At 46.7% G+C, this 114,975-nt stretch overlaps 2 protein-coding genes across 3 annotated transcripts; both read right to left on the bottom strand.

The window, feature by feature from the left end:
• Positions 1 to 2,213: 2,213 nt before the first annotated feature.
• On the bottom strand, positions 2,214 to 98,933 carry ABL1 (ABL proto-oncogene 1, non-receptor tyrosine kinase). 2 transcript variants are annotated; one of them, XM_006259998.4, is made up of 11 exons: positions 97,845 to 98,933; positions 29,382 to 29,555; positions 28,321 to 28,616; positions 21,479 to 21,751; positions 16,029 to 16,113; positions 15,484 to 15,661; positions 12,303 to 12,487; positions 10,043 to 10,195; positions 9,434 to 9,523; positions 8,594 to 8,758; positions 2,214 to 5,961 (listed from the first exon to the last, which is right to left on the bottom strand). In XM_006259998.4, exons 1-11 carry the CDS (start codon positions 97,978 to 97,980, stop codon positions 4,277 to 4,279), a joined length of 3,420 nt encoding a protein of 1,139 aa, XP_006260060.2. In that variant the 5' UTR covers positions 97,981 to 98,933; the 3' UTR covers positions 2,214 to 4,276. The 2 variants fall into 2 exon arrangements, with proteins under 2 accessions (XP_006260060.2, XP_014466057.2); XM_014610571.3 differs by lacking the exon at positions 97,845 to 98,933 and adding an exon at positions 40,735 to 41,201.
• A 5,560-nt stretch (positions 98,934 to 104,493) lies between these two features.
• On the bottom strand, positions 104,494 to 114,700 carry EXOSC2 (exosome component 2). The gene is made up of 9 exons (XM_006259999.4): positions 114,453 to 114,700; positions 114,028 to 114,129; positions 112,651 to 112,696; positions 111,079 to 111,168; positions 110,230 to 110,295; positions 109,282 to 109,350; positions 107,755 to 107,931; positions 106,484 to 106,612; positions 104,494 to 105,364 (listed from the first exon to the last, which is right to left on the bottom strand). Exons 1-9 carry the CDS (start codon positions 114,683 to 114,685, stop codon positions 105,284 to 105,286), a joined length of 993 nt encoding a protein of 330 aa, XP_006260061.2. The 5' UTR covers positions 114,686 to 114,700; the 3' UTR covers positions 104,494 to 105,283.
• Between the last annotated feature and the right edge of the window lie 275 nt (positions 114,701 to 114,975).

Genomic DNA, 114,975 nt, shown 5'->3' with positions numbered 1-114,975 from the left:
TCATGTCCGGGGTGTGGGGGATTCCTGGATCCCCCATCCCCACTGCCCTTGCAGCCACGGGGCTGCGCTTCTCTGCAGAGCTGTCAGGGCAAATGATGTCTTCAGCCAAGTTACTAGGACGGGCAGTCTGCTAGCTCCAACGGCATTTAAGCTCGTACCTGCTCGTACAAACACCCAGGTCCTCCAAGCCAAGGGGATGAAATCTGGGGGAAGGCCTGGGGGTCCCAAGCATCTGACCATGCCTTCTTCTCAGATGGCCCTCCAGGCAGCCAAAGGTCTGGACAGGTTCAGGAACACGTTCCCCCAGTATTTGATCATCAGAGGGCTCCTGCTGAATGGGAAAGGTGCCAGAGACAACAAACGGCCCCCAACTTCCCAGTGCTATCAGCTGGTGCCCAACCTCTCCCAGGAGCCAGCCGTGTTCCCCTTCCCTGACCCTTTTGTTTGGCAGCTTCTCTGCAGGTCAGGCTGCCCCGGCCCCCGTAGGTGGATCCTTCCTTGAGAAAACACTGACCACGCTTCATGTCTTTGTGACAAGCAATTTTCTCAGCTGAGCTTGCAGCTCAAAGGACAGCCTGGCACTGGAGGCAACCTGACAGGGAGCATTACCATTTCACACACAACACAACACAAAGCAATTTTTTTTTCCCCAGAGTACTCGTTCTTTCAGGCTCAATAGCCCTGAAAATTGGCACCATCACACTGTTAAATGCATCGATCTGCTAAATCAACTCCCACTGTGTTTGGCTATGGCTAAATTTAGTCCTGAATCCCCCTTCCTCCTTCCTGCCCCTGCACTTCTCGGTACTTTGCCCAACAGGTCAGCCGACCACCGTTCTCCCATGACAAGGAGATCTCCAGGAAGGATATCACTTGCAGATGGGACGAAATCCCCCACCTCCTGCCTGGTCTGCATGGCTCTGCCTCAGCGGATCCAAAAGCATTAATTACAGTGCCTCACCTGGGGTTGTTCATGCATCTGTCTTTATGCTGGCAACGTCAATGGGAAGTATTCTGATCTAAGGGGCATTGTCACAGAAGTACTGTAACCTTCCTGCACTTTCATGCATGTTTCTGTTAAATGATGCCGCCCTAGTGAGAGAACCTGGTTCAAGACTTGGCAGAAGTGGCACCAATATTGCCAGGAATAAAGTAATATTGTCTATTGCATGCTCTGACTCATTTCTTTTCGCTTAATGGTACAAACCCACCTGCAAATTAGCCCCTGCAGCTCAACAAACTTTGCTTTTACCTCACATAGCTGGAACGCTGTGCATAGGCATCTCCAGCAGTCAGGATGCTGCATGGGGATGTAGGGGACTCTTCTAGCCACAGCTCTATCCCTGGGTCGTTGTGTGAGCCTGGGTCATCATGTCTCCTCTCTGCGCCCCTCCTGCCTTTTGTGTTGTTTCTTTAGCTATGTGGACAAGGACTGTGGTTGCGCACAATGGCACACCAGGGTAGGCTGGATCCATGACATGCTGATGCCTGGGGGAGTGAATCCACTGGAGTGGCCCAAGGGCAGTAAGTAAGCTCGGAGGTGGCACACGCCAGCCAACAGAGAGGCTGGTTCATGCTCCGCTGCATGGCTAACATCGCCAAGGGTCAAAAGTACCTTTAAGGGCTTGGGTGTTTCCACGTGCGCACCAAGGGAGACGGGAGCTAGCACCAGGCGGGCACCATCCTGGGAGCAGCGTTGTCTCCGTTTCTCAGAAATGAGGTCTATGGGCTCAGAGACCTGTGGGATTTGACCAGGAGGAAGGCAAAGCCCCTCCTGACTTGCAAACATGGGCTTCATGAAAGGCAGAAACAAGAACCAGGTAGGGAGAAGCCAAGCTGTCTGGCTAAAGAACGGGGCACGCCAGCCAAAAGGAACCAAGGACAGAGCCTGAACGTGCACTGGTGACAGAGGGAGGAAAGTCCGGGGCCACGTATGGATCTCACGGATGTCAACAGCACATCTCCAACTGCCAATGAGGCCCGTGTTGGTCTTTCTTCTGTACATCTTTTGCTTTTCTCGGATGCATTTGAGAACCAGCTCCAACAGCCCCAGGAGCTCGCTGTCCCCCGGGCATGATCAGCACGGTGCACTGAAGGCCTCCATGAGTCCTCGCAGAGCAAATGTGCTTCTAGTCCGCTCTCGGGAGGGCACATCACCTTCCAGACAAGCCACTGGGGCCAACAACCCCCTCAGCAAGACACCAACGCGCTCCTGGTTTTCCTCAACAATGATTTATTTTTAAATATACTATGCAAGAGAGACCAGAATAAAAAATAACCCCCGAAAAAACCAAAAACAGAGGAAGTGAGAGAGAGGTGGGAGGGGAAAGCCACGTACAGAAACCATCTGTATTGGACCAAAACCAAAGGGAACAGCCCCTTGGGTATCACGAAGAGGAAGGACAGAGCTATTTACACGTAGTAAAAAAAGGACAAAAGAAGTCTACAAAAGTGTGTAATACCAAGATACAAGTGTATAATATAGTGGCACAAGAGGTTATCAACAACGTAAAAACAGTACCTCAGAAACAACAGTCCAAGGCGTGGGGTTTTTGGATTTTTTTGCTTGTGGGTTTTTTTTTTTCTTTAAAGGCAGCCTGTGGCGTGTGGTTCTCGTTTGTTTTTATTGTTTAAATGTCTGTCGTGCGTTGTCGCGGCTGGTTGTGAGGTCGCAAGGTGGTGTGAGCACACAACAGAACGCACTATGGGAAATCGTATACAAAACCGAGAGCTCCTCAGTGGAAAAAATAAAATAAAATACAAATGGAAGGTGATTAGTGTTTAAAAATACACAAAAGGAGGGGACCTGGGATGGGGAGCTTGCTTTCTTCTCTCGTCTGGAACGGTTACAAGGAGTTAAATTGCACTGTTAATAGCCCTAAACCTTGTCCTTTTACTAACAGGCGTGTTGCAGTTAGTTCCCAGTTGGCTGAATTAGTTGGGAAGGTCAAAGCAACCTGGGAAAGGTGCTCCTTGGAGGCACAGCTCCCTCGGGGACATACATACACCCAGGGGAAGAATTGTCTGCAGGCTCCCCAGGTCCTTTAATCCTGACCAGAACCGTCGGAGTATCATTGAGGCAATCAAGTTTTCCAATGGAAGTAGAACAACCTACGCTAACCGGCAAGGGTGACCCTAAGCACTTCAGTGGGATTCAGTGTTGATGCTGAGAGGAAGGGTTTGCAACATGCTGCTTCCCTCTTCCTCACAGGGACTGCACGGGGGAGTGGTAGCCGGGTCTGATACAGCCCTTATGTGCTCACTGCTCCTGTGTCATTGAAGCGGCTGGAAATTTTAGGCAAATAACAGCTCTGCCGGTGCATCTGCTCAAGAGCACTTGGGATGCACCAACTCGGCTGAAACAACTGCTGGAGGCACACTGGAATCCTTTCGGATGGGTTTAGCGCCCTCCCCACCCGTTGCAACCCTCCTATCCCTCGCTCAGTGACGGGCGGCAATTCCCCCAAGTGTCGACTATCGGGAGAGCATGAGCTGCTCTTCTCTCCCCAAACCCTGTCTGTCTTTTATTGCTACCAAAGAGAGATTCACAAACGGGATCACAGCATTAACAGGGACCATCCGCAACAATCCAAACCTCCAGCGATTCATCTGGACTCTCCACCGTGAAGAAGTCATGAGAAGCGCGGATCTGTTGGCTGGCAGCTAAGGGCTGCGGATGGAGCCGTTGGGAAGATTTTGGTAAACATCTTTCATAGCGTCCTATTTCACGAACGAGTTACATAGATACTCCACCCCCCGAGCCCCAATCTGACACATTAATGTCACTCACAGAAGCGTCAGACTCAGGCAGGGGACATGCGCTGTGACCCCCCCCAGGAAAGCAGCGGGCATATTGCTATTCAAACACTCAACTCTGGGGCAGGGGGAGGGAACGACACGGCAGTAGGACTCCCTCCCGGAGGGGGGCAGAACATCAATGTCCGTCAGTCCAGCTTCAAGCTTAAAGCTCTGTCCAGAACAACAGAATATTAAGAAAAAGGCATGATGTGACCTCGGCATTTCGCCTCATCGTCCACAAGGCAAGAACTCCACAGATAAGAGGATCGTGAGTACGTGAGTCGCAGGGAGCCTGGGTGAAAAGGGAGGAAAAGTGCATCTCGATGGACTCCCCGGCTTAGGCAGCGGGGCAGCATTCAACCGTCTGGGTTCATCCCTGTCCCCAAGGCCCCTGGTCCCCTATCAGTCTGCATGTGCACTCCCAGTTCTCTCTGCAGCTGGCTTTGGCCCATGACAAGCAGCAGCCACCTGACTTCTGCTACCTCTGAACAATGTCACTGATTTCTTTCACCGAGCTAAGAAGCTTGCTAAAGTCTTGTGTGGCCGCGGGACCACTGCCAGCTGTGGCTGGGCAAATCTGGAGCTCCCGGAGGTTGTTCTCCAGCTTATTGATGGCCTCCCGGAAAGCAAACTTGTTCCTCATCTGCTGGATGGAGTCCACGTAGCTCACACAGAAGGTGTAGAGGTTCTTGCCGGCCTCCAGGACGGCACTGTGGCTCGCCATTTGTTCCGAGTTCTTGCTGATGGCGAGGCGCAGGGCCTCCGTGCTTTCCAATACCACTCCCTTGGTGATGGTGCCACTAGCGATCCTCTCCGGAGGCTGGCGGGTCTTCCGCAGCGACACTCTGGTGGAGATAAGAGGGATGAAGGCTGTGGATGATGGCTGGTCACCACCTGAGGCTGAAAGGACTGCTGAAGAGGGGGCTGGGGCTGCTGTGGTCAGCATCTTGCTGGAGGACTGTGGCTTTGGTATGGAGGGGAGCCCTGGCTTCTTGCCCCCTTCCCCTGGCTGGTTTGGCTTGGCAGCATCACTGCTGGCAGCGTCTGCAACCTGAGGCAGTGGTTTGGATTTAGGACCTGACACTGCATCTGCTGCTGCTTCGTGCCCAGGGCTGTGGGAGGCTTTTCCAGGCCTGCCGACAGAGGATGAAGACAGCGGAAGCGGTGGGGTTGGCTTCAGCTTCGATAGCTTCCCCTTGTCCTTCTCTGAAGTCTGTTTGAGCCTCCTCATCCTGGGCTCTTCGGTGGAAGCCTTGCTAGCACCCACAAACATGGCAGAGCTGACTTTCACAGCAGGCCCTTGGTCCGTTGTCGTAGGGGTACCTAAGGCACTCAGTTTGACACCGTCATCCTTATGAGCCACACCGGAGGACAGAGGACCGGCAGGCTGCCTGCGCAAGAGTTTGGGTGTCAGTGTGGGTGGGCTGGAGCCAGGGCTCGACTCAGCGTCTTTGAACACATCGTCGGTCGCCTCCTCGTTCTTCTTCAGCAGCCGCGGTGGGGGTGTTGCCGTCCCCTTGGTGGCAAGATCCGTCTTGCTCTCATTCGCCCGCTTCCGCGGCAGGGCAGGCTTCTCGCTTTTGTGTCCCCCGAAGGTGGACGAATCGAACTGCCGTCCCGTGGACTGCGGGTCCCGGGGTAGTGTCACCGACTTCCATTCGGTGTCCTTGGCTCCATGGGGCACGCACGAGGCAGAGCAGGATCGCAGGAAGCGCTTGCTGGCATTCAAGCTGCTCTCGTCTTCACCGGCAGCTGCTCGGCTGCTGGTCATAGTGCTGGACTTTTTCCACAGGTGGGGCGATAAAAAGCCAGAGTTCCCCGTGACTGCCCCGTTGATGACCCCAGCCCCATTGCTTGGGCCCTGGAATTTGGAAGGATCAGCGGCGTCCGTAGGCGGCGTGGTGAAAGCCCCGTTGCCGGCATCCCTGCTCTCATCCTCACCCCCTGCCCTGCGGTCCGGGTGGCCATCTATCTCCCGGAAGGAGCTGCTGCGCTTTGGAGGGGTAGGGGCTGTCTTCTTCTTCTTCTTGATAAGAGCGCTGAAGAGGTTGGTCTTTTTGTCCTTCGGAAGCAGCCGCTCGTCTTCATTTAAACTGCTCTCCAGGGCGACTCTTTCCTTCCGTGGAAGCAACGGAGACACGGCCGGTTCATGCTCCAGATGGTCTGCAAGGAACAGAGAAGATTCTATTGAGCTTCGCTTCACGAAACAGAACAATCTGTTCTCCTCCGAGACTGCCGCGCTCTGACACCGCCTAATAGGCACCGGCTCTGTAAACAGAGGCCCACGCTCAGACCTGCTGCAAAGTGGATACAGCTCCACCGAGGCCAGGGCTGGATTTGGTCCAGAATCCCGAGGTATGCTCAATCCTGACATACATCTGGATGTCTCACTAGCTTTGCTGGGTCACAGACTGTGAATGAGTATCAAGGGCAGTTTAGTCCTTTTGCTGCTGGCTCCTTCCCAGCCACTCAGTGAAGGGACAAAGAAATTCCCCACTAACCCACTTCCTCATCTCCCTGCTTGGTTAAACTACACATCTCCCTCCCTCCCATCTTCAATCTCTGGTGGAGCAAAAATAACTAGGACACAAGAAGAAATCAGGATCACTCCAGCAGCAGAATACGATGAGCTGCACCATGGTGAAGACGGGCAGTCTTTGACAATGGAGGGAAGCAGGGATAATGGACTGCTCCAGTGGAACTGCTCTGGGAGAAGAGGATGGAGTGACCCCTTTACCACTTACAAGAAAAATTAGAAAATGAATAGTGGTTTATGATAAATTTAGAGGGAGTCCTGAAGGATTCCACATTTGAATGACAAGAGGTCTTGTTCACAGGTCAGGGACTGCAACAGGAGCACTCAAACAGCTCTCTAATTTGAGACAGAGCTGCCTGCAGGGCAGTAGACACATTTAAAGCTTGAGCAGGCAGCAAGAGGAGGAGATGAAGCAGGGCTAAAGAAAGAGAAAAGGCTCCTCCTTAGTCACGTAAAGGTAAATATCTATACTCGTGTCTCAGCTGAGAGAAGGGGATAATCTTTTTCTTTTTTTAAGACAGAGATGCAGATTTCAGGAAGAAATGCAGTACCTGCCAGGAAGCAGATCACACACTTTTGTGAACACATATTTAGACTGTTCGTGTGCAGCTGAATATGTTTGTATGTGCCCAACCAAAAAGAAATGTTAAAATAATCTTCAGAGGGCAGCCCTTTCCTGAGAGTGGATACAAGTCACTCTGAGCAACTCTGCTCAACCTCCTACAATCTGGAAAGAGATTTTTCCTGAAAGGACAGGGTAGGGATAAGACACCAGTTCAAGTCTCTTGTATCTCCTGCCAAGGACAAGCCTCTCTCAGTGGTCGAGACACAAGCTCAGAGCTCCTCACCAAGTGCTCTCTATTCAGAAGCAAGTCCATCTGCCCTGGATACCCATGAGCAATTGGAAGTGGAAAAAAGACAAAGGATTTTTTTAGGTCTCTATTGGGATGTTGTTAAGATACATACAACCCACTTATGCCCACACACACACACTTTGTCATAGCTCTCTATATACTTTGTCATCTCTCACCAGACTGGAATATGACAAAGTATCTGTGAGAAGACTACCACGTGTCAGTGTGGACTAAAACCACCCCAAAGAGGAGGGCTGGTGATAACCTTCTGTACTGTGCATGCATGCCATACACCCCCCCCCCCCCCACACACACACACACACACATCCACCCAACATACAAAAGATTTCTGGGGCCTCAAATACACAAAACATAATGAACAGATTAATAACATTCCTGCTCTCATATAGTGCTTTCCATCAATCAAATCTGAAAGTGCGCTGCTAAGGGGTTTGCCCACTACAGTCAGAATCAGCACCTTTAGCCGGAGCTGGCAAAAAACAACCCATCTGCAATATTTTTTTTTTTTGAAAAAAAACAAACTTCATTTTAAAATATGTTCTGGGTACAAATTAAGTGTCTGTGCTCAATGTTTTATCATTGTTTTCAACAGCCCCCGAATGGAAACTACACGCTTTGAGAACCTGACTGAGAGGTTGTTTAATTTCATGGTAGATTTTGTAAATACCTCTGTGGCCCTTGCTGAAATTATATTTGGTACCTGCCAGAAGTAATACTCTTCAGCGTTTCAAAGCAGACACTCAGTATGATTTGGGGCTGGAAAACCCTCCCTTATCAGAGGCTACACTGCGCACACAATTCTGAACACTACCCAGCTTATTCAGGCAGAAGGCAGGGTGGCTCATTTATACCACCCTGGCAGCACCAAGAGACTGGAAGTCGAGGCAAGTCCCCTTTGCTGGGAATTTTCTTGCATTGGGACAACATGAGGTGGTGAGGGGGGATAGGGGACTCAGGCCAGCTCTCTGATGGATCCTGCTCTGCAGATGGCTGAGGATCACGAGGGCATGACCCAAGCACTCTGTCCTCTGGCACTGCTCTGAAGTTGCCAATTGCAGTGGATACACAACAGCTCCTAGGGCAGATTAGTCCTTGAACTAGGTAACAATTCACACAGATATCTCCCATTCCGGGCTGTATCTCTTGCTGCTGCAACTCCCAGTACTAACACTGATCCTTATCCAGCTACAAAAGTGTTGGGAGCTACAATGATGGATTCCTCAATCCAGAGAGAAACCAGGACACCTCATGGCAGCAGAAATATTCACAAGGTTGGGGGTCCTGTTTCTATCATGTCTTCTCGAGGTTCTCTCTGGATTCAGGCATCCTCCTCTGTCTCAGGCTGCCTCATGCACAGGGCAGAGCAGCTGGAGGTGTGACATACCACATTCCCCCTGACTTCTGGGGTGTGCTGGCTCCAAGCTCTCGTTGGCTTCTTTGCTTTCAGCCGCCCTCCTGGACGTCCTTGTTTTGGTCGGTAGTTCTGGAGCCTGCAGAAAGTTACTCACAACGCTTCTCATCCCTTTTTTCCCCAGTTCTTTCTCCACCTCTGGAAGGCACAGAGAAGGATGTTTAGAAGGGAAACTGGAAGGACAGAGACAAAAGATAAAGCTACTAAACTATTAAGGAATAATGGGGAAAGAGAGAGGCTGATGGCATGGGGGGCGCTTAACATTGTTCAACCAGAAGACCTCTAGGCGGTATGCACGCGTACATGTACAGGTCTCCTCTATTTTTTTTTTTTTTTTTTAACGCGGGAGGTACAAATCACAAAGTTTCACTGCAAAGCTACATTGTTGGACCATTCAGAGATAGCCGCAAATTACAATTAAGGTTACTACCTTGTCATGGAAATTCTTAGCAAGTTCCACAGCCAGGGTATTTGTGGGGAAGGAGAGGGGGTCCCCAGAGAAGGTAACAGTCATGAAAATTGCTAAACAAGAAGCTCCTAGTTGCATTTCCCACCTGGGGGCCACAGCCATAATGGGGTGGTAGTGAAGAAGGACAATGCCCCTGTTCGTTCCTACAGGGCAACATCATTTCCCAGGAGCGTAGGTGTTCCACTCTCTTTGAGTGGCTGGGATCCACATGGGAGTCGCAGAGTTTCTCCATTCATCTGGTTTCCATGACCGCAGTGAAAAACTCACAGCCACGATTTATGATGCGTTTGTCCTATCACTTCCCCTTCCAGACATGGTGCCAGCAGAAAGGGAAGTGGACCTACCGTCTGATATGCTGGACTCTTGAAACATCGTCTCAAACGCCTGGTGGATTTCAGCAAACGAGGGCCTGTCTGAAGGGCTCCACTGCCAGCCTGGAAGAGCAGCGGTATCAAGACCTTCTAAACCAGCCTCATAAACTTTCATTAGGCTGCACAGCACTTCTGGGGAGCCAACCCCACATCATGATTCCTGCTTTAATGAGAGGCCAGCTACAGTACAGACGCTAGACGCCTGGTTTGAAGCAGCCACAGCACCCAGCAAAGCACAAGGGCTGTGGCTGCTCTGCAACTTCAGACTAGAAATGGTTAGAAAAAGCCTGAATGGCAGAGCAATGCTTAGTCCCCTCCCACAGCTAAAGGTGGGTGCACAATCCTTTCTTTAGATCCCCAGGACACATGACCCAGCACCACCCAGCTCCCATTCTTAGGAGGGAATAAACCCCCCCGTGACAAGAACGGGCTACTTCAGACTTCTGACGTCCTCTTGGGAGAGCCAAGTTTAACATGGGAGCCAAGCGCATGCACACAAAGCTGCCTGTAACCACATCCCGGGGCTTCTGCTACATCTCTGCAGAGCTCCAGCAGCTCGTCTCTGTGTTTCCGAAGACTCACATGCTCTCATGAGTTCATAGACTTTCTCAGGGCAACCTTCTGGACGCTCCATGCGATAGTCCTTCTCCAACAGCTCGTACACCTGAGAGAGGTCGATCCCAGGGTACGGGGACATGCCGTATGTCGCGATTTCCCACAATAGGACACCGAAGGCTGCAATAAAGAAATCACAAAGCTTAGTCTTGAGGTACTTCCCCAAGCTGCAAGTTGGCTTTTGGTGGGTGGCTAAAATCAACCTTCCCTTGCATTTAGCAAGCCCCCTTCTCTGGGAGGCTCGTACTCCACAGTAGCTAGGATGCTGCCATAGCATAACAAGTCTCTTTATCAGTGCAGACAAGTCCCCTGTGATATGACAGAGTGGAATTAGACTAATTTTCAGCGTATCTGCTGTCTCCAACCCAAATGCCTTGAGATCCTTCAAGTCCTGTTAAAGGCACAATTAAGAGACTTCACAGCGGATTAGCTGAAACTACGTCTCTGCAGCACAGCAGCCTCCCTGCAAATCTGACAGCTCCTCTCACATCCCCCCCGCCTCCTTCCCATTAGGACTCCCATATCCAAATGGTTCAGTTGCTTTGGGTTGCCTGCATTCCTGGAGCATGACAATCTGCAGGGGGGAAAGCAGCAGTTCCAATGCCGGGATGGACTTCACAGCGATGACTGCCAACTACCTGAGGCATTGGGTTCACTAGAAACTGTAACACAAGGTATAATCACTGCTTGCAACTGCCTTCAATATAGATGGGACATCTGAGTCACAGAACTGTTTAGGGGGGTTGGAAATGAGTGTCAGCCACTCAACTAGGACTCAAGTCTAAAGAACAAACTCAACACCAGAGCAACAACCTGCACATAATTAGCTCAGTCATTGGAGTCTGGTTTTAACCTGAAGAGAAAGCAATTACAATCCAGCATAAGTAATGAAATCACATCAATTTACATGGTAACCACCGAGGGCAATCTATGCTAGACATGGCCACAAACAGCTCTGCTTGAATACTGTCTGCAGGCAATGAGGTGCACGCATGCAAACTTCTGAACCCTCAGCCACGGCGGCAAGCATCCACAAAAGGCCTGCTCGCTTGATCTCGAGTCACAGTCCAGAATCCATAAGCCCTGGTCCCGCCATGCAGAATCTGGTTAGATATTAACATAGCCTTATGTCTTTATGATATAGCTTCTCCCAATACGTTAAATTAAAAATACACAGAAAATGCCCCAGCCACCACTGGAGAACATCACCACCCCTGGTGCTGTGACAGCTATTCAACAACACACACATTGCACAGAAAGTTGCACCATTTTACCCAGCCATCACAGACTCGAAACTTTTTCCACCATCATTGTAACAGTCAGCTGTATCCCCCAGCAACTCCCACTGCCCCAAATATCAAGTCCTACTCCAAGCAGAGCTTTCTATAACCTGGAAAAGGATAAGAGAAAACCTGACGATGGACTAAAAGTGGAGGGGGAGCTTTGCGAGTCAGAATGGAGAGAAGTTGGCTCTTTCGCAGGGGCCATCAGTCCTATTTTATTAAAGGCTCTGACGCAGTCACTGGTCAAGTTCTCTTTGGTGTGGACACACAAAACAACCACACTTGCAGTAAATGATACCCATGTGAATCTTACATTTGCTTGCTCTTGTAGTAGTTTAAAGTGGAGCAAAACTATAATACCTTTAGGCGCACTTCATCTAGAGATAAAGTTATGGCCACTGGCTCACTGATACCGCTACAGGAGAAGGCAGATGTAACAGCTACACCCAAACAAATCGTGCGTGCTCCTGGGTAGCAACCTTCTTGCCCTTTTAAAATGGCTGCAAGTTCAGTCTGCCCACAGCCTTCATTTCTCATCTCAGCCAGGGAATTTTACAACTGCACAGAGATAACCACACATGTGAAAGAGCCCTGACTCCCACTTTCATCCCAGAAGTAGTTTAGAAAGCCAGTGCATTTTCCACCGCACAGTGCCCCATGGTACTATGCTTAGGGCACCACTGATCTGGGGCTGGCTCAGGCACCCACGACCCTGCAAACACTTCATATTTGGATGTTATTGTGGCGGGCAGGCTACTTCTGCATGTGGGTGTCTGCAACTTTCTGCCCAGGTTCCCCTTTCATGTCTTCCATTCAAATAAGGACAAGGTCCCACCTTGAAGTGGGAAAACCACCAACTCTTTCTTGAACCTGATTCCTAAACAAAGATGATGAGGAAGAAGAAAGCTATCACCATCATCATCAATGATGGGGTGAATACCTACCCCAGACATCAGACTTGATGGAGAACTTATTGTAAGCAAGACTCTCCGGTGCAGTCCACTTGATTGGGAACTTGGCTCCAGCATGGGCAGTGTACGTATCTCCGGTCATCAGCCTGCTCAGGCCAAAATCTGCCACCTTCACCAAGTGGTTCTCTCCTACTAGGCAGTTTCTGGCAGCAAGATCCCTAGGACAGCAAGCAAGAAGAAAAGCACAGATCAGGAAAGGTCTTTGCAACATCTCGCGCTGAGCAGAACAAAGGCCGTTATTTGTTACCAAAGGACCCCAAGGCTTGGCGTGTATTTTCTCCGGGGAAATTGAACAAGTACCTCTGTGTGAGAGAGACAGATTAGTTGTCGTTACTACTTAGTGAAAGTGTCATCAGCCTCCTTTTTTGAAAAAAAAAAATTAGAAATCAAAACCTTCCGAAAAAAAGCTCACTTTCAATAAAAGCTGCCGCTGCCAGGATAAAAATCATTTTAAACGACAAAATGTCTGAGCTTGTCTTGTTTTACTGAAACAATAAGCGTTTAAAGGTCCTTACCATTTTCCCCTTTTTGTTTTTACATTTCACTCAGGCCAGGCAATCAAAATGCCCTAAGTCACTTCCCATGCCATTTCTAGTCAATTTTCCTCCTGGATTACCATGCTTAAATTCTAGCTGCACTGGTTTCTCCAAACAGATCAGACCAAGCAACAAATACCACAATTGGGCACTTTCGCATGCTGCATTCAAGAGGTTTTATCCTAAGTGCAAAGCATGATTTGTAAAGAGCAGGACAATCTCTGCCCAGTCATGAGCTGAAAGTCTCATGTCTCCTTGCGATACGGAGATGCAGACAAACGGCCATACCGGATCGGACCACCAAGACCGTCCAGCCCAGGTGTTGGCTACGACAGTGGCCAGCACGAGCTGTTACAGAGGAAGACTCAACAAATCATGTGAAACCAGTTATGAAATAACCAGGCACAGAGGAGATGTTCTCCTTTTTCCCTTCAGAAGTTGGAAACTGGTTCAAGTCTTCATATCAGGGGGAAGGTTATTTCTTCCTAAAGCTCTTCCATGCTGCATCTCTGCTGTTACAATACTGCATGCTCTTCTCAGACCCCACAGAGTTTTATTTTTTCAATCTTCCTAGAGTTCGTGGTCTCAATGGTATCTTGTGGCAAGAAGCTCTACAAGTGACTTAGATATGAACAATGAATGTATTTCCTGGGATTACATTTCTGAGAAAATATTTAGCTCACTTCTCAGGATGCAGCTCTCCCTTTATCTTGAAAATAAGCCCAAGAAGTCCATCAACTCTGCTGCCACCAGCACCAGGGCAGGCCGGACTTCCTATTCCTATGGACTTTGACCATGAATGGGGCATCTCAACAGCCTGGATGATCAAAGAGAAACCCAACAGTTGCCATGGATGAACCTGTGCTAGTATGATTAAGGCTCTGAGGCATAGCCAAAAGCTCCCAAGGGGGTGATATGGCCAGCATCATATCCAGCCACATTTGGCTTTCCAACCTAAACCTCCAGATGATCATTACAGTTGGGTTGACTAGCAGCTGTCTTTGGTCTTCCACACCTTCGCATAGACTTGGATTTGCAGAAGAAGGGGCAACAACCAACTTATAATTAAGAAAGGGCTGTGTGAAGAGCAGCTGCCACATCACTAGCTCACATGTAATCTCTCTCAAAGTGCATTGTGCTTGTAAGAGGATCAGGTACGTGAAAATATTTCTACTAATGTTACATTTTGTATAAAGCTTCCAGACTACATCGCATCAAATTAGAAACAGATTCTTCCACAAAATAAGAACGGGCACCTACCTCCTAGCTCAGCAAGATCTGCCTCTGATAGCGGCTCTTCAAAAAGACTCCTGCAGAGCTCAAACTTTAGAAAAATTTCACTAGAGGCCCATTAAAACACTGTGTAATGTTTCTGACCATCCCCTCTCCTTAGTATTGATCACCACTGTGCGTCTCTATATATAAAACTCTTTTTCATAATCACATTCCTCCTCCTGCCCAATTCATTAAACGAGGTCAAAGCCCAGCATTTGAATCTGTGAATGTGAACTGTGACATCACTTGTGAAATAACAGCCCTGGTGGATGTGGGGGTGGCACGTTATAAGGAAAAAAAAGTTTCTATTTACTTTAGTTATCTGGGCCATTACCAGTAATGGGAGATGAAGTCCTTAAGAAGGCAGAGGAATGAGATTCAGCAGAACATTTCAGAAAGTTTGCTTGCTACAAGCAGAGGCGACTAGATACAACAGGGCAAATCAGAGGTTGGGAAAGCTCAATTTGTAGCACCACAGTTAGCTTTCCTGACTGACAGGAGAGCTCAAATCAGGTTTGTGTGCAGCATAGGGAATGCATGTCTTACAAGGAACCTCTACGTTTTACACATGAGCCTCATTCATCTCTATGAGGAGACATGTGCAGATTTCATACTCCAGCTAATTGGATAGGAAAGGTCAGGCAGTGGCACGGAGAACTTCTTGTATTAAAAAAGAAAACCCAGCAAAAACTCTCAAGTCTTCATCTAGGATGTGTCATTATATTGCTAGGAGGTCATTTCCACAGACAAAGAATGCAAAGCATTGGCCATAATTGCTGCACATTTAAAGGTCAAAATCCTCCAGATTTTAAGGCTCTGAAGATGTTTAATACACAGATGCATGCAATTCAAGCAATAAAAGAAAACAATCCCCAGAGCAGATGAAACCAGGGTGACAGAAAATGAAAGCACAATGAAAAGACAGCAGAAGGTGGCTTTACCGTGATTACTAGTATGTATATAACAATGCCAATGGTTTCAAGGAAGAGATCATTACTGCTGAACATTAATGCCAGAGGAGTAACAGGCAATCTATTTGACAAAGAGCCCTGTTTATTTTAGTCGCTTGCTTTTAAATCAGCAGGTCAGAACTTAAATGCTACTCTTCATACACATCAATACCTTCACAATGTGTGCAAGTAAGAAAAAACACCTCAGCTGAAGAGCAGTCCCAAGACTGGCCCCTGTAAAGTATTACCTAACACACAACATCCAACGGCAGCATAAGACATGCCAAGATGTTGAGCTGTGACATGTAACGCATGTGGATACAATACTGAGATACTCTGAAAGGTATTACGATAACTCAAGGAGCGTGGGAAGGTGCTCTGCAGCCTTCCTACCTGTGAATGAAGTTCTTCTTCTCCAGGTACTCCATGGCCGAGGAGATCTGAGTGGCCATATACAGCAGCACCACGGCATTCACCTCCTGCCGGTTACACTCACGCAAATAATCAAGCAGATTCCCATATGTCATGAACTCGGTGATGATGTAGAATGGGGGCTCTCGCGTACACACCCCTATTGAGGGAAACATTTAAAAACACAATCATTTGCTTCCAGAATGCCTTAGTCTTCAGATTTTGCCCTTCTGGGCAACTTATAAGTGTGTGCTCAGAGCGGTAAAGGATAGGAAAGGGAGACTGTTTCTTAGAAACTGGCTAGTAATCTCTTCTACATGTCCTGCTTTAGGCTATTGCATCTTAAATGCAAAGAAGAAGATACCATTAAAAATCATGTACTACTTTCAGGAATTGTGAATTTTGCCAGAGCATAAGTGCCTGTATCTAAAGGCTTGGGATGGTAAGCAGCTTAACTGCTCCTTAAACATCCGTATCACTGTACAGGGGTTTAGTTTAAATCCTTCTGCTGGGTATTTATCACTTACCTAATAATTGCACCAAGTTAGGATGCTTGATCTCCTTCATTACTGCAGCTTCTTTCAAGAACTCCTCCACCTCCATGGTGTCCTCCTGCAGCAAAACAGGAGAACTTCAGCAAGCACAATTTGCACGAAGGGGAAACAGATCTCAGCATGTGGACTGAAGAGTAATCGAAACCAGACAGCGTAAGCCATGATTGCTCCAGGACCACTGCTCCCTGCTGCAGCCACGCCACAGTGCCAGGAAGCTTCAAAGTCTGCTTCTCTGCTCCACTATCATTCTTCTATCCCATCCATTTCTTTGGACACACAAAGGTATTTTCCTGGGCTCTGTCCTGGGCTCCTCTCCTGAAAAATCATCTAGAATTTAGACGGGAAACATCATCTGTGCTCTCTCATGACAGAAGAAATGGTGCTATGGTGACAAGGGGGAAAAATGCTAAGACCATCCATTTGTGCAAACATCTGAGGCTGCCTAAAGCTGCTGTGCTCCACCACATCCGCCATTCAAAAGAGGGAGCACTGATATTGCTGGCTACTCAACTGCAAATGGCAATTACTCCATGACCAAAGACATGAGGTTTTAGGGCTTGTATGTTTGTTCCTGGCTTTTAGGGCATCTATACGCATGCTCTGTGGTCGAGGGGGGTGCTTTAATTAGAGCGGCTCCAAGAGCGCCTGCAGCATTACGTGTATTTAGCATCCCACACTTCAAAAGGGTGGTGGGGGTGTTTGAATTAAATCTTGTTCGATGAGTTTTAGTTAAAGTGCCCCCGCTGCTGTTTTGAAGCGCGGGGATGCAGAATAGATGCAACACAGAGGCTGCTGGAGAGCATTAATTAACACGCTCCAGCAAACACAATTTATCGAGTCTGCTCGGACGTGTGCCAATTACCATGCGTCGGAGCAGATGTCTGGCATGTGTATAGGTACCCTTAGAGTCTAATATGCAAGGTAAAAGCTCTGGGCAGACGTGTCCCTACTAATTATTTATTTAGTACCATAATTTTGCTTGGCATTGCACAAGGCAAAGGAAGATGCTGTCCCTGCTCAGAGGAACAAGCAGGTGCCGGATGGCCAGAAGGTTGTTTTAAAGTGGTGCAAAATACAGATATATTTTTAAAAGGTAACTCTTCTTTCTACATCACCATTCCCCTTGTCGGTGGATTAATGCTGAAAGGCCATGTGGAAGACATGTTTTAAAGCAGGATTGCAAGAGATTTGCTGCTGCTGGGTGAGGCTGATAACACCGAGCTGGGCTGCTCCCACGGACCCGGCTGGCAGTGTTCTGCAGTTAGCGGCGGTAGTCCTATTCAAACAGCCTCGCACCATCGTTTGCTGTTCCTTGCCAATTAATTTGATTGGCAGCTGTAATTTCCTCTATGCTCTTTGTCGATACTACACAGCTGCAAGGCCCTTAAACCATTTCCTTTGGCAAAGGAAATTGGGTTAATAATCTGGGTTTCAAAACTGACCCTAAATACCTAGTTATCTAATGGACAATTTATAAACTCTGCCAGGCTCATTCTGTGCAGAAGATTATGATCGGTCCTGTGTGTTAAATCTCTTACCCCTCAATGAGGAGGTTAATGGAACAGAAACAAAGGCAGAGAATTACCATAAGAATGGTGCGTCTGCAAGACTAATGTTCGCAACAGCTCCAGGACCGATCCACCTTCAACCTCCTTCAACAGCAAACCGCAGGTAGAGCAGCGAGGCATCCTTTCCTCGTGCAAGAGTGCTGCGTCTCCACTTGGACCTGAAGAGACCACCTCAGGGGATGGGAGCTGTGTGATCACTTCAGACCACCGGCCTCTCTGGCACAAACAAGGACGTCATTACATCAGGACTGATGGACGTAGACTAGACATCTGAGCTGGACTAGGAGCTGGGCTGAGATGATCAGCTCATTTGACATGAGCTATCAAAGAGCCCTCGCATGGCAATTATATTCTGGATTCAGACTAATGATGTGGAAGGTTAGGAAGCTTTGTCTTCAGTCACTGATCGCCTCCCCGAGCCATCCGGCACCCAACTAAAAATACCGCGTGTTTCTATGTTCTCCAATCTGTGTCATATTAGACAACACCAAAACCTAACTGGGGGAAATAAAGAAGTTTGCGTGGCCTTAACAATAAATTCTCTGTTAGCTTGGATGTGCCACCAGAAGCACAACCTGTGGGCATGGGCACACAAACAGCTAACTCACCGTTAAGAGAGGGATGGACTGGGGGGACTTCAGCCCTCTTTCATTGAAGACTAATTTCTAGATTTCATAGACATTAGGGCTGGAAGGGATCTCGAAGATCATCAAGTCCAGCTTCCTGCCCAGGGGCAGGAAGTCAGCTGGGGGCAAAGGATCCCAGCAAGATAAGCATCCAAATATCTCTTAAACGAGTCCAGAGTAGGTGCTTGCACCTAAGCCACCTCTGTGGTTTGGATGCCACTCACCACAGCATAAGAGGATGCACAGCTACCGCTACCACCTCCTTTCACCTGGTAGTAGCTTTCTGTTATAAGCAGACCCCTTCTTGAGGAACAGCAGTGCTGACTATTTAGTCCAATTACTGCTTGAGAGACAGCTAGAAAGAACAAAGCTTGGGACGCAAGCTTGTTCTTTCCAAAATGACTCGACGATCCTATTATGGCTTTCGTGCTGATATCAAATTGGACAAGTCAGCCCACTAGCAAGTCTTCTTTCAGTTCCAAAACGCCACTGGCTTTGGAGTCAGGGCTCTTAACGTCCTCAAACACACCTGACACGTTCAGTCTCGGTACGCTGATTTTCCACTGGAATAGTCTAATGGGAGATTTGCAAACACCAGACTGAGTAGCGCTGTGTAGTTAAATACAACTGAAGCATGGAACGTCTCACTTTGGCCCTTGGTTTCTCTCTGCAGAAACTGCTTTGCAAAGACAGCTGCGAGCTACTTCAAGCCTGCTTAAAGGAAACCGAGCAAGAGCTGGGTTCTAGGGAGATGCAAAAAAGGAATGTGTTAAGTACTCAGGCTATCAGAAGCACCAAGGAGATGTTCCCCCCTCACTTTCCTTGCCTTCATTATTATTTCTCATATACAGATCTGGGCTAGAGAGGAAAAGCAAGAGAGCGTCAGAAAATTCTCTCAAAGAAAAATAAAATGAGCCCTCTGGGTTTCTCTGAAGAACCCGCTGAGGACTTGTTTTCCTGAGCCGTAGTTGGAATATAAATGTGGTTTTAAAATATTACCCAAAACTTTGAAGAGCATCATAATCCCACCTGTCAGACAGTAGATTGATGGATTTAAGGATGGTGGATTACAACATGGCTTTTAAGGATGGGTTAGTGCACATAATTTCACATCCAGGCACTTCTGGAGTCTCTTTTAGGGCGTTCTGACATTTCCCAGAGGAGCCTGCTGCTCCGCGTTACGATATGAACCATTTTCAGTCATACTTCTTTAAGTATTTATTTGGCATGTTCGAAGCAGTCATGGCTCACATCAAGGCACCTGCTTGTGATGCACAAACACGGGTTTTTGGCAAGAGGGTTCAGTGCCACTGTTGACAGGGGCCTTTCAAAACCACGGTGAAAGAAGTACAATAACTCTTTGGGATGAGAGAAAAACACTTTGAAAATGCCACTTCTCTCAAAGTGTCACAATGGCAGCGGGTTGGAGAGGGCTGCAATAAGCCCGGTGTTTCAGGAAAACAACCGGCCTCTCATTCTTCCTCTAAATAAGCAGTTCATTGAGCTAGTTTAATCCCCATTCTGCAAGGCAGAGAGTTCAAGGACAGGGAGGAGATTTGCACTGCACTTTCCTGCGCAGTGAACTATGATCCCATTTAACGCTAGGTGTCGCCCTCCTCATGCATAAACCAGAAAGGCAATCCGAAATGTTAGACTCTTCTGGATCAAACCAGCTGGGGACCAGCATCTCTTTGAAAAAGCATTTGCCCAGCACAACCGAAAGCCCATATGAAAAAGAGACCAGAACCACGTAGAAACGCAGCACCAGCCAGGATGCAAGCAATGAGCAACGGCAGCTTTTCTCTAGACAGGTGAGTCTCAACCAGGGCGATGCGAGATCCTTTGATGGGTGCTGCCAGGTATGAGGAGATGAGCAGGTTAAATGTGGTTGCTCCCACATCCCTCTGCAAAGAGGCAAGTGCTGTATTAAATGAGTTCATGTTTGAAATGGAGGGCTGCTCCATTCACAAATGTTATGCTGGGGTGCCATGAGTCTAAAGAGGTTGAGACCCACTGCCCAAGCCCCAGGAAACAGCTCTGTTCTCAGGCAGGAAGCCTCTCTGCCAGTGATTCTCAACCAGGGTGCTGCGAGACTCTCACAAGGGTGTTGCAGGGTGCTGGGCAATGTTAGCACTGGTAAGTGTGCAAGCACGATTCGCAAGGGAAACCCAGAGATTTCAAACAGGAATCCAGTGTTCAAACCATTCTGCCCTGTGGGGGTCTTTGCCACAGAAGATCTGTTCTATTATTTTTCGGCAGTCAAAAGACAAGCGAAAACTAAAAGCTGGTGTTTTCTGAAACATGCCTCGAGTCTAAAAAACTTGAGAACCACTGCTTTTTGAAATTCTCTTTTTCACACTTTCCATCCTGAGAAAAGTTTTCATTTGTTACCGTTTCTGCATCACGAGCCCACACCAAAACTCAAACAACAAGGACAAACAATGAAGCAATCAAATAACATGGACAGAAGGTGTTACAACACTTCGGGGTAGTTTTACCATGTTAATTGATTAGGCCTCACCATGTTCATGGGGCCCACTGCCCCCACTTCAACAGATGGGGAAAGTGGAGCAGAGAAACTAAACGGCAGAGCCACAAACAGAATTCTGACCCATTCCTCCTCTCCTAAATATTCTGACAGTGGATAGCTACACAAAATACTCATCTTCCACCTACACAAGCTTTAGGGACAAACACCACCTGTGGTCACTACATTTAACATAGCTGTTACTAGTTCAAGTATGCCTCAGCCCGATCTCCAAGTTTTGTGTTGCCCGTGTCACAACCCACAAGATTTCTCAACACTTTGTGCCAGTTCTGTTCACATATGAACAACTCATATTTGAAAATACGACACACACATGCAAAATTTCATCTGGGTTATTGGACATGATAATAAGATCCCGGGTATGCTACAAGTCAGAATCGCATTGTAAGCAGCTACCCCAAGTTCACTGGAGCTGTTGTATAGACAAAATCTTTAAAATGAAAATCATCCAGCTTTCACACAAGGGTAAAACAACTGGAAAGGACCAATAAATGCAGTCAGCCCACAGGACCAGATGTTACAAGACCTGCTGCCATATGCAAAAGAAGGATTTCCATCCACTGGTATCATCGAACCTGAGCTGAGGGACAGATGAAGCACAACCCAAGCATCGCTTCTAGCAACAGAACGGTCTCAAAGTGGTGCAAGGTAAACAGGAATGTTTAAGGCGTCTGTTCTTACCTTCAGAGTCTTCACAGCCACAGTGAGATTATACTTCTTCCAGACTCCTTCATACACTTCTCCGTACTGGCCCCCTCCAAGTTTGTGCTTCATGGTGATGTCAGTTCGCTCGATCTCCCACTTGTCGTAGTTTGGAGACACTCCATAAATAGTGGGCTTGTTGCGTTTGGGGGCAGGATAGTGTAGAGTGGTGATAAGCCCATCTGCTACAGTCGAATGGTGATGGACCAGCTCTGCCAAAGTGTTGAAGCGGCTCTCTGATGAGACGTACAGCTGAGGAGCAAGCAGGAGAGAGGTCATTTGCACAAAGCACACTGGATACTGTTACAACCCCAGTGACCTGCAGACTTTGCATTTTGGTTTCCCAGGTTTATGGGAGGGTTTTAGGGCTCCTAGGTTTCATGTTGCTTACCCGGGGGCCTGCAGTCATGTCAGCTCCTTCTGCTTTGAGGCCCTTTCCAACCCTACTTTTCTACGACTCTATGGTTAGCCCTCAAGAGCTAACCAGAGCCTGAGAATGGTTAACATACAGACAGGGAATCCTTTGGTGCAGAAGACTGAACAGGCAAAACCCTCAGCCTGAATTGGGACAAACAGCTGCCAAGCATCTTGAATCGCCCTAGAGGTACAGAAAGTGCTCTCTTTCAAAGGAGACCCTGGCCATTTGCAATCACTTTAAGATTCCCGTGCCCCTTTTCAGAAGCAGAGTGGCCATGTCCTGACCAGATTTCTACTTCACTAATGACATTTCACCTGCCTCAATTCTTCCTGAAGTTTCAGGAGGACACTGTTCTCCTACCAGTTATGCAGTGTTGCCAGGGAGGGCCAAATTGTCTGAGCCATTCCAACCCAGCAATGGGCACAAGACAGTAAGATGCTTTAAGATCTGCCTGGTTAAGAGGTGCTACATACATGTAAAGTCCTGACCACTGACCAGGAGACAGCTGGGCCACACTGACACAGAACGCTGTACACACCTTTCTTTTTCGACTCGTAGCAAGCTTCACATACCATTTTAAAAATGCCATTCAAGTGACCCTACAATAAAACTCTCTACATTCCCCATCTTTAAATCAAACCCAACCTTCTGCTACTTGGGCTGGATGCTGGAAACAGTACAGCAACATTATCTTGATAACCTCTAAGGTAAAAAAGGAGAGCGTTTCATTTTGCACCAGTGTATTGGCCCATGCTCAAAACTGCATGGCCCCACTTCTCAACTGGAGGCCACTGCTTTGTCATGGGCCTGACTCACAGAACAGACGACCTAGCAGGAGAAGCACCAGCAGCATGTCTATTAGACAAGGGGGACATAGAGAAAGCAAGGAAGATGAAGGGAATCAGATAGCACGAGTTCTCGACTGAAGCCTGGCAATCCCACTGTGCAGGATTTGTATTTGGTGCAGTGAACCCAGGAAGGGGGCAGGGATGGGGAATGGAAATGACTGCATGTCTCCATGTCAGTTTGGTGGGAGGAAACGAAGGAGAGGAGAGCAGACAGCAGCTGCCCAAACTGAGGAACTCTAATGATGCAAGAGAGGTTCCCCCCCCCCCCCCCCCACCCACCTGCCTTAAAAAGCCTCCTGGAAAGGAGAGTGCTTTGATGATTAAACGCAGTTTAAATCTTACAGTCTGTCTCAGCGGGCAGACGCTGCATGTTCGAGGCCTCCCAGGGTCTGCCTGACGGTCACCATGCAGGGAAGGTATACAGTTCAGCCAGGCAGGCACAGAGGAAGCCACAGAGAACCAAAATGTGCAGTCTGCAATGATGTCCCCAGGTCACCACCTGCCTCTGCAGTGGCGTGAGTCACAGCCGATAATGCTGTTACAAGTCCTTTGTGGCTACTGCTTTTTCAGTGAAACCCTGACTAACACGAGCACTGTCTTCTGTAAAACCGCTAGGAAACTCAGCATCTCTCTGGAATTTGGAGCCTAGAAGATAACTGGTGTAGGAGCACCCTCCTCCACTGGTGTGGGGTCATCATCCCTGGCTAAAACCAGCATTTCCTCTGAAGGTAACATCCTTTGAAGGGGGGAGAGGGTGGGAGCAGTGCACTGGTGCAAGCATGACTGCAAGAGCTGAACAAAAGCCACAATGATATATATGCTCTGGTGACAACGCACTGACTCATGCAGCCAGCCAGGGGAAGGCCTCCGTCGAAATGCAAGAGAGCCACATCCCCTGCTTTTTGACTTCTCCCACCTTTCTTTGTTCTTGGCAAAGCTCATGAAGGAACTCCCATATCAAAGTAACCGTCTCCATCTCATTTCACTACTGCAATGTAAAAACCCTTTTTGGTACAAAAGATGAAGGCACTTGCAGAAAAAGGTTCCAGAAGACCGGAAAATAAGCCAACTGAAAAGATGAAAGGCATCACACCATGAGCCAGCTATCTCCTGCGAGCTGCTAGTGGAGCATCCTCAGGGTCAACTAGGCCTTTTAGACCTGCTGGTCCAAGCTAGCACAACCTTTGTGTTGCACAGATGGTTATCTGTGAAAGCAGCTTCTGCCATCACTAGCAGTTTGGACGCTGCACTGATGGGCACAATATAAAGAGCAAGCACAGAACTTTATATTGTAGTTCACAATCACTCCTGCACACAGTGCATTGGGATCCCTTGGGATTAAAAACTAAACAAATCAGGGCTCCTAGACTCGCATGGTGTCTTTTGTCTTATCATTGTAAAACACCATATGAGAACTGGACCCCTGCCCCCGTATTCCTGTCTGGCAGATTACAAAGTCCACTTCACAGATGGGCAAAGTGAGGCTCGGATGACTTGCTAAAGGCCTCACAGCAACTCCACAGCAAAGCTGGGTATAGAATAACAGAAAATGGGCTGGACGGGACCCTCAGGAGGTCACATCTAGTTCAACCCCCTGTTCAAAGTGGGACCACCCAACTGTACCATCCCAGCCAAGGCTTTGTCTACCCAGGTCTTAAAAACCTCTACAGTGGAGATTCTACAACCTCACAACCAGTGCTTCACTACCCTCCTCATGAAACAGTTTTTCTTAATATCTAACCTAAACTTCCCTTACTGCAACTTGAAACCATTACTCCTTGTCCTGTCATCTGCCACCACTGAGAACAGTCCAGCTCCATCCTCTTCGGAACCACGCCTCAGGTAGTTAAAGGCTGCTATTAAATACTCCGTCTTCTCTTCTGCACCCTAAATAAACCCATTTCCCTCAACCTCTCCTCCTAAGCCACATACCCTAGTCCTCAAACCATTTGTGGCCCTCCCTCCTGGACTTTCTCCAATTTGTCCACATCCTTTCTGTATTGGGGGGCCCAGAACTGGACACAGGACTCCAGATGTGGCCTCATCAGTGCCAACAAGAGCGGAGGAATCTGCTGGCAAGGCTCCTACTAACACAGCCCCGCATGGTGTTAGAACCCTGCACTGCCCTGCCCTCCATTAAGACGTGCTCATATCTCATCATGTTTTAACATGCATAAAACTTCCAATTTGTTGAGCTGATTCCACTGTATTACCACTTTGCAAACAATGCCTTTCTGATGATTAAACCCTGACAGTCAATCCCGACAGCCTTGCTTCCGATCAGCGCTAATGGAAACCAGAACCGCAATGATGTGTGCAAATCTGCATCTGGCAGTTCTAGTGTGCACCAGAAGAGAATGAAACTACCAGGAGCTATGAGTGGCATGCTACCTATGCAATGCAATGAGCTGTGCAAACAGTCTGCTCAAGCATTCATTGCCATTCCTCAGGCCTCCTTCAGAAAAATGTTAACCCAGCCTTCCTGTCGCACAAATTCCACCAGGAACCATCTGGGGCTGCTAACTGCGCCTGTAGAGACATAATGGATTTTAGTTCACATGAGACGACAAACTGAGAAAGGGGAAGAGGGTGAGGACAGAAGGGGACCAAAACTAGCTGTTCTAATGACATATTGCTCGGAGACAGGGGGGAAAAAAACCAAACCCTCAGGCCACCTGCTTTCAAGGGTCTCCAGTCTTTTCTGCATGGGCAAGTCAGCTGCCTGCCTGAAGCTTCCTGTCCCCAGGCTGTCTCCCCTTTTCTGCTACAGGCTCTTTGACCTTCTGGGGAAAAGCAGAGTTGGGAGTGGATGAATCTCAGCAGAGGCCAGGGCTGACTCCTTGCTGCCCTCTGATGCATCTTTGTGCTGAAGCCAGTTCATCATCCGCAACTGCAAACACTCAATTAAAATACATAAAACCCACCGCAAGCAAAAAAAGTCCACAAATAGCATCCAGGATCCAGGAATGGATTTTTGTCACCTCAACCCACGGGAATGCCAAGAGGGAAGAGACACAGACTGTATAAAGATAAACTGTCCTGTGGCCCTTTCTGCTGAGAATGACAAGATTTTAAAACCAGCTGGACAATGCTGTTTATTTGGTTTGGTTACTGAATCGGAGGCTTGGCCTCGAGTACTATCAACTCAGGAAACCCGAGCTCTCTGGAGCAGGGAAGTGGTTTACCAGAAGGCTAGTTGCCCTGCGCCAGCCAGCCAAGAAGGGACACTTTTATTGCCTTCCTGAAAATAAAGAAGAGGTGGTCGGACTGAAGTGGGAGGTCAAGAGAAAACTCCTGGAGGATTTCTTATTTGTTTAAACTGTTGAACCGGGCCGCCGCGGGTTTGATTTCAATAGAGCTGCAGTTAAAAAGTCACTGTTTGCCTGTGACCCCTTCCCACACCCTTCCATTTTCCTCGGAAAAAAAGCTGTGCTATGCAAGGCATATTTCTGTGCCAAGCAGCAGTTGTTCCGCACATTTTTGTAATGCCTCTTTCTCCTGGTGCTGTGTTCACTCAGTCGCAGGATATGAGCCCACCAAAGCTATTCATCCTAACTAGCACTCGCAGATATTAAATTCCTCAGATGGGCTGACTAATGAGACTGAGATGCTGGGGCTGAGAAGGCCCAGGGTGCCCAAGGAGCTGAAGGGAAGACCTTTACCATTTGCTTTTCTTTTTCTAAACCGATGATTTATTGCCCAGTGGTTAATACAATTTGACACCCAGCCGTTCCGACTGGAAGTTGCCTGGCCCAGCGCCATCCTGAATTTCACGTAGCTGGACATGGATACAAGCTCTCTCTCTCTCTCCTAGGCATCGCATCCTCTGCCCTTTCCCCACCATGGTGCTTAGATTTGATATTTCAAACGCTGTCAGCTTCAGGTACATTTAATTAAGGCTGCATGGCAGTATCTATGCTCAGCAATGCCAATTAAAACAACCATGGGGAAAAGCAGCCATTAACGTCCTTAGCACAGCTCTGAACTGAAGACATTAGCTTTGCACGACTCCTTCCTGGGATAAAGAGCACTGCCAGACACAAGTTTTTACATAGGTGTATGACCCCTTGCAGTTAAGTGGTCATGGGAGGATGCCCATTTAGACCAGCAGAGGACCTGGCTTAACATCTTCCCAAGGGAGCACCATGACCCCAGGCACCGGGTTGAAAAGAAGCTATGTCAACTACCAGATGTAGAAGGAATAATAATGTTCCAGACCAGCCTGTAGCTCTCTTCTGGGTATGCGGCACAGACCGTTGACATTTCTAATCTCAACCTCGCTGAGCCTGGCTGTCACAAGAAGTGGCAGAGGGAAAAAGAAGAGGCCGCAAGACCCATACCCCTCAGATATTGGATGCACTGCCTTGAAGAACATGCTCTGATCTCTCTCAATACAAATCTTTACCTTAAAGCAGCTAAAAAGCCTTTTCCTTACAGAATAACATTTAATTGTCTATAAATCCCTTTCAGATGTAACAATGCCTGAAAATGGTTTTCCACAGTGTGAGTTAGACAAATTGAGAAGCTATTATGAGCATAACACTAGGCTACCCGGCCTCTGCTACGGGAGTTTTTTTTAAAGGAGTTGATCCCGTAATACTGAAACCCGAACAGGGGTTTTGCCTCTGATGCCGCTGGGAGCAGAATCTGGACCTGACTGGACACAGGGAAATTGGCCATCCCAGGAAGGACACTGTAACACCCTGCTACGTTTCTTTGAAAGCATCGGATCTTTAAACGACCAAGTTGCCAGCAGAAAGGACTTCATGAAGATCAGCACTGACCATGCTCTCCTAGAACAACACTGCAACATCTGTGCTGGACAGGAAGAGATACCACCTGCTCTGATTTGGCCTAAAATTCAGTGTCGTCATAAACAAGATTTTTCCAAACCCCGACGCCAATAAAAACCTTTCCATGAAATTCAGATAAAAAATATCAAAGAAAAAACTATACTTTTCAACCACCATTTCCCTGCAGTATCCACAAGCTATGCATTGTGGCCCTGTGCCAATACATGAGGACCTGATGGAAATGGAGACCAGAAACTGGCCGTAAATGAAAGTGAAACAACTTTTCCCGTTCTCATTATCCAAGCCAAAAATCAAATGAGCAGTAAAGGGTGATGCTACATGCCTGTTTTAGTTATTCTGGTCTTCATGCTCTCCCATGCTGTTACTAGTGGATAAAGAGAGTACTTGAAAAAAATACCCAACTTTGTGCTTTTTAACTTGACACAGTTCTTGGCCAAAGACACTTGCGCAGTTATGCCAGGAATTCAAGTGGCCCAATGTCTTTTGCCTTAAGATGCTTTCGCCCCCACAACCCATCCTACCTTTATTTAAGGACCTTGCTAGAGGTGTGCACTTATTTCCCCACAGCTCTGCTCCAGTGCTATCTAGTGGGATATCTGGAGTGCTCTTTGTCTTGGTACTGACTGCTGTTGCTTAGAATCTAATTCTGTTTCCACTGAACTCAATGGCAAAACTACCATGAGACTTCAATGGGAGCAATATTGAGCCCTTCTACAGCACGTGGGGAAATTTAACTCCTACCTTTCCATCAGATGCAGTGTTTATCCGGTAGTGGTACACCCTTCCCTCGTATCTCAGTGATATGGACCTCTGTCCTGGGCTGCTCTCGCTCTCGCGCACCAGGAAGCTGCCATTGATGCCACTGCTCAGCAGGTATTCAGCAGCGTTGCGTGACACAGGGCCGTGGTACCAGGAATGCTTCTCCAAGCTGTTCACAGGGGTGATGTAGTTGCTTGGCACCCAGCCTTGGCCATTCTTCGTTTGGGCCTCGCACCATTCCCCGTTATGATTGTAGCCCAAGACACGGAGCTTTTCACCTTAGCATGACAACAACAGAATAATTACATATGGAATATGGTCGAGTCAGGGTCTTTCTGGTCCATGCATTCTCCGAGATTCTGCAATCGGACCAGACGCACTAATTTGACAAGGATGCTCAGCATGTGCCTTCAAGCCTGAACATCTTCAAAACCAATGGGATAAGTCACATGTTCAATGTGACATGGTTTCAAAGTTAAGCCTTTTGATGGACTGAAGCCTGAAGTGAACAATTCTGTTGATAATGCTCGAGCTGAAACAGAATCCAGCAAAGTACCTGCGCTGGCTCTGCAAGGCTGTAACAAGAGAGGGGGGAAATATAGCAGAAACTTGTTCTGATTAGCCAAGGAAGCAGATATGGCTCTTGAGTACGTCCCAGAAACAGAGCTAGCAAGTAAGAAGGAGCTATTTTTATCCAGTCGTTTTTCAGGGTAGAGCTACATCATAATGAAACCCAGTTGTACAGAGAGAGGCTGCACTTTAAAGCTTGTGACAGTTCCACCAGGGTTTGTCTTTGCTCCTGCTATGTGGCTTGGTTTTGGTATCAGTTCCCCCCACTCCCCCAACACATACCTGATGCAGACTGCTTCTTTGAAAAGGGGTCTTTTCCTCCTGAAAGGTTTCTCTTTGCTTTAAGGCAATTTCCACTCCAAAAAGACGGTGCTTGGTTTTGCACACAGATTGCTACAACGCAGTAGTTCCCAAGAGTTTTCTCTCATTTGTTCTCCCCCCGTGCCCCAAAGCACTCCCTGCAGATCTCTTACCTTTAGTTATGCTAAGAGTGTTGTCCCCACTCGCTACAAAATCATACAGTGCAACAAAAAGGTTGGGGTCATTTTCACTGGGACCAGACAGGAGGTTTTCCTTGGAGTTCCAGCGAGCTGCTTCGCTCAGACCTTGGGGTTCAAAATCTGACACAACTGGCCTCTGAAGAGCTTCTGTAGGAGAGAGAGAAAGAAACAGGTTCATTCTTGCTGATCAAAGCCATCTGCTTTCTCCACCCACGATGGGTGTTTAAGTTATGGCATTTCTTGCCATCTGGGGTCCTCATGTGCACGGATGGAGGGGCTCAACTAGACACTTCCTTAATTCAAATCTGATGCTGTACGCAGAGCACGCTCATACCAAAGACTTGTTTGGCAGGGCTACCATATTTTTTCCTGTAGCAAGCACCTTCCCTGCCTCCCAAGGACACGGTGGAGAGGGAAAGCCACTCCATTCTCTCCCCCCCCCCCCGCTAAACTTGCTCTCGTACCTGTTTGCTGCTTTGCCAGTAACTTGGTTCAGGTATCAAAGGAACCATCTCTTTTTCTTTTCAGAGAACAAAAGGGAAATCTGTTAAAAATCTGCTACACATGAAGTCCCTGAAGACTCTAAGTAGTTGCAAAGGGTGCCCAGGACAAACACTACTGAATGCCCTGCCTACAGAGCCTGACGTTACACAGACTGCAGCATTGCAAAACAATTGCAAGCAATTCCCCTTCTTCATTACTTTACTTAAAAAGGACCAGGTTCCACGTTTCCCCCACCAACACATAAAGCAACACAGGCAGCATTTGTTTACTCCTTGTGCATCTGTAAGGGGCTGACGCCATAAGCTGCCTCTGAAGAAAGAGATACAAAAGCCGCTTAAAGGATGCGGCACGTTCTGGTTAGGATATTTGGTAAAGGTAAATCTGAAATACGGAGTCAGTCCAAGCACACAGAGTGTCCTCAACTCGCTGTTGCAAGCCTCCTGCCCAGTAATCATGGGGAAAAGCCAGGCCTCTGACCCAAATGGAAGAAAACATTTGCAAGCAGGTCTTGGTTCTGCTAACCTGCCCTGTTTCCACTTCATGCTGCACGTGGTGCTCCAAGGGCACGGAGAGATGAACAAATTATATGGTGTTAAGGGGAAGAACAGGCTGCACTCCAGCTGCCCTGCTTCACGTGTCTGCTCCTATCTGGAGGTAAATGGAAGGTAAAACTTGTTGAATTAGTAATTTTTACCATGATGGTGAGATCAGGGCTGGATCAATGCATAGGCAAATTAGGGACATGCCTAAGTGAAGAAGGGGCCCAGATGCGCTTATTTTACATATTATAATTATTGAGCGGAAAAAAAATATATAAATATACAGTATTAAGTAGGGGCCCATGAGTTTGTTTGCCTAGGGCCCACTAAAGGGTTAATCCAGCCCTGGGTGAGATGCCCCTTTTACCTTCCCACCAGATAGGAGCAGATGCATAAAGATGCTGCCGTGGAACCAATGATTCGTGGCATTTCTTCCGCAGAACCTGTCTGTCGGTCCATATCTCATGAAGATCACATGTTCAATCCCTGGTTGGACTGGATGATCTCCTGAGGTCCTTTTCAGCCTTAATACTCTATGATCTAAGTTTTCCACAACCTCCCCCCACCCCAGATCCTTCCCTTCTCAGCAACGGTTCTCGGCTGACATCAGCTGGGATTGCTCAGATGCAAGCAGGCACATTGTGGGAATTACCCATAACTTCTGAAAACACGATTTTTGAATCAAACTAGGGCTTATTTACAGAGTGAACCAACATTAGTGAACCAGATATTTCAAACTCTGCGTGCAGGGGACCAGACATACCAGTGGGGTGCATCTGCAGCAACTGTTATCTTACTGGATCAGAAAGGGGCTAAAATCACAGCACTAACATCCCTGACCGGCTTACTTTTGGGGCTTTGGCAGCAGAGATTCTGAATCTCAGAAAAATTCAGCACCCAGAACACATTAGGTATAAGTCACCAAACTGCTACAGATCAGGCATGTGTGCATTTATGAAGAGGATTACTATAATCACTGGGAGCGAGCGAGTTCAACAATAACTATATACATAATTAGGCTTGTTTTTCTTCAGCAAATATTTGATGCTGGGAATTATAATTATGTAGCAGATGAGAAGACTCCATACTTGAGGCTTGACAAAAGAAAAATACAAACACTAATAAAACTCAAACAATAGAGAGTGATGTGGAAAAGTAAAACACCTCTGCAACTCTATTTCTCCACCCTTTCTGGCGCTGGGTCACATTTGAATGCTTAATCAAGAAACAGAAAATCCACTTGCAGAAAAATTAACCTACAATCATTTTGCCATGAAACCCACTTTGATCCCATCATGCCCATTAAATTGCCGTATCAAACTGGGGGTGCTGCCATGATTAAGCGTCACCAATCATCAGATTGGTCAACACCTGGAAAAAAGCAGATGGCAAACAGCTGGAGGTCACCGAGGAGGAGAAGGGCTGCTGGGATGAGTGAGCTGCCGCCCCCAAACAGTGCGAGCCGTACATATATGCCGTGGGATGGACCTGCACCTCAGCGAGGAAGGAAAATGCCTCCCACTGGGGACTGATTCAACAGGAAGGCAGGAAATCCAAGGCAGTCTCCCCTCCAATTAGAGTGTGACCAAGGCCTGGCAGTGGATTGCTCATGCCTGTCCCTGAATCAGGATGCTGGAGCCTGGCCACCACGCTCCGCAGAATCCTTCCTCATACCCGGTTCATGCCGATGTCGAAACTGACTCATGACATGTGGGTGCCAAATTCCTCGCTTCCTTTCTGACCATGAGACAAGTCTGTGTCGAACGCTGAACACAACCGCAAGTGCTGGTGCTCGGATGCCAAAGGCTGGCTTTGCCTCAATGACACATTTTGGCAAATGCTGCCCCTGAGAAACTGCTCGGCAGGGCACACCTCAAACCTTCACTGATTGCTTTCCCTGAGCCAAGGGACTGGCAGGAATACAAGCAAGGAGATTACACATAAAGCTGGAAATGCCAAGAGCCTCCCCTCTGTGCCCAGCGCATCCATCCACATACCACCATCCTCTGGCTGCTTCTTAACGGCATGGCCTAAACTCCTTAGCTTCAAGATGATGCATGCTCTGCTGCTCACTGCAGCCTAAGCTTATCCTGAGTCTCTCTCAGAGGGTCTATACCTATACATTTTCCATCAGTCACTCAGGATTGTGTTTCTGCTGCAGCAAAAGTCTTCGCAGCTCTAGTCCCCGCTATTCTGCCCTTTGGGCTCTATCTTCCACTCCCCTGTTGGCTCTGGACTTTCTGTCCCTTAAGTCAGTGCTTCATTTTTTTTCCTTACAACCCACTTTTTACTTGGATTTCCATGTGCTGGAAATGCCAGATGCACTCACTGGGGGACAGGCACATCACACCTCTCCATGCAATGCAACATAGCCAGTAGACCCCTCTCTGTAAGGCTTTACCTCTGCCATGATGACGACCATCAGACTGGAACTACAGGGCATTGAGAATCCCTTTGGGTACCTCTGCCCTCAGCTCTTCTCATCTCCTATTTCCTCATCTGGTTTTTTCTTTCATAAGCCTGGAAAGCAACTTGCTGGGGCTTGGGCTCTCTTATCTGCTCCACACCCAGGAAAAAGACGTCTTGAATCTTAACTACAGCAGGATCTACAGTAAAATCTATCTCCACCATGACCCACCCAATGCTTGCCTTACATTGGGGTAAACCTCATCAGCCTCGGTCCTTCTGAATTGGGCATTTGGTGCAACGCCAAACATCGCCTCCTTCTAATATAAGTTTCTCATGGGATTCGTTCTCGTTTGTGCTCCGAAATGTCTAGTAAGCATAACAATGCCTTGCTAATTGCTGTTTACACAGAGCCGTGAATCATTCCTGGGGACCACGTTGACAAAGATTCCTGGATGCAAAGGATTCCGGTCTAGACCAAAGAGAGATTTCCTTAATAATTAAAGCGTGGGGCTGGAAAACAGCAGGGGAAGCGTGACATTATAATAAGCTTCCAAGGCTGACTGCTGGGTTGTCCCAAGAGGAGGAAGAGACCTTGCATCTTCCAACAAAACAAACATCCTGTGGACTCCCAAACTTAGCGAGCCATTTTTTCGGAGAGTTTGTGGTTAAAGGAGCAGTTCGAGGATACGGAGCAGACTGATTACATCACACCGGCAAGGAATTTAACAATCAGTCGGATCTGAAGGCCTCCCTGCTCCCATCCCCCTCCCCCTGCAAGCAAGTAAAATGGAAGAATAATACACACCCAGGCTGAATTATATATATATCTTTAAAAAATAATAATAATATAATGTGTGTGCATGTATGAATGCATGTGTGTGTATATATATCTTTAAAAAATAGTATGTGTGCATGTGTGTGTATGTATGCGCATGTTTATTTTTTATACACACACATCTTTAAAAAAATAATGTGTGCATATATATACACATATGCACACATATGAGGGCTGTTCAAAAAGTATCGGGACTGATGCTGTAGGAAACAAAATATTTTATTTACAGGGGTTTTGGCTTAATCTCCTTCGAAGCATGCTCCTTCTGCAGCCACGCACTTCTCCCAACGTTTCTGCCATTGTTGGAAGCACCTCCGATAAGCAATTTGTGGAATCGCTAAAAGCGGCTCAGTCGCATTTTGTTTTATGGCTTCCACATCACAAAATCTTTTTCCTTTCAAGGTTTTCTTTAGTTGAGGGAAAAGTCGCATGGTATCCCACAAGTGCCGCAGCCTCCATATTCACCTGATGTGGCCCCACGCGACCCTAAAGTTTTCTTTAGTTGAGGGTCGCATGGGGCCATATCAGGTGAATACTTTCCCTCAACTAAAGAAAAACTTGAAAGGAAGAACTTTCTGTGATGTGGAAACCATAAAACAAAACGGGACTGAGTCGCTTTTAGCAATTCCACAAATTGCTTATCGGAGGTGCTTCCATCAATGGCAGAAACGCTGGGAGAAGTGCGTGGCTGCAGAAGGAGCATGCTTTGAAGGAGATTAAGCCAAAACCCCTGTAAATAAAATATTTTGTTTCCTACAGCGTCAGTCTCGATACTTTTTGAACAGCCCTCGTGTGTGTGTGCATGCATGCGTGCGCGCGCACGTGCACTTGCATACACACAGAGATCCTTCCAAAAAAGAGGCAGGTTTATTCCGTACCCCACTCCACTCTGCGCATCATGCTCAGGCTATCTCGTCAGTCAGTTTATAGCTGTCTCACCTAACTCCTGTAGCAAAGTCCTTTCCCTTTGCTACAGAAGTTGTGTCGCTGCCCAACTTTTGGTTACTTGGGTCCAATATCATCACTGCAATGGCAAATGCCCAGGTATGAAGTGTCACCTAATTACAGAGGAACAACAAAATACACCACTCCAACATTTCAACTGCTCCCCTTCCACCCACTCATGCTCATTCTTAACTGCTCCATCACAGCTACATTGGCTGAACTTTAAAAAGACGTGCCCTTTTTCACAGCGGGAAAGAGAGATGCAGAAATCACTGGGGGCACCACAAAAGCAGAGGCACTTCAGTCTTTAAACATTTGCTTCTCCTGACTGTCCCTCCCCCACACACACACTTAACAATTTCAATTAACACTTGATGTCAAAACAAAACTAAGCAAACACTACTGCCAGCCCTCCTAGCACAGTCTGTAATGGCAGGAATGAGTGCCAGGAAAGGAAATCCATAGCCCCAAATCAATAGGTGGGTTCAGCCTGCTGGGATTCCCACCTGTGGTTTTATTTTCTAGGCAATGTGAGCGCATTCAGTGTGACAGAAGAGCCCAGCTGGGCTGTTTACTTCAGCGGGGACACACCTACAGGTGTGCCACAGATCAGCCCTGCCACCTTCACAAGTGCCACTGCTATCCCCTTCCCTTGCCTGATCTACTGCTCTGCTTTCTGCTCTACCTGCTACTATGCTGCCTGTCCCCTCCCTGATTTACTGTGTGCCACACACAGAAGCTATCTGAGCCATGCGTGGTACATGTGCTGCAGCTTAGCCACCCCGATCTACGTTATATTTCCTCCAACAGGGCATGAATGAGTACTACAGAGCATTTCAGTGGTCAGTCCAGCCTAGCTTTTGATGTCCCCAGAGATGCAGCTCCTGGGATTTCCTTCTGCAAGATGATTTTAGGGTCTAATTGGCTTCACTGTCAGGAAGCTTTACTTGAGGTTTATCCTTGCAGTTGTGTTCTTCAGTTCATCACATTAATCCTGGGTACAGCCCCTTTGTGTACCATTTAAAAAAAAAATCACTCCTGTTTCTACTGCCCATCAAATATTTCAACCCATGCAAAGAGAAACAGTGGCAGAGGAATGACCTGGGTTTCATTCCTGGTTCTTGACAGATGACCTTTTCTAAAGTCAATTAACTAAGTGTTCCCCCTCCGTAAGTCTACTGACTTTTCCAAGGGACACAGGCACCTCTGAAAAAATCTCACCACTGGTCTTTTTTTTTGCCCAAGGAAGGACATGTGCATGTGAAAGCTTGCAAATAACTTTTTAGCAACTGTTTAGTTGGTCTAATAAAGGACAGCATCTCTACCCAAAGACTTCGCCTGCCTTGGCTTGAGCTGCACTTTTCTCTATCTATAAAGCCAGGAGTAAAGATTTCCATCCATCTCAGAGGTCTGGGGCAGGAAAGCACTTGAAAAAGCGAAGCAGAATTACAGTCAGAGCATCTTAACTGGAACAACAGAAATGAAACCAGACTACCAGGAATTCCCCTGGATGGAAGAGGATGTAACTTTCTTGGTGAAATTATAACACCTCCATCATTACAGCTCAGTGTGGAAATGTTACCAAGCATAAGCCAAAGCCAAGGCTATAGTAAAGGGTGGGCAAAAAGCACTGCGGCGAGTGATCACTGATTAGCTAAGAGGTCATTACAAGAGCCAGAAGCAAGGAGTCACAATGGGGTGGGTGATCAGGGGTTAGGGTGGAATAGAAAGGGAGAGAGAGAACAGGCATGTGCAGTGTTGTCTGGCATCCAAAAATCACTTGCGTGGGTAAAACAAATGGAAGGAGACTCCCTGGGCCGCCGTGGCTATGTACGTACGCCTCCTTTGTTCCAAACGGATTCCCCGCAGAGTAGATCCCGATCAGTTCTCCCAGCAGAAGCCTGGCACCACGCCACTCACTTCTGTTGGTCAAGGTTACTGATATCAGCCCAGCCTGGTATGTGCCAAAGTGCACGGAAAAGCTCTCAAAGAACAGGGCCGTGGCTACTGGCGGCTCCTCGGCCCGGGCTGATCTAGCGGAGCTGTAACAAGACACTTGACCAAAAAAGCACAATTTACACGGCTCAGACGGCTGGGAGGTTAGAAATCACTTTGGTTCCTTCAGAAAACAAAGGGTTTTACTAGCAGGCACAAAACAGTCCTCTGCTTTACTGCGAATGTTTACAGGTTTTTAAGTGAGGCTTCTGCTTCCCAGCGTTAAAACGTGCAGCCTCCCCAAAAAGGCAGCGAGATTATTTCAGCCCTTATTTGGGGCAGGCGCACACTCCACTTTCCAGATCAGATTGGCACAAGCATTTGCTGCATCTCTTCCCTTTCTTGGTTTAAAGCATGCGAGGGACTGTGCTGACTGCCAAAGACAAGGGGAGGAAAAAGGACCAGAAGAACAGACGACAAAAGTTTAGGCTTTCCCCACTTGATTTGCACAGATAAATATTATTTTAAACAACAGAAATGCCCAGTTTACATTGCAAATGGGGAATCTCAAGCATGAAAATCAGTTTAAGAAACACCTGATTGATCAAAAAACCAAGGAAACTCTTATAGGTCCCAACTTCAGTAGAGTGCATGCTTAACTATCAAGCCAACTTAGCAAAGCACCAATACCTAACCCCTTTCATCTACCCACAAACATGCAAAGAGGACCCATAACAACCTTCATTCCTAGCAACTAACACAGTAACAACAGATAATTTCCCTACAACTTCAGGTCTTGTAGGACCAGCCCTCTGGGACACAGCATTTATGTCTTCAAGGCACCACACACCCAGAAGAAGAAAGTATATGGCTCCTAACCACTGCTGCATCTAAACGGTTTCTTTTATGTAATTCTCACATTCATGAAACATCTTCAGAAATCTGTGCAAAATTCTCATTGATGCAGGTTTGGTGGTGTTGACCCCAGTCATGTTTGCAAGCCAAACATTGCAACAGCGTGCTAACATTAAAAAAACTCTTCAAAAGAAACTAAACTAACTGCAAGTTAAAGTTACCGGGGCAGCCTATCTGTATTGCCCAACCTAAGAAAAAGGCAAACGGCAAAAAATGTCAATGGTAAACAGAGGATCTGACATAGGGGGGAGGAGGGAAGGTGGTTGGTAATATTAGCGCTACAGATGATGTGTTACCCTTTTTATCATTACAGATGTAATTATTAACCAGGGCGTCTTTTAAAAAGAGCAGAAGTGGAACTCCAGATGACAAGAATTTAGACTCACCGTGGAGTTGGAAAGAACTGGCAAGTTAATCTGCAACTCAGCTGTTAAATAGTGACAGTTCCTTACATGCACAAACTGTATTGCTCAAGTGCAGGCCGGTCAAGCCACCCCATTCACTTTCCAGCACAGCTACCTGTGATCTTTTCCCCATGAGACCAGTGGGCCTTTTGTCATGTGAGCAATCGCCGCTGCACTTCACACACAACGCTAGCTAAGGAAGGTCCAAGTTACAGTCGCGTTCTCCTTCTTCTCCCCTATAACTTTGCGCATTGCTAGGACAGCACAATGCAAGCCTGGTGGAAGAGGAAGTAGCGCAAGAGTCCGGTTAATATTTATTCAGGTCTTGGTGGCATTGTAAAGCAAAGTACCAGGGAAACGCAGATTGGCACATAGCTCACTTGGAGCCAAGAGCATGCTTTGTGGTCCCTGACTTGGGTTTACCTCCTCTCCTGGCTGTTTTTCTCAGCTTGCTTTATTAGACCCTTGGCTCAGGTGAAGACCTGTTGCTTCCATCAAGAGTAATAATTCTGCCTGAGAAACAGCCGTCTTCATCCTCTGGGTAATACAAACAAACAGTTTCCACCTGTCTCTCTGGAATTTGTGGTTTGGAGCAACCTACCAGGTGCTTTAATGAGTCCATCAGAGAAAACTACAACAGCTCTGAAAGAAATGACTTTTTAATTCACTGTAATTTTTATATGAACCAAATCTAAAACACCAGATTACAGTCTGAACTTCAGGAATTATCTCTCCCTTAAGACACCAATATATTTCCATCCTTCGTGCACCTCTCCAGAGAAATGGACAACTACCCGCAACTATGAAGTTGTGTGCATTCTGCCCCGCGGGTCTCAGCAGAACGGCAAAAATGATTAAGGTTGTGGTTGCAATATCTATTAGTTTCCATCAAGATCTTTGGATGCTGACTTAGGCTTTGTCCCATGCTGAGCCTAGAAATGAGTTTGCTCTAGGTATCACCTTGCTGGAGGAGTGTTAAAATGCTTTCAAAACTCATTCCCCAAGCCCAGTACAAGAAATGAGCATTTAAATAATCTTTGAGAAACTGAAGTAAGGCCCTAAGGTTTATTGTATTAGAGGGCCATTGTAACAATTTGGTCTTGGCAGCATGGACTGAGACAATGGGGCTCTAATAATGTTATTAGAGAAATGTGTTCCTGGCCTGGGAAGACAAAGGCCAGATACAGTCTCAGATCGCAGTCTTACAGCATGGATGCAAATGTCCTACCTAGACTCTAAAAATTGTATGGAAGAATCCAGCTGAAACATGACTGGGGTTCAACACGGCTGAAGTCTCCCCATAAACATAGGAACCCAGCTTTTTAACTGTACTAAAGGGTTTTATAAAATCAGGGGTTCTGCACAACGGTCTTTCCCATGTAGGAGGCACTAAACCGAATTATTTCATGGGTAGGTTTAGCCATGCTTAATTTTAAATAGCATGGTGAGAAATGAGAAAGGGAGTAAGAATGGAAATGGTGAAAGGAGGAAGAAATGCTTCTGCCACTTGGCCTGGAGAACAGTAGGTCAAACAAGTATCTGACAAATTTAAACCCTTGAAAAGGAAAATATTTACAAGGAAATCATGGTTTCCTCAGATTGATCTGCTAAGAGGGATTAATGTTTTTCAAGACAGTAAACTAGGAAACGATAAGGAACATCTCTTGGGAAAAATGGACACTTCAGCAAAGTTAGCTGCAAGTCACATGGTTCCATCTGTGTTCACTGATTTGATAAGCAAGCACAGGACTGCTGGCATGTGTAGCATTTGCATATTAGTTGCACCTAGAGATGCCAAAGATCAGGAACACGCCACACTGGTCACTAAGCAGACACATAACAAGGACCATACCCTGCCCTGACAAGCTTACAATTGAAGCAGATAGGGCTGAAAAGTTGGGCAAGAGGAAACATTATGCCTACTGAACAGATGGGAAAACTGAGGCAAATGGCGATTATGCAACTTGTTCGAGGTCACAGCGGGAGACTGTGCCAGACACATGACGTGAACCCAGAACACTTGAGTCCTCGGCCAGCGAGCTGATCACAAAGCGGCATCCATCCCATCTCCTCGAGCAAACAAATTCACAATTTAGTCCTCACAAACACTCATGCACATAGCTTGGATATTTACTTTCCCCTAGCATTCCTGCCAGTAAAACTCAGTTGTGTGAATCCGCACAGAAAGCAAACACAAAAGAGGTCTGAGCCTCGCCAAAACCAAATAAAAGAATACCATTAAACAGATGCAGAAAGTGTTCTGCTGGGTGTTTCCCATTCTTGTGGAAATCAATTAAATGCAAGACACTTTCCAAGCAGCTGGGCTCCTTCACATGTCTGCCTTAATTACTGGAGTTCCCTCCCCGCTGTATGCTTCCCCCTTTCCAAAATAAGGGAGATCCTACTCCGGGCGAAACTAAATTCAAGGCCTGTAGAAATGGCTTTGTTTATTGGATCAGGACTAAGATCCCTTGCGATTCTACAACCATAAATGGTAGAGCAGCGTGCCTTGGGTACACTGTACTTAATGAAAATCACCTGGTTGTGAACACACATGGATCCACAGAGCCCATGGGACTCCTCTCCGTCCCAGAAGGGAGAGCACAGGCTAACAGGGTTAGGCTAACTTCAGAAATAAGGCTTGCCATTCTAGCCGCCAGTTAAGATCGGGGAGGGGGGAGAAGTTATCCGCTCCATTTCTGGCTGCTCCTCTCGCAATGCAAAGCAGCCGCACAACTTTGCAGAGGCCTAAGTGAAGGGATTCCAGACTTCAGGAATCCAGCTGTTAGGCCTCAAGGAGCCAAGCCTGCCCCCACCATCCGCTCCGGCCCTGAACTTACCTTCCAAATAGCAGCTGGAGGAAGAGGAAAGTCCTTTTTTGGATTTGCAGCCCACCAATTTCAAGCAGATCTCCAACATTTTCATTTGTTAGAGCTCGCCCTCAGTTTGTTTGCTTTCTCCCTTCCCCCTTCAGCTTCACGCGCGTACATACACACGCGTGCGCAAAAAAAATAGTGCTCCTTGTTAAGGGGTCTAAAAATCCAGCCCTCTTAAGACTATTAGAAGAATGAGCTGGAGAGGCGGGTGGTCCGTGGGGTCCATAATGTCTGGTCCTAAAACTCAGCTCGAGTCTTGCTCTCTTCTCGTTAACTCTTTTGGCGGGAGAGAGGGGGGTGGGAATAAAACCCAACGCAGTTGGAAAGGGTTACTTCCCGCAGCCGCTCCGAAACTTTCCTGTTCCTCCCCTCATCCTCCGAGTCCGTTAGGCACTTCGTGCAGGCAGGGCTGCTTAAGTTGAACTGCCAACAAAGGGCCCCCTTCAGGCTCCGGCTGCCTGACTTCATGACATCAGACAGGCTCGTGAACGCCCACAGCACAGCTTAACCCTCCTCCTTCCGATGGGAGCAGGACGGAGCATGTCCTCCGGCACTCCCAGAGAGCTGATAAACCCCAGCGAGGCTTCCCCGCCACGGGAGACGCGCTCTTTCCTTTTGGGGAGTGGGAGGTCGTAGAAATCACAGCTACTCTAGACATGCAGGCTGCTTTTGCAGCGGTAAAAGTGCACGGCCTGATGGAGGGCAGACAGCGGTTTGGGCTCTAAAGAACAGTGTCCAAGGCTTTGGGAATCATTCAAATCCTATTCTTTGTGGTACAAAAAAGCAAAACTGACAGCTATTCCCCAAGCGGGACTCGATGATCTTCCGAGGTCCCTTCCAGCCCTAATGTTTAATGTCTATGAAAGCTTTGATGGGCTGCAGGAGAGCAGCAGGTACTGTTCCCCGAGGACACACGCTTCAGACCATGATAAATATCCCAATGTCAGAGCTCTCCCCGTGAGACCGGGAGTCATTCTGCTTTTTGAATACTCTTGGTAACTGTGGGAGGCAACACTTAGGAGAATCCCAGTGGCCTCTCCTCCTCTGCACGCTGCTCCTGCTGACTGCTCAGACCTAGCTCTAGCTTGCCGCTCCTCAAATTTTACATCTCCAGTATGCTCCCCCCTTGCGTGACCCCCGTGTCCAGAGCCTAGCTTGGTCCATGCTGACTCTGTTTAAACGCACGCAAGCTTTTATATTGATCTAGGCAGTGGATTTAAAACTGAACGCATGTAATATCACGTTCTAACGATAAAAAAACCTCACTGCTGTCAACAAATAACACAAGCAAATTCCATCACAATGCATCTGATATGTGCCCAGCAATCCAGCAAGTGGCTCATTTTTTGCCACCCCCATGTTCCAAAAGTCTCCCAAGCATTCCCAAAAAAGAGAATGGGTGACCATGATTATTCCCATTTGGCAAACAAAGGAAACTGAGGCAGAGCCGGTAAGTTTAACTGCAGGATTGCAAAAAGAAGGGTAAAGCCAGGAGATGAGGAGTATGAGGGTTATGCATGATGCAGGAGGGGCCCAGCCATCACATGCTGATGCTCAGAGTATTGTGTTTAGGGAATTGTTATGAAGGAGTGTCAAAATAGCGGATCTGAGTCTTACATTGTTAGACTTGATTACGCTACTTTTCCATGCCATGAAACATCTCCTTCCTCCCCTCTCCCTTTTTGACCGCAGTTGCAAGAATGCAGAATTCCAGTGAAATTCCAGTGGAATTACCCACACCGCCCCCATTAATGCTCAACAAAGCTCATTATGATTAAGGTTAAGACAATGAATGCCAACAGAGTTAACAAGGATTACGTTTATTGTTTGAAGTTGTTCAAGCGCAACAATTTTATGCCAGTTCTCAAACTCTCCCAATTCCCTTCCTCAATTTAGCCACTGCCCGGCTCTAACAGGCTTCCAAAGAAATCGGCTGATTAAAATCCAAAAACTGAGACTAGGTCGGCATGTGCAAGCATAACGTCCACCACAGTAGTTAGCTGGTGCTGGTTGTAGTTGTGTTGGTCTAAGGACATAAGCAGAAAAAGTCCTTTGGGTAAATGTGACATCTTTTATTAAACCAACAAAATAGTAAAAGATATTACATTTACTCAAAGGACCTTGTCTACCACAACAGTTATGAATTTGTCTGGATAGTCTATGGGTCAACCAGTCTAGTGGCTTCCCAGGCTCCTCTGTTACTGTGCATTCGATACTCAAGACCATAGAACCAGTAAGGCAATTCCATCCTCACCAGTTTGACGCTTAAGCTAATGCACCTTTAGGGCTTGCGAGCACAGGGGAATTCATTCAGATTAAAGCTGGGTGCACATTTAAGCGTAACAGTCAGGCCTTCTGGGGATATACTTAATGCAGAATGAGTCTCTCTTGTTCCAAATTAAACTGATCCATAACCAAAAGCACTCATATTTTGGAATAAGAGTGTCCATGCAGAGTTTATCTGGAATCACTCCCCGCCGCATATAGACACACCCTTCAGTTAATTCAATAACCCAATTGACCCCCCCAATAATTAGAGTCCATATATGGAAAATGTATACATTTGATATTATTTTCCAAAATACATGGGGGGGGGGGTTAGCTAGCCCCTTTGATCTCCGTCTCCCCACAACTTCTCCCTGCAGCCCTTCCCCCCCTCCGCACTATCAGGCCCTGCTCACCCTGAGCACATGGAAGTGAGGAATAAATGTGAAAAAAATTACCTTGAAATAAACAGAGCTGTAGTTATTGCACATAGGGTACCCATAGATTTAGTTCATCCAGAATTGATGCATTTTACCTATTTTGAAACGTCTACAAGTTTTAGCACCTGTATTCCATAAACACACTCAACTAGCACTTTGGCACCTACTTGCATACAGCACAAACTATGCACGATATTAATCCAAAGACAAAAGGCTCGTGGGTTTGCCGCATGGTTCTGGGCCATAGCAGAGTCAACAGCATTTCAAGTCATGGTGACCCCACAGCTCAGCATTATTCAGCACTCCAGATCCATGTGCTAATTAGCCCCTCACTCATGACTGGAACTGTTACAAATCTTGGGATGTTCCAAAAATGTATGTGCAGATGAGACGCAGAGCAACCTGGTCTGGCATCATCTCATGGAAAGTGGGGCCACACTAATCATATGAGACAGGTTGAGAGAGGGGTGACAAAGGGATTCTGGGGGAACAGTTTGGGGCCCCATTTGCCAGATAAGTAAGGTCGCTGATGAAACAGCGATCATTGGAAATAAGAAAGGTGAAGCTCAGCTAATGAAGAAGTCGTCAAAATGTATGCAATGTATGGGGCTTAAAAGGCTTGAAAAAAGGTAGGTGCTAGATAAAGTGGTGCTAGAAATGTAAAGTGATGTAAACTGTTATGTTTTTGAAGTGGGAGGACGATGTTGATTTTAATACATTAAAAAAAATTCAAAATGTGTTTGTAGTCATTTGGGAGTATCTGAAGTCTGAAAAGCCTGGGAGGTAAGATATTTGCCGATGGTAACGTCATAGATTCAAATGACTGAGCTCTACTCACTCGATGGAATTTGGAATGGATTTGGCTAACTTGACCTGAGACACGAAATTTAATAATATTTTTGAAAATGTGTTTGGAGTCATTGGCTTATAGTTTATTGGCCTTTTGGCTACGAGCAAGCGAGATAGCACTGCTTGCATGAGCTTACCTGGCGGGGGAGATGTCATGATCACCACCACAGTGGAGGTAGTACCAGTCCGGGTGGTTTTGCTGTACCTGGCAGGGAGATTCCCTTCTCCCTGACCCTGAATGACTTTGTGTAGTTGAGGATGGAGACCTGTCCACTGCACTGCAGACAGGCTCCCCTACAAGAGTCTATTAGAGCTTCCCAATGGAAGGATCTCGGCTATGCACTTTATCTTATGGAGATGTGGGATTTCTCCCCAGCTTGTTCCTTTGGCCTTTTGGCTAAGCACAAGAAAGATTAAGGGGCATCTGAACCCTAAGACTCCCATGCTTGCACACAGGGCACCTGCCATGGATTTGGAAGTATCTGAAGCCCCAGGCTGAAGAGTTTGGGAGGTAGGATACTTGCCGGTGGTAACACCACATGGACCTGAATGACTGAGCTCTGTTCAGTGATGGAATTTGGAAATGATTTAGCTAATTTGGCCTGAGACACAAATTTTTTTTTTAAAAGTGTGTTTATAAGTCATGCTCAGTGTTGGCTGCATTTAATCAATGTCATAGTTGGTTTCCATTACAGAGCACATGCTGCTTTTAGCAGTAATTCAGAGATACACAGTGTATTTAATGTGGTTTACTTGTATGTAAATGTAAGACAAGAAGCTTTTCCTTCCCATGCCGACTGGGGAGAAGAAAAAAACAACTCGTCTTGTATTCAAGTAAATACAGTATATATACAAAACCCGGTCAAGAAAAGCATGCTCATTTCTGGACTCTTAGGGATCAATTCAACCTTGAACTCAATTGCTATATTACACAAAGAGCTTGATTACTTCTATGCACATATTAATGCCCAAGCTTTTTAAAACATACAGCTGTTTATTTCTGGCTTCCTTTGGTTCCCCCGTGTTTGGGCACTGATTCTTCCAAGAGATCCCATAGCTTACAGAGTCCACACGCTCAGACCTCGCAGTAGCAGCAGTGCCTTTTTACTGGTCGTAAAGCACTTTGTGACCCTTAGACGCAGCATGCAACAGAATGGGAAGAGCGTTATTAAGCAACCCAGCTTACTACACCTCTACAGGAGCAAAACTGCCCTTGATGTTGGGTTCCCACAGGACTCTGCACCATGATTAAACAAAACAGTTATTCATACACATAAGTAAGCCTAATTTGTATTTTAGCTCACCCAACCAGACTGCATGTTAGTCAGCACTCTGCCAACATAATGGCTTTCACAATATAGACCGGTATGGTAGAACAGGGCTTATGGCATGGTTTGAACATCATTGCCTAACGAAGGAATCCCCAAGCAGCCCAAACCAGAGAAACCATGAAAGCTCTTGTGGACCAAAGCACTCTGTTTTAGCCAGGATAATTTCGATTCCAGTGAATATTGTCTCCAGCCCCATTTGATGACTTGAGCTTCATTTGTCTCTTTTAAAAAAATTTCTGGCAGACACTGAGGTCGTTGGTACTTGGAACTAGCAATTGAAGAGGCCTGGTTGATAGGCTCAGACTTAGGGCATGATGAATCCTTTGCAGCACAAAATGCTTTGTCTTGTGAAGCCAAGTTTCAAACCAGTTTGCAATAAAATAAAGCTTCAGTGCACTGTATATATGAAGTAACAAGAGCTTCAGCTATATCTGCCAAGGAAAGCACTGCAAAATCTGAGATGAGATTCAGCATGATCAGTAGGGCTAAAGCTTGTGTACATCACACTAAAAGCTCTCTTCGATTTAAATGATGGTCTCTTGACTCAGGTGCTTTTTAGTCTGGGTAACTGCTTGTGACACCTTGTTACAAGATGAAAGTCAGCTTTACTGAGCGCTCAGACATTTCCCGTTCACCTGACAATTGCATTTCTATACAAAGAGCCAATTATGGTTGCAGACAAGGTGGTTTGTTGCTAGTATCTGCCACTTGATACCAGTTATGGGTGTGAAAATTACTTTTTTGCTGTTCTCCCATGCAAAGCACATAATAGCCTTTTCAGGTTTGTTCAAATGATGAACAAGGTCTGGGCCTCATCCTCTATGATGCCGAGTGCTGATGGCTTCCAGTGAATTCAGCTGAAGACAGGTCCAAGCCTGGCATGCATCTAACGACTGAGCAGGGACAGTCTTGTATCCTAGGCAGTAAGCATGCTGTACCTTTCAAGTCACGTCTAGGATTCTAGTGACGTACCTCTGCTCCGACGTGTGCTAATTATCTAATTAATCAAATCTGCCTGAGCGTGTTAATTAGCATGGTCCAGCGCTCTGTGTTGCTTATATTCAGCATCCCTGTGTTTCAAAATGGCAATGGGGGTGCTTTAACTAATTCATCAAACAAGCTTTCGTGAAGTCATTTTGAAGCCCAGGATGCTGAATACACATGATGCTGCGGGTACTTTAATTAGAGCGACTCTCAGAACTGCTCTAATTAAAGCACCTGCCCCCACTCTGGAGCACATGTATAGACACCCCTAGTGTCCCTGGGACACAGGTTTTGTGCTGGCATTCACCAGCCAAAACTCCAGAAGGAATAAAGTCATGGGCTATTTAACTGAAAAATCCCTGTCAGATAACAAGCCAGAATTCTTGCTTTCCTCCTCTCCCGGTGAGGACAAAAATAAAAACTTTAAATGGTTTTGTTGAGCTTGCGTTCATACTGGTCATGCTAGAGTACAACTGAATCACTGATAGTAACAGGGGGTGTACTAGCTTAGGTTAGGTGCTTTTATCACCTGCTCAGGTGAAGCTTCTTGCCACCAAGAAGCTCACAAGATCCTTGAGGCAGCAACTCTGCTTTCTTTTCTACTGGAAAGCACATGGTGCATTGTGGGTGCTAACGAGTAGGCAGCCATCAATCCTCTGGATCGTGGCATGCACGTAAGAGGTCTAGTCAGATTCCTGATGAATCCACTTGGGGCTGGCAGCCCAATTTGAGAGCGACGCAGCTTGTTACAAGTTGCACAGACCCATATGTTGTCTGAATTGGAGTCCAAGTTTACAGCATGCTGCTTTCTTCTTTCTTGCTTTGCTTCCATCCTCAGGATCAAAGCCGCTTCATGTTGAGCTGCACCCGGCGCCAGATGCTCCTCCGGATCAGATGGGATTCTGCATGCTCCTCCCAGCTTTCGACATTGATGCTGAACAACTTCATAACATTTTTGCACACATTGTGGTACCGCTATAGAGGGTGACCCGGCTTTCCAGAGCCATCTCAAATCTCACTACACAAAATATTCTTGGGGATATGGTTTCCTCCCATTCTTTTGCCATGGCTGATCCATCGCAACCTCCTCTTCTTGATAGTGGTTTCTAAGCGTGTCAGTCTTGTGCGCTCCGGTACCTCTGTGTTTGGTATTCTGTCTTCCCACTTTATTTTCAGGTCTTACGCAGACATCTCATGTGAAAGCTGTTCAATCCACGTAGTCCACATTTCTGAACTGAAAGCAGGAAGGACAGTACACAAGTCTCATATTCACATCTTCACCTTAGGTGATAGTTTGCTGTTATTCCACACACATTTCTATAATAAAGCAAAATTCTTAGCTGCTTCTCCAATTCTGTTAGCCAGTTGAGTCTGAAGGTAGAGATTCCTGCTCATCACAGAACCCAAGTAACAAAAAAGGTCAATAAGAAATAACTTCTTTACTGTCCGAGGCCCCAAGGTTTGGAATAGACTGCCACCGGAGGTGGTTCAAACACTCACTTTGAATATCTTCAAGACACATTTGGATATTTATCTTGCTGGGATCCTATGATCCCTGCTGACTTCCTGCCCCTGGGGATCGATGATCCTTCATGGTCCCTTCCAGCCTGAAAGTCTATGAAATCTATGATACCAAGAGACTTACCCACCAGAGTGATGTCAGGTATTGGTTCTTCCACCTCCTTGACAGATGATCACAGCCTAATTGCCATCCCAAAGATCTTGCATGGTTCAGAAAATCTACCCAAGAGATTTTGCAGGGAAGATTCACTGTAGGTAACCAAAGCTGCATCATCCACAAACAGAACATCTCTCAAAACCACTTCTTTCACCTTGGTTTTCACTCGAAACCTTGCAATGTTGAACAAGCCTCCATCTAGTCTGGTGCTAAGATAAATGCCATCCTAGCTGTCCTTGAATGCATGAAGAAGCAGGAATGAAAAGCTGATGTTAAAAAGCACAGGAGGATAAGATACATCCCTGTTTCACTCCATGTTTAATGTCAAAGACGTTTGATTCTTTGTTTTCATACGCTACAGTTGCCTTCATACTTTGATGCAATGAGTGAATGATATTCAACAGTTTGGGGGGACAACCCAGTTTCTCCAGAACAGTAAACCCCTCCCCCCCCCCCTTTTTTTTTTGTACTGCTAACAAAAAGACTCACAAACACAGCAAGGGTCAGCAATTTCTGCACTCTGGCTTTACAAGTGCCATTCTGATGAAAAAGAAAGATAAGGCAGAAAAGAATTGTGGATTGCAAAATATGTTAATAAACCACGTCACACAGCCTGATTGAACAAAGAAAAGTTTGCAATATTCCCTATGCGTTTGTTGCTTTTCCTCCCTCATTTCGTAGATGACTTATTCACAGTCCTTAAAACTAAAGGGCTCAGTTGACAAATGGTAGGGATTACAGACATGGGTTGTTAGGCTATTTGAAATGCCTTTCAAGTAATAAGCCAAAATTCTTGTTTTCAAGGTGGTGGGGGTTACACTAATCTCTGCTGGTGACTCTTCATCATGATAATCTGAAGTTACAATGAGGGGATGCACTGTCAGCAAGAAAACAGCACGTTAGTCTATGCATCTGAAGCTTGCAAGGTTAAATCCAAAATCAGATAAAGCTTTGCTTACTTGCTAAAAGACTTCTCAGTCTCTTCCATTAGAAGATTTTAAACCATTTGCAGGGGGGAAAGGGAAAGAAAAGGGAAACGTTGGAATTTCTCGTATCAAGATAGCAGTTATCTAGTCAGAGAAACATAACCGTGCTATACTGGCTTGGGCTTTGTCTGGTCAGTCTAGAAAGATGAAATGTTGGGGAAGGGAAGAGGAGTTTGAGAGTTTGTGGTCGGTACATACAACTGTCTCTTGTTGCGAGATCTTATTAGAGGGTATAGTGCAATATTTTCAGCCAGATCAAAGAACGTGCACATTAAGATAACAAGGACAGGCTAAAAAGACAGACATATACTTGGAGAAATTCAGAAAATGAAAAACAAGTTTTCACTCGATTCTGGCAACTATGGCAGCCTTTTTTGAAACAAAAAAACAAAACAACAAAGAAATTAAAAGGAAAAACCAGGGTTAAAAAAACCCACCCAAGAGGGACTAATTTGAAATTGGACTGTTCAAAGGTGATGGCTTCATAGAAGAAGAATAATGGCATCTGGTGCAATTTTCATCACATCCACACACAAAACCAGGAAAACTGGTCAAGCAAATTTGACGCTGGTAACGAAGTAGTTAATTTCTTCCACTCCAAGAGCTGAAAAATCTGCCAAAGCAGAAGACCAGGCCTGAGCGATCAAATTACATGTGAGGAGGGGGTGGAAAGGGAGAAGAAGAAGAAAAAGAAAAGAAAACAAGTATTCTGAACCTCTGCACAGTATTAGACCCAGCAGGGATTAGGAGGAACATGGAAGAGCCAATATTTATCCAAAGTTATCTCCAGGGCAGTGGAAATGAACTGTAAACAGGCATGCTCTCTCGTTAGTCGAGTCTTTTCAGATGCAGAGGAACATCAGGATGTACAGTAAGGCTGCTGACTGCAGCCAGCACCAAAAACCTTGGGACACAAGCTAATGGAGAAATATGGCTTGAATAGTTCAGCTCCCCTTCCCCACCCCTTTAATTGGAATTCACTTTGTCCTCAAGGTTAAAAAAAAACCATACACTCAAGAGGGGGGAGCAAATCCGGCCGAGAGCTTGGCTGTTCGCTCAATAGTGCTGCTATCCTGTACGTGCCCAGGAAATCTGAGCCAAGACAAAAGGAAGGGCACCTCAAGCAGTCAAGAATACATACATACCCATGACGTATCCACATCAAAGCATCTACGTAGCATAACAAGACCCTGGACATATAACAAGACCCCGGTTAAAGCATTAGGAGCCACTCATTAGTTATCCCTTTGGGCATCTCCAAAGAAAACAACTTGTCCGAACAGCAGAGAGATTCAAGAAAGCTGTGCACGACTGATGAACTCTTAGGCCCCTGCTACTTTATCATGCAATTAACTGGTTCATTGTGCAATACATTTACGCCGGCCACACACGCAAAGACCAGCCACAAGTGCAAAGTAATTATCACACAATTAACTGGTTAATCGCACAATAAATTTAGATCAGCCACACTGGCAAAGTAATTATCACTTGGTAAAAATGACTATACAACTATAAAAAGAACCAATCAGCTATAAAGTTAGTGCTTGTAAATGTGTAACAACTCTATAGCTGGTTTCTCTCCAACTTTAATCTGAACCTGTAGATGGGTCCTCAGAGGCACAGCTTCCAGCTGAACATTTCTCATGGTGCTCCTTCTGCCTCACCACCGGTTTGTAGGTCTTGCCACTTAGTCCCAAAATACACAGGCAAAGAATAAGAGTCGAGGCCATATTTCCACATTTCTTTGGCAAATCATCAACTATTCCAAGCACCACTTCAGCTCCTTTCCCCCCAGTAAATTAATGGTAAATTAAGTCACACAGGAGTAGGCAACTGCAACATGTTCATGGATATTTCAGGGCAGTGAAGAGAGAGTGTCAGTAGGTTAACAGCAGCCTCCAAGCACAAGTCCACGGCAAGTCCACTGCTTGCCCATGTTTCGAGCTAGTCCTCCCACATTAACGCGCTATTCCTAGTGAAACCAACAAGAATTAGGATCAAATGCACATTTTTCTAGTGGTGGCACATTCCAGTTTCTACTTTATCTTTAAAAATGTCACGTGTGAACTGCGAACACAGTCTGTCCTTCAAGATTTGGGGCTTGCTGGTAAAAAAAAAAACACTACATGGATGTTATTCTTCAGGGCTCCAATTCTCGAAAGGGTTACAATTATGTCCATGCAGAGTAGCACCATCACTGGACAGAAGGTTTCACGGGATTGGGAATCATATTTTACGGGAACTCTTTTGCAAGGTAATGCTTTCTGATCAGAAATTCAAGGCTGACATAAGTAATTACCATATTTACTCAAATATAAGGCAAAGTTCCCTCCCAATCAGCGTGGGGGGGAAAGCCCCATATCTTATATACACATACGAAGTAAAGGCAGGGAACAGGTGGCTGCTCCAGAAGGAAGGGGAAAAGGGAAGAAGCAGAGACTTGGAGTCAGTCTAGGGGGGAAAAAAAGAGGTAGAGACTGGGGAAATTTGGGGGGGGGGGGACAGGAAGGCTGCAGAGGAAAGAAGTGGGAGGGGCAAAAAGCAAAGGGGCCACCTGGCCCCCCCTCTCCCCCCCACATATACACACACACACACACACACACACACACACACACACACACTGCTTTTCCTGCTGTAGCAGTGGGGGGTTGAAGTCAAGACAACCCTCCGATACTTAGATTCTGTACCTGGAAAATTATAACAAATTCATACATTTTCCATATACACACTCTAAATTATTGGGGATCATCTTAAGTTCAGGGTGAGCTTATATTCAAATAACTATGGTAACTGAATGGTGTATGGTTTACAGGTTAGTTTATAACCATTCTGACTGCAAAATATGATCACAGCAGGGGTGTTTTTTTTTAAAACCTCAGTATTTATCCTTTTTTAGACCCCACAGATTTATGGATAAAGTCGCAGTTCACCTGACATATTAATTATTCATTATTCCTAGTTTGAGAAATTAAATAAATACAGCTAAATAGACTTGCCTGCAGCTATGGTCTCCTCCAAACATCTCAGCATTTTATTTTGTTGGCTGGGAACAATATAAATGTTACAGGATTCATGCCGGGAATGTGCAGTAGGGGCATAACTAATATTTCACTGTGAGCAGGAACATTACCACGACTATGCTAAGAAGGCAAAATTAATGAAAAACAGTGGCCCTTTATTAGTACTTGAAGCAACCATCAAAAATTCACAACCTGGCGCTGGTTTAGTAGGGGCGGTGATGAGGAAGGAAAGCCGTCCATCATACCCCAAACTCTGTTCAGTTTGTCAGCATAAGGGATATGCCGTTCAGGCCCGGGTTCATTTTCTCAGCCAGATAAAAAGATCAAATTAATACATTTAAACCCCCACTACATAAAACCTTGCTGGAGGAAAATAAGGGTTTCAATTTGCAAACTTTTGCAAAAGTACAATGATCCTGCCTCGCATTGTTTTCAGTACGCTGTGCTATTAAAACAAGCAAAGGCCTGAGGTCGGCATAAGCAGAGACAACATTTTTTAATTAGTTTCTTTTCTGGGTGAGTTGCGGTGGTAGGTGCAGGGTCAATGTTTATAATTCCCCAGCTGCACAAAGCCAAGAAGTACTTCCATAACAGATCTTAATGATACAGAAAATAAGACAAAGGAAAAATAAGAGAGAGAAGATTGACTAAAAAAGGTAATCAATACTGCTCATCTCTGGAAATTCAAAGCTCGACAGCAGCTCATGAGAAAGACAAGATTCTTTCCATTCTCCCTCTTTCTTTCCCTACCTATCTATCATTAATCAGGCCCATTCATGGGGCAGATACGTTACATGTGGTCTGAGGTTTATGGCTGCTGCTCTGAATCAAGATGGTAGATGCTTTCTGCCCACATCCCAGACAGAAAACAAAGAAAAAGTACGAAGGAACAGCACATTTTAGCCTTAGTGGGGTTGCCTGCTGTTCCCAAGAAGAGAAGCATGCTCTGCAGTCTTCTAGAAAAAAATAAGTCAACTAAAACGCTTTGCTGCCATGTGCTGGACACACGATGGACCCCTATGGTGCACCTATTTTGGGAGCTTTTAAGAATCTATTTTTTAAGAAAGTTCAAAGGGTAATTTTCCTCATATAAATGAGCATATAATATTGTCTTCCCCACATCCGGAGGCAGACATGACTTCAAACCAGAAACAAGACATGGGACCAAACTCCTCCTTCTATGTATGGAGAGGTGTTAACCTTAATTTATAGGCTAGGGACAGATATTCAAAAAGCCTGAGCCTGAACTGACTCAATTTTTGCAGGTTAGTCTAACCTGGCTAGGCTGAACTGGTTTGTAGCTGTCCCGACATCCCCTCTGGACTGAAGAAATGCAGGCACATACCTGCAGTGGCTCAGGCTAGAAGCCAGGGGGCACTAGAGCAGCCCTCCCTTCCCTTCTACAGTGCTGAGCCAAGGGGAACATGGCCAGCCCCAGCAGGATGCTCTGATTAGGGACGGAGCCAGCAGGGGGTTGATAACACAGCATTTAGTTACACAGGGAGTTGATGGCATTTAGCACCCCAGCAGAAAACAAAAGCTTGTCTCATTAGTTCAGACTCTTCTTAACCAACTTTTCAAAGGAAGGAATGGAGGGTCAAGCTGACTTGATGATTAGTTCCAAAAAGCCCTTAGCAGACACTGTCTAGTCTTCCTTAAACAGACACCTCTCAGCATTAGCTAGCCTACCATGTGCTGGCTATGGTCTGTTCTGTGGGCAAGGGGAGGGGTGAATCCTGTTTGAGCAGGGAGTGGGGGGTGAGCAACAAGGGGAAGCCAGGCAGACACTGCTGTACTTGCAGTCTCTGCCAGAGCTCCAGCCAGGGAGCAGAGCTGCAAAGCATCTGGGACGCTGGGAGACTCTGGTTTATCTTAAACTAAAAAGGGGTCTGGGACAGACATTGCATAAACCAGTTTGAGCCAAATCAGTTAAGTCTGATACTACATTCAACCAGGTATCGCTCAAAGCAGCTTCAGCCATTTTTAAAGTAGCTTACGTGCACTGAATGTCAGTTCTGTTACAGGTTTAAACCAGCTTCTGATCACTTAAACCTGTTTATGTGTAATGTCTGTCCCTAGCCATAATGACAAATGAAGTGCATTAACTATGCTGACAATCATCTTTTTAGCACAAATCCCCAATAAATGCATTAAAATCCAAAATGGCTGGATGCGCTGATAGTTAAAGATGGAAAAAAACCCTCTTAGTTCTTTGGTATGTGGCCCTTGGCAAGAGAGAACGGGTAGGAAAGAGAATGCTGAATAAAACTAGGGCTTGCTGCAGCAGGCACAAGGGAAAGCTGCTGTGAAAAAACTTTTGTTCCAAAGTTAATGCGGCAGAGTCCACTACACTGCAGGACTCCCCTTCTCTGCAGGGCAGAAGCCACTTCTTGACTCAAAAACACTGAAAATGTTTTCAGGTACTTAAAAACATTGTCCTTCAAAGCAAAAGGCTTTTACCTGCAGCAAGAAGAGGCAGGGAGTATGGCACTTAGATGCAGCTGCCAGTTTCCACATAGACATCTTCATCTCAGTGACCCTTTCCCACCCGTCAACTTGCCAACAAATCCAAAAGAAACACAAGATAGTGACAGTCATCACAATGTGAACAGGCCAAGCATTCAGATTCATCTGATCAACCTTCAAGGGCACTCTACATATTTATAGCATGTTCAGGCCTGAACCCAACTGAGCTGGAAAAAGCTATAGCTAACATTGACTGAGATTCGGTTTGCTCCTACCCAAGCTTGACAAAGGAAATGTCTTGAAAACCTAGAGAGGTGAGTGACAAATATCCAGCCACATGAGAGAAGTTCTACTTTGTGAGAGATCATCAGTTAAAAAAAGGAGTGCCATCTACCCGCTCACACAGATTTTATCTATGGTCCATAAAGAGCTCCAGAGAAGATATTGTTCTGTAAACAAATGCAGTTCTTTTTCCCCTCTTTGACCCAAATCCAAGGCATATTTAGGTTTTTATGACAGTGACATGGAGTTCTGGGATACTGCAAACATGCACCATTTCTGCAAACACCGTTAATCTCTAGCATATGTTTGCTTTAATGCAGTCTCACTGTTTTTACCCTGTTATCACCAACTCCAAACCTCTATAAAATATTAGAAGTTCAGCTATGGACAAAACAGCCCATTAAATTTAACAATTAGTTTGACAGGGACATGTCTTGTACATTTATTGTTTTTCAAATGTTTAATTTAATTTCAAGGGCCAGCACAGAGCATAAAGGGTCAGACCCTCAGCTGAACTGGGCTGGCTTTGTGCAACGGTGCAAGAACAATATACACTATAGGTGTTTAGTCAGTCCCCTTCGGGATTCTTCCCCTTCAGTGCTGCTACATGCCACCCCTTCTGCCCTTGACCGGCAAGGACACGCGGCTGATGGGAAGTTAGAGACCAAGTTGTCCCTATGCTCCGGTGATCTCCGGCTACTGAAACAGAGAACGGAGGGATCAGTGAAGATTATCCAGGGATGGACACAGGTGGCTTAAGGCACAACTTCTACCCAAGAGCTGCAACAACCTCCTTTTGAGCATAGCTCGGGATCAGGCTCAATCCCTCATCTAATGCACAGAGCCACTGTAAATTCTCTTTCAAAGGCAAGCTTTTCAAAGTTATAGCCACTTGAAAGCAGTAGGCTGGGTTTGTGTAATCACTACAAGCACGCACACACACCAACTTATATCAGGAAAAACTGATTCTTTATTCTTCTGTCTTATCTCAGAGATCCTTTGTGAGGAATAAACTTCAAGACGTTCTCAAAAAATATAACAACTGTGCAGATCTTTCTCGCTGAAACACATTACAAAGGGATGGAAGTTTTGTTGGGTTGTTCATACTTCGTCGGTGTTTGAAGAAATGATTTCTCTAATAGGGGACACAGGTAAATCTCCACATCAGCTTTTACTAGTAAGGGTTCTGTGGCTCACCTCTACTAAAATCACTTATTCTGCTTCACACGTCTTGAGTTTATGGACTCCCTTTTTCCAGCACTAAGGCATCAGTCTATGCTGCATGGCACTTATATAGTCTTTAAAGCCTGAAGCTACGGGGCAGATTTAAACGCCAACCCATCTGGTATAAAAATCCTTATACTTCAGTTCCTCTACCTGCAAAGCCCGATTAGACACATTATGTCACGGTTTTCCCAAGGAAGAGAGAAAACACATGGAACATTAAGAGGGAATAAAGGTTCTGACTTGAACCAACAAAACTGAGGAAATCCAGAGTTTGGGCTGGCTGCTCTGTTAAGCCTCATGTCTGGATTTCCTTGCTTTTTTGTTGGTTCAGCTCAAATCCTTTACAAGACTGCGCACCTGGAAGATGTCCAGATTATTTTCGTAGGGTAAAATATGCACCTCCGCCTTAGAGGAGATTTATTGAGGGTGCCAGGTGATCCCGTTTCAAAAGCATTCTCCCTAAGGAAGAGGAGGGGGTTGGGAAATAGAAGTCTCCAGGAACTTGCATCAAGAAGGGAGGAAGCCAATGCTTTGCCTAGTGTAGGCTAATGAAGGGCTGCCGGACATCCAGAATGAAGAGACTTCAAATCACATAACCTACCATTTGACAGATCGGGTCACACTGTAACAGGAAAAAGCTACCATGTTAAGAGTCTGCTCACATGCCTGGGTCTTGTGTTACATAGTCAGTCACTTCTCAAGGCTGTTCTGCAGATTAACCGGGCTGATTAGGAGTTGGTTAGGAGCATGTCACCACAGCCTGGATTGTCAGCTCCAAAGACAGGTCCAGGTTTTTAAAATGAAAAGCACTTTCAGGGAAAGAAAAAGGGTTTGCAAGGGGAAAAAAAATCAGCAAGGATCACACAGGGAGCTCAAAGCTAGGAGTCTGGAAACCTGGGGTCCAGTCCCAGCTCTGCTACAGATGACGAATAGGACCGAATTGGACGAATAGGTCCAAGGAGGTGATACTTCCCCTCTATCGGGCGCTGGTCAGACCGCAGTTGGAGTACTGCGTGCAATTCTGGGCGCCGCACTTCAAGAAGGATGCGGATAACCTGGAGAGGGTCCAGAGAAGGGCCACTCATATGGTTATGGGCCTGCAGACCAAGCCCTACGAGGAGAGACTAGAGAAACTGGACCTTTTCAGCCTCCGCAAGAGAAGGTTGAGAGGCGACCTTGTGGCTGCCTATAAGTTCATCACAGGGGCACAGAAGGGAATTGGTGAGTATTTATTCACCAAGGCGCCCCCAGGGGTTACAAGAAACAATGGCCACAAGCTAGCAGAGAGCAGATTTAGATGGGACATAAGGAAGAACTTCTTCACAGTTCGAGTGGCCAAGGTCTGGAACGGGCTCCCAAGGGAGGTGGTGCTCTCCCCTACCCTGGGGGTCTTCAAGAGGAGGTTAGATGAGCATCTAGCTGGGGTCATCTAGACCCAGCACTCTTTCCTGCTTATGCAGGGGGTCGGACTCGATGATCTATTGAGGTCCCTTCCAACCCTAACATCTATGAATCTATGACACACGTGGCCTTCAGCAAACCAATCACCCTCTTTGTGCCTCTGGGTGTGTCTACACAAGACGCTTACTGCAGAGTAGACTAACTAGCTCCACAGGAAATGTCTTGCATCTACACATGCAGGGCTATTAGGTTGGAATAAACTCCACAGCAAGGTAGTACTTGTAAATACAAGTACTATCCTGCCATGGAGTTTTTTTGTTTTTTTTTTTTTTTTTTTTACTTAGCAGCACTGCACATGTAGACTCTGATAAGGCTGGCTGGGGCACAAAGGTGCTTCAGATCAGGGACTGCCCGTGCCCCAGCCAGCCCCTCTGCAGCATGCTGAGTCAGGTCGGAGCAGCCCTGGGCTGGCAGGCAGGTCCCCAGGGCTCCCCTGCCAGCCAGGGCTGCTCTGACCAAGCTCAACGTGCTACAGTCCCAGGTGAATGTTTAAATGGCACACCTGGGAGAAATAAACTTTGGTGCAATAAGTGCCAGAGTTAATTGCTTTGAATTAATTGCACGTGTAGATGTACCCAGTTTCTCCAAGAGTAAAACAGGGATATGGTTTCTGTCTCATGGAGATACTGGGAAGACTCCTGCACTGGAAGCTATTAATATGCTTTGAGATCAGTGGATATATATTCCACTGCAAGCCAGGGTCCAACTCCAAGAAAACTTCTGCACCTATTTCCAAAAGGCAACTTACTGCTGAAAGGAATATGACCACTTTGCTATGGCAGCCTGACTCTGGGACACGAAATAATAGAGCACTAATGAACTGAACTAAATGATGCTCACTGACACTTCTGAAGCTTTGAACAGTTTATAAGTTAGAAACTGCAGCAGACAAAGAGCATTCAAAAATCAGAAAAAGAACCAGTGTTTCCTCTTAGGGGGAAGAAAAGATTTTTCCCAGGTCAGGACTCCAAGACAATAATGGCATGGAAATAAGAGGAGGGCAGGGGTGTTAAGCTTTAAACAGCAAGCTGGCCTACAAAAAATGCACTGTGGCTTCCCCAGGTCTGAATTTAATAAATAGAAAACCTTAGGACTAAACAAAAAGTTGGTAGGCTCTGCACTGTGGTGACATCTCCCCTCAACCACTTCTCCTGTGAAGACTACGAGTCAACAAAGTGGTAATAGGTTAATTGGAAAATACAATGGTTTCCATAAATGACTGTCAATATTGATTTCACACCGCCCTTTTCAGAGTCTGCTCTCTTCCTCCTCCTTATAACATCATAAGAAAAAGTAAACACAAATTGCTACAGGGAACAGCCTATTCTGAAACCACTTCCAGGAATAGGGTTTGTTTAAACAAAATGCACTAAGTGAAACCAGCTGCAATAAGGGTCAATGCCATCTGAGGCAGGATGCTGAAAACTAACCATCTGACACCATTTGGGCAAGCAGCCCCCATTTCTCACGTGAATTGGAGTCGCAGGGTGGAACTACCCAAGGGTCTGTCTGGAGAACGAGCACTTGTGACTGCGATGCAACATCCTACGAGTGCCGGCAAAACACGCTCAAATTCACTCTCAGCACGGCTCCACATTTCTAAGGCTGCCCACTTCGCAGTGCTTGGGGGAACGCTGTCCTCATCGCTCTTCAGGGACCTGCTTACTACTAAACACCAAGATGCCAGAGGAGGGGTTAGGCTAAGGCTGCTGCCTTCCTCAGGATGGAGAGGGAGGGGTCGTTCCCTGGAGACGGCATCAGGAGACGCTGCCAGACAGTCAGTTGATCTGCATCACATGGGGTGATGCTTTCACAAGCGCTGCTGGCAAAGGGGGCTTGCCTAATTAAAATAGGCAAGAGCTGATATGTGGGGAAATGGCTGGTTAAAAGCTATAAGCTTATCAACTATCCTAATTTCAGCCTAGAGTTACCGCTACAGCTAGGCAGGATTCAAATCGGACTGTACATTCTTATGCATACAAGAATTGTTCATGCAGATAGACTACTACATATTCTTTTTATAAGAACAGGAAAACAAGCATCAGCTATAACACCAACGGTTCAGAGCACAGCCTAACTACTGGGGACTAAGAAGCAGCTTTGTACTGGACCATGTGGCTCAGTCCCATCTAGCATAGACATCTCTCCATTCACTATTAAAGCTCTTCATAATGGATGGCAACAGACCTAGGATACTAAGCTATCCTATTTTTCACCTGAACGATGCTCAATGATCACAGAATAGCAAAACCGCCCACAGGGAAGCTTGCTCTTGAAAATCTTGCTTATTTTAAGAGAACTTATTTGCAACCACATCCGGGCACACTCTTTTAGGTGGCATGACGTGGAGCTGGTAATGCCCAATTAATAGCGAAAAGTATTTCTGCACGGCTCACCAGTGCACCAAGTCCAACAGTAATGAAACGCTGCAGCTGCCCAGACAGAATCATCCATCATGCCCTAGAAACCAAGCAAGAGAGGCCGGCGGAAGTGAAAGCTGCAATTCATTTGTTTTCACACAAACTGCCTGCAAGAGGGAGGCTAAGAGCATGCCCATATTTTGGCATTTCCATGCTAACATGTTTGAAGGCTGGCAGTTTTTAAGTACAAACATATTTAACAGATCCAACATAAAACCAACTGTCAGCTATCCAAGTCAAATTGCTCAGCTCTGATGTAATGAAATAGCTTTGTCTTACAGGTGTGAGGTCACTGATTTCAAAATATGGCCTTAGGTGCAAGAAAAACCTTTCAGAGAAGGTGCAAAACCATGACTTGGTTTCTTGTGTGAGCCTCAATTTTATATATTTTTCATTTCAGTTCCAAAAACATAAGTCGCATGGAGCTGTGTAAACAATGGTGATCACCGGATGGCTCCTAAGTCAAAATGGGCAATAAAGTTCCAGTCCTCTGAACTTGTATTGTACACACACTTCAGGATCGAGGTATGATCACCAAACTAACAACTTTTATTGTGTTGATAATAAAGTATCAAAACAGGTTACAGAGAGTGATAGATAGGGGACTCGAGATTTGAGAGGTCAGAAATAAACCTGTGGAGTGGACCAAGATTCAGCAAGAATTAGTGAACGCAGGAAAACAATGAAGCCCAGCAAGGAGAGCTCTGGCCTGTTTCACCGCAGAGAGTTTAGGAGTCATGTGTCCAGAACAGGTGGGGCTTGGAAGGAGTTAGGTGCAGAAAGACTGTGACAGACCACTAAAAAGCACTTATTTTAAGGACAGAGCCATAAAGTACATGGATGGCTTAAGAGCTGTGGTGGCTGAGCACCTGAGGAAAATGTGTCTATCTAAGGTCCTAAGAAATATTTAACCAAATATCTAATCACTTCTTTAGGATTTTCAAAGAAGCCTAAGAGTAAGGCATAGGATCTGGTAACCCAGGGCATGTGTACGTGAAACAGGGGCCCTAAATTGAAGTGGTGGGTTTTTAAAAACACTGCTTCAATTTAGGGCCCTTTAAATCCCTGTGTCGTGCACACACCTGAACTTACCTGCCTCTCGAAGGAAGGCGAGATGCCAGTGCGTGGAACGGTCCCTGGGCTGCACGGGGAGGGGGGATTAGGGTTAGGGGGGGTTCCCTCTGCGACAGCTGTGGCCCCCCGCCTCCCAGGCAGCACCCGCCCACAGGCACCCAGCTTGGACAGTCCTGGGGGGCACCGCAGCCACGGAGGGAAGCATTGGGCCCCTGCACAGCTCAGGCAGGCAGGCAGGCTTCAGGGGAAAAAAAAGATCTTGGGCAGAGCCTGCCTTCCCAGGCTGCTGCCAGGCTGCCTGCACAGGCTTCCCGCAGAGCCCCTGAGCTGCACAGAGCCCAGTGCTTCGCTCCACGGCTATAGGGCAGCAAACTAAAACTCCTTGGAGGAGGGAAGTCATTAAAGGCGTATTACACCACCAAATTTGCTACAGTGGCTGGAATTGCTGTGCCGTACGCCACCGACACGTGCAAACACCAACACCATTAAAGTGGTGCAAAAGCATTTAACCTGATTTAAAGTGTTGTGCACACATGCCGTTTTGTCTACACACAGCCCTAGTACTCTCATGCTCCTCTGAAGTTCTCATCTCGTGTACCAAACCTAAAAAGTCCATCAATTCTCTTCTTTGCTTCCTCACAGAACTGACACATTTGTTTTCTGGAAGGAAGATATCCTGGAGGAAAGCTCTGCCAACAAGGGAAGTCCTGCTTTTTAAAGCAAACACAGTTATGTTTGCCTCGCTCAATTCCCTCCAGCCAGGAGCTCAACAGCTAAAGCGACAGCACCAAGAATGCTTTATTCCAGCTGGAAAAGAGCTTGGTCTCCGCTTGCTCCATCTTTTCCACAGGATGGAAATGTCTCAGTGGGTTGTGGATAATGATGTCCTCATTATAGACCTGCAAACTACAACAATGACTCTTAATGAAGGTTTTTAAATGAACAGGGAGAATGCATGGAACATTATGGGTTGTGACATCTGCTTCCATTGTGCAGCTGAAGACGGGGAACCTCGCTAGCCACAACGCAACTCCTATACAGCAATACATTCAACTCCGCACATAAGGGCAGTAAGCCAACCTGGAAATGATGAAATGTGCCCTGTAGCATCTAAGGTCCTCTCCTAGGAAACAAGCAAGGCAACTCCTTTAGTAGTAGCTATATGCAGATCACATCCCTGGTACTGGGGCAGTCTGCATATTCAGCAGTTGGGTGGTGACGAGCATGAAAACCAAGGCTTAATACGCTTTTAAATCATCCATGGTCTGATGCCCAAAGTCAGTGGTGGAATTGGGTACTGGCAAAGTGCCAAGGCTTCCCCCTCTCTTTAAAACAGAACTTCACCGATCCACACTTTGCTAATTCCCACACACCAAAATTTGCTCATGGAAAGACTGCAGGCGCCCTGCTTCCCAACAGAGAAAGCGGCAGCTCTGGTGCTAGAATGAGGACCCACATTGCTAAACTTCACTGAACTCGGAGAAAAACCACAGATCGTTTCCGAGTACGTAACTACAAAAACAAACAAACAAATCAATACAATGAGCCCATGACCACAATTTCCCCAACAACAAAAAAAAAGAGACTTTTTAGAAGTTTTGCTAAGAAAATGATGATCTTTTTCATTGAACCAGGTCTGGAGAACAATAAAATGTGAGTTTTTGCTATTTTGACTTGTGTCTCATGGTGGGGGGGAAGGTCTTTTAAAAAAATAGAGATTTTAAACTATTCAATAGCTTTAGATAATTACTACAGTATATCTCAATTTGATTGTTCCTATGATTTCCCATGGCAAACCAATTTAGTGTATTAAAAGATGCTTTGAAAAAAAACTCTAAATCATGATCATGAGGTCCCTTCCAGTCCCTAATATCTGTGAATCTATGGCACAATCATTTTAGCTATGGGAGCCAAACTACTTTAATTTTAGCTTTTTGACTTCCTCTAGATTTCCCAGTCAGGGAATGCCTGCACAGAGAGAGAGGACGGTTTTGGGGCTGGCGAACTAGACTGGGATGCCAGAGACTTAGCTTCAATTTGCCTTTGCTTTGCCATTGGGTTTCTACTTCCACGGACCTCAAGATAGTCCCTTAATAGATCCTCACTCAGTTTCTCCATCAGTAAAACGGGGATAATTCCACCTTCAAAGAAAAGGTATGAGGACAAGCTCGCCCACAAGTGGGAGCTGCCTGTATGTGACAACGACAAGTGCTATAAGGAAGCTGGTATATTAAGCAAGCAATACACCAAGGATGCCACAATGGGGTGGATGCCACAATTTGGGTCCCACATGCTCACTCACTGCAGTGACTATGGAGGGGAGGGAGTGTCTTAAGGACCACATACTCTGCCCTTGAAGATGAGTGTCTTAAATGATCCCTTATGAGACAACAGTTGAAACTGCAATCCTGGTAAGTCTTAGAGGAAAGTGTCCCAACCCCCATGTCCAGATGGGGAAGGATACCAAGAGAAGAGGCCTGTGCAGACAGCAAATGTTCCTCAAGCCAGAAGTGTTTCGAACAACATCTTGTGAAACACGGCAAGAATCGTGTAGGTCTCTACGGGGCAGTACTACACTCTCTTACATGGTTAAACGCGACTGGCCTTGTCCACATAGATAGATGAAACTGGAAAAAGCAGCCCCAGCACTGCCCAGTAACTTCATGCCTCAGCACAGTTATACATGCGATAGAAAGAGTCTCAAATCTGAAAGCAGCTGGAAGAGAACAAGGAGCTAGGCTAGGGAGAAAGAACATGAGCAAGGTTGGGGACTGCCTACTTGCTTTCCTTCCCATCTCCCCCAGCAAGTTATTCATTGCCATTCCAAAACATACGTATCAATGAAGAATTCATGGAGATTCCCTAAATACCAAAATCCTGAGTATAATGGCAAGTAAAGCAAGTTTAACACCCTCTTCCAGCACCACACCCTGCCCCTGGATGGATCAAGACGTTATACAGCTTTCCTTGCATCTGCAGCGCTGAAGTCCCTATGACACCCCTTCACCGCTCACAGTCTGCACGTTCCAAGCGCCCCTCCACGACGCAGCCACCAAAAAATGCTGTGTCTTTAAATCCCTCCCTGCTTCCTTTTCCAAGTTTCTGTTTGAGATTGTTACAGCTCCCTTGGGACTGCATTGACTCATTGCATTTTCTGGGATGACGCAAGTGTGCTCTTCTGCACAGCTTCAAAACAGGCTGCAAACATTTCCAGTCAAAAATTGGCCACGAAGAGCCAGATCATCAGGTGACGGTTGTGAGCAGGCACTACCCCCCTCCCCACCCCCCCAAGGCAGGGAACAATTCAGTTCCTTCCTGTCTTGGAAACTCATCAACCATCAGCACTTTTCGCCCTGGGAAACACTTGCAGGAATATTCAGGTTTTCATTTTTGCATTTGCAATCCTATTCAAGCTAGCCTTGCTGGCCCCCTAAGCACAAACCTCAGTTCATCCTTCTGCCAACTTCATAGTGCCCTTTGCCCAGTCTTCTTTGAGAAGTGCTCAACAGCTTGCAGGCCCAGTTGTGTTGCTCCAACTCCAAGGAACCCTTCTCTGCAACCCCCCCCCATTAAGCCTTCCTTTCTAATCCCCCTTTAAATGTAAAGGGTCTGCCCCAAGGTCTCTGCACTGCTACATCAGAAACGGAGTAGCTGGTTCCCAGTGTCTCACTGGTCTGTGGGGATCCTAAAGCCAGGTGCAAACAGCAACCCTGGTTTCTATCTGGAAATTCTGAATATTCCACTGCCCAGACGGGAGGAACAACAGACCTCAAATGCATTTGGAGTGACTCTGGCTTTAAAAAAAAAATCTCTTAAGCTCCCTATAGGCATGCTGCCTTGTTCTGAGTTTGGTACTGCAGCACGGAGTACACTGGGGTGCCAGGTCCTGGGAAATACGAGTAGGTGCATTGTAGAAACTGAAAACCATGTGCAAGCTGGAGGATGCTGTGCAAAAAAACCCCGAGTAGGCTACATGGAGGGGAAAAAGGGCTAAAATGCTGGTCCGGTTTAAACAGGGAGGCAGTTCCTGGTGCACTGGTGGTGAGCAGACAGCAACACACTGGCCCCAAGAACTAATGGCTGGCTGTAGAGGACAAGCCAACCATAAGTAAAACTCATGCTTCAGTTGGTTCCTCAGTGGAAAGTGGGCGAGTCCTGCTTCAAGTGACCTTTAACATCTCCCCCCCCCTGCAGCTGCAAAACCAAGCGCTGGATCCAAGCACACATTTCAAATGTTGGTGCGTGGATGACAGGAGGACTGGGGTTCAAACACATGTAAGCACGCAGGGAAAGTCTCCAGTGTAGACATACACAACAGCCCCACCTTGATGTACCCACCAATTTCCCAGAACGATGCACGAAACAGAACAATGCGACCCAAAGCCAGGCAGCAGACTGCTGCATATAGATTTAAATGCAAATTTAAAAACATATGCACTTCACATCTTCACATACCTCTTCTTCCCACAACATGACAGCCTGGTTACTAGGCTATTTATGGCTCTTGTCTGCAGTTAGCTCAGTCTGGAGTCTCACAGCTCACCTTTGAAGCAAGAGAGGGAAAAAACGCAGTCCACGACGGACTTGCGACTCTCTGACACAGCGTAATAATGTGCCCTGACAAAACAGGATGAGCTCGAAATGCTTGACAGCTTGCGCTTCTTCCAGACAAAACCTACGGGACAATTTCACATCTACTTTGTGAGGCAAGGCCTCGCAAGGGACAGCGATGAAAAAAAAAATATTGGGAAGGATGATTCAGAGAAGTGGATTGCTACTACATCACCACGCTGGGGAGGAACTGAGGTGGTGCATGCAACTCAAATCCATCAGCCCAGGCTTGATGGACACACGCACCGAATACAGGAGCTGAAGGGGCTTTCTGGGCTCTCAAATCTAGCCCCCTGCACTTGCAGGCAACCATTTACACAAAGATTCTCCAGAATCATTTTGCAAGATCCTGCTCATAGCTACAAGGCACAAAACTAGAGGACAATATGATTTCATGAACAGGGCACTGGACTGGAAGTCAGGAGACCTTGCCTCATTCCCACCCAGGGCTACTAGAAACTTGCTGTTTAACCAAGGGGCCGCCACTTCATCTAGGTCTTTCGAGTTCTCTTTTTTCCTTTGTCCGTCTTTTTCTATTATAGACTATTAGTTTTTCAGGGCAAGGACTGTCTCCGTGTGTATGCACAATAACTAGCAGCATGGATTCCCAGATCTTAGATGGGTGTCAAGGCGTTACATCTTACTACACAGTAGTTGTTTACTACGTAATTGCAGTAAATTGTGCTGGCTGGGACCACAAGGGAGAGGAAAGGACAAGGGCATCAGATAATATAGCTTTCCTCCCACTGCCTCACTCTATCAGACAGGTGGAGGAAATATTTCCTTCCCGTCAAGGGGTCAGGAAGAGGGACACCAGCACTACAAGGTATCTTCTGATAGCTCTGGAGCTCCCTCTGCCCTAAGCTAGAAGGAAAATCAGCACAGACAGACACAAATCAGCACTGGTGAAGTCTGAGGGCTGTCAATTCTTTGGCAGAAGCCCCACTTGTGCAATCAGGTTCGACTACACAAGTCCAAAGCCCAGCTGTGACTGCAGCGTGGTACCTAAAGGGTCAACAAAACTGCCATAAGCCTCTGTGGGTATGATTGATTGTGTCACTTTGGATCAAGCTGAAGTCCAAACCTTTTCTTTTTCTTCATCTAGTAGTTAAATTGGATGCCAGAGGGAATTCTCTTTGTAGCTATGACAACGGTAGCAGCCCTTTCAGGATTTAGAGAGGGATTTTTTTTTTTTTTTATTATTATTCTTCCTAATAAGAGACAATCTGAACATTCGTCTTAAACTGACATAGTTCACTGCTATGCCAGTTGGGATGGCGTACGGGCAGCCAGCAGTGGAAACTGAAGTGCCCCTTTAAATTAGCAAAGTAAGCATAGATCTGGTGGGGTTTATCCCATTCAGCGCCACTCCAGATAGGCTATTTAAAAAGCACAGGCCCATGGTTTAATTTCTGTTAACATGAGACAAAATCCAAAGTCTCCCCCAGGTAGAGGCAGCAAACTGCACCCAATTATCCGCAATAGTTTTAGCAAGTTGACTTCCATTGGCAGGGGACTCTGGTTACGTGGGCATTCCTATTAAAGGCCTTTGGATCCCAAATGCACAAGACAGTGAAATTCTTCAGCCTTTATTAGGGATGCACTGATAAAGATTTTCTTGGCCGATACCAATAGCTGATTATTAACCAGCTGATACCAATCCGATAACTAATATTAACTGGAGAATGAGCCATGCTGGGCAGCTCATCTCCACCCCAGTCACGTCTGTGGCATTCGGCGCCCTTTACAGCGCCCACCCTGGCCCCAACCCGCGCAGTCCATGCCGTGCCAGTGAGGGGATGGGGGTATAATCTGGGATCAACCTGGCTTGTGGGACCCTGTCCCCGACCTCATGGGCAAAAGTGAACTCAGGCATCCAGCCCTGGCCAGAAGGCATAATTATCGTAGGACATTATCAGCTACAATGATCAAAAAAGCTGATAGCGGTGCTGATCCAAAGGTAACGGATATATCAGTGCCCTTCTAGCCTTTACTCACGCGACTCCAAAGTCAGTGGCCGTTTTTGCTCAAATAGCAACAGTGGAATTTGGCCCGGGCAGCTTCACCCAAGAAGCCATCCAACCCCATGACTAGCCGGGGGAGGAGGAAGAGGGAGACGTGGGGGAAGGAAGGGACACGGAGGAAGATGAAGCCTTTATAGTAAACATCTGAGCTGCCCGGAATCGTGGCTGGGCTATTAAAGCAAAGCGGCTGCTGCTTTTCCAGTATCTTTTCCTCTGTTTATCTCAGTTGCCATGGCTGCCACTTGAATCATCTGAACAAATTGCATACACATGTCTCAGGGCACATTATTTCCACTCGCTCTGCAACTCCAGACTGACTTTTACTCACCTGGCAGCCTCTCAGGCCGAACAACGTCAATGTGCCCAGGGTGGGGGGAGGAACCGTTTCACTGACAGCAGGGATTGGAAACCAATTTCAATATCAGATCAGACTGGCCCATGAATATTTCAAGAGCTTAGCCCAATAACACAGAGAGAGAAGGCAGAAACTGGGCACCCTGTGGTCATTACTTGGGCTAAGAGCGAGGGTGTTGACACGATTGCCTGCCCTTTCAGCCTGTTTATGGGAAGCACTGGCCTTGGACTGAGGGGGTCAGAGAGGAAACAAGAATTAAAATATCATCATCTTCAAATTATGAAACTACCTAATGATCACAGGGCTATTAAAGTGCCCCAAGGAGGCAACCTCGGCACTTCCCACGCTGTTGGTGATCAGATCCATTCTCTGTCTAACATATACCATGCTAACAGCTTTACCTTGCTAAACCGTAACCTAACTCAAGAGAAGCAAGAACAAGCTCACTCTGGTGCCCTGGCAGAGTTTCATGGGTCCCCCCCCCGCTTTCAACTCCTTTTTTCCTTTCTAGGACAGTAAGTCAGAAGCAAAGAACTGGCACTGTTTGAAATCAACTGCTGAAAGAGAGGCACCGCAGAGAAAATTCTTTGCTGCACATTATTCTCTATCACCAAACCAAGGATATGCTGGTGACACAGACATCTTCTACGGCTGGGGCGTTCTGGAAGAAAGGAACTACCTAAACCAGAGAAGAAAGAAATGAAGACATATACAATGATAGGAAAAAAAGGATTAAACATGAGATAAACTGAAAACGTGCAGAAAGTAGCAGACTGCAACAGAAACCAAAATTTAAAAAACGGGGAATAACAGAGGAATCATCCCCTCCACAAATAGTAAACTCAGAAACAAGGCCTCCGTTGCAGAATATGCCTCTCCTCCGTGTGACTGTCTATTCAAACGTTCTTGTCAGGTCCTCCCCATTAAACTAGAGGATTAAGGGGGAAAAAAATGATTACAAATTGGATCAGCAGCATTTTCCCTACTCCAACAGAAAAGGTAAATGTACCTGCTGTCCTGTGCAAGATGCCATACAAGATTAGAGAGTTGCCAATATGTGCCAGCTTCCCACTGCCCCCCCTCCAAAATAGGTCCCCTTCTATCTGTGGGTGATAAATGAGGTTAAGGCAAACTGAGACACCTCTCTTCGGCTGCTTGTGCAGGACTTAAGGATTTGTGTAGCAAACTGCACGGAATATGTCCCCCTTTGGAGATAAAAGGTGCCCTTGTATATCAGAATCATAGAAAATGAGGGCTGGAAGGGCCCTCAAGAGGTCATCTAGTCCAACCCCCTGCTCAAAGGAGGACTATCCCCAACTACACATCAACCCAGCCAAAGATTTGGCTACCCAGGTCTTAAAAATCTAAGGGTAGTTCATTAATCAGAGATGAATATAATGCTGTTTGAAGCCTTGGCCTTAGACTTGGCTTTGCTTATTAGAGACAAGCCTGCAATGGCACAGGATCAGCAGAGACTAACATTTCATAGACATTATTTCATAGACGTTAGGGGCTGGAAGGGACCTCGTAAGATCGAGTCCAGCCCTGATCATCGAGTCCAGACATTTACCTGTCTTGAGGGGCAGAGGTATAGCCCAAGCTGAGCATCCTACTGCCATTGCTAGATTACTAACAGTTCCCAGTCCAGTGGGCTCCGGGATCTCTTTTACACAGCAGCCACTGCTGTGACTTCCATGAAGACATTCCCTAGATGCCCAGCAGGACTGAAAAACTTTTACCAACAGAAACTATCCCTAACTGGAAAATTTCATGGACAAGGAAAAGCAACGCTCCAAGTGAAAGTGAGATTTGTGGGAAAGTGAAAGAGTGAGCTGATCACTACTGGCAGCGATTGAAGGAAACTGAGGACACAAGTTGCGGGGAGAGCTGGTGGGGGAAGAGGTAGGGGATTAAGGTAGGGTCATGTGTACCCCAATTAACCTGCTATTCACAGGCTCCATGCCCATCTGCCTCACCCTGACAGCATGCAATGTTCCAACCATACACCCCTAAGACTTACTGCATCACTTCCCATTACTGTTTCAAATCTTTTTTGAATCTTTCCTTCTTCCACTCTGGACAAGAGTATTTTGCACGGAGGCAGGGATGGAGGTGGCAGTGGGAATGTGTGGAGCCTTGCCGTGCTTACATATTTTCCATTTTATATAAACACTGCTCGGATTTCCTCCTCTGCCCACTCCAGATATTGTACATCCGATCTACTGGGGTGGAGGGAGGTACCCAGGCAAGATTCACGCTGCCCCCAGTCAATGACTTTGTTAAAACTTTTCAAATAGTGATTTTTTTTTTTTTTAATTTTGGAAGAGTGTCATCTAGCGGCAGCAATCGGGAACTGCCACTCTAGCAGCAGCCAAGCCGTATGTCAGCCAGGCGCTTGGCACATTTGGGATAGCAAAGACACAACCACCCCACCCCCCTCATGGCACCACCAGGAGTGTAACAGGCAAAAGGATCCAGCGGTGTGACGTGCAACATGCACGTAGCCAGCATGAATCTTTGTGACTAACCCTCACCTGGCCAAGCTGACATAGCCAGGATGAGCAATGCAAACTAATTCTCAGCGCAAGGAACTTGATGGTGTTGCAGGATTCATTTGCCCAAGTAAATACCTTGCACAATATCATACTCAGGAGCCTTAGTTTCTGATGTCGACAAGTCCACACAAAGTGAGAAGTCACTACATTTCCATAAATGTTGGGACTGAAACGGAGGGTGGAGGGAGGCACTGAAGAGACAAATGTGGAAGTGTATTCAAAATCAGTGATCACCACCTATCTGCCATTCTGACCCAAGCTGGCAGAAGGAACGGAGTGTACTGGGCCGGATATCTATAGTATATCATTATTTCCTCCTGTTGTGTATTCCCTTTCCCCCTAGCCTTTTGGCTAAGACCAAGTGAGACTGGGGACATCTGAACCCCAAGGCCTCTGGGCCTGCGGTTTGCATGTAGGATGCCTGCCTGGATTTGGGGAGTATCTGAAGCCCCAGACAGATGGGTCTGGGAGGGAAGATACTTACCCAGTGGTAGAGCCACACAGACTGATGACTGAGCTCTGCTCAGTCGAATTTTGGAACCTGACTATTGGGCTTTGCCCAGCTGAATCTGGAATTGACTTGGCCCTTGAAATGAAATTTTAAAAAATCCTTCTCTCCCTAGCACTGTATCGATCCATGATTCTCAGAGTACCCCAGTGTCCTGGGGTGCCTTGAGATCCTCTTACGGGTGCCACAGGTTGGGACAGAATAGTAGCAGTGCTAAGTGTGCAAGCATCCACACAAGATAAAACTCAGAGATTTCAAACTGGAATACAGAGTCAAAACCATTCTGACCTATTGTGGTCTTTTTGAGTTCTTTGCAACAAAAGAATGGCTCTATTATTTTTTCATAGTCAAGAAATGAGTGAAAGCGAAGAACTGGCATTTTCCAGCTTCTGTCCTTGAATCTAACAAGGGAACCTTGAGTCTGACAAGGCTACAAACCATGGATGCAGATAGCAGATCTTTAAACTGCTTACCAAGCTAAAGCAAGCACAAGCTTTTCATACAATTTTCTTCTAAGTAAACTACCTCTTAGTTCTGGTAGCCAAGTTGTTTAACAAGAGGCCACCTGGTTACAGAGGACTCCCCATAAGAAACACCAGACAAGAGGCAGGCAGATCACTCCATTGCATTAATCACACATGCTTTCTCAAAGAAAAAAATCACAGTATCTGTTCTATCTTGTGCCTAACAAGTTATTTGCAATATTGCAGCCCCCCACAACATGTGGGGCCCTGTCCACGCACACAAGAAAACACAATCCCTGCCCCAAAGATCCAAGTAATTTGACCTTGTTGGCTCCCCAAAGGTAAAATGAAGGTGACCAAGGACTCTGGTAAGAACATGTCCAGGAATGAGTAAGATGTACACCAACATCACACTAGTTGGTTAGGTACAGCATAGTCTTTGTAGGTGAAACCTGGGCGATAACAGCTGGGTACTGCCCCCCTGCTTATACTACACTTGAACCACTCCGGGCAATGGGTTGGTGGTGGTGCTGATCAGCCTTGGCATAGCATGGCTAAAGCTAAATGAGCTAATTAGGTCCAACTGTGCAGCAAGTTCGTCTGGTAGGAACGCTCAGCAGTACCTGCACTTGCTTTTTGGCAAACCCTGCCAGGTGATTCATTTCTGTTGCTGTTTCAAGAACTGGGGGATTTGCGGATTTTGGATTAACTTTTCGGTGATCTCCAGCAGTTCTCCAGGTGTTCCAGGGAAGCTGGCAAGGTCTGTGGGAGATCTGTCAAGAATTTATTCGATGCAGCGACTTTCTTCTAAGCCATTTTTCTGGCTCCCCACAATAAGCTTAGGCATTATCCTTTCGGCATACTCCTGTATCTTCTGCTCCTCAGTAAACTAAGTCCCGAGACAGAGATGACCGAGAAACACAACATATCCATCTCCTGTTATAGAAGTGTGGAAGGACAAATGGAAGGGGGAGCTGTTAAACTGAACCAGCTCAATAGCGGCCTGGAGGTGTCAGAAATTTAAAAAGGTCCCAGGAGTCTGAATGGGAAACAGCAGGTGGGAAAAGGTGGCAGACACTTTAAATAACTGAAAGCCTAGTAAAGAACATCACCTAAGAGAAAGGTGGAAGCAACTGAGGCCGAGGTGAGAGCCAGAAGCTATCTTGAGACCTGGTATCAATCCAACAGAACAACCAAAGGGCCCCATTTAATTTCTGGCTTAAATTATGCCCCAGACTTGAACTGGCTCTCAGATAACGGTGATTAAGTCATGGAAGACCATGAAGACAATAGACCGAAGGATGGCTGCCACAACCCAGTTCCAAAGGTGGAGATGGATGGAGTGATAAGGTAGGTATTAGCAAGAAGCCGAGTTTAACACCACCAAAGGAGATTTGTTCATTTTCTCTCGGGCTCTGCCCCAGCCAAGGAGCACACAGCAGAACCAGTAAAGACCTCTACACAAGATGGGAGAGCTGGGTCTTCTGAAAGGTCCGAGACTGACAGCCTGAAGACTTCTGTCCCACTGATCTGCAGGCAGTGGTCACATAGGCTTCCCCAAGTTATCTTGCCTCAATCTACACCTGGAAGAACTCCTCTTCCCTGGCAGGATAGGAAGAGCAGGACTGAGAAGTCATGGGAACTGAACTGAGTTTTCTTTTGGGACTGCCAACAAGAAAGTCCACTGTGCTTGCAACACGGACTCCTGAACCTCAGGTCCTGTCTACACTGGCGTTTTTAACTGGTAGCGCAACTGTAAGGATGCAAAACCCATAGCCCAGGCATACAGCATCACAATTGGCAAAGCAACAAGCCACACAGTTAAACTGTGCTTCAAACTGGTTTACTGAAGTTATTTCTACACTGCAGTCAGAGAAGCAGAGGAATCTATCCTGCACCAAGCTCCATGTTGCTTCAATTTTACTACCACCAGTACTTCTTCATTTACAGCCATCTCAGACGTCTACTCCAGTCACTGCTAGAACCGAATTGCAGACATACCCCCAATACAGAACTTGGGGCTCATGCTTTGACCAATACACAGGCGGTTAAAAATTCAACATTATTAAAACCCTAGCTTGTAATAAGTCACACCCTCATTCCACATAAACCACGGGACATTTCAATGGCACTAATCTTTGTTCATGCATCCTCCTAGCCTGGACTGAAACTAATGGCAAGCCAAAAAGGCTTCCAATTGCACAGCTGATGTTTTCAGCAATTCAACTCCCTCCCTGCTTAAAAAAAAAAATAAATCCCTTTGCTGCAGCAAACAGATCTGGAGGTTTAGCCAATCCTCACGGCAGGATGCAAAATGTCATTCAGGCATTTGGAAGAACGCTGGCAGCAAAATAAAATATTTAGGGCCACAACATTTCTGATGATACCTTTTCCATAGATGATACAAGGTTGAGGAGGCTGAAAGTGATTGCATATGGCATGTGGCTCCAGCATCCATCTAATATTGATTAACTAGGTTTCTACACACAAAATAAAAGCTCAGGTAGAAAGGAAAACTGCAAAAACAGATAAAGGCTTTGCTCTTCTGTGAAGCAGAACAGGGCTAGCACTTGCCCTTTCCTCAGTCAACCCAAGGCACGCTGTAGAAGCCTGTGATATTTTCTGAACAAATTCCTTTCTAATAAAGGTTCAGGCTAAGGTGTGTGCTGTTTACCCCATCCTAATTAATTGCACCTTCCTTATTTCCCTCAAATAATTCACTCGGTCAAGGTTTCTGGTTTCCTGCAAGGTTCCTGCTGTTTACGCGGTTTTCCAGCTGGGATGAATGATATGTGGAGAGGTCTGAGGACTTGCCCAAGGTCACAAGTGAGGAAAGTCAGTTGGCTCAACTAGGATTACAGCCCTGAGATTCTGTAAGTCCCAGGACTTTGCACTGGGCACAGGCTGCAGTACCTGGCCTTCTCTTCAAAAGAGACTCCATCTGTTCTCATGACTTCTGACAGCCCTAGGTACTCAAAATAAGGCACTTCTCTCCAAGAAGCGCAAAGCAGCATTGCCAAAAGCTATGATGAAAACTCAGAGGGCACAAATACGTTAGGAAACTCCACAAACACCGCTAGCCTGCATTTAACACTTTCAGCAGTAGCGTTTGCAAATTCACTTCAACCCACCCGTTACGGAAAAGTGAACTCCGTATGTCATTCACCTAAATATTTTGTTTAACCGAATATTTCGTTTTACTAGAATCTGTTGGGCAACAAATCCTGAGAGATATAGCAAGATTCAGCCTCAGAGCCAGGGGTTCTGCAGTTCCATGTATAGATCAGATACTGAAACACTGTGGGGCCAGTTACTTTGCTGCACAATGTCTCCATTTCCCCATATGGACAAGCAGGCTAAGGGACTGTCAACTGCTTTGCTGAGCCAGTACAAACCACTAGCACAGAGAAGAGCTCTGCTTCCCTGTGCAGCACACTTGCATGAGCTGGCACTTGCACAGCTGCATAGGGCCACAACACCGAGGCACAGATCCCCGATGCTCATCAGCCCCTAGAGACATCACCTGGGCAGGGAGGCCATGCAACCGATAGGTGAAGGGACTTTGCACTTGACACTTGCACTGTGCGCCCCTCACCTTTGTTAACTGCTCTTTCACCAAGAGATGCCATTAACAGGTGCCACTTGCAAAGAGGTAAGTCCAAAACACCCATTCCCTTTTACCAGTGTAAGGGCAGGAATATGTGTTCCCCCCCAAGAACACCAAAATCCTGCAACAAAATGATTCTCCCACTCTGTAGCTGGCACCATTAAGCTCTTCCTCTTGCATGGCTCTCAGCAACCAGGCCCATCAGCTCCAAGTTGCTCAAGTTTATTGATTCCCTAAGACCTTGGCCAACAGCTGTTTCACATTAACTACAAAAGGAAGTGGCCAACTTGGTGACCTTACTGCACATCTGAAATATGACTGCAGAAGAGTGGCAACTGTAATGACCATTGGTTGTTAGGTGCCAGGCACATCTCCGTGCCCTGTACAAACTATAAATCAGCCCAATAACCTCAGATGACGACCCCCACACCCTCCAGCAGAATTTCGACAGGACTATGACAAGGGCTCAGACAAGAAGCTGTTCCCTAGTTTGCAAGCAAACGATTAAGCATCTATCTTGGAACAGGCTCTGTCATGAAGCAGCCGTGCTGAGTTACCACGGTTCGCAAGCATGACCATGAACGAGCCAGGGAAAGCGGGTGGGGAGAAAAAGGCCAAGTTATGTCTGGAATTGGCCTGAGGAATGCAGCAGGGGTCACATTCCAGAGCGGATACCCAGGCATGCCACTCGTTCCAGCCTTCGGTAACTCCTGGACGGAGGTTCCTCCAAAACCCTGGGAAACTCGTAGTAGGCGATGACCTGCACCCACTTGATCTTCATTGTGCTTAGTGCATGCCAAGCACAATAGGAAGAATTAAGTTGATTCTTTGCTGTACCCTCTCTCTTGCAGTGAGCAGCTTGTGAAATGACTGCAACTGGCATCAATCCCACTCTGGGATTTCTCAGGAATATTTTTCTCAGCCATGCTGCGGATGGGGTGTAATTCTGTCCATCCCACTGGCCTCACGCACAATGATATGCTCTCCCCTTGTGTCAAGGTGGGAAAGAAATACTGTAAGAAATCTTCCCATGGGAGGAGGGGGAACCTTCCACAAAATACTTACAAGCTTGATCTTGGTGCATAATGCATGGCAGTCATTACAATTCCCACTCTTCTGCAATCGTATTTCAGATGTGCAATAAGGTCACCAAGTTGGCCATTTCCTTTTGTAATTAATATTAAACAGCTGATGGCCAAGCTCTCAGGGAATCAATAAACCTGAGCAACAGTCCCATAACCACAGTGCAGCTGTCTGCTAGGCTAGGGTAAGATCCCTGCTGTCTGGGCTGTGCAGCGATTACCTGTAATTGCAATATGTATATTTAGTAAAAGTACTCAAGATGCTTCCCAAGCAAATCAGGCAATGTGCCTAAACACTGTCAGCTCATCCATCCCACTGCTGCTCCTTGCCAAGGAGTTAGCAAAGATTCCTGCCACCACTTACTTTAACAGAAATGAATAATAAATGTGGTCTCTTCGACACTAGAAAGGCCCAGTCACCACTGGCGCTTCACTGTGCTGGGTATGGCACAAGCAGATGAAGAGACAGTCTGCCCTATTTGGGGGTCTTGCTATCTTGGCTTCTAGGGTAAGGAAACGATGGCAAATTTCTTAGCAGACTCTAAGGCAGAAACCAAAGACAAACTGTTTGGGAGGGAACAGAGGCAGAAGATGACCTGCTGTGTCTCTTCCAAGGCATGTGCAGATCAACTGGAATGCTGGAAATCTAACATAAGCTGACACTTCATCCTGGGAAAGGCATAATATACCCCTTCAGCTAGACTGTAATCAAAGAAAAGAGCTACATGATGAGAAAGATGCCTGGTGGTTCTGCCACAACCATTTATTTGATCCAGGAAGTTTGGAAATTTGAATCTGCATTTTGCTGGAGCCCTTTCAAAACAGACCCTAACTGTGGGTGAATGGCAGCATTTCAAACAAGGAACGTTGACCCAAGCAAAATTACTGAATCACAACCAAGTGCTGCAGATCCAGAGAAAACAGAACCGCATCCCGCAAAACGTCCCTCAAACCACATTCTCCCCATAAATGCAGAGAGCCTGAAGCTAGCTTTGAGCTCTGCAAGTAGCCTGACCTCAGGCCTGCAGTGAAACTGCTGCAAATTGCTCCTATCAAGATGTCAAATCAAAGAAAGCAAGCAGAATTTGCCATTGTCTGGTTGATATTGCAAAAGCGCCACTGGACCTGGTGTTCCTGAACATTAGCTCTCCCGCAGCGATGGAGCTCAGTGGGCCTACGTTCAAACAGCGACTTTGAAGTTGATGCGTTACCAACTGAAGCAGGTGTGTGGGGACCCATGCTGACTTGCACTTGCTGAAGTTACTGGAGATGACAATGAAGTGGCAGGAAGCTCTTGAGAATAGGAAAAAAAAAATGGGAATGTCAAGAATTGCTAGTCAAAATGAATGACAACCTCGGGCCTTCTTTTTATTAGGGTAATAAGAGGCGCTCTCATTTGGAAACCTTTCCCCGCCACCGCGGCATCATTTTAATATCCTACCAGAAAGGTGCCAAGTGCTTGAATAAATAATATTCACATAACCTGGATGCATCTCAAATAAATGTTGCAGGACATCACTGAGAATATTCTGTACATTGATGTCATCTAGGGACAGCTGGCTGCTATAGGATGATCTAACCCAGATATAATGCCTCTCTGCATTAGACAATGCTCATGCCTACACAAGTAACTTATATTCTGTAAATCTACACTATTCTTTTTGCGGGGAGCTGGAGGAAACACAGGTTGCCATAAGAAACAATACAATGGCGCTGTGCCTGAAGAGGACACACGAACTAGGCTTTCAAGATAGCAAGCAGCACCAGGCAAGGCTAACGGTGTGTCAGAAAAGGAAGCTAAGGAAACATGGGTGAGAGGGCGGGTGGGAAAAGTGAAAGATAACCTTTTAGAAGACAGGGCTAACCTACCAACTCTTCCTCACACAACGTGGGAGTAAAATGCATTGCAACATGCTATCGATGATAGGTTTCAGCCTGTTAAAATGCAGTTTATCACTAAGTGTTTTCCATAAGTCCAGTGTCAATGTCTAACTGGAACGGGAGTTTTGCAGAAAATAATACACGCTTGAAAGGAAACCCACTGGGTCAAACTGCAGCCCTCCTCCAACAGACTACAGCGTGCATACTGGCTGCACCGACTCATATCATTAAAAGGTAAGTGGCTAGTATCCTGACATGCTGGAAGGTATGAAAGCAGGATGGTGATGAGAGCCACAAAAACCCTGCTCCTTCAACAATCATGCAACCAAATCAGAAATAAACCGAGGTTCTTGGGCTGCAAAGTAAGCCCGAAAAGGGACTCCATTTAGCCAGATGAGGGAAACAGATGATTAACCCTTGAACCAACCTCAATTAGAAATAGGGGGCCCATTTTTTCATACATCTCTTACTGGGTGAGCAAGTTTCCAGCACAAAAAACTTAACTCCTTCACTCACCCTCCTGAGAAAAATTAATGGCGTGATGGCAGAGGTTTTTTTCCAATCAACTCCCCAGACTGTGCAGCCAGGCTCTGCACCATTCATCAAGGGAACGGACCATGAGAACAATCAAAAATCCATTAGCAAGCTGCTGCTTGCCTCCCCGGCTGTTGAAACGCCAGATCAAGTGTCAGAGCATTGAGTGGCTTCCATTACTTGAGCAGGTGAAGAGGATCAGGGAATTGTTTCAAACTGATAAGATATTATTACAATTTTCAGCGGTTTGCTAGCACGAAGGCAATCGTTTTCCCACTCCTTTTCTTACGCTTGCTTCTCAGATCTGGGGCAGAAAGTGTCCAGCGTAATGCAAAGCAGAGCAAGGACTGCTTCAGTGCTATCCATCTGCAAACACTTCAAAAGAAAATGAGTTAGGCCACAAAAAGAAACATGAGATTTAACAAAAAAATAAAAAGATACCAGATTCTCTCTCTTGGCTTTCTGGTTTCAGAGCATTTGGAGTTCATGTCTACAAGCTTTATTAATACGAAAATCTGAGCTTTCACCGTTTCAAATTCAGGAGCTAGGGCCTGACCACTGACAAATATTGCAAGACGTGCAATAAGTGGTGAGAATTAGCAACGCTGCTACCTGCTCAAAGAGGAGGCCGCCAGTCAGGATTCATCAGCTGACTGCCTAAGCAGCAGACTGGTTTCTCTAATGGTGTTGTGACAGCGCTGCTTTGTGCATGGGTTATCACAATATGGCAACACACAAAACATATTGAAAGGCAAAACCTTCCCCTGCCTTCCCCACAATCATTCCTCTCCCCTTAGATTAACAGCGATCGAGTCACTTAAGAAGCGGCGCAAACAATCGAGCCAATGTGAACACATCCGTACATAGGAATTAATTTCCCCATACCGTCATTCCAATTCAATTTACAGCGGGTCTGAAAACCTATATATCCACCTGGCACAGTGGTCAGGAAAAAGTTGCTTTGGAATATATTAACAGGGTGCTGAAGAGTGAAATGACTTTTACAGGTTAACTCCATTAATAATCTATAGATTGCTGAAAGAGGATACAGACATTTAAAACAGGGAAACTCTGCATATACCTGGAAGAGGGGGTAGAGGGGGATAAAAAAAATTAAGTATTCTCCAGTGTAAGTGCTTCCAACTACAAGCTGATTCTCATTATCTTTCATCTGTCAAAAAAACAAATTAAAATATCAATCAAATGTAGTGATCCAGGTAGAAACCTCAAACTGCAGCCCTCGCTCAATAGCAGCAATTATTGTATCATTGTTCTCAACTCGTTGAGCTCTTCAAATGAGATCAGAAATGACTACAGCGGAAAGCACAAAATTTCAACAAGAAAAAAACCCCCCCTCATCTTGTGTACCAGAATTACTTCTGAATCAAGACATTTATACCCCTAAAATAGGAAACAATGAAATGAAATTAAAGCTGTCAGCAATTCCATTATCTAACACTGGCCATAAAAACCATTATTGGAAAGGCATTTTTATATTTACTAGACTTTTTTATTTTTAAAAGCAAGAGTTAGTATAAAGTTACGAATTAAATCGCCAACTGAAACAACAGGGCAGAGGTAGGTTCTTCCTCACCAAGACTTCCAAACAAGGGTGAAATGCAGTAAATGCTGCAATAATATATATTTCATTCATATTTTTTATATATATATATATATATATATATATATATATATATATATATATATATATGAATGAATGATACAGCATACGATGCTTTAAAATACTATGTCCATCTCTCACCCTACAAACTAGAATTCAGTTCCAGATGAGTATGGATGACCCCAGGGGTCATTAGGTGGCACCCGTTCTAATTAAGGTTGAATTTATTTCAGATCAAGCCGAGAGAGAGTATCCCATTTTCTAAACACTCACAAGCAAAGATACCTCTTAATCCAAAACCCAACAAAGGCAAAAGGAAGCTTTTCCTCTAAGATATGACTACAACCCTAAAAGAATTACTGAGAACCCACAATGCCACAAGAAGTTAATGGGAGATGCCAGAGCTCTGCTCCTGCGTTTCAGACTCACAAACCAAAAATGGCAAACAGCAGTACCCTTAACAGATGCCCAAGCACCCAAAACACAATCACCAGCCAGTCAAATGATCAAAGACTTGGACCTTGTATTGCAACTGCTTTTTGGGGAGGGCTTGAAACTGTCCCATGCAGATTCCCAATCTCACACAATTCTCATGTCGGGTCTAAGCTCACAGGTAACTTAAATTCTGTCCTTTTGTGGGGCTTGGATTTGAAAACTCATTCCCTCCTCCATAATCTGCTCCTACTTTTTGTCTCAGCATCAGTGTCTGCACATCAATATTGCACAGAAATGGTTGCATGCATGCCTTTTTCGGCTCATTTTGTCCCGTAGCTTCTACTGAATTTTAAGGAAATCATTTCAGATACTGAAGTTATGTCCATTTATGAACACCTGACGTCAGCACGCCAGAAAGTTTCCTATGTTGCAACCTCAATTAAGAAAGAATTTCTTATGGATGCTCTGGAATTTAGCAATGCAGAAGCTGAACTTAACAACGGGGGTACGGTCTTCACCTCCGTCTTTACAGCATCACAGAGCACCAGTTTCATTTGTGGTCTCTAAGCATTACTACAGGAGAAATGTTTAAGACCAATATGCCATGCAAATAAAAAAAAAGAAAGACAATTCTTAAATTTGACAGTTCAAGCACTAAAAAGTCACCACCACCCCTGAGATTTCCACCCCAGTGTTAATTCACACAGTATACACACAGCATATTGCTTTGGCTAGACCTATTCTGTTTGTTCAGTACCACCATCAGCAATACCTGATTTAATCTCTACCCTAATGAACAACATAACCACACTGACACTGGCATTTAATCTTACCTTTGGAATTCACTGGACTGGGGAGAGTTTGATTTTTCAGCCTCAATCTTTTATTACCAGCTTGGGGAGAGGTCGCATTGGAGCCTTCGCCGGCACGGATACATCCTTGTCCACACATGGGTATTTATCCACTTGTATGGACCAGGCCACAGGGCCTTCGATTGCTGGGAGTGAGCGTTTTGGTCACAACTGCTAGTAGTAAACGCTTACAGTATTTTAATCTGAAAACAACTGGGATAGGAGACAGCCGGGTTTTAAAGTTTTGCCAGTGGATATGCGCTCCCAAATGGTTTTACAATGCTATCTGCTAAGATTTTTGCAAATGCTCCCAAAAACATGAACTGTGTTTTTAAAAGTGCAGTGAGTCACGTCCCTTGTTTCGACTCCCAGCAAGTTTGCTTTCAAAAGCAGAAACCCCCAAAAATAAATAAGCTGGAGGACTGCTGGCTTGGGTTATTAGTAACAGGCCACGCACCCTTTCATCTCCACATCATCAGCTGGAGCCCAGCCCAGAGCGGCTGTGATCGAATGGCACTAGCATCTGAAGTTTGTTCTGCGGTGGTTGGGAAATAAACTGTTGGTCATGGCCCGGTTCCTAGAAGACAGATGCCCTCATCACAATCTACCAGCACAAGTCCAGGCAGCGGGTAAATGAGAAGGAACAGATTTCAGTGCCCTCTAACCTTTGAAGACAGCCCCTGTAGGGCACGGGTGCAATATATTCACAAGGAACTGCGGGTAGGTGGGTACTGCTGCGGCCTGGTTGCATGCCCACTTTAAAAACGGAAGACCCTGGTCTGTCAATCTGGCTCCGTTCACAAATGTTAAATTCACGTAAATAAGTCATTTTTAAAAGGAACAAATTAGTTGAGCATAATTCTATAAAGTTATTTCATTTGTTTTTGCTCCTGCTCATTTATTCCAATCTGCTGCACCTTCCCTTGGAGAGGTTATTAGCTCTCTGCTAATGGCCGACAGCACTCATTTAATTCTCCTTAATGAATGTATGACTGAGTAGCGGAAGCCATTATGTAGGGCTTAATAAAGGGCGGGAAGGAATTTCCTAAAATTTATTGCCACAGGCTGCTGCTTGAAGATAAAATAAATGGTAATTGCTTGGAACAGGGAAGAAGAGGATGATAAAACGTCCATAGATATGAGGTTAAAAAAAAAAAAAAAGAAAAAGAAGAAGAAAAACACCCCCAAGTGTTACAAGCCAAAATCTCAAAACCCAAAAAAGCAAAGAATCAAGATGGCCACCTCATACTTTTTTTTTTCTTTTGATGTTTGAGACATTCCCTTTGAACAGGGATTCTGGCTGATGAGCTTGATCTCAACTGAAAGGATTAATTTGTGACACTTGAGAGAGAAGTGTTCACCTACAAAAGAGAAAGAGATGGCATTAATTCAGATGGCATCTTATGAAAGTATGATTTATAGACAGGGACAAGATGGCAGGATCTGAGGATGCTTGGAAGGCAATCTTGGATTATGCAAACAGCTCCAACGAACATGGTTACAGCAAGAAACGGTCCAAGTCCAGCTCCTTCCCATCACCTCTGTCCTTTCCTTTCACCACTGTTTTAGTTTGAGCACAAAAGGAAATAAGGGAGCATCAGACCTGAATGTTATTGTTTCTGCAATCTCTGTTATTGTTGGTAAAAAGAAAAAAAAATCAATAGACTGAATAGAAAAGAAAGGGTCTGTCCTGGTACTCGGAGTGCTTGTCCTGCATTAACGCTGCAATCACTCTGTCATCCTCTCCGTGAACTCTAGGTCAACTCTCAACAACTGGCAAGAACGAAGTGGAAATCAGAGACTCACTCAGTGTAATCGCCTCTGAAAGAAAAGTACAGGTTTTCAAAACTGGGCTTTTTATTATAAAAGCTCACCATTTTTCAGTCTAGCTCCCTCACTCGCTGAACTTCACCCAGACAATATGATCAAGCCATACAGATGAGTCAGAGTGAGAAAAATTTGAGCAATACCTCTGGACCAGAAGGCTGGTTTGTAAGTATGGCTTAGGAGGGTGACTTCCTGCAAATCACTACCAGGGTTACCCTTCCAGTTCACTTACCTCCGACTACAGGATGACTAAGAAAACAGACCACGGGCCAGAAGCAGAGAAATGCATTTTAATTGCAAGAAGCATTGGGTTGAGAGAGCAAGAACTCACCCCAGAGAGAGAAATACAGAACCACCTCATTTATAACAAACCTCTGTGGGACCAGGAGGAAGGTTCATTACAAGAGGGTGTTTGCTATCCTAGAGTTAGGCAGCGTGTTGCATCTTCATGAAAGAAGCGGTTCCCGATATTGAGATTCTTAAGAAGTGGAGGGGTTGTCATGAGGTTGCGCTGTAATGCAAAAGCCACACACGCGGGTCCGTGAGCCCTACCCAAATACAATAAGGGACCTAACAACTGGCTACACAGAGCCAGAGGAAGCAGCAGCAGGTTGAGTGGGCAAGTCATCCAGTTCCCTTGATACCAAGATGACAGGGGAAATGAAGGGAGCCCCATCCCACTTCCAGCAGCCAGTCAATGCACCCAGTAGCTTGAAAAGTAAAACCTTTCCCACTGCCTTTGATCATCTTAAATGAGTGAGAAAAGGGGGCACAAGCTTAATTTCTCTTCTAAATCTGCTGTGGGGCACTTGAATGCAAGCCAGTAGCTTCTACAGCAGGTGACAAGAAATGAAACATTTTCCTTTTCTAGACAAGAAGTTTCTTTCCTTCACCTGGACAATAGGATTTTTCATAGCTCTGGAGGGATAAAAATAGGAAAATAAGTGGCCAACCTACAGAGAGGAGATAAATTGGAGGACAGAAAGGAGCTGCTCCAGGAGACAAAGCAATAGTTTGGAAAAAACAGAGAAGACATAAGAGAGAAGAGTGGTGAGGAACTGCAGGGCAAGCGTGAAGTATCCTTTACCTAAGCAGGGGCAATGCCCTGTAATTCGGGAGGGACTGGGAAAAGCACAGTAATGTTCACAACCCAGCTGAGATCAGGGAAGAAAGAAAAGGCTGGATGCAACAGCCATTTGTTTTTTCAGCAACAGCACAGGCTGTCCATTGCTAGTGCGGGCAAGATCCAGCTGTGTCGGGGGAAAGAGTAGGTGGAATAGGGCAAAGCAGGAATCAAGGACCCCGGGTCATCATTTTTATCTGTGGAACAGAACATATCAAAATAACAGGCAGCATTATCATCCAGGCTGGCTCGTAACCACCCACGCAGCAGGAAGCAGGACAAGCGCTCTGGAGAGAAGCCCTGAACATTTCCTCCCTGCTCCCTCCCGCCCCTCTCTGCCTTTTACTTCTTTGTGCACCTCAGGAAACATCCCAATGCAAAACGGTCTTCAGAAATCGGGGTCCCCAAACTGAACCTTTTCAAATGCCCCAAACACCACTTAAAAGAAAAATCAATGTGCAGAGAAGCAAATATCGGAAGCATTGTTAACAACCGGATCTAATGCATTAGGAGTCAAGTTCAGCTTCAGCCATAGCGACGGTCTACATTCAGGAGAAAACTAAGGCTGGGCTTCCTGCAGCGAGGTGTCCACAGAGGCAGAACCTGGTGCCTGCACAGAAAATGGACTTTAATGGGACTTGCACCCAGAGAGATCTGCAGAGAACACGTGCTCTCAACTGCAAAATTGGGCTCACGCCTGGTATAAGAGGAGGGGCAGCAGGTCCAGCCTAGCGGAGTTGGGCAGAGAGGATTTCCACAAAACCTTGCCATCAGGCTTGCTCAGACTGCTTCACTTATTGACATCAAATTCACAGGGGGTGTTTTGAAGGAAGAGGACTTAAGTAAGCAACTGTCTTGAGTTTTTCAGTCCGAGGGACATTTATCTGGCTGTGGTCTCTGGAGACAGCAAAACTACCACGTGTTCTGCAGCTGCCCTAAAATAAGGCACCTGCTACAATAAAGGGGCAAGGAAAAATACTTGAAGTTATAACCTCCTTCGTGTCACAGTGCACTGCCGAAAAGGCACAGTGGCTTAGAGTCAGGTTAGTAGCTGGCACAGTTCTTCAGGCAAGGAGTGGGTTTGTGGTGCTGTATACCAAGGATGGGGACATCTGGCTCTGAGACTAGGGTTAAGGTGTATGATTGGGTCAGGGAGATCTCTACCAGCTACTAGCTGACCCCTAGCCAAATGTACCCTTTTAAACAACCCCAAAACCATAGCTTGGAAAGCCTAAAAAAAACTCCATCCCAACCTCTAGCACAAACCCTAGCCAAAACACAGAGCCCTACCAGCCACACTCCTTATACAAGTATGGTGGTCCATACTCTACCCATAGAGTGCTGCAAGCCCTAGCTGCTGCAACACTAAACCTACCCACAACCTTATCCCTAGTCTGGAGAGCCCAACCAGTAAACCTAGACCACTGAGCCTTAAATATCACAGCCTTAATCCCAGCCCAGGGAACCCTGTCCATCCCACATCTAACCCTCCCTCTTTGGGCCCTAGCATCTCTAACCCTAGCAATACTGGCCTATAAGTCTTACTGTAACTCTGCTACCACTCACACTAGTATCCCTAACGCTAACGTCAGGACCTTTAATAGGCCCACGGTCCAGAGAGCCTGGCTACTAGTTATCCCAACTCCAGTTCAGCCACAAAAAAAAAAATCTACCCTTTATCAACAGACCGACAACTTTCCGCCATCTCTGCCATGACTCACTGAGACCAGGGTGATGAGGCAGTCTTGCAATGGGATGATTCAAAGCCAACTAGTGGCCATGAAATGTATATCATACCAAGGACTTCAGATCATCAGGTCCTGAAGTCAAGCTAAAAGTCCACCACATCCTAATATGGAAACACCGCAGCTTGTAGGGCTGTCTCGGCCAGAGAGCGTGGGCTCTGTGGGTGTCTGTGTTTTACCTTGACCTGTGCGTATGCAATGCCTTTGCTATTATGTAAGGCTGAATGACGTGAACTTGGCCAAAACGCTGTAACACTCAGCTACTGGGGGAAGTTAAGAGACAGAGATAAGAACTAGACGCTCTGGCTTTTTGTGTTCTCACCTTAGTCGCTTATTCACTATATTAAACAGAATGTAGCCCTTGCATAATTGCGCCTTTTGCTTCTTTCAATACTTACCTGACACCAAATGCAGTGTCGATCTTTCCTTTAATGTTCTTCAAATCTCGTGTCCTAGGAAAAGCTTTTATCTGGGCTGTGAAGTTCCCAACTGCTATTGAGTGATGTCTGGCTTATCACTCCCACAACAGCTCGTCCGCTGAAATGACTTGCAATGCCTGGGCTACGCAGAGTCAACCGCTAATTACAGAAACCCAAATGATTATACAAAAGTGTTCAAAGCCAGCACTTGCCTCCAAAAATCCCACTATTATTATTCTAATCTACCCTCTGCATGGCTCAGGAGATTATCTGCTTAAATAAGAAATGTTATTAACATTGCAGATGCTGTTAACCAGTCTGACGGGCTTTATAGCTCCGGACTTCTTCAGTCCCATTTTTGCAGCAGGTTCCAAGCAAATTCTCCTGTGGTGAGCAGCAAGGAAGACAAAGGCTATCGAACACTATCCCGGTCCTCCAACAAAACCCTGCTGCTTTGTCTCCACTCTGCAGAGGAAGCAAGGAAACTAAAGGTACAATTAGTTTCAGCCTGGACTTGGCTGTACTGGAGAAAGGACTCCAAAACCACTTTCACAGCATTGGAATGGCATAAACCCTACTGATAAAATAGCTTTTTTTCCCCTCTTTTGGATAATGAGTATGAAGGGCTGAATAACCAATGACTGTTCCCTCTCTGACAGCAAAGCAATGATTATTAAGTACTTTAATTACTCCAACACCTCGAGAAGGCACAATGGGCGATAGCTGGGCAGTGTTTATTAAAAAAAATGGACTGTACGTAACATGAAAAGTATGTAGGTACCACTTTTAGCAGAATCAACCACAAGTCTTGAATACATAAAAATGAGAATAAAAAAAGAACCTTAAATTCACTCCCCTTTCCCAGTCAAATAAGCTATAATTTTAGAAGAAATTATCATTTGGCTTTTAATTTGATACTTTTCACTGGAGCATGCCAAAGGTATTTGCAAACATTAAGTATACCCAGATAACACTTCTTTCCCTAATAGCCACTGCAATCATTCTGGCTGAACTGAAACGTACCTTTTAAACCAACGTTACACTTGGAGAACCATACAGAGAATATGAAGAAGGCTTACAGCTAGTAATAATAATGGACAGGCTCGCTCAAGTGTACATATTTATAGCCCAAACTGCTCTGCTGAATACATTAGTTTCTCTCATTATGACAACAATTCTCCCACCCAAAAGACTTGAGTAAGAGGAGAATATTCCAAGGATACACAGTTTAACTTCTGTAAGGTCATAAAAGAGCATGATTAGGAATGCAACTCTGATAATATTTTTGCTGTCACCTTAATTATGATAAAACTTCTGACGTTAAGTCACTATTAATAGTGCAATTAGATACCAAAGGTTGACTTCTGCAGTAGCTACATTCCTGCCATCCTGGAGACAAACGTTTAAATCTTCAGAATTGCCGAAATATTTAAACCCATCTCACGTTTCAAGAATATTCACCTCCTGCACCTACGGTACTGAGGGACCACAATACATGAAATATAATATACACAACTTAGAATTAAACTGAAAGAGATATAATACTTTAACAGCCAGTTTAACGTAACTGAAAAGGGAGGGGAGGAAGATCCCATGCCAGCCACAGCAACCGAACTGAATGCAGTGCTGGGAAAAAAAAAAAAAAGCTAACCCACACAGTATGTGTTACCTCTGTCATTTAAAGCAGTGGTTCTCAAGCTTTTTTGTACCAGGACCCACCTGTAAACCCCGATGGCCAGTCCTGACCCAGTGCCCCTCAATCCTGACCTGCTGCCCTGCACCTCAATCCCCCCCGGTGTATGGGGCAGAGGGTACATGTGGGGGGCTGGAGCTCTGCCAGCCTGCAAGGAAAAAGGCATGGTTTCCCACATTTTTCTCCTTTAAAAGGAGAATCTATTTTTAAAGTTTGTTCACAACCCTTTCATATATTCTTGAGACCTGCTTTTGGGTTGCAAACCACAGGTTTAAAAACGCTGGTTTAAAGCACAGAAGAATGGACTTCTGTGGGGCAGAGGTAAGATCCTCCTCCAAACAGCAAAAGCACTGGGCTTGCAAAACCTGCAATGCAACTATTCAGTCATAGAGGGGGAGTGAAAGGGACTGGTCGCCAGAAAGGAGATTTAAAAAGCCACGATTCAAAGGCTTTAAAACTAATGATATGAGACTTTAGGTTCAACAGTTCTATAATAGTTTAGTGCATCTTAAATAATTCAACAATATTAGAGTGAGAGAGAAAAAACATGACTGCCTAGCCTCTTTCTAACCCTGCACAGTGATTTCTACCCCAAATCCTAACACTAGCCCCAGCTACCACCCAAATTATGTCCCTCTTTATAAAGGGCCAAGGACTATTTTGTCGAAACAGGAATCATTTCAACTCCTATGCAAGATCCAGAAAAGACATCTAGTGGCCAAAGGATCATACTGCTGGTTTTTTAATTTCTTGCAGTTCATTTAAAAACAAAAAATAATCACAAAAGGTTAAATAAAAAGTGACACCTAGAGTTGACTTTTCCATACAACATCCCCGCTGATAATTGCTGCAGCCGTACCAGAAACCGAGGCTATCAAGAATATAACATGCGGCCCCTTATTGGCTCATTAGGCAGATCCGGCAGTCAGCAGAGATGGCCTTTTGAAAACATGCAGCTTTAACAAATAAAAAAGGAAGCACTTTCAGGAAACCTGAATGGCTTCCAAGTTAACACTGTTGTGCCTTTATGCCTTTATTAGGCTGATACCCACAGCTTTGACAAAACTGCAGCGCCAGTTCTTGGAACAGATAAGGGACTGCCAGTGATTTAGTGGTGCGGTGATTCCTATACCAGTTTGTACCAATTTCATTTCTCCTTTGCAAATCAGTAGTTTTGGGTGTGCAGTAACAGGTTGACACAGTTAACGGATGGCTTTCTCCTTCAGCCCCTTACATGGCAGATGGGTGCAGTAAATAGCTTCCCCTGGTGCAGCATTGACATGAGGAGACGCAGGGAGCAGGCACAATGGCCTTCACCCTGCCAACTGCACCTCAAATCTGACAGGCAGGAAACAAAGCAGGTCAGGGAAGGGGGGGATCCCGCATTTCGGTCAACTTTGCCATCTCAAAAGCCAGATGTTGAGCATGTGCCACCAAGAGGCAGCAGGCACGGAAAATGTAATGTGGTCTTAATCATATACATTCCCAGAGACCACAAGCCTGTTCTTTTTTTTCTTTACGTCAAGTTAAGAGCACACATCAGAACAAGGCTGGGTACAGTTGAGCTTTCAGGAGAGAAAGGCACTAACAAAGATTTGCTGTACAGATGAGACCGTGGAGCATGATATGGAGAGCGCTTTAATTTGATGGAATTGACATAGCGGTGATAGGGTAGGAGAAAGACATGGTCCAAAACACAGTTCACTGCAGCACTATAATCCAAACAGATTCAAAAACAAAAGGCTTCAGATAGTGATAATACAACCACCTTGGTTCTTTACTACTAGGCATTAATCATCTCTAATTCAATTCCATTTGCTAAGTGAAATCACCAGGGCGGAGACAATGCAAGACAGATGGGAGGTCTCTAGCAGCACAGGCTGAACTCCAACCTCATCTCCAGCAGACAAGATCAACTGCACTGAAAACGGGGGAATTAAACTACTATAGGACTGCAAGAACAGACTCATGCTTTTCCCCACACAGAACAAGACTCCAGGGAGACGCATCACAGAAAGCAAACAAGAAAAGCAAAGGCCAGGCAGATGTTACTTTGCACAGCAGCCTGATCTTAAGGAAACTGCATTCAGAACTCTGTCCTGCCAACAGGGATGCCATCTAGACCATAGTTTCTCAGCCATACGCATAACCCTGGGGGTATGCAAGACACAAGCAGGGGGTATGTGGGTACCCCAACACTCTCTCTTTCACTCTTTTCCTCTCAAAACTATGGCAAAAACATTGGTGCACCGCACATAAAAATAATAAGTAATAATTTGGCATTCAGCCCTCCTAGCTTTGGGCAACATCACTTCTAGCCCAGGTACATACCTGAGTTGTGCACCCCTGGTTTAAAAGGTGGCAACCCTCTCCACACCAGATCAGACATCTGTCATATCACGGCCTTACATTACTCTGTAAATATAAAATCCCCCAGAAAATTGAGTGTTGGGGTACTTATTAACATTTTCAGAAGTTCGGGGGTACTTGCTACTTAAAAAGGTTGAGAAACACTGATCTAGACAGAGACTCTAAGAAAATGTTGGTACAGAAATCCTCTTAGAGCAGTCAGCAGAGTGCCAAAAACACCTGCAACCTCGACCTGTAAAATGTTGGCATGCCAGGGGAGTCACGAGGGGTCCGATCTTTGTTGTGGCACCGCAGCCCTGGCCCCTTCCCTGCCATCTGCCCCAAGGCACATGTACCAAGCAAAATGTCTGTGTGCACCATGCTCTGGCACCCATGGTGGTTGTCTATCCCTGTCCTAGAGCATAAAATTCAGCAGTGTGGGAGGATTTGTACCAGATGCATACAACTTCCACCAGCTTGAACAGATGTTACACTGAGCATCCAAAAGCAAAACCTGGGTGAAACTCAGATGTATAACAAAGAACAATCATGAACCATAGTGGAAAAAACTTGGCTTTTTGGAGTTTTGGTTGCTAAAATTCTTTGGCTGCTCATTAGTTCTGCATCTTCCTTCAAATCAGAACTGCATGTTATTTGGCAAAGGGGCTGACAACTCCTACAGTTTAATCCGACTTCCACCAAGGCATAAATAAGATTTGAGAACACAAGGAACAAAACTTAAGCAGTAGCTACTGGAAGTCCCCCTGTAACTTCTGATTAAGCTGGTTTGTACATCCATACAGCAAACCTCCTCAGCTATTCACAACAGATCTTTTTATACCTCTTTTTCTAAGACTTATTGCTACTTGCTAGTGTGCAACAGCAAACCAGCCTCACAAAAGACTATTGGATTGAGACACTGGCTCTCTTTATACTGGTATCAATAGATACTGTACATAAAATGCAGCCCCCCTCTGCCAAAGAGACAGTGGAAGGCAAGTATGAAACAATAATAATTCTCAGAGAATGCTGTTTTCAGGAGTATATTTGCCTTTACTGTATTAACCTTTGTTTGTGCCTGTATTAACATACATTAGTCAGAACAAAAGAAGAAATAAAAAATACCCCATAACATACTGAATGCAACCTAGCATGTGGTTGGCACCATCCTAGTGTGGCTGCAGCACTACACACACACACCGAGTACCATCAGCATGACTGAAATCCATTCACAACCCCACACTAGATTTCAAAATTCTCCATGGATACAGCAGCATAGGATAGCAGCTTAATCAATTTTCTTGCCACATTGCACAGGTCTTCTGGAAAACTCAAGTCTTGCAAACTTAAATAGGAATGCAGATGATCTGCACTCAGTTAATCAGTCCTTGTTTGACATCTTGTCGCCAAATACTAAAAAGAAGTCATGTTTACAGCCACAAGCGATAGCTTTGACATGAGGATGCAGCAGCAATAAGAAGCGCCGCATCTAGTCTATACATTTTACATTACTGTCTGGAGGCCCGACAGAGAGAAAACTCATTGTTCTAGGCACTGTACAGAGAGAGACTGTCACCTCCTTGCGGCAGGACAATTCAGACAAACAAAAAATACACAGGATTCATGGTGGGACAGAGGCTCAGGAAAGCAAGAGAAATTTGCCCAAGGTGACACAAAGGCAGTGGCAAAGGCTGGGATGTAACATAAAAGTCCTGACACTGTCTGATGCTCTATCCACAAGAACAGCTCAGCTCCCTGCCACACAAGGCTGAAGCTTTTGCATTTTCCCTTTAAGATCACTAGTTTGTTGGCCGATTCTGAAATGCACGGGATAAGACGACCACTTGCAAGCATTCATTTCCATTCTAAAAAACTGCATCCTCCTCTTACCTCCCTGTGCTGATTTTCTCATGTGAGATTTCTAGCAAAAAAGGGTGAATAACAAGAATGTAGACGCAGTATAATGTATTAATGAAAGCCTGGCACTCCAGCAATGACCCCGCCGTCATCATGAAAGAGACGATCTGCTTGAGCACAGCCAGTTATTGGAGATTAGCCAGTCTGCAAAACAGCACAGTTTTTGCCCAGGAAAAGGATTAGCCATTCCCCATTACCTCCTTCTACGCCAATGACTGGAGAAAAACATTTTAGCTGCTCTTGGGGCTCTTTCCTAACCTATTCTAAGCCTAGCTGAAGTGGTGTAGAGGGAGGTTAGTGAAACCTACTGAGTATTTGGTAGCTGGAGCAAGACAACTGGAGCAGAAGCTTTGTAGGATAGATGGGATCAATGTAGGATAGATGGGATAAGTGTAGGATAGATGTAATCAGAGTCAGCAGACAAAGCCAGCTTTGGGGTGTGGCATACACGAGGACAACCCTGTGTTAGTATTAACAGCATATGAGATTTGGCTGCAGAGCCAGTGCTCTCAATGCTGGTCCGGGTGCCTCAGCACCACCTAAACAAGTATGGAAATTACAGTTCAGAAGCTGCCAATTCTCCAGCCTAAGAGGGCAAGTGCAGTTTATCCTCCCAGAACACAGGATGGAAGTGGTACAGGCAAACTTCAAATAATGGACTTGCACTGAACAGACATTAAAGGTACAATCCTAGGTGAAAGGTCTGAAATGGAATCAGCTGAAGCAAAGCAGCTCCTTTTAAGCCTCAATTTCTGAAGCTGACAAGCAATCAGGGGGCTGGTCCAAAGAGGAACAGTGCCAGGAGAGATGCAAGATTGCAACTACCTGGGGCTTTCCCATTTGTTAGTTTGCCTTTATGAGACTGTTTCTCACGTGAAAAGGGCCTTGGGTGAATGTTCCCATACACGGGCAGCAGGCACCTCAGCAAACTTCCCCTCTCTCAAAAAGATCCTAAAGCTGGAAGGCACGACCAGAAGATTTTATCATTACTACCTGCTCCAGACCAACCAGTCTCCAAAGCTGGATTCTATCCCGGCTCTGCCTTTAAGGCCAATTTTGATAGCATCACAACTGAAACAACGAACAAAATAAATACACATCATGAAATCAAGTTGTTTGCTATGCAGGAGCATAAACTTCTGGAAAGAGAGGAAATGAAGATGTAATTAGTGCTCACACAGCTGTGACACCAGCATGTTTGAGCCCTGCCACAGGACACCTGTGACACACACTATCGCTGCCTCCAAACAGGGCCAAATGTAAGGAAGTAGTCTGCCCTGCCCCTGCCCTGCTCCACGGCGGGTACATATCTGCTTCACTCTCATACATGCCTTTAGCACCAGACTTTCACTCACCCCCCACATGCATCTCCCTGCTGACAAGCCCCATGGAAAGACCACCTCTACACTCTGCTATGAATTCAACCTGTGCACCAGAAGCACCACAACCTCTATCCTTCAGTCACACACACAGGGATCAGATGCAAGTCATACTACTCTCCCTTCTAACTTGCCTCATGTCAATCACAGCTGCGCCAACAAATCCCTTCAGTCCATAAACACTTAACACAGTAAATGTAGCTCAGGCACTTGCCAATGATTCCTGTTGATTAGTGCCAATGTGAGGGGAGGCAGAAGGCTAAAGCTGCATCAGGGTGGACCTCACCTCTATTTCCAGATTTTCAGAAATCTGAACTTGAACCAGGAGCTGAGCTACTTTGGTGCAAATTACAACAGCTGGACGGCAGCAGTTCCCAGACAGCTTTGAGTTTCAAACCACATTGCTGCCTGCAAAGCCCACTTCTCTGGGGTACAGCACTGCAAATACTAGCATAAGCAATTCCATTTCTGTCAAGCTCATGACCTCATAAACTGTAACTCCTCTTAGGGTCACACCCTGCAGTTTGGGGACCGCTACCCTAGGGATACCATACTCTGCACTAACTCTGTACTGCCACCTTGCTCCCCCACCCCAAAACTGCCAGCTTTATCATGGGCACAACTTAGCTCTGAAAGTGGTTCCATTGATTTCAGTGGAACGGCGTATAAAAACAAGGCATTACCCACTCTAAGGCTGAAAACCACAACATATATAAATGCTTGTCTAACATGATGCTGTTCTTCCATGGTCCATGTACACTAACTTGAAACCTCTGTCTATATTTTTACCCTTAGCTGTTTTTTATGACACACCCCAAACAAGCACTGGAATTTACATGAGGATGGAGGCAAAAAACAATACAGCCACCAACTTGTTGCCTGCTGCTTACAATGCAAGCAAGTTCAGTAAATTGCCTGTTGGTTAAATCAGTGGTGCCCAACTCATCTGGCCCCGTTAGCTGGATGGTGGCACAGGGCCAGATCTGATGGGCGGAGTGCGTCTGTGAGGCAGATGAGTGGCACAGAGCCAGGATGAAGCCCTGATCTGGCACGTAGAATTGTGTCATCAGCCCCAGAGCTCCCTGCAAGTCCAGAAATCTGGTGGCAGGACAAGCCGTGGCAGCGCCAGTTGCCACACCTCCAGGAACCAGGGTAATTAATGCAGCCACCGCTCCCCCCGCCACCAAATTTCCAAACCAATGGGGAGCCCTGGAGACCAGACTCTGTGAGCTGTACCTCACCCCTGGGTTAAATGCATAAATTGCCTAAGTGCAGAGGAACTCTTTAGCCTCACTGCTTTGTGACATACCTGTTCAGTTTAACTGCACAATTGGAGAGAGGACTAAAGTAGTCTTAAATTGACACAGTCAATGCCAAGGCTACTATTAGAGACATCAGGTCATCTGAAAAACAAGGTAACCAACTTCAGTGAGGTGCTTATAGCTATGGGCAGGCTGTCCCTGTAGTAAAATCATTGTTCCCATTGAGTTGGGTATGTGCCAGTACCAAGGCTATGCTCTTAAATAGAGTGTGCTGTATAATGAAAATGTTAAAGAGCAACTACTTAAAACAACTGTGATTTTGAAGAATTAGAATCAGATTTGTTTCCATAAAACATGACCTCCAGCTGTGTCTCATGAATAATATTTTAAATATTAATTATTCTCTGTTCAGAAACCAAGAAGGCAGTAAAGTTGGATGATAGCACGTTTTCTTTTAAAAGGCAAGAATCACAATTTGAGAACGATAAGGAGCACCAAAGACTACTACCAATTCCTCCTTGCTGGTTTGTTTCCCAAGAATGGCATGCAATTCATTCACAGAACAGTGTTTTGTAGGTCAGGTTTCAGCCAGGAGCTTTTTAAACAGCCTTAACCCATAGCAGAGATGAACAGAAACAGCAGAGCAGACTTAACTATTGTCTGTGTTGATGAGAGCCTCTTCAGATACTCAGAAGAGAAGCTTTCCCTCATGTGGGTAAGTGAGACCGTACTTCTGCAATCCCTTAACAGATGTACTAGTCATGATGGCCTCTTTCAAGTTATATTCTTTTTTTAATTAGGACACCAAGGTCTCTGGTGGACATATGGAGTATGGGTATCATAGATACTCCTTTTCCTTGCAAATGTGCTAGGCTCTCCTGACCTCAGGTCATCCTGGCAAAAAAAGTTACCATCTGTCTACTCCTGTTCGATGAGCAAAAAGCAGGCTTGCTGCCTTGTCTGGCAGATCAAAACCCTGAAGCTGGGCAGAATATTGCGTTGCTTGTAGTTAAGTGCTTTGTTGCTCACTCTGGCCCATCTGACCTTGAAACTGTCTCGAAAAGCACAGAAGCAACAGAGATGGGGAGGGTGCACTTGTTTTTCTTTTTTCCTTTCCAAGGTACTGAAGCCTTGGCTTGGAGTGTTCTCATAGCAAGAACATGCCACTGATAAGAGGGCTGGGTCAGCTCCGCTATTGCCTAGCTTTCCACGGTTCAGCTTCAGTTAACAAACAATTGCTGTGCAGTGATCAGGCAGGGAAAAATAAGTTAGTCGGGACTACTCTGATTGGTTTTAACATGTCAGTGTATCTGCAGCATCTCCTGCTAAGAACCCTATTGAATTCTTTGGTCCCATTGAAAAATTAAAATCACATAATAAAGCCATTTACCGAACAAACCTCACTCCGCAGACTTCATTTTCACATCTTCACCTAGTTTGGTCTTTTCTGAGAAGACAAATCTAGCAAAGTTTTCTACTGGACAAGGATGATAATGTTACTTTATTCAGCATTTTTACCCAGACAAACATGGTCGTGATCTGTTTCTTGTCAGAAAGCCGTAAGTAATGAGAGGTCTTAAAAGAAGCGAAGAATTCAAATGAAGTGCTAGACAAGTGAGGAACAGTCTAAAAGTTTCTTTCTGCATCCATCTTTTAGAAGGGGCCCTATTACCTTAAAATTTAGTCAGCCAAAAAATCTAAGTTCAAATGATGAGTTATGGATATTATCACCCTCTCCCCCAGGCTGCACTGACCATTGGCTGTCCCGTGACTGGGTGCACAGCGCAGTCGTACAAAGTCCCTCAAAAGTCACTGTCCTGAAAGCAGGTCCATGTGTGCAGAGCCCTATACCTACAGGCATCGTCACACCAGGAGACTGGCCTAGCTGGTGACCCAGAGGAAATGAAACTGAGAGTGATGTCCATTCACAGGGGAAACGCACACATACACACGCTTCCAGGCATCACAAACATACCCACAGAAGTGACAGCCTACCTTCTAAGCACAATCAGAGGTTCACAAGGACACGTATTACCAAACTAGTTCATGTCCTTTAAATACACAAGTGAAAGGATGCAAAATATTCTCTGACCTTAGAGGAAAAGACAGATTCTCTTTTTTAATTTACTAAGAAGCTGCTTTCCCTGCATTTAAGCTTTATAATAATGCTCCCTTCTCCAAGCCCACTCATCAGTCACGCAACTGGGAAACAGCAATTGAACATGCCAAAATATTCTTAGGCACTAATCACGCATAAGCAGCAAAAAACCTTGACCTCTGCTTTTTTTTTTTAACCCCTTCAACAAGCCAATAGTGCGCTGTAGAGGCCAGGTCAATTCAGCCCCTTACCATGCTCCACGAAGACATTGCAGTGAGGGCCTCCATGCCTGGATGACTCCTTCTTCCCTGCTCCCTTGATGAAGTGCAGGGCAGGCAGACTCGGCCTCCTTTGGTCCCCAAGAACTTTTCCAGGCTGTTGCCCCATAAAGTAACGCTGGGCTGCCGCTCCCAGGACCAGAACGATTCGGACACAGACAGCCCCGATCTTCCAGGCTGGGAGTTTTGCAGGAAAACGAGACGACCGAGGAGCAGGGGGCTGTGTTCACACCATCCTCCAAGCAAGTCACTTGAGGCGGAGAGTTCAGTCAGGTGCACCCGTGCTCCCGACGCTCAGCGAGGCCGTGCGGGTGGCTCGACGTGAAACCGTGCACGGTAACGAGATTCAGGAAGGACAACAGGGCTTACGGAAGCGTCAAGGGGCCCGTCTACAGCGGCTCGTCCGCCCGGTGGGACGAGAACGAGTTCATCTCGCCGAGCACCAGTCACCCAGGGCAGGAGACGGTCATTCCCCCGCAGTCCGGGTCCGCGTTTCTTTTTTTCTTCCTTTTCTTTTGCATAGCATTCAGTGAGAAAGGCCAAAAAAGAGGTAAGGAGAGTGGGCGGGAGGGGGGGGTGGCTTCAAGTATTGGGGGGCGCCAACTCGGTCACACCAGGCTCGTCGTCCCCGAAGCGACCGCGTCGGACGCTGGCCCACGGCTACCTGCGCCACCAGTGCCTCGTGCTCATGGCGGAGCGACGCGGCCGGGCCCCCACCCTGCCCCGCTCACGAGGGCCGCGGGGCGGGCGGTGGGGGCCATGGGCAGGTGGCGGGGGGCCGGTTTCGGCAGAGGTGGAGCCGGGGACGCTGGGCCGGCTTCATGCACCCCTGCCCGTGGGGGGGTCACCCTCACACCCCAAGGAGGGGGGTTGGGTCTGGGGCCACACAAGGGGGGGTCAAACCCCAAATGGGGGGGTTAAGGCAGAACGAGGGGCTCAAACCCCAAAGGGGGCTCAGACCCCAAAAGTGGGGGGGGGGGTCAGGCGGGGGGAGGGGCTGCGACCCCAGGGGGCGGGGGAGGGGCACGGGGCGGGGGCGCTGCCCGGAGCGCAGCGGCGAGAGCAGCTCCCGGAAGCCGCGGCCCGGCCGCTTCCGGCCCCGCCCACCCCGCCCCGGGGCTGGCCGAGGGGCGGAGCCAGCGCGGCAGCGGCGTGCCGTCACCAGGCCCCGCCCCCCAGCACCCTTGAGGAGGCGGGGGCAGGCGGGGCTGCACTCGCCACTCGAGCTGTGGCGGGGTGCGGTCCGTCCCAAGCGCGCAGGAGAGCGGGGTGATAATGCAGCTCCGTGCGCTTCCCGTCCTCTGCCATGACCCCTCGGGTCCCTCCCGCCTCCGCAGTGCGTCTGTGCGCATGTGCCGCAGCGCCGCCCGAGCCGGCTCCGCACCGGGGGCCCCGTTCCCAGGTGGCAGTGGTGCCAAACCAGGGATGCTGCCACCTCAAGTAGTCCTGGAGGGGGGCCCCAACTCGAAAAGTTTGCGAGCCGCTTCTCCAGGTGCTTTGTGACCAAACCCTTCGACACACAGTTGAGCAGGACCTATTCTGTCTAGCCCAGCGGTGGGCAACATATGGCCCTAAAAAATTAGAAAATTAATATTTATTAATATTTATTTGCTCCTAGCTGCCTGTCAAAGATGACAGGAGCCAGGGCCGGTAGGACCCAGAGGAAGCTAGTGGCAGGACCCAGCAGCAAGGTTGGCCCAGCCCTTGCCCCCCTGCCTAGCAGAAGTTTCTGGCCTGGGAGCCTGGGGCTGTTCCTGCTTCGCTGCACGGGGAAGGGAAATGCAGCCCTCAACAGTTTGCCAAAACTCGGTAAGTGGCTCTTCACCCAAAATAATTGCCTGCCCCTGGTCTAGGCGCAGTTGTGATGTACATGTTCGCCTGAATGATGGTCACCTGTTTTGACTCCAGTCGTTTGCCAGCATTCAGACCTTGCGCATTGTTTCCAGCAAGAGGAAAAGCCGAGGAGACAGTTGTTTCTTTGATGCAATCCAGTTGATTTATGAAGAACATCCTCAGAGTCCTGTTTTCCAGGACACAGCTGGACAGTTGCTTTGCTAACAGGTCTAGGCCTCTCTGCAGCCAGCACGCCACCCAAAAGCTTCCGCCACTGAGGCTTAGATCACGTAGGTTTCTCTGCTGCCTTCTCTCTCCGACTCCCTGGTGTTTCTGCCGCTCCCCTTCTCCCTTCCTCCTCCACCGCCCAGGGCACCAAAGGATACCCCCGTGTAAAACCCACAGATTGCAAGGGCCAAGTCTTGCTTGTGGCCAGGGCTGCAGAAAGCAGCTCCTACTCTTTCAGCTGTCTCTTGCACAGAAGGGGTTTCAATGCCTCTTGCATTCCTCCTGAATGAAGTGTGGTGGTTACACCCACCAGCTGCAATGAGGTTTCACCCAACCCCCAGCCTCACAGGATCCTGAAACCCCCTTGTTCTCTACCTTAATGCCAAATCTTAACATGTAAACTGTTTGGTCCCCAGGAAATAGAGACAGTGGCTTCAAGGCTGCCTTTGACAGCAGGGTTTTTTATACTCTGACAAGTCGTTCCGCTGGGGCTCATTTTTAATTCACCCAACACCACTCCCCAAACTTTCCTTGCAACACAGGCATGAACCAGGAATGACCCAGTAACTACATCAGAGTAAGCAACAATTGGATTAATTATACGTTTGCATGAGATTTAAAAATCCCAGCGCACATCACTGGGAGGGCAGAGGTCCTTCTCGATGCTATTAAAGTAACTCAAACTTGAGCAGTAATAAAAACAACAGCAATCACCTAGTAGCTTCAATGTTTCTCTCATTTCTGCCAGCAGCACCCATCAATAGGAGAACCCTCCCTTGCAAATCCTTCCAAGAGAAGTAAATGATGGGTCCTAAAAACTTTAAAGCTCCTCCGCTGTAGATGAAGCTTACCCTGGTACTTGCCCTTTGTTCCCCCTAAACCAGTGGTTCTCAACCTTTTTAGACTCAAGGCACCCTTCAGAAAGTGCCAGGTGTTAGCTTTCATTTGTTTTTTAACTACAGAAAAATAATAGAGCAAGTTTTCTGTTGCAAAGAATTCAGAAAAGCCACAAAAAAGTCACAATGTTTTTGACGTTATGGATTCCCCTTTGAAATCTTCGGCTTTATCTTGTGAATTGTGGAAGTGTTTGCACCCTGTGTCACCTTAAAAAGGATCGCATAGCACACCAGAGTATTGCAGGAGCCTGGTTGAGAATCATTGCCCTAAACAAAGCTTAATACTCTTTGCATCCAAACATGCACAAGTGCAACAGAGAGCTTGCAAACAGGCTAAATGGTGGCTGACACAGACTACATACACTTCAGTGTAGATGGAACAAATTAAAACCAGCTTGTTCTGAGTGCATTTGGTGCCCATTTGGATGCCTCAGCACTCCTTCAATTAACATGACTGTTGATTCTAGCTTTCCCTTTGCTCCCAAGCCAGAAGTTAACCTTGGTCTTTCTGTTTCCTCCCCCACGTCTCCCTTGCGTGGAATTCGCTTACATCCTTCCCTCGGAGAACTGCCAGGAATCATCTTTACCTTCACCCTGCTTTTGCCAAAATCCTTGGGCATTTGTACGTGCCACGGCATTTGATCCTCATTAATTTAACATTTGATCCTCATTAATTTAATGCACCTTATAAATTTTAACCCAGGTTATTTTGGTACGTTGAGTAGGTGTTTGCACGCCACATGCTTTCCGATGAGTTAAAGTCTCGCGTGTAATTCCTCGCAGATTCCAGGGGGCGGCAAATACCAATCTACCCCCAGTAATGTCTTTCCTAATGAATTCTTGTGTCTAGATCACTTCCTAGCTCAGTTCACTTTTTAAATGGTCTTCTTCCACCCCTGTGCCCTCAGCTTCAGGAGGCCAGGGTACTGCAGCTCAATGAATCGATCCACAGAGCACAGCCTTTAACACTTGGTCCTGTGTGTTTCTCCCTGCAAAGACCCTGTGATGGCAGAGATGTGATGTCATTCACTATTCCCCAAAATGGGAACTCTCACCTGCCCTGTACAATCTTCTGGCTCATAGCTCTTAAAAGATATGACTACACAGGGTAATTCATCAGAATAATTATTGTAGAATGAGTTATTCCTCAACAGCTCCCAGGGTGGACGCTCTTATTATGAGAAAAGCACCTTTTCCTGATTTAGTTTAATTCTTTTTTCCGAAATGGATTATGCTAACTTGGATAAGAGTGTCCGCACCAGGAGCTATCTGGAACAGCTATTATGCTTCAAGTTCAGACTCTCTTCTTCTGGAAAAGCTTCCTCACGTAGACAACCCCTAAACCTTCCCTTCCCCCTAAGTTTCAGGTGACTCTGGACATGGACTGATGACCCATATATATTGGTTCCATCAGTGTTACACAAGTGTAAAAACATAACAGACAGATGCAGCCCCCAAAACTGGGGTAATGTTGCCCAAGCAGACAAATAATATACTTGGATTTTTTCAGGGGTTCTTCATCAGTGAACTACCAGGGAAGGTTTCATCTGTCCAGCTTATGCCAAAGTAGCTATTTGCTCAAAGCAGAACAGGCTTTTACCTGTTCCCCTACCAAGTAATGGAAAGGTGCCATAATAGCAGACTACACTTTGAGCTACTCTGAGATAAGCTGCACTGTCTGTTACCTACTCTGGTACAATTTCTATAGGTGCACCACACTGATGTAACTTATGCCGAAGTATATCATCATCTCCCCACGCCCTCCCTCTGTAACGTTACAGGTGGGTCTGCAAGGGGGAACCAAGTACCAATAAACTCCACTCTACCCAACCCAACTCCAATTTAAGATTCCTGACATGAGCTTTTAATGTTATCAGTGGATCTCCACAGGGAATAACTTCCCTGCCCGTTCTGGATATGTCTCTTCCAAAGGCAGGAGCACTCTGAAAAGAAGTCATTCCTCAGGCCCCCCAAGCTGACCTGTTTGCCCGAGCTGTTGGTTGAACTGTTGCTCTGGTTATTCTGTCATCATTTAGACTGTTAGTGACTTGGTTCTGTTTCAGATAGAGCCAAACACCATAACAGCGCTAAGATCAGAGCTGAGCATCGTAACAGCGCTTAAGGATTGCCGGTCCAAATTCTGAGCCCACGGCATGTCAACAACCACCACCAGGGTTAACTACCAAAATCAAGCAGGCTTGCCTCCTCTGTGGAAAGAGACTGGTTTCTTTCTTACCCTTCTGGATCCTCTTCCTGTAGGATGTGAAACTTGTTCAGAGACTTGGGGTTCAATGGAGCTGAAGGGAATCCAACACCTGATTTCAATGAGAACAAGACTCCCAGCATGTTTTAGCTCCTTTGAAAATGCCGGGATAGTAAAACATCCCTCACTCTGCAAGTGACAGGTAGAAATGAAAAAGCTGCCTACTGGCTTGTAAAGCTACTTGGATAAAAACCCTGCTGGCTTAAAAATTGAACAAAAACCAGAGTGAGCCCCCAGAGATACCGCGTTCTGCCATCCTTCAGGATTTAGTTGTAGGTTTGGCACTTCTTTTGCTGAGTTTGCGTAGAACAGCAGGGACCTCTAGCGACCAGTTAGGAAAGTACCAGCTCCACATTTCTGTAAGCACGAAGTAAGAAAAAATAGCGCTTACCTGCTGCTGATTCTGTTCACAGGCCCCTGCCCAACACAAGGGGTTAATTACTTGGGTTCATGGGAAACTAGTATGTTCCCACACCATCACTGGTTCAACAGACCCAATAAGTTTTACTAGGAGATGGGAAATTCCTTTATCAAATAACAGAAGGAATCCATCACCATAAATTTAGTGTAGCTGAGCAAAATACTATAGGGTTGAGCAGAAACTGCCACCTAGTGTCTAGTCAAAGCCAAACTTAGGGAGACATAGGAGGAGGAAGACATGGGAAGGGTTCTCTCTAGTTCCCACAGAAAAGGCGAGAGGGTTCAGCTAAGGATCTGCAATATCTGAATTAGACCCAGTCCCAGGACAAGCGCCTTGGTTCTCCCATTACCTTTTCACATCACACCAACCTTCTCGCAGATGGTGGTGGGTCTGTGCAAGGATAACTAGTGCTCAGGGCCTCCAAGCACTTTGCAAGCAAACACACTGAGCCTCACCCGCACTGCAAAGTTGGCACCATTCCCATCTTACAGATGGAGGGAGATGAGGCACAGAAGAGTCAGGTGATAGACTGGCAGAGCTGGATCCCCACAAGACTTGATGAAGCATATCCTGCTCCAACCACTAACCTCATGCTCTTCTAAAGACCCCAGTGAAGTCCTACCAAGGCCTCTGCCTCCCTGGAGGACAGCATGGGTTTAACTTCCCAAGGTTCCTCCAGAGGAGCAAAAATCCAGGCTACCAAGTAGTTCCATATGACAAAAGTGCCCATGGAGGAAGGCAGGCAAAAATCAAAGAGATTCCCCATAGGTTTGAGGGAGAGTGGGTGTGGAGGAGAAGACAGGGAGACGGCATGTATCAGCAAGGGAAGCTTCAGTCATTTCTGTGCAGGAGAAATGAACGGCTGTGACCCAGCACAATGTACTGCAGCCATGTATGTCCCTGAAGAGAGGGTGAGTCAGAAGTGGCCCCAAACTGAGGAGAAAGAGAGACAAGCTCTTTCAAAGACACACAACCTGCAGGTTCTCCCTCAAAGGCAGTTTTTAATTGACATTATATAAAAAAATCACTGGTAGGAAACAATGTTTGAACCCTCCATGTCTAGAGAGGCTCACAGTATCACATATACCAAATAAAGCTCTCGGGATCAGCAGGCAGGTGATACCAGATTTGATGACTGATGCCCACGTTTCACCTGCAAGGTCTCGGTACTCAGTGAACCAGCCTCCTGGCTCCAGTAGACACATCACCATCCTGTGCTGTATGTCTGAACTGTCGATAAGCCAGGGCCCAAAATGGCTGACTCCAACACACATTTAGGGGCAGGGAGAACACCCCAGAGCACTGACCTGAACAATTCATCAGTTGTGAGAGGATGTGTAGCTGCAACATGGGGTCTTGTGGAGAAGATTATGGACCCTTGAGTAAAAAGTCACACTCTTATCATGGGTGAGAGCAGCGAAAGAAACGGTTATCCCAAGATGAAACAGTGGCTTCCTCTGTCTTCTAATCTTTTGGGCTGAGTTGGGGGTACATCGGAGGCACTTCTGATTCCCCACCAAAACCTACCTAGTGAGAGACACGCCAGTTATAGCCAGCATTCCCAAGGGCCACAAGTCCACTTTGAAGCATGAGGGGATAAGACTATTCGAAAACAAAATGAAAACTACACAAGGAGGAACTTGTGAAGACAACGGGATTCAGGTGCTTTCTGAGTTCAGGGATGCTGGTTGGGACGTGGCAGAACTGCATAACACTGGGATGCAAAGGCTGATGTGATGAAATGCCAAGCTGCTACTCCTCACTCCCGCCATTATCCCTCCAGTTCCAACAGCCTCTGCCGGGTCTCCAGCACTATCTCCTCCATCACCTCCGGTTTCAGAATGTCCTTGATCTACAGGGAAAAGACGAAGAGCCACATTCACACAGAAGGGTCACTGCAACCCTTACACCCAGAGTGGACAAGACCACGCTGGATGCATTCAGCAACAAATGGCAGGTGAGAGTTAGTGAAGCTAACAGAAATATCAGGGGCTGTGGCCCAACAAAGCTTCAGTGGCCACAGTCAAGGCAAATGCTCTAAGACATGGATAGGACTTCCCTAAGGGCACGATAAAGATTCTTACATGGACTGTTCAACACCTAAAGAGGAGACAGGAGTCCTGAGACCCTCACCTGAAATATTACACACATATTCCTACGCCTAACACAACATGGAGACAGAGCCCATTGGGTGGAAAAGCTGATGATGAACATGAAAGGAGGCATTTCAGAGTTTGCTGTGTGAAGAGGAAAGGAGACCCTCCGGTATTTCCATTTTGGCTGACAGCACTACAAAAACTAACGTGTTATGGTGTTTATGATGCAAAGGGGTGCTGAATGCAAAAAATCCAGCCATAGGAAGTCTAACACCAGGAACCTTCCAAGGACTGGGAAGGGATGTGAGCATGCAAGGCCCACAGCAAAATGCCTGGGCTTCTAGTCCATTGTGCAGCAGGCTGGGCCTCCTCCTCTGCATTCACAGACCACCCTGCCTTACCCTGGTGCAATTCCATGCCTAACGCTGACACCAGGATAAGACAGGGAAGGGCTGCTATTCTGCCCAAGGCAAGGAACTCAGGCACTAGCCAAGAGGCAACTCATCTCTGGTGCTCAAGTTCAACGTTATCCAATGCAAATAACCCATCCCCAGTTTACTGACAGGTTAAATGGCTTGGATAGGGATGAACTTCTCAAGCAGGGGGTTGGACTAGATGGCCTCTAGAGGTCCCTTCCAGCCCTACTTCTCTAGGATTTTGTGGTTCTATGATTTCAACTTTTTCATGATGTTATTTCACACCATCAAAAGGGACATCCTGCCACCACCTACTACAAGGATTCTTTTGTGGGGGAATTGCAGACAACCCCTCACTGCAACTGAAGGCATGCACAAGCCTATTAGGTCTGGCATGAACTGGAGCAGGCCGTGCCCCTGGTAGCATGGAGTGAGGGGGGCAGTGACTGGACTCAGTACCTGATGGGAGAGTGATGCTTCGTAGCAATACAAAATGCTGGTGTCATAGAGCATCAGTTTCTGCGTAACCAGAGCCATGATGCAGTTCCGGAGTCGTGAGATTACCTCCCGGTCACCTAAGGAGACTGGCTGGAGAAGACAAAATGAGGATGAAATCAAATTAGAAAGTAAGGGATGAAATCATAGGGAAATAATAGCAGTCTAGTACTTCCACCCATAGCTGCTGTAGAATACAGGTTGTGTCCATGAGTATGGATCTCAAGGCATAAGGAGGCACCAGCACCAAGTGAACTGAGCAGGCTGGGAGCCAGGGATCCTGGGTTCTTTTCATACCACCAAGGAAGAAGTAAGGTTTATCTGTTATGGTAAATGGATTCATGGCAGTGGCATGCTTTGGGAAGCAAGGAACTTGAACATTGAGACAGCTGTATAATCAACTGCAGGTTCCCCCAGTTGTGTCTTTACCTCCATAAACCTCCCTACTCAATTGTCCATGTCTTGAGCAATGGCCTTCCAGCCAAGCTCTAGGCAGGAACCCCTTCTGTACCCCACCGATTTGCTCCTTAAATTGGCTAAGAGTGTTATACCTTCAGCACATGCCACTGCAAGGCAAGAGATCAGGACAAAGGAGTAAGCTGCATCTGGCAGCAGACTATACCATGCAGCCCCACCACTGTCATTGTGCAAAGGACAATCACTACATGCCAGCTAGTTCACCCCACATCCACAGTGCTATTGTAATACTCCATGCTCCCAAGTAGGAGACACAAGGCAGACTAAATGCTAAAAGGGCTAGGAACTTGGTAGGTTAGCAGATCACTCTGCATGCCTGTAAGTCCACTGATTGCAGGATATTGTGGCTGTGGATTCCACATGTGTGGTCTGCTGGTGGCTCCTGGAGAGCTGCCTAGTCACCTGATGCTGGCTCTCTTCAATGTTTCCAGCCACTAATTCCTATTAGTAGACACTACAGACATAAAGACTTGCGCCCCCAGAGCATCAAATCTATGTTGTGCATCCTGCCAGCATGAAGGGGAGGGGAGAAGCTTCCCGTGACAGTAAAAGGAAATGTTTGAGAGCCCCTGGGTATGGACTTTACCTGTGTGAAGGCTAGTACTTAACCACAGATGGGTCTAGGGAGGTGAGGGGACCTGACTCCAGCAAGGATATAAAAGAGCTCCATCAATAGCTAATGGAAGACAGGTTGAGAAGGAGGCCATTGGGCACAGCTTTCCTCACCCTGACCAGTCCCAAAGCACCGTTCTCCTCACCTCCAGGTTGGTGATGAAGCCACCTGCCTCCTCATCCTTCTGCTCAGGAGTGGGGTAGATCCAGATGAAGCCATTGTTGCCCAGGATCACAGAGGCGCCACAGGGCAGGTCGTGGAAGTGAGTCTTCTGGCGCTTCACAAGGGAAGGCGAAACCTGAACGAGCACACCCTGGCCAAGCTGAGGAAAAGAGGGAGGTGTGGGACACATCATGAGGGAAGAGATGTGGAGCCAAGAGCCAAGCCAGTGACGCCAGCTTCTTTAGTGGTCTGGAAATGAATCGGCTCCAACTCTTCTGTCCCCCTCTGTGAAACAGGGATGTAAAACCTGCCTGCCTCGTGGGGCGCTGGGAGGATTAGCTAATGCCTGTGCACAGCTTTGAAGATAAGGCAGGCTCCAAGTGCTTAGTGAGAGCATTAATAATATCTTGATCGTACCTACACATCATTCATCCCCGCAGAAAAATGAAGAGTGAGCAAGCAGCTCAATTTAGCAGAACATCTTCCTTTTTAATCCAATCGCTGTCCCTCAGCCTTTGTACCCTGAGCACACTTCGCTTTCATCTTTTAAGCACTAATACTCCAGGTCTCATAATCCCAAAATGTGGCCTGCACTCCAAAATGGCCTGTTGGCTTATCTCTGCACACAAAACCAAAGATAAATGCCAACTGTGTAAAGCCCAAAATAGAGGGCTGAGGAGAGAAGGGGAAGTCACAAGGCGAAGGGAGGGATGGGTCTGGTTGTTAGGGAAGTTGTAGCCGAGCGTTCTCAGACCCTCTGGGTAGATTTGCAATCTGCACCTTGCATAGTTTCATTGTGTTTAAAATGTGCCTGAACCTATAAAAGCCACACAGCAGGAACCACCTAACATTTTACCTCTTCTCCATCACCTGCCCCTTCCAAAGAAGGCTTTCCTCTTCTCCCTCTGTGATGCCTCCCTCACACAATGCAGTCTGCACTACCCATGAAGAAGCTATAGGCATATTCCCACTCTAGCTATTTAGATATCATTTTAATGCATGCTCAGTGCTGGCCTATATGCAGCCACTGAAGTCAGCGGAAGCAGAACTAAGCCAAGCCCAAGTGTCTTTTGGAAATACCTGCCCCTTGGCCCAAAACCGAGACGGGCTATGCCTGTCTGGCTGACTCTGATGCTAACCAGCTACCACTACATTATGGCAAACGTCACCACATTATGGCAAACATCACCACAGACACAGATCCTCAGGTGACTGTGACCAAGTAGGATCCATCACCTTGTACCAGCGTTCAGAACAAAATTCTACGTGTCTGTTGACAACGGTGCCTGCAGAGGGGCATCTTGCACTCTCATCTCCCTCCTACATATCAAGGGCCTGCATCCCACATGGCTTGGAGTTTCCAGCTGCTGGGACACAGTGATTCCCTGGCCAGTTTATCCATTAGGGTGGGCACCACAAGCATTGTCTCACCCACCACCTTCAGATTTTCTTCAAAGACAGGGTAAGGCACTGGATCCCAAGAAGCACAGAAGTCCAAATGCTAACTCACCTTCCCGTATTTCAGACTCCGGGTGTGCAGCGATACAGCCCCATCAGAGAACACGGACTGGACTTCCGCCTGTCAGTGCAGTTTAAGGAAACAAACAGTCTGCAGGGAATCAGTCCTTGCCCTTGCTTCCCCCACCTTCCACAGACAATGGTGGACAATCCTGAAACACGACATTTAGGCGGAGGTTCCCTTTGCCCCGATCCATCCCCACCTGTGTCTGGGGGGGTCCTCCCTTTGTCAGGCCAGCCTAAGACTCAACTCAAACCAGCCTAAGGCTGGTGGCCTCACACCAGGTTAGAGTCAGAGAGAGGTGGACTCTCCAACGTGAAGACACCTCAGGCCCACAAGAACTGCAAAAGCATACACAGATCAGTGATTCAGCCCTCCTCACCCCAGCCAGCACAGCAACCAGGGGTAACTGGGAAGAGCAGCAAACTGGAGCTAAAAGGCTTGGGGAACAGCACCCAGGCCAGGACAGGACCAGCCCAATAGCCTGAGCCACTCAGGGTCTTAAGCACAAGGCCCCCCCACCACAGCAGGCCAGCAGATGATCCCAGCCTTCAGGAACAACCTGAAAGTGGTTTCCCTCAAGCAGTCATCCTAGAGGAGATGCAATCTTCAGTCAAGCAACTCCAGAGACTCAAAGGGGAGCTATCAAATGCTCCAAACCCCCAGGTTCTCACTATGGGACAACTAAACTACTTCTTGGGCACAAAGGAGACCAAAAGCCAGAGAGAGCCAGTGAGGAGGAGAAACATTCCTCTTCATTTCAGGCTAATGTAACACTTCACGCCCCCCACCCTGGTCCACCTGCCCTGGGCAGTAGTGGACGGGAGAACCCTTGGGTAGGGTTCCTCCACAGTAATTCTGTTGAACGGCTGGGGTTTGGTGATGCACCCAGGTCCCACCCAGGCTTCTCCTGCCTGTCTGCAAATGAAGGAAGGATACGCTGATCAGGTCCCCCTCCTGCAGGTAGTCCCTCATGGCCAACTCATCCTCTGCCGATCTCCTCCTCTGGAAAACATAAAGGGACAGAAAGTGACACCCAGCCTACAAACGGTAAGACCTAACCAGTCCCCAGCCTAATTCGTCCTTCCATCTATCACCCAGGTGAAGCTAGAGAGAACAGGTTCCTTAGATCATCAAGGACAGCACCCACCTCTCCGTTTTAACCCTGCCTGCCTCTCCACATAGATCACACAGCCTCACCAGGGAGGCCCTGCAGCTGAAAGCTTCTAGTCCAGGCAAGGTGCCAGACAGTGTATCAGAGGACCATCCCTGAACCAACAAGGGCGAGGGGAGCAGACAGGATGAGAACCAGCAGACCTTTCCTAGCTCGGTGCCACAATCCCAACGTGATGTAAAATCAGTGACAGCCTAGAGGTGCCATGTAACGGATGCATCTTTCCCAGGGGATGCTGTACTGTGAGTTTTAGCTACATGGAACTCACCCGACAGGGCACGCTAGCTCACGACGGAAGGGCCTTGCTCCCTTCTCCTCCATGCTAATGCCCCCTCAGCACAGGCTCAAGCGTGCAACTTCTCTCAGGGGAATTCTGCACACCACAGCTTTCATCTGGGACCTGGGGCTGCTCCTGCCCTCTCTCCAAGGCCAGACTCAGTCCCATGCAACACTGATGCATGAACTAGCTCCATATGGATGCTACAACTCTCAGCAGCCACTGGGAAAAGAGTTTTGCCGCCTCACAGAACACCTCAGCGCCCTGCTCCTTGTCTCAGCTGGTTGCAAATGGCATGAAAGGAACACAGCATCATACAAGCTGGACTTCTACTCACCAGCTCCCCTCCCGGCAGATTCATGGATGAGAGAAGCAAGACTGAATCCAGCCTGGAGTTTGTCTCCACCTTCCACCGTTTCTGCTGCACCTAAGGCGGGAAAGAGAAAGGTGGGAGAAATTCCTCTGGCTGGATCGCCAAGAGGACCTCTCTCCGTCCAGCAGGACCCTCAAGAACGTAACCCAGCCCATGAACAAATCAGAATCACAGAAGTAGGGTGGGAAGGGACCTTGTAGATCCTCAAGTCCGACCCCCTGCCTGGGCAGGAGAAAAACTGGGCTCAAGTGACCCCAGCCAGGTAGGCATCGAGCCACTTCTTAAAGACCCCCAGGGTAGGAGCCAGCACCACTTCCCTTGGAAGTTGGTTCCAGATCCTAGCCACCCTAACTGTGAAGTAGTTCCTATGGATGTCTAACCTAAACCTACTCTCCAACAACTTGTGGCTGTTATTCCTTGTTATCCCGGGGGGCACTAGGGGAAACAAGGTCTCCCCCAAACCCTTCTGGTCCCCACTAGTGAGTTTATAGATGGTCACAAGGTCCCCCCTCAGTCTTCTCTTGTGAAGGCTGAACAGGTTCAGGACGAGGAATAACTGAAGATCTGTCTTGTTCTCAGCACACATGAACAAAACTAGTGCCCTTCACTTATGGTGGGAGTGCCTGATTCATGTTAGGGCATAACGCCCTGCCAGTTCCAATATGCTATTTACAGCGTAACAAACTGATCATCAGTGTAAGAGCTAAGTGCTTAAATACCCTTTCAGCGCTACTGCCTACTTCGTAAATTACCTGTGCTTTCTAACTGCCCCAGAGACAGAGGAAGGGAAGCTGCTGTCAAAGGGCTGCTATTTTAAGCCTTGAAAATAAAGCAGATAGCTGGTTTCGTGGCTACTGTTGCCCCTCCTTTTCAAGGCTTTTAATAGCAGTCCTGAAACTATCAGACTTGGAAATGAAAAGAGCCTGCCAGTTTCAGGGCTGCTAATGCCACGGCACTGAGAGCTGCTGTGTGCTGCTGAGCACTGATCAGCTCCAATACAATTCCAGGTAAGACTTTTTCAGTCTCAAGGCTATTCTCTTAAACTCAGTACACTCTAAACCCACCTCCTACGCCCCAGAAAGAGTATTCCTGGGGGAGCAGATGTAGCACCCAAAGCTACTTGTCATCTCTGGCTTTTAAATCACTGGTTATATTAAGAACTTCCTAGTAACCAAGGAGGCCAGTGCTGTCCTGGTTTCAATGACGCGTCATGCTTTGCTCAAGGTCTCTCAGCAGCACAACCTGGAACCAAACTCAGGGGTTTAGGCCATGCCAGTACAGCTACGGGCTGAGCTTCCACAGCCTTTATGGCCAGACCGTAAAAGATCTGATTGCTTAAGTTGCTGGGTGCACCTTGGATCAGACACCCAGCCACAAATGACAGTCTGGTGGTTATCTTCCCCCTTGGCTAGGGTTGTGCCCAGGAGCACATCTGATTTATAACATGTAGGATAAGGGTAACTGGGACAATATTGTGTATCAGAGAAATCAAGTCATTCATACAAAACAATGACTAGAAACCTCTGGGCACTTTACCTCTGTGATTCTCCCAACCACGATGTCGCCAACTTCACCGTTATACCTGGGCGCAAGAAAAAAGGGAAACTGTTCACACTGGATGCAGAAACCCCTCTCAATTCAGATCCCCTTATCACTACCACGGTAATTAAACACAAGCAGGGCTGAGCTAGCACAGGTCCCAACAGCACAACCTGCTTCAACTCTAGCACAGTGCCCCAATACAGAGGCTTTTTTCCAGCAAGTTTTAACTGAGCTCAGCAGAGGTGTAAATGAATTAAATTTGCTGGGCTCTGCTACCTGAGAGGTCAGAGCGGACAATCGTGAGGTCCCTCCAGGTTTTAACAGTGACAAGCAATGTGGGGCCTGATATCACGAGGATCAGAATAGGATGCAATTTAATAAAGATAAGTGCAAAGTGCTGCACCTGGGGAGAAAGAATCACCAATACGCCTCCAGACTGGGAAGTACCATTCTAAGTATCACAGCAACGGAAAGGGATCTCGGAGTCATAGTCAACACAAAAATGAATACGAGTCGCCAATGTGACGAGGTAATAAGTAAGGCTAACTGCACTGTCTTGCATGAGCAGGTGCAAGCAGGTCTAGGGAGGCGATACGTCCCTTCTATGCGGCATTGGTGAGGCCACAGCTCGAGTACTGTGTCCAGTTTTGGGTGCCGCACTTCAAGAGGGATGTAGATAATCTGGAAAGGGTTCGGAGGAGGGCTACTCATATGGCTGAGGGCCTGCAGGTAAGATCCTACAAAGACAGACTGAGGAACCTGAATCTCCTCAGCCTCGCAAGAGAAGGCTGAGAGGTGATCTTGTGGCTGTCTATAAGCTCATCGGGGGGGCGGGGCGGCAGGGAATAGGGGATGCTGTGTTTACCAGGGCGCCCCTCGGGGTTACCAGAAACAACGGCCACAAACCGTAAAGGAGCAGATTTAGGTTGGACATCAGGGAAAAAATCTTTACGGTGAGGGTTGCCAAAATATGGAATGGGCTTCCCAGGGAGGTGGTGCTTCCCCTACCTTGGAGGCGTTTAAAAGGAGAGTAGACAAGCACCTGGCTGGGGTCACTTGACCCCAGCGCTTCTTCCTGCCCAGAGCAGGGGATCGGACTCGATGAGCTAACAGGTCCCTTCCAACCCTAGAAACCTATGAAATCACCTCTCTGGTTATGGTAGTTGGATGTAGCTGGCAAACGTGATCGCATCCAGTTTAGCAACCTTCGCCCTACCGGTTTCCGCTGCAGGGCGCACGCAGAGACCCATCCCACCCCCACCTCCAGCACCCTTCAGGGGGAAGGGGGAGACCCGTCCCACCCCACAGCGATACCCGGGCTCCGGGTGGGTCCAGCCAACACCTCGTGCGTCCTCGACCGACGGCGCTCACCTGGTTTTCAGGGCTTTGACACAGATCAGCTTGTTCACTCGCTCCACCGCACCCGCCACGGACGCCACCAGCTTCTCCTCGCCCATGTAGGTGCCGTGGCCCCTGCCGAGGAGAGAGCAGGTGACGCAGGGGGCCAGGAAGGCTCCCCCCACTCCAACATGAAGCAGGCTGGGGTGGACCCCTGCCAAGGGGGTCCCACGCGTGAGCAATGGGGTGGAGGTGGTAGGGCAGGGGGTAACCCAGGGACCCCCCCACACTGGTGCGAGCTGGGGGCCACCTGGCAAAGCAGCAGCTCTGCAGAAAAGGACCTGGGGTTACAGCAGACACGAGGTACCCCCCAGGGCAGCAGCAGAGGCCCCATCCCATGCACCCCCCCTCCCCAAAAAAATACCCCAGAGGACATTAGGAAGCCTGCCCCTCCCCACCTCATGTAGCCCGTGTCCGTGGTGATCGTGTCCCCCGGCGCCACCAGGTCCCTCCCGCTGCCCCGCGCCAAGTCCTGGCCCACCAGCTTGCGGGCCACGGGCAGCCGGACCTCCATAGCCGCCATTCCGACTCCTGGCGGCGCGGCAGCTTCAGGCCCCTTGGGCTCCACGGGTTTCCCGCCGCCATGCCAACTGCTGGCAAGAGCACGTGTGCGGGCTCCCCGCGTCGCCATCTTGGGGAAGGGCGGAGCGGGCGCAGGGAAGCCATGTTGGATCCGGGCAAGGAGGGCGGAACGGCCTTCAGTGCGTTGGGTGTTGAGGGAAGGCGAGAGGGTGGGTCCATCTTTAGTGCTGGCAGGAGCTGGAAGAGCTCTGGTGCCCCCCAGTGCTGGCTGTGGGGAGCTCCCCGGGGGAGGTCACAGAGATGCTCCAGCTTTGCCCCCAGGGGCAGGGGGCTCACAGGGGCAAAGCTGGCTCAGGCTCCCCCTTGCAAGGGGAGAGCCTTGCAGGGAGGGAAAGTGTC

Source organism: Alligator mississippiensis, chromosome 12 (assembly GCF_030867095.1).
Source record: "Alligator mississippiensis isolate rAllMis1 chromosome 12, rAllMis1, whole genome shotgun sequence".
In the NCBI taxonomy this organism is placed as follows: Eukaryota; Metazoa; Chordata; order Crocodylia; family Alligatoridae; genus Alligator; species Alligator mississippiensis.
Note: the sequence above shows the minus strand (reverse complement) of the source record. Positions and strands in the feature narration are given on the sequence as shown.

Coding starts and splice junctions, on each gene's coding strand:
- ABL1 (XM_006259998.4), bottom strand. CDS start 97,980: ATGGGGCAACAGCCTGGAAAAGTTCTTGGGGACCAAAGGAGGCCGAGT. Junction 16,114..21,478: donor TGGCTGTGAAGACTCTGAAG/GTAAGAACAGAC, acceptor GTTTTGCTGCAG/GAGGACACCATGGAGGTGGA. Junction 5,962..8,593: donor CAGAAGTCAGGGGGAATGTG/GTATGTCACACC, acceptor TGTTCCTTGCAG/ACCATCTGGAGCATGAACCG.
- EXOSC2 (XM_006259999.4), bottom strand. CDS start 114,685: ATGGCGACGCGGGGAGCCCGCACACGTGCTCTTGCCAGCAGTTGGCAT. Junction 110,296..111,078: donor ATCTGCCGGGAGGGGAGCTG/GTGAGTAGAAGT, acceptor TATGTTTTCCAG/AGGAGGAGATCGGCAGAGGA. Junction 105,365..106,483: donor AAGCATCACTCTCCCATCAG/GTACTGAGTCCA, acceptor TTTTCCCTGTAG/ATCAAGGACATTCTGAAACC.